This window comes from Bos mutus, chromosome 21 (genome assembly GCF_027580195.1).
Source record: "Bos mutus isolate GX-2022 chromosome 21, NWIPB_WYAK_1.1, whole genome shotgun sequence".
NCBI lineage: Eukaryota > Metazoa > Chordata > Mammalia > Artiodactyla > Bovidae > Bos > Bos mutus.
In genome coordinates this window covers 47,146,977-47,291,155 of record NC_091637.1, presented here as the reverse complement: position 1 = coordinate 47,291,155, position 144,179 = coordinate 47,146,977, and the positions used below count along the sequence as shown (strand labels likewise).

General features: G+C 39.9%; 1 long non-coding RNA gene and 1 other non-coding gene across 2 annotated transcripts; both read right to left on the bottom strand.

The window, feature by feature from the left end:
• Positions 1-75,504: 75,504 nt before the first annotated feature.
• LOC138984417 (uncharacterized) lies at positions 75,505-143,492 on the bottom strand. The gene is made up of 3 exons (XR_011461686.1): positions 142,693-143,492; positions 112,760-112,836; positions 75,505-75,599 (listed from the first exon to the last, which is right to left on the bottom strand). It is a non-coding gene; the product is annotated as an uncharacterized lncRNA (long non-coding RNA).
• On the bottom strand, positions 88,821-88,927 carry LOC138984535 (U6 spliceosomal RNA). The gene has a single exon (XR_011461821.1). It is a non-coding gene; the product is annotated as a U6 spliceosomal RNA (small nuclear RNA).
• Positions 143,493-144,179: the final 687 nt, after the last annotated feature.

The window sequence follows — 144,179 nt, the reverse complement described above, 5'->3', positions numbered from 1 at the left end:
AAATGGGTTCACTGGGTCAGCTTTGTATGTCTACTCATCTTGAGATCTAGCCTAAAGGAACAGCCACTGCCTAGGGCCTTGTGTCCCCATGATGGAGAGAAGATGGTTAAGGGTGGACAGAGAAATCATACAAGCTCGTTTAAAACTTCTGTTCTGACATGGTTTGCACCCAATCCAGATATATTCCAGTGACCAAAGCATGTCATATGACCATGGCCAAAGTTAGTGGAACAGGGGCGCACACTCCTCCTATAGGAAAGATACTGAGAAAACTGTGGAAAGGATAAGCATGTAAAATCCTTCCTAATAGGAGGAAGATAGTAATTAGGAACAATAGTTCAACAAACTTCAGTAGGAGAAAATATCAAAGAAAAAGGAACAGAAAAAAATATTCACATATAAATGGGCTTCCGAGGTGGCTCAGTGGTAAAGAATTTGCCTGCCAATGCAGGAGATGCAGTTTTGATTCTTGGGTCAGGAAGATCCCCTGGAGAAGAAAATCCACTCAAGTATACTTACCTAAGAAATCCCATGGACAGAGGAGCCTGGCGGGCTACAGTCCATGGGGTCGCAAAAGGGCCAGACATGACTTAGCGACTAAACAACAACATTTACATATAAATTTATAAATTATTATAGTAGTCACCTTTTCAGCTAAAATTTAAAGCCGTCAAAAGTATAATACTTGGGGGAGAAACCTCATGGAAGGACTTCCAGCCTCTTTCAATCCCATCATTCACTTCTCCCAGGAAAGGGAATGATAGGTGCATTTAGAAGGGTCAGTGGGGGACTTTTTGGTGGTCTAGTGGTTAAGACTGCCTTCCAATGCAGGGGGTGTGGGTTCAATCCTGGTCAGGGAGCTAAGATTCCATATGCCTCGCAGCCAAAAGGCAAAACATAAAACAGAAGGAATATTGTAACAAATTCAATAAAGACTTTAAAAAATGGTTCACATCAAACAAACAAACAAGCAAAAACATGTGGATCCTTAAAAAAAAAAAAAAGTATCTGGGAATTACACTCAAGTACCAAGTACTTGGGCTCCCTTGGACCAGCCCTCCTAGCGGGAGAGTATCCAGTCCATCCTCTTCCATGATGCAAGATGCCTGGCCCCAGCCAGCTGTACCAGTGACTGGACAGGTAGATTTTACTTAGAAGGGAATTAGTAGCAAGCCCACTGTAGCCGTTCACCTAGTCATGACTTCAGTCCAGCTGTGATGAGTAATTTGAGGTCCACCTTTCAGGCTTCTATGTCCATTTCTCACAGGCTCCTCTCTTAGGCAGGGAAGAATAGTGTTCTTTTATTGACTTTGCCTCAAAAGTCTAGTAATGATAATAATAGTAGGCAATATTTGCTAAATACCTACAGCTTAAATGTATGATTTCATTTAATTATCACAACAAGCCTGAAAATTGTTAAGTCCATTTTAGAGTTGAAGAAATGAAGCCTCAGAAGAGCCACATGATCCTCTCAAAGTTACATAGCCAATAAATTGGTACACGTGAGTTTCCATGCCAGGTTTATTGGAAGCCAAAACTTAGAAGCTCTGTCCTAACCCCGAGTGCCTGAGGGTGGTGGAGAAGAGCAGGGAAGGCATGATAATGCAGAGCGTCTGAGGGGTTAGGTGTTTTTTATTTTCTTGGTTTTCTTATCTCTTTGCTAATTATATTGTTAACAATTTAGACATGTTTTACTCTAGAGCTTTTTCATCTTAATATGAGTTCTGGTAACTTGTAGGTATAGCTCTGATTTTGTTAGAAGACAGTGAAAAGTTAGGGTTTGCGTGTGTGCTAAGTCACTTCAGTCATGTCCAACTCTTTGCAACCCTATGGGCTGTAGCCTGCCAGGCTCCTCTGTCCATGGGATTCTCCAGGAAAGAACATTGGAGTGGGCTGCCGTGCCCTCCTCCAGAGGATCTTCCTGAGCCTGAGATCAAACCTGCGTCTCTTATGTCTCCTGCATTGGCAGGCAGGTTCTTTACCACTAGCACCTCCTGGTTTAATTCAAAGAGATTTTCACTTAGTGTAATTTTACAAATATATGCCTATTCTGATATAAGGATATACAATACTATTACACAGAGGAACAATGACCTTTTGTAGACTTTCATTCAAGGAGAGCCACCTGGATCTTGTAAAGTCTCCTACAGTGCTTAAGTCCTTCAGCTACTGACTACATATTTTCAATTGTGATAATTAGATCTGTGACTTCTGTCTATATCATTATAGAGGTCTGGATCTAGCCAGATCTAAGGTAAGAAAATTTTAATCAGTTACAGATGGTGAGATTTGTGTTCTTTACTTGATATTTTGATATTTACTTGATCCTTTAGAAAGGATATTTACGCTTATTTTTAGGCTTACTGGTTTTAATTGATGATAATATGATATCATGTCTTTTTTTCTTTCAGCCCTGAGATTAATAAAATTTATTCCTGGAAACTTCCCATTCATATAATTGCTATTATCTCAAAAATCTTCATATAGGGAAAAACCCCACAAACCTCAATTCCTTCTGTCCTTTTCTCCGTGTTACTTGTCAAACCGTTATTGGAAATGAGCTTCTGACCTTTTTTTCTCCCACACTATTTCTAATAAAGATGCTGCCACACGGCCGTATCCTAGTAACTAGGTTTTACAGTGAGAAAGATGATTAAGAAACAGTCCAAGATAGGGCGATTTTGACCATCAGCAAAGGTAATTTGCTAGTCTTGTTCTCTTTTTCAATTTCCTTCATTTAGATGGATAACTGATCTAAGCTCAATGTCCTTTCTGATAAAAAATACTGTCCTATAGGCCCAAATTAGTATATTTTCTTTTGATTACCTTGCAGAACTCTTATTTGCTCTCTTTTCTGAAAAGCTTAATAATTCATAGAAGGCTCCAGAGGGACAAAATCACTATGTGTGGCTGAAAAATCCCTGCTGAGGATAAACGGCAGGCTTCAAAGAATTTTTTGAATAAATAATCAAGCTAGAAACTCCCATCTTGCCTTTGAACTGCTGCATAAGCATTTCCTCACTCATTTGAATTTGCAGAGACAAAAAAAAAAATTAGTAGTCATGAAGGCAGGTACTAGAGACCAAAACATTTCCACTTTTTACATGGGAGTCCTCCACGACTGCTTCATAGCCTGCTTCTCTGCTCCTATATCAAGAGCATGTAATTGGATGAGGGGACCAAATGTACTCTTCTCAGACAGATTTGAGGAGCAGAGAGGTAGGAATGTACAGGTAGCTGGGAGAAGGACCCTCTGCCCTTGGAGCTGTCTGTTGGACAGAATAGGAGGGGCTTGGGAGGAAAGGCCTGAGAGAGCTTGTGGCTGTGTCATGATCAGACATTTTTGCTGTCTAGTCACAGAGGCAGATGGGCACCCTGACCCAACTCTTACTTCCTCCCAGCCTGAGCTTGGCTTGTCTCTGTCAACTTGCGTTTTGAAAGCCATATCCAGGCAGAGTCCAGTAGCATTAGGTTGCGAACACAGAGGTGGGTCTTTGAACACCACTCCTCTCGTGTCTGTTGCCCTTTCCAAATTCTAGCAGCCTTCATGATGGGACTCACTGGGCTAACAGTTCCATGAGAGTCAGATCAGACATCCAGTTAGAGTACGTCATCACGAGAATCACACTTCTCCAGAATATTCTTTACAATAATGTACCTAAAATTAATTTCTCAGAACTGCTGCAAGTCTCTCCTGGAGATATACTTTTCAGCTCTTTGGTGGTGGTTGCTTCTCTTCTTTCAGCAGAGTCAGCCCGCCCCACAGTAACTTGGGATACGGAACCCCCTGTTGGCCAGTATTTCAGCTACAGTGACATTCCCTTCCTAAATGCTTCAGGCATCTGCTTCTTTGCTTTCTTCCTTTACTGCAAAAGGGCTCCATATGTCTTGGTTTATCACAGTACATTCGCAGCCACAACAGATTAAACAATGCCAATTGAGATCCATATGGCAAAATAGGAAAATTCAAATCAAATTTATATCTCTATAATGCCATTTTTCCTGAACTTTGGACTTTGACATAGCACCATCCTGCTTTTGTCATGTCTTCCACCTGCACTATGAGTTATTTGAGAATTTTTACTAAACTGACTCACATTTCTACTTCTGAAAATTAATTTCAAAGGAAGTATCCATAAGTGTTCTTGCCTGGAGAATCCCAGGGATAGGGGAGCCTGGTGGGCTACCGTCTATGGGGTCGCACAGAGTCGGACACGACTGAAGCGACTTAGCAGCAGCAGCAACAATCATTCACCATAAATAAAAAGTAAATATGAAATAAATATGTAATCACTAGAATTCACATTTTTCATTTCCCTGAAAATCATCTTGCGAACTAAACCAGTTTTGAAAACTTCTGGTATGCAGGCTTACAATTTACATATTTCCCTAGTATATATTGTTTTATCTAATGTTCTCAAAAATCTTATGAAATTAGCTAAGTAGGTACAACCATTCTCATTTTGAAGACGAGAAATTGGTATTGGCTTCAAAAAATAGAGTTCTCATACTGAAAGAGACCTTGCTATTGTTTTTATCTGAAGCCCAACTTTTCTGATTTCTCACAGTTGACATGTGACTCTCAGTATCATTTGTGATCTGAGCCTAAAAGTCTAGGCTTTAGATTTTTTTTTTAATGTCTGTATGAAATGGTTCCACGTGGACCATTAAAAAATCCTTGTGACTGTCCACATTTTGAATGTACCAAAGCTCTGCCAAAATGATACAGCTGAAACAACTGATAATTGATTGAACACTGAAAAATTCCTCATAACACCAAAATTGTATTTGGTAAGACAGATGGCATTTTTCTTTTCATTTTGTGGATTAAAAGAAAAAAGAAGCATTTAAATAATTTGCTCCAAATCAAATATTTTTTCTCAAATTAGGAACAAAAACAGTTAAAATGGAACTTAAGATTGTTCTTTATAAATTACATTAGAAAACAGGACCACTGTGTGAAACTCCCCATACTAAAAAATATAAACTATTTAACTGGTATAAAATTCCTTAATGATTTCTTCATTAAATTAATGAAGAGGTAAATTGGTAATCATCTAAAGCAAATAATGAACCTAAAATTTCAGAGAGATATTTTAAAAATATGAGACAGCAACTACCCTTCTTACTAGTCAAATGAAATAGAAGATATCACATAGATGTTCAAACAAAAATTTCCATAACAAAAAGACTTGTCATTATCATCCCACTGAACAGTACATCAATTCATTATACAAATAAATAAATGAATACAAATAAATATGTTCTTAACAAATGCCCATTACTTCTATAAACCTAATTTTTATAAATATAAATGTCATTTCTCCTTCCCACCTCCCTCTCCCTGGTTTCACTTTCTATTTTTGCATGACAGAGATAATCACTGTTAAACTTCTTTTATACTTTCCAGAAAAATCTGAGGTATATTTGTATTCTTTGGGGTTTCCCATCTGGCTCAGTGGGTAAAAAATCAACCTGCAATGCTTTTAGGCAATAAAATCTTAAAATACTTTTATTCACACTATACTGATTCACTTTTTCTTGAAAATCACATATCTTTTCATATCATCTATACAAATCTTCTGTGTTCTTTTAATTGTAGCAGAGCGCCCTGTGCAACCATTTAATCCGTGGTTGGCAAATTTTTTCTGCAAAGGGTCATATCATAAATACTTCAGGCCTTGTGAGCTATATGTCTTTCACAGCTACTCAATTCTGCCACAAGCAATACCTAATTGATGGGTGTGGCTGTTCTCCAAAAACACTTTATATGCAAGCTGGATTTGGCCCATAGGTCAAGGCTTGCTGACCCCTGATTTTTACAACCAGCCATGAAGTGGTAGAAATGGTTATTTCCTATTTGCTGTTATTAAGAACACTGCTGGGGGGGAGGAGCCAAGATGGCGGAGGAGTAGGACGGGGAGAACACTTTCTTCCCCACAAATTCGTCAAAAGAGCATTTAAACGTCGAGTAAATTCCACAAAACAACTTCTGAATGCCGGCAGAGGACATCAGGCACCCAGAAAAGCAACCCAACTCTTCGAAAGGAGGTAGGAAAAAATATTAAAAACAAACAAAAAAAAGAGACAAAAGAGGGAGGGACGGAGTTCCGTCCCGGGAAGGGAATCTTAAAAAGAGAGAAGTTTCCAAACATCAGGAAACCTTCTCACTGCGAATCTGTGCCGAGCTTTGGAAGCACAGAGGGCAACATAACAGGGAGAAAAATAAATAAACAATTTAAAACTCGAGATTACGAGCCCCTACGGTAACTCCCCAGCAGAGAAGCAGCGCAGACGCCTGCATCCGCCATTAGCAAACCGGGGCTGGGCAGGGAGGCGCGGCGTGGGCTGCATCGCTGAGAGTAAGAATCTGGCCTGAATACCCTGAGCGCTATCTGAGCGAAATAATTTGGGCTAGCAAACCAGACTGTGGGATACCTACCACGCGAAAAGCCAGCCCTAACCTAAGACCGCCAGGCCCGCGCACGGAACAAAGGACTGAACAGAGATAGCCGGCTGCAGACCTTCCCCCTCCGGTGACAGGCAGCCAGAGCCGGAAGGGGGCAATCGCAGCCCCAGAGAGACATTATCTATAAAATTGTAAGCAGGCTTCTTTGCTAACTAAAACTTCTTGGGGGTCTGGGCGGTCAACATCTGCCTGAGAAGGTGCGCCGGTTTTACATCCAGATAACCGAGTGGCGGGGAGGCGATAAGTCGCAGCATTGGCGCCGCCTGGGAAGAGCAAATTGGCGCTGGACCTGGGAAGAGCACAAAACGCAGGCCCAACTGAGTCTGCGCCTCTGAGGACTACCCGAGTGCCTGAACCTGAGCGGCTTGGACCTGGGAGGTGCATGCAGCCCAGGGCCAGCCTCGGATTGTTCCCGGTGGAACAACCTAGAGTCCGAGCAGTGTGGACAGGGAGGCTACACGCGCCGTGAGCGGGGGCAGACCCAGGGTGGCTGAGGCGCTGCGAGCCCACGCCAGTGTTATTTGTTTGCAGCATCCCTCCCTCCCTCCCCACAGCGCGACTGAACAAGTAAGCCTAAAAAAAAAAAAAAAAAAAAAGTGTCCTCCACCGTGCCCTTTGAGTCAGGGCGGAAACCAGATACTGAAGAGACGAGCAAATGGAAGAAGATATAACAGAGGGAAACGCCTTGGAAGCTACAGGCAATAGATCAAAACCCTGTGGTTACTACGGACTACATAGGAAGGGGCCTATAGATCTTGAGAAATATAAATCTGACCAAGGAACTAGCCAAAAATGAACTGAACCCACAACACCCACAAAAAAACCCAAAAAAGTCCTAGATATATTTTTATTATTTTTACGATCATTCTTTCTTTTTTTTTTTTTTTTTTAACTAAAAAAAAAAAAAATTTTAAGTCCTCTATTGTTCCTTTAATTTTCACTTTTATAACCTATTACTATGCAAAAAAAAAAAAAAGACCCTATTTTTTTCTTCTTCAGCAAACTTCATATATATATATTTTATAATTTTTTGACCTTGTGTTTTTTTTTTTTTTTTTTTTTTTTTTTTTTTCTTCTTTTCTTTAACATTGTATTTTTGAAATTCCAAACTCTACTCTAGATTTTTAATTTTCGCTTTTTGGTATATGTTATCAATTTTGTACCTATAGTTTTTTTATATAATTTCTGTGACTTTTTTTTTTTTTTTTTCTTCTTCTCTGTTTCTTTCTCTTCTTCTTTTATATAACATTGTATATCTGAAATTCCAAACTTTACTCTAGATTTTTAATTTATGCTTTTTGGTATTTGATATCAATTTTGTACCTGTATTTTCTTTATAATTTTTGTGACATTGTTTGTATTTGTTTGTTTGTTTTCTCTTTATTTTTTTCTTCTTCTTTTTTTTTTTTAACATTGTATTTTTGAAATTCCAAACTCTACTCTAGATTTTTAATTTTTGCTTTCTGGTATTAGTTATCAATTTTGTACCTGTACTTTCTTTATAATTTTCATGACCTTGTTTGTTTTTGTTTGTTCGTTTTTCTCTCTTTCTTTTCCTTCTTCTTTTCTTTAACATCGTATTTTTTGAAATTCCAAACTCTACTCTAGATTTTTAATTTTTGCTTTTATGTATTTGTTACCAATTTTGTACCTTTAAGGACCCAATCTTCAGGACCCATTTTCACTAGGGAGTGAGATTACTGGCTTGACTGCTCTCTCCCTTTGGACCCTCCTTTTTTCTCCACCAGGTCGCCTGTGTCTCCTCCCTAACCCCTCTCTACTCTACCCAACTCTGTGAATTTCTGTGTGTTCTAGATGGTGGAGAACACTTAGGGAACTGATTACTGGCTGGATCTGTCTCCCTCCTTTTCATTCCCCCCTTTTATCCTTCTGGCCACCTCTGTTACCTTCCTCCTTCTTCTCTTCTCTGTATAACCCCATGAACATCTCTGAGTGGTCCAGTTGCGGAGTGCACATAAGGAAGTGACTACTGGCTAGCCCACTCTCTCCACTATTGATTCACCTCATCTCATTTGGGTCACCTCTAACTCCCTCCTCCCTCTTCTCTTCTCCATGTAACCCTGTGAACCTCTCTGAGTGACCCTCACTGTAGAGAAACTTATCATCTTTAATGTAGATGTTTTATCAATGGTGCTGTATAGAAGGAGAAGTTTTGAAACTACTGTAAAAATAAGACCGATAATCAGAAGCAGGAGACTTAAGTGCAAACCCTGACTCCAGGGAACTCCTGACTCCAAGGAACATTCATTGACAGGAGCTCATCAAATGCCTCCATACCGACACTGAAACCAAGCACCACACAAGGGCCAATAAGTTCCAGGGCAAGACATACCAAGCAAATTCTCCAGCAACAAAGGAACACAGCCCTGAGCTTCAAGATACAGGCTGCCCAAAGTCACCCCAAAACTATAGACATCTCATAACTCATTACTGGACATTTCATTGCACTCCAGAGAGAAGAAATACAGCTCCACCCACAGAACACCGACACAAGCTTCCCTAACCAGGAAACCTTGACAAGCCACCTGTACAAACCCACACACAGTGAGGAAACGCCATAATAAAGAGAACTCCACAAACTGCCAGAATACAGAAAGGACACCCCAAACTCAGCAATTTAAACAAGATGAAGAGACAGAGGAATACTCAGCAGATAAAGGAACAGGATAAATGCCCACCAAACCAAACAAAAGAGGAAGAGATAGGAATCTACCTGATAAAGAATTCCAAATAATGATAGTGAAATTGATCCAAAATCTTGAAACTAAAATGGAATCACAGATAAATAGCCTGGAGACAAGGATTGAGAAGATGCAAGAAAGGTTTAACAAGGACCTAGAAGAAATAAAAAAAAAGTCAATATATAATGAATAATGCAATAAGTGAAATTAAAAACACTCTGGAGGCAACAAATAGTAGAATAACAGAGGCAGAAGACAGGATTAGTGAATTAGAAGATAGAATGGTAGAAATAAATGAATCAGAGAGGATAAAAGAAAAACGAATTAAAAGAAATGAGGACAATCTCAGAGACCTCCAGGACAATATTAAACGCTACAACATTCAATCATAGGGGTTCCAGAAGAAGAAGACAAAAAGAAAAGACCATGAGAAAATACTTGAGGAGATAATAGTGGAAAACTTCCTAAAATGGGAAGGAAATAATCACCCAAGTCCAAGAAACCCAGAGAGTACCAAACAGGATAAACCCAAGGAGAAACACCCCAAGACACATATTAATCAAATTAACAAAGATCAAACACAAAGAACAAATATTAAAAGCAGCAAGGGGAAAACAACAAATAACACACAAGGGAATTCCCATAAGGATAACAGCTGATCTTTCAATAGAAACTCTTCAAGCCAGGAGGGAATGGCAAGACATACTTAAAATGATGAAAGAAAATAACCTACAGCCCAGATTATTGTACCCAGCAAGGATCTCATTCAAGTATGAAGGAGAAATCAAAAGCTTTTCAGACAAGCAAAAGCTGAGAGAATTCTGCACCACCAAACCAGCTCTCCAACAAATACTAAAGGATATTCTCTAGACAAGAAACACAAAAATGGTGTATAAACTCGAACCCAAAACAATAAAGTAAATGGTAATGGGAACATACTTATCAGTAATTACCTTAAATGTAAATGGGTTGAATGCCCCAACCAAAGACAAAGACTGGCTGAATGGATACAAAAACAAGACCCCTACATATGTTGTCTACAAGAGACCCACCTCAAAACAGGGGACACATACAGACTGAAAGTGAAGGGCTGGAAAAAGATTTTCCATGCAAATAGGGACCAAAAGAAAGCAGGAGTAGCAATACTCATATCAGATAAAATAGACTTTAAAACAAAGGCTGTGAAAAGAGACAAAGAAGGTCACTACATAATGATCAAAGGATCAATCCAAGAAGAAGATATAACAATTATAAATATATATGCACCCAACACAGGAGCACCACAGTACGTAAGACAAATGCTAACAAGTATGAAAGGAGAAATTAACAATAACACAATAATAGTGGGAGACTTTAATACCCCACTCACACCTATGGATAGATCAACTAAACAGAAAATTAACAAGGAAACACAAACTTTAAATGATACAATAGACCAGTTAGACCTAATTGATATCTATAGGTCATTTCATCCCAAAACAATGAATTTCACCTTTTTCTCAAGCGCACATGGAACCTTCTCCAGGATAGATCACATCCTGGGCCATAAAGCTAGCCTTGGTAAATTCAAAAAAATAGAAATCATTCCAAGCATCTTTTCTGACCACAATGCAATAAGATTAGATCTCAATTACAGGAGAAAAACTATTAAAAATTCCAACATATGGAGGCTGAACAACACGCTGCTGAATAACCAACAAATCACAGAAGAAATCAAAAAAGAAATCAAAATTTGCATAGAAACGAATGAAAATGAAAACACAACAACCCAAAACCTGTGGGACACTGTAAAAGCAGTCCTAAGGGGAAAGTTCATAGCAATACAGGCACACCTCAAGAAACAAGAAAAAAAAGTCAAATAAATAACCTAACTCTACACCTAAAGCAACTAGAAAAGGAAGAAATGAAGAACCCCAGGGTTAGTAGAAGGAAAGAAATCTTAAAAATTAGAGCAGAAATAAATGCAAAAGAAACAAAAGAGACCATAGCAAAAATCAACAAAACCAAAAGCTGGTTCTTTGAAAGGATAAATAAAATTGACAAACCATTAGCCAGACTCATCAAGAAACAAAGGGAGAAAAATCAAATCAACAAAATTAGAAACAAAAATGGAGAGATCACAACAGACAACACAGAAATACAAAGGATCATAAGAGACTACTATCAACAATTATATGCCAATAAAATGGACAACGTGGAAGAAATGGACAAATTCTTAGAAAAGTACAACTTTCCAAAACTGGACCAGGAAGAAATAGAAAATCTTAACAGACCCATCACAAGCATGGAAATTGAAACTGTAATCAAAAATCTTCCAGCAAACAAAAGCCCCGGTCCAGACGGCTTCACAGCTGAATTCTACCAAAAATTTAGAGAAGAGCTAACACCTATCCTGCTCAAACTCTTCCAGAAAATTGCAGAGGAAGGTAAACTTCCAAACTCATTCTATGAAGCCACCATCACCCTAATACCAAAACCTGACAAAGATCCCACAAAAAAAGAAAACTACAGGCCAATATCACTGATGAACATAGATGCAAAAATCCTTAACAAAATTCTAGCAGTCAGAATCCAACAACACATTAAAAAGATCATACACCATGATCAAGTGGGCTTTATCCCAGGGATGCAAGGATTCTTCAATATCCGCAAATCAATCAATGTAATACACCACATTAACAAATTGAAAAATAAAAACCATATGATTATCTCAATAGATGCAGAGAAAGCCTTTGACAAAATTCAACATCCATTTATGATAAAAACTCTCCAGAAAGCAGGAATAGAAGGAACATACCTCAACATAATAAAAGCTATATATGACAAACCCACTGCAAACATTATCCTCAATGGTGAAAAATTGAAAGCATTTCCTCTAAAGTCAGGAACAAGACAAGGGTGCCCACTTTCACCATTACTATTCAACATAGTTTTGGAAGTTTTGGCCACAGCAATCAGAGCAGAAAAAGAAATAAAAGGAATCCAAATTGGAAAAGAGAAGAAGTAAAACTCTCACTATTTGCAGATGACATGATCCTCTACATAGAAAACCCTAAAGAGTCCACCAGAAAATTACTAGAAATAATCAATGACTACAGTAAAGTTGCAGGATATAAAATCAACACACAGAAATCCCTGGCATTCCTATACACTAATAATGAGAAAACAGAAAGAGAAATTAAGGAAACAATTCCATTCACCATTGCAACGGAAAGAATAAAATACTTAGGAATATATCTACCTAAAGAAACTAAAGACCTATATATAGAAAACTATAAAACACTGGTGAAAGAAATCAAAGAGGACACTAATAGATGGAGAAATATACCATGTTCATGGATTGGAAGAATCAATATAGTGAAAATGAGTATACTACCCAAAGCAATTTATAGATTCAACGCAATCCCTATCAAGCTACCAACAGTATTCTTCACAGAGCTAGAACAAATAATTTCACAATTTGTATGGAAATACAAAAACCTCGAATAGCCAAAGCGATCTTGAGAAAGAAGAATGGAACTGGAGGAATCAACCTACCTGACTTCAGGCTCTACTACAAAGCCACAGTTATCAAGACAGTATGGTACTGGCACAAAGACAGAAATATTGATCAATGGAATAAAATAGAAAGCCCAGAGATAAATCCACGCACATATGGACACCTTATCTTCGACAAAGGAGGCAAGAATATACAATGGATTAAAGACAATCTTTTAACAAGTGGTGCTGGGAAATCTGGTCAACCACTTGTAAAAGAATGAAACTGGACCACTTTCTAACACCATACACAAAAATAAACTCAAAATGGATTAAAGATCTCAACGTAAGACCAGAAACTATAAAACTCCTAGAGGAGAACATAGGCAAAACACTCTCTGACATACATCACAGCAGGATCCTCTATGACCCACCTCCCAGAATATTGGAAATAAAAGCAAAAATAAACAAATGGGACCTAATTAACCTTAAAAGCTTCTGCACATCAAAGGAAACTATTAGCAAGGTGAAAAGACAGCCTTCAGAATGGGAGAAAATAATAGCAAATGAAGCAACCGACAAACAACTAATCTCAAAATATACAAGCAACTCCTACAGCTCAACTCCAGAAAAATAAACGACCCAATCAAAAAATGGGCCAAAGAACTAAATAGACATTTCTCCAAAAAGACATACAGATGGCTAACAAACACATGAAAAGATGCTCAACATCACTCATTATCAGAGAAATGCAAATCAAAACCACTATGAGGTACCATTTCACACCAGTCAGAATGGCTGCGATCCAAAAGTCTACAAATAATAAATGCTGGAGAGGGTGTGGAGAAAAGGGAACCCTCTTACACTGTTGGTGGAATGCAAACTAGTACAGCCACTATGGAGAACAGTGTGGAGATTCCTTAAAAACTGGAAATAGAACTGCCTTATGATCCAGCAATCCCACTGCTGGGCATACACACTGAGGAAACCAGAAGGAAAGAGACACGTGTACCCCAATGTTCATCGCAGCACTGTTTATAATAGCCAAGACATGGAAGCAACCTAGATGTCCATCAGCAGATGAATGGATAAGAAAGCTGTGGTACATATACACAATGGAGTATTACTCAGCCATTAAAAAGAATACATTTGAATCAGTTCTTATGAGGTGGATGAAACTGGAGCCTATTATACAGAGTGAAGTAAGCCAGAAGGAAAAACATAAATACAGTATACTAACGCATATATATGGAATTTAGAAAGATGGTAACAATAACCCGATGTGTACAGACAGCAAAAAAGAGACACTGATGTATAGAACAGTCTTATGGACTCTGTGGGAGAGGGAGAGGGTGGGAAGATTTGGGAGAATGGCAATGAAACATGTAAAATATCATGTAGGAAACGAGTTGCCAGTCCAGGTTCAATGCATGATGCTGGATGCTTGGGGCTGGTGCACTGGGACGGCCCAGAGGGATGGTATGGGGAGGGAGGAGGGAGGAGGGTTCGGGATGGGGAACACATGTATACCTGTGGCGGATTCATTTTGATATTTGGCAAAACTAATACAATTATGTAAAGTTTAAAAATAAAATAAAATTGGAAGAATAAAAAAATAAATTAAAAAAAAAAAAAAAAAGAACACTGCTGATACAAAACTCCATAATGCAAACATGCTTGCTTGATCAAGGTAGAATGAATCTACTACAGAACATTTAAAATATTGCTTTAAAAGTGAGAAGACAATCTTGTATATTCTGGGCTTCTTTCCATCAAGTCCATATGGTTTCTCTATGGACAAATGGATATTTTTCTGTCTGGGTCCTTTCTTTGTCAATCTGGCCTCTTTCCTTCCCTAATGATGGGTAAGTGAAAACGCAGAGATTCATACCTATTATTGTAACTGTTTCCTCTTTGCCCTGATTTGTGTTTTCTAGAGGTTAGTGACAAAGTGATATCCCTCTGGGAGAGAATTGTCTAACTTAAAGGTAACACATAGAGGGAAATACCTGGAGCAGAGCTGAGTAGAGATTGAATGCAATGCCTTTCTCTTTTCTTTTTCCTTTTTGCTTCTTTTACTATTTTTTCCTTTTTTTAAATTATTTATTTATTTATTTTTTTGAGACCCTTTGTCACTAGTTGAGCTTTAACCAGAATAGTTCCATACAATAGGAAATTTCTGGAAACAGCTTTTAACATTTAAAGACCTCAAAGACATTTCTATAAGTGGCTTCAAAGGATGAATAAGTTAATACTCTCAACTAAAGGGTATTTGGGAAAACATCAGATCATGTTATCAGTGGGCACAACTCCTTCTGCTTCCATGACTTAAACATTTATATGTAGTAAAAAAAAGTTTATACAATGTCTGGCAAGACTAGAGTTAGGAACTTCTGTTCCTGCTCCTCCACAAATGGTCTCATGATCAGCCCTAGCAGACATATGAATTTTAACCCATTTTTGCTCCCTTTATCCCTGAAGTGCTCATCGGGGATGTCATTACTAATTAGAGTACTTTTATTTCCACTTTTCACCACTGCTTGAAAAAATTAAATCCCTGAGTCTTTGATTCACCATCATCGCATCAGACTTTCAGGCTGAGGTTTTCACACTAATATCTTTGTGCTTAGAATTTATTGAGTTCATAACTAAAGGTCTCATCTACAGAGGGGAACACTCACCATCTGAAGAAGGTCCCAAATGACTGAAGAGGATGTAAGCACCATGAAGATTCAGTACTGAGACAGCAGTTAATATTAATCTGGGTCTGAAATTTAGCTTGACTGAAATCCAGTCTGGTTTATTTGATGCAGGCAATGTCATGATGTACATGGTTGTGCCTTTTGTAATGAACTAGCTTATCTTAAACCAGTGTTATCTGGATGGAGGTTCATGACACTATAGAGGAGGCAGTGATCAAGACCATCCCCAAGAAAAAGAAAGGCAAAATGGTTGTCTGAGGAGGCCTTACAAATAGCTGAGAAAGGAAGAGAAGCTAAAGGCAAAGGAGAAAAGGAAAGATATAAACATCTGAATACAGAGTTCCAAAGAATAGCAAGGAGAGGTAAGAAGGCCTTCCTCAGCGATCAGTGCAAAGAAATAGAGGAAAACAACAGAATGGGAAAGACTAGAGATCTCTTCAAGAAAATTAGAGATACCAAGGGAACATTTCATGCAAAGATGGGCACAATAAAGGACAGAAATGTTATGGACCTAACAGAAGCAGAATATATTAAGAAGAGGTGGCAAGAATACACAGAAGAACTGTACAAAAAAGATCTTCACGACCCAGATAACCACGATGGTGTGATCACTCACCTAGAACCAGACATCCTGGAATGCAAAGTCAAGTGGGCCTTAAGAAGCATCACTACAAACAAAGCTAGAGGAGGGGATGGAATTCTAGTTAAGCTATTTCAAATCCTGAACAATGATATTGTGAAAGTACTGCACCCAATATGCCAGAAAATTTGAAAAATTTAGCAGTGGACACATAATTGAAGAGGTGTTTTCATTCCAATCCCAAAGAAAGGCAATGACAAAGAATGTTCAAACTACCACACAATTGCACTCATCGCACATGTTAGCAAAGTAATGCTCAAAATTCTCCAAGCCAGGCTTCAACAGTATGTGAACTGTGAACTTCCAGTTGTTCAAGCTGGATTTAGAAAAGGCAGAGAAACCAGAGGTCAAATTGCCAACATCCATTGATCATCAAAAAAGCAAGAGAGTTCCAGAAAAACATCTATTTCTGCTTTATTGACTATGCCAAAGCCTGTGACTGTGTGGATCACAACAAACTGTGGAAAATTCTTAAAGAGATGGGAATACCAGGCCACCTGACCTGCCTCCTGAGAAATCTGTATGCAGGTCAAGAAGCAACAGTTAGAACTGGACATGGAACAGACTGGTTCCAAATCGGAAAAGGAGTGTGCCAAGGTTGTATATTGTCACCCTGCTTATTTAACATATATGCAGAGTACATCATGCAAAATGCCAGGCTAGATGAGGCAAAAGCTGGAATCCAGATTGCCGGGGAAAATATCAATAACCTCAGATATGCAGATGACACCATCCTTGGGGCAGAAAGCAAAGAAGAACTAAAGAGCCTCTTGATAAAAGTGAAAGAGGAGAGTGAAAATGTTGGCTTAAAGCTCAACATTCAGAAAGCTAAGATCATGGCATCCGCTCCCACCACTTCATGGCAAATAGATAAGGAAACAATGGAAACAGTGATAGACAGACTTTATCTTTGGGGGCTCCAAAATCATTGCAGATGGTGACTGCAGCCATGAAATTAAAAGACGCTTGCTCCTTGAAAGAAAGCTATGACCAACCTGGACAGCATATTAAAAAGCAGAGACATTACTTTGGCAACAAAGGTCTGTCTAGTCTAAGCTATGGTTTTTCCAGTAGTCATGTATGGATGTGAGACTTGGACCATAAAGAAAGATGAGCATTGAAGAATTGATGCTTTTGAACTGTGGTGTTGGAGAAGACTCTTGAGAGCTGCTTGGACTGCAAGGACATACAACCAGTCCATCCTAAAGGAAATCAGTCCTGAATATTCATTGGAAGCACTGATGCTGAAGCTGAAGCTCCAATACTTTGGCCACCTGATGCGAAGAACCGATTCATTAGAAAAGACCCTGATGCTGGGAAAGACTGAAGGCAGGAGGAGAAGGGGACAACAGAGGATGAGATGGTTGGATGGCATCACCAACTCGATGGATATGAGTCTGAGCAAGCTCTAGGAGTTGGTGATGGACAGGGAAGCTGGCATGCTACAGTGCGTGGGGTCACAACTGAGCGACTGAACTGAGCTGGGCTGATCTGGTACATCCCACCTATGAAGAAGGTTAAAACTCCTTTTAGTTCATTCACCCTGAGCCCCTCCCCCATCTGGAGAATATGTGTATTTTCTCACTAGTGTCTCACTCCCTTCTCATAAGTCTATGAAGCCCAGGGGTTTCATGCAAACAAAGAAGGTCAGTCCTAGTTACTAATCAGAGAAAAGGCATAGAAAGTCTCACTAGTCCCCTTAATTGTATTTGCTACTGTTGCTACTAAAAGTCAGAGTCCAGTCACACTTTAGTGACTGGCTTTAGTGAAAGGCTTCCCTGGTGGCTCAGAGGTTAAGTGTCTGCCTGCAATGCGGGAGACCTGGGTTCGAGCCCTGGGTCGGGAAGATCCCCTGGAGAAGGAGATGGCAACCCATTCCAGTATTCTTCCCCGGAGAATCCCATGGACAGAGGAGCCTGGTGGGCTACAGTCCATGGGGTCTCAAAGAGTCAGACACAACTGAGCGACTTCACTTTCACTTTCTTTCTTTCACTGTTGCTACTAAAAGTCAGAGTCCAGTCACACTTGTTTTCTGAAGGCAGTTTCTCAGAAGAGAGTAGAAAAAGGTAAAAATTCTCTTCCCAATATTATAACTACCTCTGGTCTTTTCACACAAACTCTTATGTTAAACTGGAGACCATCTCCCTAGGGCATGGGCTCTTTATGCTAAAAGTATGCAATTATCACCAAAGGAAATTAAGCAGATATGGGGAGGGGGAGAGTGAAATGTATCTGTTAGGTTAACATAACCAAAAAAAAGAGGGTGAGCCAGTCTGTATCACCTGGATAGACACCCCAATGAGCTTGTAGTCAGACATTGCTAGCAGTCCCTGTCGCTGAAAACACATATTAGCTCCTTCAGAAAACCCCAGAAGGGATTTTTGGATAGGTTCCTAGGTTGACCTAAGTAATCAGTTTTGGATATGGATTGGAAACATCTAGTTTGACAATGGATATACACATAGAGAGAAATCACTTTTATTATATATAACTGCTCCACACAAATTGTCACAAAGCAGTTGCCCCTATTGTCATCTGGAACAGGCTGCAGATGATGAAACCACTCTTTCCGCTACTGTCCACCCAGCCTGTGCTGTGTGCTGTGCTTAGTCACTCAGTCATGTCCAACTCTTTGCAACCCCATGGACTGTAACCAGCCAGGTTCCTCTGTCCATGGGGATTCTCCAGGCAAGAATACTGGAGTGGGTTACCAGGTCCTCCTGCAGGGGGTCTTCCCAACCCAGGAATTGAACCGGGGTCTCCTGCATTGCAGGTGGATGTCCACCCGGCCTGCCCACTACATAGGGGAGAAGTCCATAATCAACAGCGCATCACCCTGAAGGATATTGAGGGACACAGACATTGCCAGGGCTTCAGGAAAGATGAAAATATGTGACTAAGGTAACCTGGGGTAAAAGGATGCTACTTTTGCCTCATTCTGTGACATGTGCATGCACACATACACACACACACCAGACGTCTATATGATGTCAGAAACGCTGTGATTTGGGCTGGCTCTCTAGAACTTCTTGAAGGCCTGCAATACCAGTTCAGAATTCAGAACATGGCTTTCCTTCCAGGTGGTTTCATCTCAGGACTAGTGTAGGCAAGGCCACCCCAGTACATCAGAGGGAACTTAACAACTTTCTAACCTACAGGAAACCTATCAAAACCTAGAGCACCATGTCTTTGGAAGGTTCTTTAATCCCTTGAAAAAGTTACCCATCTCTTCCCCAGAAACTTTTGAAATGGAGACAGGAAATAGAATCCAGAACAGTCAGAGGAAGGATCCTTACCTTACACCTGCATTAGCAAAAGGAGCCACTCAAGTGGTCTTCCTCCCAAAATGTTCTTCTCCAGAGTGTCCTGAATATCCTGCTCTCTAGGAACTTTTATGACAACAACTCTTATTAAATACATACATATTTTTAAAGTTCCACATCTCCAGGCATTCCATTACACAGTGAAGTAGTAAGGATATTTAGTTATCTATTTGAGCACATGATTCTATAATAAATGAATTAAGCTAGCCAAGAAGAAGTTGGTTCATCATCCATATTGAGTCAACAGTACACAGCTAACAACTCTATGATATTTGTTTTGGAAATACTGAGAGCATAAATACATGATTTCTGCTTTATATGCAAAGTTTAAATAATAGATTTCTCAATTTTCTTCTGACCAGTAATCTCAGCAGTCATCAGGTATATTCCCTTCCTGCTCATCCTCATCAACACCTTGCATCTGGGTAGCATCTCTGCCAAGGGTCCCTCCAGTAAGAGCTTGAGTCATTGAAAGCAGTTATGTTCAAAAGCTTCTCTTACCTTGAGCCCCAATACCCCTTATTGGTATCTACATTTGTCTTTGTTTTCACTTTTGGGTTTACCCAAAGTATAATCTCACCCTCAGACCACAGCCATTTTGAGTGTTGGCTGGGCAGCTTCCCCGGTGGCTCAGTGGTAAAGAATATGCCTGCCAAGTAGGAGATGCAAGAGACACTGGTTCAATCCCTGGGTCAGGAAGATCCCTTGGAGAAGGAAATGGCAACATACTCTGTTTTTCTTATCTGGATAATCCCATGGACAGAGGAACCTGGCGGGCTACAGTCCGTGGGGTCATAAAAGAGTCGGACGTGACTGAACAACTAAACAACAGGCATCTCCTAGGTGCTTCATAAACTTTACTTCTCCAGGTTGAAGATCTCTTGACTATTTCAACGAATCGTCGTATTGTACAGTTTTGAGTGACTCCACCACCATTTTTTGCTCTCACCAGTGTTAAATAAACGGAGGTATACTAAAATTTTTAAGAGCATATTTAAGCAAAGATTAATTCAAATAAAGCAGCACCAAACTGCAAGTGATTAGAAGCACAGGAGCCAGGGAAAAGGACTTACACAGAGAAACGGCAGAAACAAAGAAAATAAATTACCTGATTGGCTATAGCTTAAAGCCTAGTTGGCTATTTGTGATTGGTTGTCCTTAGTGTTTTGATTTTTGTAACTTGGAGACATTTATAGGCCGAGAGTGTTATTTGCTTACATAGGTCACGATGCCATTAGAGCCTTAGTGGCAAATACTATTCTTCTAGGGTATTCCATATGTTGATGATAATAATAATGTTCATGAGAACAACAACAATATGTAACAACCACATGCAAGGACTGCTCTGAGTGATTTACACGCCCTTACCACCTCAGTAATCCTGAGGCAGTTGGAGTTCTCCAGAAGCAGATGCTGGGAAAGAGTTTGAGAAAAGAAGGCAGATGGGCAGTAAGGTGTTTATTAGGGATCAAAAGCCATAAAAGGAAGGGAAATCTGTAAAAGGAAGCACAACTGCACAGAGAGAAAAATTGAATTGCTACACAGGTCTGGCAAAACCTCAGCCAATCTAGCAGGGGCTCTGAAGCAATGACTCAATGAAACCATGAAATTCAATGAAGCAATGAAAGTTATCTTTAATGGGACCAAATGGCCGTCCTTTGTACAACCTGCACACACTGCTCAGTCACTGGATACAGACCACCGGGGAGAGGGTGGGGTCTCAGGTGAGGGAACTCTGTAGCTAGTCATGTCTGACTCTTGGCGACCCCGTGGACTGTAGCCCGCCAGGCTCCTCCATCCATGGGATTTTCCAGGCAAGAATACTGGAGTGGGTTGTCATTTCTGCAGCTGAATCAGATCCTAAAGGCAGTCCCTGCAGCTGGGCCACACGTGCCTCCCAGAAGGAGATCTGGACAGCACATCTCTATATCCACCACAAACATATACTTTCATTCTTTCCATTTTACACATAAGAACACTGACGTGAGGCAGGTTAAGCAATTTACCAGGATAACGCCACTGGTAACTGAAAAATACTGATGACAACATTCCCTCTATAGCTAAAATTATAATTAAATGCACTCACACTGAACAGCTAGTTCACTCCTCTACACTGTGCCAGGCAAAGCCCTAGATAGTGAAGAAACTCAAGAACAGTGAAAGGTCTGCAATTTTGCCCTACTTTCAAGCTAACAAATTAGCCTACCCCATTTCACGGATGTTGGCAGAAGATACAAGACCCTGGGCTCAAAGAAAAAGGCCTGATTACTCACAGCATGGCAGGCAGGATGAGCTTCACATTCACATCCTTCTTCCTTCCTTCCTCAGCCCAAGCTGATTGCAGGTGATGTGGAAGGAAGCCCTGGTGGATGCTGTGCACACGGTGGGTTTGTGTCACAGCTGAGGAAACTGGAGTTTAGGCAATTCCATCTTTTAAAGGAGGTTGCTAGAAATCTACTCAACCTTTGCCGCATGGGAGATATCTTTATTATCCTGCTTAGAAAAACATCCTCTCTCTGCCCCTCAGGGCATGTGAGACACAGAATGTTCCCAGGCTGTTTGCTATACAAACATCCTTGAAAAGACAGTCCCTGACAAAAGTTGACATGAGACACAGAGAAATGGCAAGGAAAGCTGTCTCCCAAAAGACAGAGGAAAGTGGCATGACCCTGGCCCTCCATCCATCTAGAAACAAAACCAAAATATCACTATATAATACTGTGAGAATTGCTATAATAGGGATAGGAGTAGGAAGTGACTGGAACTTGAAAGAGAAGACCTCAACAACTGGTTGATTCTGGGAAAGCCTTTATATATGAGGTGATTTTTTCAATTGGGTGCTATCAATCAGACTCTGAGTTCATTGAGTATGGCAGTCATCATGATTGGTGTTTAATAGTGAAAGTGAAGTTGCTCAGTCGGGTCCGACCCTTTGCAACCCCATGGACTGTAGCCTACCAGGTTCCACCGTCCATGCGATTTTCCAGGCAAGAATACTGGAGTGGGTTGCCATTTCCTTCTCTAGGAGATCTTCCCGACCCAAGGATTGAACCCAGGTCTCCCACACTGTAGGCAGACGCTTTACCTGTCTGAGCCAAGTGTTTAATAAGTTTCTAGAATTGAATAACATTTGCAGAAAATAGGAAGGAAGGATAGGATACTTCATGACCATAAAAATTTACCAGCATGTGAAGGGTATGAAATTTTGTGTAATGAAAATTTGAGTCCTAAAGATTTTAAACTTTGGCAGAATGATGGAGATAGAAACATATGTAAAATAGCTTTAAAAACTTTAATAACCTTCTTCCCCTCATTTCTTTTATATCAAGTGGTAACGCCCAGTAACTGTAACAACTATACACCATCTTTGATGTTCAGATTAATATATCTGAATGCCTATTGCTTTTCAGAATACATTTTAGATGAATAATTATAAATATATAACATGAAACATGCATTTCACCCAGTCTGCTGCATTATCCAACAGATCATTACAACTTGTTTGCAACTTTAGCACTGAATATGTTAATTTGCTCCACATAATCACATTTTATAAATTCCAAGTTAAATCTGTTATTTTATCTTAGTTTATCCTGTTTTGTCTTCTCTGGAACAAGGTGGCACATGGAGGAAGATCTCTGACTCATTGAGTTTCAGTCTTGGCACTTTAGAAAACCGAGTCAAGATACTTTTGTTAGATTAGAGAAGAACAAGCTGCATTCGTGATATACAATGATAACTGAGAAATAAAGGAAATGAAAGCAAAACCAGAGAGGAAAATTGAAGTTCAAAATCTTTTCTGCAATCTTTTTGAACCACAAGAGTCCTCTAAGCAGGGAGCTATAAAAGGGAATGCAAAGACTGAAAATGCTTGCTCTTAAATCACTCACTATCCTTTTCTTTTAAACACTGAAGAAGAAAACTACCTTCTTGATATTGCACATACTTTGCAGAGCACATTAAAAGAAGCATCTTCATGTGTGGACCAGTGGCATGTACTCCATGTACCACTGAAGCTAGTTTATAGCTCCATGACCCTGGGTTCTCTGTCTCATTACCATCAATGACCAAGCCTAGACTTCACGAAGAAGACAGGGACCCTGGGCATGAGCTCAATTCAATTGAACAAATGCTTATTGCATGCTTACCACGTGCAGTACTGTGCTGACTGCAAGCAATTCAACGACAGATAGGACATAGACCCTGCATTTAAGAAGCTTGCTTTCCCACCAGCATCATTTCTTCCACCTAGACGTTTATTCCCATCCATTCCTTTCTTTCCTCTTTCCTCCATTCTGAGCTTGCCTGAGACCAATCCCAGAACTCTGAATTTATATTCTTCCCTCACTCCCTTGTCTATGACTCCATCTGATTGAACCTTATAAACCTCTTACTTTTTACTGGCTAGGATCAAAATTAGATAGAGGTACAGATGAAACAAGAATGACAGAATATTGACAAATTTTGAAGCTGGGTAGTGAGTTCATGGAGGTTAATTAAATCATATGCTTATTTTTGCCTGTGTTTGAAATTTTGCATTTAAAAAAGTTTTATAAAGAGCTATGCCAACCAGAGAACCACCTGAGTACTATAGACTTTTTTTCTCTCACTGACCCTGGTCATACTTAATGCAAATATACAATTTTTTCTACACCTGTGCTGGTCCCCTGTTGTGGCTGACGCTATAATCCTGGGTGTAGAAGGAAATCTGAAAGGAAGCAAGGAGGGTAAATCAACACGTATCTAATTACATCTCATCTTGTTAAAACTCCTTTGTTGGCTCTTTGGTGAAAAAATTCAAGCTCTTTAAAATGACATTCATGACTTTGTATAACTTCCCACCTTATCTCACTTATGTTCTGCTCCACCTCACTTAATTTTTGTTTGTATTATCTATATGGGCATTATCAACTTCTTGCACCTAATGAATTTTCCGTGAACTCTTATACCTTCTTGACCTTACAAATGCTAATCTCCTCTGTCTGGAAAGACATCTTTATCATCCGGGTCTCCTGGCTAATTCTTACTCATCTTTATCACTATACTGAAACACTACAGATCTGTATTATCTTGCCAATCTTAACACTCTATTGTATATGTCTGTTACTCACATGTTTCTCTACTAGACATGAGCAGCTTGAAGGCTGAGATTGTGCCTCATGTATTTTTTCCTATTCTCATTACCAGCCCAATGATCGCAACTCAGTAGATGTTAACAATTTTTGTTAATTCAACCAATGAATAAAGGTACACAATATGCTAAAGACACAGTCATATTATATACAAATATAAAGATAAAATTAAGAAGTACCAGAAAAAATGTGTTACAATGACTCACTTGAATTTCTTTAAAAATCCTATAGTGCCTAATAAGACACTATTTTAGGGCACAGGGTAATGATGAAACAATGTCTCTGGGCTCACATAGCTTGAATTCTGTTTAGGGTACACAGATAATTAAAATAGAGAATATAGTATCAAGTAGTGGTAAGTATTATTAAAAGATTAAGGCAAGATCAATGTTGGTGGGGGATAACAGACTACATGAAGAACCCAGCATAAGCTTTTCTGGGGAGATGATATTTTTGCAGGGACCTGAATGAAGACAGGTGAAAAGCTAGCTGTTAATTAGGAAGAGGAGCAGTCTGAGCACAAGGAGCCAAAAGTGAAAAGGACTAGGATTGGGAATTTCAGCAACTAGGAAATCTTGTGCCAAAACCTGAAATTCTACCTCCAGAAAGATGTATCCTTTGGGATCCTACAGGCTTTTCTTTCTTCACTATTTTTCTATTAAAAATCAAACACCGCTAGGAGCAGTGACATTTCAAGTCAAGATTAATTAACAACCTGCAGAGAATAAAACAAAAGTAGGAAGGGGAAGTGAATTGCAGAGCAGATCCTTGAAAGGAAAGACCAGAGGGCACTAAGCCTGTGTCGCTGCTGCATCTACACGGGTCCTCGATAGAGATGATGGTGGACTGAAGTCAGCTAGGTACAGGTGAGATGGGAAACAAGCAGGTACTGCTGTCTCCTCGCCTCCCAGTTGTGCACACCTGTCTCCTCTCAGCCACATTGTCCAATTAGAAGGCAACCTCTAGACAGCACCAGGTCAGTGACAGCAGGGTCTGGTAAACTCTGAGATGTGATCAGTCACTATAAAGAAAACAGAAGAATCAATTTTGTGTGACTTTGAGCAAATGACCCTGCTATGGCAAGACAGAAAAACGTGGTCCTTAGGACTCCAAGAGGCTGTTAGGTTCATAGCAGTGACTTTGCCACTGATACCACTTAGCTGTGGCAGTAACTAACAGAATGGTCAGTAACACAGGCTCAGGAGGCCAAGATCACTGATCCTGTGCAAAGAGGAAAATGTGATGCTCTTGCAGACTTCAAATAATCAACAGAGCGCTAAGAGGCAAATAAAGAAGTTGACAGGTCTACCCAACAGCAGAGAGGCAGGGACATCAGCCAAGAACATGTGTCACAGAAGGAAAGTATCTTACCGTGCACACCAGTGAGATGATCAGATTAAGCTTTCTACTCATGTGTTAACAGAAACAGCCTCAGCACCTACTGTCCCACCACATACAAAGCATTATGCCCAAAGTGTGTTCTAACATTTTTTCATTTCATTCTGACAAGCACGTACTCTATCATGCATAGTTTGTACACAAGGAAACTGAGGCTCAAAGCCACATGCACAAGTGGTACAGCAAAAGCAGACACCTAGATTCATTTTTAATTGACATATAATTGACATATAATTGACATACAAGGTGTCAAGTGTACAATATAGTGATTTGACATGAATATACATTACCAATTGATTGCCACAATAAGTCTTTTATTTATTTGGGCCCTCTTTTTTTCTTGATAAGTTTGGCTAAAGACATCAATTATGCTTATCTTTTCAAAGAATCAGCTCTTAGTTTCGTTGATCTTACCTACTGAATTTTTTTAGTCTCTATATTATTTATCTGATGTTTAATGTTTATTATCTCCTTCCTTCTACAAATCTTGGGCTTTGTTTATTCTTTCTTTAGGTGTAAGTTTAAGTTATTTGAGACATTTCTTATTTCCTGGAGTAGGCCTGTATCACTCTAAAATTTCCTCTTAGAATTGCTTCTGCCATGTCTCATAGATTTTAGAATGCTATGTTTTCATTTTTATTTGGTTCAACGTATTTTTCTTTAACCTCCCCCTTGATTTCTTCAGTGACTCACCGGCTGTTTAGTAGCATATTGTTTAGCCTCCACACATTTCTGTTTTTTCCAGTTTTCTTTTTGTAACGGATTTTGTTTCATATAATTGTGGTCAAAAAAAGATGCTTGATGTCACTTTGTTCTTCCTAAATTTATTGAGACATTTCATAATCTAACATGTGTTATATTCTGGAGAATTGTTCCATGTATACTTGATAAGAAAGTGTATTCTACTATTTTGAGGTAGAGCGTGCTACATATATCATTTGGTGTAAAGTGTTACTTATAGCCCATGTTTTTATTGATTTTTGTCTGCATGATCTATCCATTGATGTAAATCGGTACTAAATTCCCCTACTATTATTGTACCACTGTCAGTATCTCCCTCTATGTTTGTTAATATTTGCTTTATATATTGAGGTGTTCCTATGTTGGGTGCATAGATATTTATAAATGCTTTTCCTCTTGTATTGATCCATTTATCATTATGTAAGCCCTTCTTTGTTTCTTGCTAGTCTTTGCTTTAAAGTCTGTATTGTTTGATATAAGTATTGCCACCTGGCTTTGTCTTTCCATTTGCACAGAATATCCTTTTTCTTTCCTTCACTTTCAATGTGTGTGTGTGTGTGTGCATCTGAAGTGAAGCTCTGGTCTTACATATGTAGGCCTTATTTTTTTATCCATTCAGCCATCCTATGTCTTTTAATTGAAGCATTCAGTCCATTTACATTTAAAGTACTTATTTATAGATACCTACTTAATTCCACTTTATTCATTGTTCTGATTGTTTTTGTCATTCTCTGATCCTTTCTTCTCTTATTCTCTTTTCCTTTTGATTTGATGACTTTCTTTAGGGTTATTATGTATTCTTTTTTGTGTGTATGTGTATCTGTTATAGGTTTTTGGTTTATTGTTATCATAGGTTTATATATAACAACTGATGTAGAGAGCAGTCTATTTAAGGTTACTTAAGTTTGAGCCCATTCTAAAAGCACTACATTTTTATTTTACCCCTATGTTTTATGTTTTTGGTGTCATATTTTATATATATTTATATTTTGTATATCACCTAATATATTATGTCAGATATAGATAATTTCTGTACTTTTGTTTTTTAACCTTCCTACTAACTTAATGGCAACCCACTCCAGTATTCTTGCCTGGAGAATCCCATGTACAGAGGAGCCTAGCAGGCTACAGTCCATGGGGTCATGAATAACCACCACCAACACTAACTTTATAAGTGGTTGACCACTACTTTTACTATATTATTTTTCATGTCTGAGATTTTTTTCTTTCATAATTTTCTTGTTTCTAGTTATGCCCTTTTCTCTTTAAGGAAGTCTCCAACATTTTTTTAAGGCTAAGTTAGTGGTGATGAACTCCTTTAGCTTTTGGTTCTCTTACGTCAAGTTTCTGATGATCCTCATCCAGAATGAGACCAAACAGGGTGGAGAATTCTCCACCTTCCTTCTCACTTTGCCCCTCTTCTACCCAATTCTTCCCCAGCCTTGTTCCTTTTCTTCTCCTCTGTTTCAGAACCATCCTAGCAGAGTGTTTTTTCAGCTTGAGCAGTAGAACCAGGATGCCTAGATCCTAGCTCTACCACCTACTCCCTATGTGACAATGGACAAATTACTTAACCTCACTGTGTTTCTGCTTCCTTCTCTGTAAAATGAGAATGTTAGTATCTCATAGTACTTAAGCAGGGCCAGCTCTCCATAATGAGAGCTCAGTAAAGATTGCTATTATAGTCACATTTCTTTCCCCTATCATGCCGGGCAAGCACTGGTCGACTGGATCGTCCACTATCCCAAATCCTCCTTGTCTTGTTTCTTTCTTCTGCACCAATCTCCCTAAAATCTCCCCATAACCTTGCCCTTAGCAAATAACCACTCTCTTCTGTCTCCCTTTCCTTTACTTCTGTGTTCTATCTGCCACTGCCTCAGCTAACAGGTCCAGGACAGTCTAGAGTTAATGCACCTGCTGCCCTTGAAGCTGGAAGAACTGATAGAGCCCCCAGTCCTTCCTGGAGATAAATAGTTCAAAGACACATCCTGTGAAACTCTTGCAGAGTAGGAAGCAGGAGGGCTTTGCGGAGAGATTACAGAAGTCAGAGAACACAGAAATTCATAGCAGGTGCCATTTCTTTAGAGGCCAAGGACTCCACTCAGGAATAATAATGAGCTCTGGCCTAAGCACCCACATTTACATGACTGCTTGGAAGCAAAAGAAATCTATGCCAGCTAGTGTTTCAGGCTGATTAAAAGCATGTTCACTTGCCTTATCCATCTGCACTATACCCCTTCCCACTCACCCAGACCAGAAAATGTAGTTTCCCTTTGAACCAGGCTCATTCAGTCAGAAGAGCTCTCTCATCAGGCATACAGTCACACACAAACGCACGCGCGCGCGCACACACACACACCCTCTCACTGTCCCAGGTCTTGGAAATTCTGTCTGGAAGAGCCACATCTTTGATGACCCAGACTGTGAAAGGTGATGAGTCAGTCATGCCCAAATTGAAAATGCCTTTCTTCAAGTGACTCTTTAATAAGATAATCCAATTCTTTTCTAAAGGATAAAACATTGAAAAAGTAAAACTCCCTATATCTCACTCACTTTTTCTCTCTCAACATAAATATTATGAGGCCTTTTATAGTACAAATCTTTGAAATGATTCCCCTCTCTAGGGAGTTACACTTGGCACCTTCTGCATCTTATGCTGTGAATTATTGCAAAAAGTAAAATGGTAAATCTGAAAGGAAAGAAAGGAGAGGCAAGATGGAGCACAATTGAATTAGTTTCCTGTTAGCCCAGAATATAGTCCTGCCATTAACACACCCTAGGGTTACTGACCATATTCCTTGATACTACATGACAGGAAATATTATACTTCTAAACTCTGACAACATTTCTGTATGATCAGAGCAGAAGTCTTGAGGGCTGGGCCATAGGTCTTTAGTACCCAAGCCCTGTGGAACCCAGCAGAATGACTTCCACCCTGTGAAAGCTCAATAAAATCCTAACTAGGGTGGTGATTCCTAGTTTCATGAAGATCTTCAACAATGAGTATGCACAGAGACTTCAAACTCAAATGGTTATTGGAGCCAGAAACTAACAAATATGAGTAAAATGGGAGAGGTGAAAACTGTGACAAGCTGGAGCACTCATAACCCTCCTAAAGGCAGTTTTGCTACTCTGTACCAGCCGATGCTTGCTGTACAGGAATGCAAGTCTAAAGCTGCCAGATACTCAGGTATTTTTTAAGAAACAGGAAATAGGATCTATTGACAATTAATTCAAGTTTTTAAAAAATCTTCATGCAAATAAAAAAATCAGAAGTTGAGTTGTAGGCCCTCAGCTTGCAACCTCTTACCATAAAAGGTCCACGTGCTTATCTTAACAAGGATAAAGTTATTTATTGTCTTGGTACCTCTAATTCTCTAACCATAAAGTGAAGATAATACCTTCCTCATGTGTTTTTTTGGAGGATCAAATGTATTACTTACTACATGGTATTTGGCACATAATAAGCATCATGATTGAAAATTATATTTTTTACACATTTCCGTAGATCCATCTAAATGAAATATGTAGTATGTAAGTCATAAGTCCCATGTTTGATTGTATAATCTCAATAAAGAACCTGTCAAGCTGTGTTGGAAGAGTATCCACTCATTTTCACAATATGTGACTGTAAAAACTGAATCAGAAAGGAGACAATTTGCTGTTCACTAAGAGTCACTGGAAGGAACAGGAAGAGTCTCACTGTCTTAGGATACACTTCACAGGAATGAACTCTGTTATGACTCAGCAATTTTCCTCATGGTTCTCCATATCAAAAAGACAAGGTTTGTAAAGGTGATGAACAACCTCAGCTTGTAAGCAATCTTTAACTGTGGTGTTCAGTTTGTTATCTTTCAAGATAATTTGCAGAGTTTCACAATAGACATTTCACTTAGCATCACTTAAGGATACATTTTTAAATTGGATCTAGCTAAAGTCACACAGAGTTGGACACGACTGAGGGGACTTAGCAGCAGCAGCAGCTAAAGTGAAAATCCTTGAAAAATAGGAATGCTCATGCCAGAATCCATTCTAAGGCATGGGTATTCAAACTCAATAGCCCCTTGTATCTCAAAGTGTCGTCCTGGGGTGGTAGCATCAGTATTACCTGGGAGCTTATTAGAAACACAGTATCTTGGGCCTCACCTACTCACTGAGACAGAATGTTCCCTCCCAGGGGATTTACACACAAAATAAAACCTGAAAAACATGATTAATTAAGTTATTCCTATAATGTTCTGGAATTCGTGTGTGATCAAGGCATAGGAAGGAAGATGAGGAATTTCACCTTCAAAATTACAGGGATGGTTTTTACTGTTTGATAACCCTCTCAAGGGAAAAAAAAATTTGAAAGCCATCCCTCACCATCTGTTCAACTATAGACTTATAAAGATTCCAAATATTCCAAAGAAACCTAAAGGTTTATCCTAGACTGAGGCCCAATTTGGTGGGAGCTGCTTTAGGCTGAGACTCTGATTGGGGTATTGCCATCCTTCAGCCTTGCTGCTGGGACCTGCTGGTCACCCCTCCAAGGAGAGAAAGTGAGCCCAGTGCTTTGTTGGTGTGGCAACAAAATCAGGGCAAGGGACCAGGTCCAGTTTGCCAGGAAATACCACTGACAGCCTTGCTCATTCCCAAGGGATGACTGAAGTAGGTAGGTAAGTCATACTTTTTCAAAAATGAAGAAAGGGAGGAATGAGGGGAGCGAAGATGAGAAGGAGGGAGAAGGAATGAAGGAAGAAAGGAAACAAAAATCATTATCAGGATATTTACTTGCCTCTCCATTGCCATCTTTCCTTTTTTTTTCTAGCTGTTGAAAAGCCAGTGCTTCTATAAACCATCTTGGGCTAATCATAAATAAGAGAGACATGCTGTCAATGAACTTCCTGAAAGTAGCTCAGGAGAGACACAGGGCTTTATTTGTGAGCTGGAGACCCACCTCGCGTGTAGGAGAAGTCAGCCACATTTATTCCTCCTCCTTGTGTAGACCCTAGGCAGGCAGACACTATCCATTTATGAGGCTGTTCCCTGCCAGCCTAATGTTCAGGCATGGAAGGGGTAGGTATTGGTCCACAGTTTGGCTTCCATTCCCTGACGATTCCTTCACTGTCTGTCGGCATGGATGCATATTAGTGCTCATATTATTAGAGTATTCACTAATATGCAGCCATGCTGACAAGACAGTGAAGAATACTCTCCAAAGACTCCACAGCACGTGACCAACCATCAACACAGCCCAGTGGCTCTTACTATAAGCCACACCAACAAAGCACTGGGCTCACTAAAAAATCCACTCTTTAGAAGAAACAGGTTGTAAAATCAGCTCATAATATTTTATAAATTGTCTTACATTTTCCTCTAAACCGTCTGTTTTTGTGGATAATACAGATATTCCTGAAAAACAGCATGTGTGCACACACATCCCTTGTTCGAAGAAATCTCTCAGAGAAGAATTCATTAAAATATAAGTTTACTAGTAACTCAACCAACAATGGTATATACAGGCTGTAGCACATTGGTTTAATTCTTCAAGTTCTTCAGGTTTCACAATACACAACAAATATTTTCAAATATCATCTATGAGTCTAACATCCTGCTAATTAACCTGAATCTCCATAATTCTTCTTGGAGGAAAGAATCAATTAGCTATGTTAACTGTATGTTATTATTTGATCAGTATAGGAGTGCCTCGGTATAAAACTAGTTCAGTATCGAACACATACGTGTATGAAAAACTAAAAACATAACACATCCTAGCTGAGAGTCATTTTTCTTTTAATAATTGAGCCTTTAGGAACATTTGCACAGAAGGCATTGTCTCTGTACCATAAGTCATTGAATCGAAGGAAAGCTTTTTGTCAGCTCAGCAGAGCCCTGGCATGTAGGAAAGCCAAAACTCTGTCTCGGAGTCAGACAGCAAACCATCAGGGTCTCCAGAGAACCTTGTTGTACATAAACCATCATTTCATTTTCTAAAGCAACTCTTTTGGATGATTTCTGATCTGAGCATGAGGAGGGGACCCTGTTCACACACCCCATGAAAAGGAAGCAGGAGGAACAAGTGTGGCTCCCTCAACTCTCCCCTGCCGGTTATTCCCTGTCTCAGCCCCCTTGGCTTCTCCTTAGCCAAGATCACAATTTGAAACTATTTTACTTATGTGTCAGCTTGTTTGTGATTTATTAGTGATAATCATCCTCCATCCACCAAACTCTAGGAAGGTAGGGCTCACACCGCTTTAGTTCTTTATGTCCAATGCCTAGCACAGTTCCCAGTCCATAAGAGGAGTTAATCTTTTTTAATTAAAAAATGAAAGTTTTGCCAAAGCAAATCAATACTGAAACAGCGAGGCTGCACCCCCAATCTCACATCACCTGTGTCTCAGTCCTTCTGCTGGCCAAGACTCACACTTGTTGTCAGGGTTTCTGAAAAATGAGACAGACGCTATCTCCACTCCCTAATGAGATGCTTGTTTGTAACCCTGCAATATCACTGCAGTGAAAGCTGAGAAGCCAGAAAGTTTCCAACAGGAATGACACCTCAAAAAGATAGCATCATCAAATGCACTTCTTACACATTTACAGCGAGTAGCACTTCTTTTGTGGTTTGGGAAGAGCAAGGAAAGAGCAGCCTTAGGTATCATTCTAAAACTCACAGCATTCCTTTCCCTAAAGAGCCTGTATCATCCACCTTGCAGATGGTGAGCCAGGCTAGATTTCCAAAGTAAACCCTGAAGTTGTGCACTGAAGCAAGGTACCCCCATTTGCTCGTGGCTCGAGCAGCTGGACCAGCACCCAGCACGGAGGGCATCCAGGGACACTTGACTGTTGATGAGCAAAAAGAAAGCATTTCCCTAATACTTGACTACGTAATTAACTTGTAAATGCCTAGAAGTGAAAATAATATCGGGAAAAGCTACAATTTAATACATCCAGTAAAAAGTTTTTAATACAAAGTATTTGTGGCAAGAAAAACATTGAGTCAAAAAATTGGGGGAGCAGATCCAAAAAAATTAAACTCATGGATTTTTAAAAATCTTGTAAGAATAAATGGTATATAAGGACTTACTAAAGATTATATGAATGTATACATTATCATGGGCTTCCCTGGTGGCTCAGTGATAAAGAAATTGCCTGCAATGCAGGTAACAAAGGAGACCCAGGTTTGATCCCCAAGTCTGGAAGATCCCCTGGAGGAGGGCATGACAACCCACTCCAGTATTCTTGCCTGGAGAATCCCATGGACAGAAGAGTCTGGCGGGCTACAGTCCATAGGGTCACAGAGTCGGACAGGACTGAAGCAACTTAGCACACATGCATATGTTATCTATCACATATTCCTTTGAAGTCTTGATTTTTCTTTATATAAAATACTGAGAGTAATTTCTCACACTGGACCAGACTAGCTGTGTTTTCTTTTCTAGTTTCTAAATGGAATTGAATGCTTCAGGAATTCATTTTTGTTTTTCTGCTCTACCTTGGCCCTGGATCTCTGGTTCTCTTTGGGTCAAGTTACTTCTGTAGCCAAAGGGAAGCTCGTCATGTTCTATAAAGCAAAGGGATAAGTATTGCAGATAGAATGGCTGGATGCAATAATTTATTGGATGTAAAAGTATATGAGTCTTTTGATAATGCATTTAAGTGACATCCTACCAGTGTGCTGAAAGGAAAAATATACTACTAGATGAGCAAAAGCATCACTAAGAAAGAAAAGAAAAGAAAAATGGTGAGTGGTAGACCTGACTCTCTTGTTCCCAGGTAGAAAAATGGACAAAACAGTCCAGAAAAATACCTGATTGGCTAGGCCACTGAACTGGGGAGTAACCAACAGAATCCCACTAGTATTCTGTGGTCATCCCATCCACTGTGGAGATGGTCCTCCTCTCTGTGACTTAGAAAGCAGATAAGTGCCCTAACAAGAAGTTAAAACCTCTTAAACATAGTCACATCCTCCAGTACATGATTCTGTGCTAGAATAGTACAGTTTGAAATACCAGTATTCTCAGTCTCTTGCAAACAATGAACATCTTTACTAATTTCTCTGTGCCTTGTTTCTCTAGTCATAATGGGGGGATACTGTTAGTGATGACTTCATTGAGTTATTGAAAAAATTAAATGTAAAGCTTTTAGATGAGGCATTGGCATGTAGAAAGCATGATATGTGCCTGAGATCAAATTGATGATGATGATGATGAGAACAAATATGATGATGTTTTCCTTTTCGCATAGGAAGGTATTTCCCTAGCAAACTTCAGTGACATAAAGAGATAATGCATTGCTTTTTAAATGCTAGTCACTGTGTAGGTTTGTACTATTGACCTCAATTCTTCACCTCCTCTCTATAGTCATGCTTTACTTACTTATTTTGGCCAAAGGGATGGGGTATTAGAAATGACCTTGTGTTGGTGTGACACCCAGGCCTTAAGGAGCCTTGAATGTTTTGCTTGCCCTCTTGCACTTCTAATACTGCCACGACACAGACATGCAGTGGGAGTCTGCTGGGCCAGAGATATATGAAGAGATATATGAAGCAGACCAGAAGATCTGGAGTGCGTCTTGTGTCTACTATTACATGCCTTTGAGATTCTCTAGTTGTTCATCATGCAGCAAGTTAATTCAGGCATACCCTATACATTAGAATTAAGAAATAACAATGACAAGAATATGCAATAACAGGGGGTTAGACGCAAACTTCGCTTTATTGAAGTGTGCATATGTATGTGTGTGTGTATGTCAAAACTTAAGGAATTTTATAATATCGGTCAAATATGACAATTCCATATGGTTCAACCTAAATATTCTACAGTTTGTACATTGTGGCCACTATTTAAAATACATTCATATGTAACATATACACACTACTACATGTTAAATAATCAACAAAGACTTACTGTGTAACACAGGGAATTCTATTCAATATTCTGTAATAATCTAAATGGGAAAAGAATCTGAAAAAGAATAGATATATGTATATGTATAACTGAATCACTTTGCCATACACTGAGATTAGCACAACATTGTAAATTGACTACACCTCAATAAAAAATAACAACTTAAAAATAAATAAATAAAACTACGTAAACAAGGAAAGAAAAAATTTTAAATACATTCATTTATCAGATGGAAGGAGAGGTTCTTAAAATTAAATGAGGGGGATTTCAAACAGCTTATCACATAACTGACATTCATTAAATATTTATTGGAAAGGTTTTTGAATAAAGACAAGAAATCAGACTATACTTTGTATTTGCATCCTATTTGAAGGAATTCTCTAAGAGTTTTATAACATGGACATATATTTTTGGGATCCTGAGCAAGCTTTGCTCAAGAGCAGAGAAGCTTCTAAAACCCAAGAGTTCTGTGTCCATTGGCTACTCGATATTTTCCTTTTGGTTACATCAAATTCAAGTATAAATGTATTGAATACTGAGAAGTAAGTGCTTTCTCCTCTTCAGAAAGTAGGTCAAATAATACAAATCAGTGTTCTATATTGTCAAAATGGGGAATGGATCAAAACATCAATTTTCTTTCATAAGATGTATTTGTGCCTTATGGATATTCTCAAAATAAAAACTCTTGTGGTGATATTGGAAAAAATTTAGTAAATGGAGTTATAGTTTTCTGTTACTGTCTATCTGTGGGATTAGTGCTATCATCCCATTATCTAGATCCAATCCATGCCTAATAAATATACTAAAGAAAAGCATCTTGTTCCACTTCTCTACACCATTTGTGCCATGCTTACATCACAATATTTCCTCATTCAAGTACTCACGTCTGAGTGTTTACCAGATTTTAACATCCCATTCTTTAGCTTAAGAATCTCACCATGTTGTTTAGCTTAAATGGATAATTCAGGCTGAAATAAGTTGCTTACAAACATAAGATGACTTCCATTTTTAACTGCCATGAAGAGTTTTACTATTGTGAAATGAGCAACTGTTGTCAAGCTGCTTCCTCTCACTGAGTATAAAATGACCCATTTTAGTAACCATGGTTATCACCAAAATTCTATCAGTCTGAAGCAAATGCACATCCATTGTTGAGGGAAAGGGCTGAAGAACATTCACTTCCATGCTTGCATTCCATTTTTAATCCAATAATGCCTATTCTAAAAACAGGCATTGATGTACTTTTCACCTCATAGTCTGCCACTAGCTTTCTCTCCTGCTCTGGTCAGACAGGACTAACAACTGGGAACATACACATAAACACACGCGCACACACACACACACACACACACATTTTTATGTCCCTGGTGATGAGAAAGAATAAAACTCAAACCAGTTTTCTCCAAGCTCCTAGATAGCTGGATGATCTTCAGCTATTTCCTGGCAGGTATGTGGAAAGCAATGGCAAATTACAATGTAGCTCTGAGATTAAGAAGGTGCCACTCTCCCCAAATCAAGACATTTAGCTTTCCTTTCCTCTGCTCTCTTTCCCTCACCACAGAAATCAGGGGTCCTTTACCAAACTGGCTACCATGCAGCAGGGACTGGGTGAGCTATGGTCATGTGTGGTCATGGAAACCATATAGCAAGCGTGTCATTCCACACTTCAGGCAACAATCACCAGGAAGCAAAATATACCAGATGAGCAGAGAGGTAGAGAAGCTGTATGTTTACTCCAAATAAGCAATTAAGATCCTTTTTTTAATTTCTTACTATACCAGTTTCTAAATCTAGGCACTAAAGCTGATATCTTTACCCACCTGAGGAAAGTTGTACATTTCTGATGATGGTTTAAGTACAATGCTTTAAGGATCTATAGTCCTTTACTAATTGTAAACACGTTTAGAAACCCGATCTTATTTTGTCCTTGCAACAATCCTCAATAGCAGTTTCTGCAAAAGGTTGGTACCTTTTATAAATATAGAAGCTGAGGAGCAAACATCAAATATTTTCCAAGATCAACTTCCTAACTCTCAAAGCAGTGTTTTTCTATCCTGCCAGCACTGCATTGAGTCTGTAGAAAAACAATCATATGAGATCCTCCATGAAAAGGGTACACAACATGCATTCTTAGCCTAAAGTCTTGAGAAAGCCTAAAATAAAAATTCCTTAAATGGTTTAACTCAAAAGTTCCTTAATTTATTATGCATAAAACCCATTTGTTGTTCAAATTTTATAAGCATCCAAGAATTACCTCTTCGGTCATTTTGGAATTTTATTAATTTCTCAAAGCAAGAACTATATTTTATTCAAGAGTGTACTTGAGTAATGTTATGGATTGAATGATTATGCCTGCCTCTGCCCCGTCATCCCCCATTCATATATTGAAGTCCTAACCTCTAATACCTCAGAATGTGACCTCCTTTTTCAGGAGGTTCGTTGCAAATGTAATCAGTTAAAATAAGATCATACTGGAGTATATTAGTGGGCTCCTAATCCAGTATGACTTGTGTCCTAATAAAAGGGAAATTTTAGACACAGATACACACACAAAGAAACACCACATGAAGATGAAGGAAGAGATCAGGGTCATGTAGCAAAAGTCAAGGAACATCAAAGACCACCAGAAAACCACCAGAATTGAGGAAAGAGACATGGAACAGATTCTCTGTCACAGCCCTCAGCAGGAACACATCTTGCCAAAGTCCTGATCTTAAACTTCCAGCCCCCAGAACTGTAAGACCATGAATTTCTGCTTTTCTAAGCCTTCTTGATCTGTGTTCCTTTTTTACAGCAGCCCTAGGAAACTAACAGAGGTAATAAGAACTGAGTATAGTGATTCATTTCCCACATTCAACAAATACTAACAAATTCTCAGGGATGATAAAAAGTCCCTGTCCTCACAGAGGTGACATTCTAGTGGGGGAGACAAAGTAAATAAATGCAAAATGCAATTTATCTCTATTTACAAGAGGAAATTGAGGCTCAGAGATTGATATTTTGTCCAAAATATAGAGTCTTATCCATGAGCACAATAGGGAACCCCAGAAGATGAATTCCCAGTAGCATGTCACTCTGTGTACATCCAGTGCTCAAAGCCTCATCTCTAAATTGTATTGCTAAATAACATGAAATTCTCTTTCCTGGCTCTCATTTACCAAAAAGTATGAGATCATGGCAGAGTGAAAGTACTGGATTTGAAGTCAGGGAACCGGGGCTGAGTTTCTAAGTTGCTTTCTGTGCAATCCATTACATTATTTTAAACATATGAGTCTCAGCTTTTCCATCCACAAAATAGTACCTACTCCATAATTTCCCAGGTGGTGCAGTGGTAAAGAATCTGCCTACCAATGTAGGAGACCCAAGAGACATGGGTTCGACCCTTGGGTCAGGAAGATCCCCTGGAGTACAAAGTGGCAACCCACTCCAGTATTCTTGCCTGGAGAAACCCCAAAGACAGAGGAGTCTGGTAGTCTCTTTGGGGTCGCAGAGTCGGACGCGACTAAGCACAGCACAGATATCTTTTAGTATACCATTTTAACTCCCTTGTTGTGCCATATGTTTATTGTGAAGAGTAACTGGTGATTAACACCCAGAATTTAATTCTTCTGAATCTTATGTTGTCTCAATCTCATAGATTCTAGACATCTCTCACATAAATTTGTAGTGTTTATGCTTTGCTTTTGTGCTTCTGTTCTTTGTTTGGTTTTGGGTTTTGGCTTCGGGTTCCTAATTTATCTACTCAGAGGTTCTGAGCTTGTAACCACATTTGGATTTCAAGGCCAGAAGTTGTTATTGGTTATGTTCCATGAAATGTATATTAAAGTGCCAACTATCTCTGTATTCCCACTCCTCTCCCCACCATACACACATTAAACAGATAATTGAGTTAACACCCCTTTTCCCCTGGGAGTGACTCATTATTACTACATGGGGAAAATGTGGAAACAGTGTCAGATTTCATTTTCTTGGGCTCCAAAATCAAAGTGGACGGTGACTACAGCCATGAAATTAAAAGATGCTTGATCCTTGGAAGAATATCTATGTCAAACCTAGACAGTGTTTTAAAAAGCAGAGTCGTCACTTTGTCAACAAAGGCCCATATAGTCAAAGCTATGGTTTTTCCAGTAGTCATGCATGGATGTGAAAGATGGACCATAAAGAAGGCTGAACACCGAAGAACTGACGCTTTTGAACTGCTGGAGAAGACTCTAGAGAGTCCCTTGGACAGCAAGGAGATAAAACCAGTCAATCCTAAAGGAAATCAGTCCTGAATATTCATTGGAAGGACTGATGCTGAAGGTGAAACTCCAATACTTTGGCCACCTGATGGAAAGAGAGCTGACTCATTGGAAATGACCCTGATGTTGGGAAAGATTGAGGGCAAGAGAAGAAGGGGATGACAGAGGATGAAATGGTTAGAGGGCATCACTGACTCAATGGACATGAGTTTGAGCAAACTCAGGGAGACAGACAGTGATGGACAGAGAAGCCTGGCCTGCTGCAGTTCACGGGGCCACAAAGAGTCAGACATGACTTAGTGACTGAACAACAGCAATATGGTAGGGCTGATGGAAGGTGAAGGTTGTCTGAATAACAAGGACCCCACACATATATTTATACATGCAATACCATCTGCTTTTCCCAACTTCTGCTGTTTCCAAATATGACATCCATCAGCCAGTCCTAAAGAAATAGAAATGAAAACCTAAAGCTAGCAGAAGAAAAGAAATAACAAAGACTAATGCACAGATAAACAAAGAATTTTTAAAAAGAGAAAATCAATGAAATCAAAAGTTGGTTCTTCAAAAAGTTCAACAAAATTGACAAACTTTAACAAGATGGACTAAGAAAAAAAGAGAGAAGACTCAAATTATTAGAATCAAAAGAGAAAGTGTAGATGTTACCTAGATTCTACAGAAATAAAAAGGATTATAAGAGACTGCTATGAATAACTGCAAACCAACAAACTGGATAACCTAGATGAAGTGGACAAATTCCTAGAAACACAAAATCTACCAAGACTAAATCACAAGAAATAAAAAATCTAAATAGATCTATAATGAGTAAGGAGATTGAATCAATAATCAAAAATCTCTGAAAAAAGTAAAGCCCTGCACATGATTGCTTCACTGGTGAATTCTACCAAATATCTAAAGAATAACTAATACCAATTTTTCAAACTTTTCCCAAAAATTAAAGAGGAAGGAAGATTTTTCTCATTCTTTGAGGCGAGCATCACCCTGATTCCAAAGTCAGATGCTACATTACAAGCAAATGAAACTATACCCCACAACATTTATGAACATTGATGCAAAAATCCACAACAGAACACTAGCAAACAGAATTCATCAGCATATTTAAAGGATTTTCTAACATAACCAATTGGGATTTATTTCTGGAAGGCAAGAATTGTTCAGTACATGAAAAAAATCACTGTAAAAAAAAAATCACATCAACACAATGAAGGGAGGAAAAATATGATCATCTCAATTTGACAAAATTCAGCACCCTTTCAAGATAAAACATTCAGTTAAACTAGGACTAGAAGAAAGCTACCTCAACATAATAAAATATATGTATGAAAAAACCATAGCAAATATCATATTCAATAGTAAAACACTGAAAGCTTTTCCTTTAAGATGAAGAACATGCAAGAATGTCAGTTTTTAAACTTCTGTTCAACCTTGTACTAGAATATCATAATAGCCAGAGCCATCAGGGGAAAAAAGAAAGAAAGAAATCCAAACTAGAAGAAGCTGCTAAGTTGCTTCAGTTGTGTCCGACTCTGTGCGACCCCATAGACAGCAGCCCACCAGGCTCCCCCGTCCCTGGGATTCTCCAAACAAGAACACTGGAGTGGGTTGCCATTTCCTCCTCCAATGCATGAAAGGGAAAAGTGAAAGTGAAGTTGCTCAGTCGTGTCCGACCCTCAGCGACCCCATGGACGCAGCCCACCAGGCTCCTCTGTCCATGGGATTTTTCCAGGCAAGAGTACTGGAGTGGGGTGCCATTGCCTTCCCCAACTAGAAGAAGAGAAGTACAATTATCTCTATTTGCAGGTATCTCTATTGCAAGACATTTATATATCTTATATGCATAAAATCCTAAAGATTTCAAATAAAAAGTTTTTAGTACTAAGTAGCAGTATACACAGTTAATACACAAAAATCAGCTGAATTTCTATAGACAAACTTTGAAAAAGAAAATTGCAAAAACAATTCCACTTACAATAGCATCAAAAAGAAAACTTAACAATTAACAAAGCAGATGAAAGACTTGTACAATGAAAACTCAAAACATTGCCTAAAGAAATTAAAAGAGGCATAAATAAATGGAAAGACATCCCATGTTCATGAATTAGAAGATTTAATATTGTTAAAATACTACCCAAAGCAATCTACAGATTCAGTGTAACTGCTATCAAAATCCCAATGATGTTTTTGCAGAAATAGAAAAACCCATCCTAAAGTTCATATGGAATCTCCAGGGGACCTGAATAGCCAACATAATATTAAAAAGAAGAACAAAACTCGAGAGTTCACACTTTATGATTTCAAAACTTACTACAAGTCCATAGTAATAAAACAATGTGATATTGGCATAAAGATATATAGATAGATAGATAGACAGATAGATAGATCAATGAAATAGAGTAGAGAGGCCAGATAGAAATCTTTTTTATATGTCAAATTATTTTGGACAAAGGTACCATGATCATACCATGAACATACAAAGGCACCGTGAACTTCCTGATGTTCAAGCTGGTTTTAGAAAAGGCAGAGGAACCAGAGATCAAATTGCCAACATCTGCTGGATCATGGAAAAAGCAAGAGAGTTCCAGAAAAACATCTATTTCTGCTTTATTGACTATGTCAAAGCCTTTGACTGTGTGAATCACAATAAACTGTGGAAAATTCTGAAAGAGATGGGAATAACAGACCACCTGACCTGCCTCTTGAGAAATTTGTATGCAGGTCAGGAAGCAACAGTTAGAACTGGACATGGAACAACAGACTGGTTCCAAATAGGAAAAGGGGTACGTCAAGGCTGTATATTGTCCCCCTGCTTAGTTAACTTCTATGCAGAGTACATCATGAGAAACGGTGGACTGGAAGAAACACAAGCTGGAATCAAGATTGCTGGGAGAAATATCAAAAACCTCAGATATGCAGATGACACCACCCTTATGGCAGAAAGTGAAGAGGAACTCAAAAGCCTCTTGATGAAAGTGAAAGTGGAGAGTGAAAAAGTTGGCTTAAAGCTCAACATTCAGAAAACTAAGATCATGGCATCCGGTCCCACCACTTCATGGGAAATAGATGGGGAAACAGTGGAAACAGTGTCAGACTTTATTTTTGGGGGCTCCAAAATCACTGCAGATGGTGATTGCAGCCATGAAATTAAAAGACACTTACTCCTTGGAAGAAAAGTTATGACCAACCTAGATAGCATATTCAAAAGCAGAGACATTACTTTGCCAACAAAGGTTCGTCTAGTCAAGGCTATGGTTTTTCCTGTGGTCATGTATGGATGTAAGAGTTGGACTGTGAAGAAGGCTGAGTGCCGAAGAATTGATGCTTTTGAACTGTGGTGTTGGAGAAGACTCTTGAGAGTCCCTTGGACTTCAAGGAGATCCAACCAGTCCATTCTGAAGGAGATCAGCCCTGGGATTTCTTTGGAAGGAATGATGCTGAAGCTGAAACTCCAGTACTTTGGCCACCTGATGCGAAGAGTTGACTCATTGGAAAAGACTCTGATGGTGGGAGGGATTGGGGGCAGGAGGAGAAGGGGACGACAGAGGATGAGATGGCTGGATGGCATCACTGACTCGATGGACGTGAGTCTGAGTGAACTCTGGGAGTTGGTGATGGACAGGGAGGCCTGGCATGCTGCAATTCATGGGGTTGCAAAGAGTCGGATACGACTGAGCGACTGAACTGAACTGAACTGAACCATGATCATTAAATGGGAAAAGTGTTTTCAAAGGAATGGTGCTGGGAAAATTGGATAGCCACATGCAAAAGAATGAAATTTAACTCACCTGATGCCATATATAAAACTTTACTAAAAATAAATCAAGGTGTTAATGAAAGCCCTAAAACAATAAAATACTCAGAATAAAATGTAGGGAGAAAGCTTCAGGACATTGTATTTGGCAATAATTTCTTGGATATGACACCAAAGGCAAGGTAACAAAAGAAAAAATAGACTAACTGGGTTTCATGAAAATTAAAAAATTTTATTCATCAAAAGACACCATCTACAGAGTAAGAACACAGCTTGCAGAATGGGAGATAATATTTGCAAATCATATACTTGATAAGGGATTAATAAGCAGAATACATAAAGACTCATTAACCACACACACACACAAAAAGTGATTCAACAATGAGCAGAGGACTGAAATAGACCTTTCTCCAAAGATGTACAAATGGTCAATAAGCACATGAAAAGATGCTTATTTCCCAAATAATCACTAATTATTAGGGAAATACAAATTAAAATTACTATGAGATACCACATCACACCCATTAGAACTGGTACTATCAAAAAAAAAAAAAAAAAAGAAAAACAGCAGGTGTTAGCAAAGTTACAGAGAAATTGGAACTCTTGTATATTGTTGGTAGAAATGTAAAATGGTATAGCCTCTGTGGCAGAGTATGACAGTACCTCAAAAGATTGAAAACAGAATACCCATATAATTCAGCAAGTTTCCTTCTGGGGATATACCTAAAGGAATGGAAAGCAGAGTTTCAGAGTGATATTTTTAAACCCCTATTCATAGCAGTTATTCACAGTAACTACAACACGGAAGCAAGCCAAGAGTCCCTCAACAGATAAATAGATAAACAAAATGTGGGATATACATACAATGCAATAGCATTCGACCCTTACGAAAGAAGGAAGTTCTGACGCGGGCTACAACGACATAGATGAACTGGAAGGGCATTATGCTACGTGAAATAAGCCTGCCACAAAAAGACAAGAACCATATGATTCCATTTGTAGAAGGTACTTTAGAAAATATAATGGTGCTTTCCAGGAGCTGGCGTTAGAGGAGAAATGGGAAGTTATTGTTTATAACATTTCAGTTTTACAAGATAAAAAGAGTTACGAGGATGGATAGTGGTGATGGCCACACAAAAATGTGAATGTATTTCATACCACTGAACCAGATGCTTTAAAACGGCTGATGGTTAATTTTGTTGTTTGTATTATACCACCATAAAAAATGTGTAATTAATGATTTGTCTGATTTTCAGCATAATATATAAAACATTGTTAAGTTTGGTAATACTATTGCAGTGTTAAGAGAACTCAGAATTACCATATTTGTAATTTATTTTAGTAGAGTATAAGTTTTTTGAGTACTTGAAATTTTCTGAAAATTTTTAAAAAGAATTAGTGACATTTTTATTATAATACTATTAACACATTTATATTTTAAAATGCTTGGGATAACTTTAGTCTCTAAGTCACAAAAGATTTTTAAAACCTCTCTTAAAAGTAATTGCTGAAATGTTCTAAATTTATATGTAGAATCATATTTTAAGTAAAACTGAAACATTTAAGAAAAAATTAGATTCATCATATTATTACTTTAATACATCAAAGGTTAATTTAAAAATTCAAGTAACCCCTAAACAATCTTTATTGTTTGTATGTGTTAGTCGCTCAGTCGTGTCCATCTCTTTGCGACCCCATGGACCGAAGCTCACCAGGCTTCCTCTGTCCATGGGATTCTCCAGGCAAGAATACTGGAGTGGGTTGCCATTTACTTCGCCAGGGGGTCTTCCCAAACCAGGTCTCCTGCATTGCAGGAGGGATTTAAAAAGCTGTTTTCAAGGCCACCAAAATAATCTGATTAAATGTATTTATCATTTTTCATGATTTCTCCATACACGTTTTTAGAATAACCTATCCATTACCAATTCTGAATACCTATGATAAACTTTAATTTACAAATTAGGCACAGAAAGAAATTAACAATAACTACTAATAGAAGCATAACAATATACTGTAATAAAAATTATTTTATAACTTTTCTCTCTCAAGATACCTCATTATACAAATTTAATGCCTTTTCCCTCTTAACCAAGTACTTATGCACTGTGGCTGTAATTTTTGCTGTTTGAGATGTGACAGCAAAACTAACATGAATTTCTTTTTCACAATTTCATAGACAGAAGAGTCATTCTTCATATAGATCTTAGCAATCTCAGCCTATGATTTATTTTTTATTTCCTTATTAAGTGGAGAACTATCACTTTTTCACTTGAAGGACTTCACAACTTCTCTTTGGGATGTCTAAATTGAGATTTGGACATTACTGCTCTCATGCTTTGGGGCCATTATTAAGTAAAATAAGAGTCACTAGAACACAAGCACTGTGATACCACCACAGTCAACCTGATAACCAAGAGAGGTTCTAAGTGACTAACTGGCAAGATATGCTGGACAAAGGGATGATTCACGTCCTGGGAGGATTGGAACTGGACCTGAGTAATTCCGTTGCATTACTCAGAATGGTGTGCAATTGAAAACTTACAAACTGTTTATTTCTGGTATCTTTTTCCATATAATGTTTTCAGACTGTGGTTGATCAAGGGTAACTGGAACTGTGGAAAGCAAAGCCAGGGATGAACAGGGACTATTGTAATTTTTTAGCACTTGCGTCTGTCAGCACTGTTCTTCATGTGTTAACTATTTATGTACTATTCAGAGCTATCGATTTAAAAGCACTAACTTTATCCACTCATTTAGAACTTCTCCCCTCAGCAAGTGTTTCAGGCAGAGTATTTCAAAGAATTAGAGGATAAATAAAATTCCACAAAGCAAATCTGTGTATTAGGCTGACCAGAGAAAGAGTACATGACACAGTCAGCCTGGTGATTATTGAGGATCATGTGTAGCTAGTTAAGAGGACTGAAACTGAAAAACACACCCTGCTATTATCATGATGCCCAAGTGGTCACCGTGACGCAGATCCAATCTATGATAATGAAGCTGAACTCAAACTTGCTCTTCTGTTCAGAGGAGCCATTTCTCATTTATTCTTCCCTCTGCCCTCCGGAAAAAGAGAGCTCAGGAGAATTTCTGTGTCCAGAAATGAAAAATGCGCTGAAATTTCCTGTGGATTGAAAGATATTTCTTTATCTAACCCATGGTTAACATCTAGATGGTCAATCTGGACTTCTGGAGAATGTGAAAGTGTTAGTCGCTCAGTTGTATCCGAGTCTTTGCAACCCCATGGACTACATATAGCTCATCAAGTTCCTTGGTCCATGGAATTCTCTAGGCAAGAATACCGGACTGGGTTGCCATTCCTTTCTCCAGAGGATCTTCCCAACCCAGGGATCAAAGGCATTTGAAGGCAGATTCTGGCATTGAAGGCAGATTCTTTTATTTTTTAAGAGCACAAAATACATTATTCACATAACACATTTCATCAACTGTTAAAATATGTCAATGACAAGTTGAAATCCAGCAATATTACTTACCAGTGGTAGAATATTCTGCAGATTCTTAACCATCTGAGCCACCTGGGGAGAATGTTCAGTTCAGTTTCACTCAGTCACTCAATCGTGTCTGACTCTTTGAGACCCCATGGACTCCAGCAAGCCAGGCTTCCCTGTCCATCACCAACTCCTGAAGCCTGCTCAAACTCATGTCCGAGTCAATGATGCCATCCAACCATCTCATCCTCTGTTCCCTTCTTCTCCTGCCTTCAATCTTTTCCAGCATCAGGGTCTTTTCAAATGAGTCATTTCTTTGCATCAGGTGGCCAAAGTATTGTAGTTTCAACTTCAGCATCAGTCCTTCCAATGAATAGTCAGGACTGGTTTCCCTTAGGATAGGCTGGTTGGATACCCTTGCAGTCCAAGGGACTACCAAGAGTCTTCTCCAACTCCACAGTTCAAAAGCATCAATTCTTCAGCACCCAGCTATCTTTATGGTCCAACTCTCACATCCATACATGACTACTAGACAAACCATAGCTTTGACTACATGGAACTTTGTTGGCATAATGTCTCTGCTTTTTAATACACTGTCCAAGTTGGTCATAGCTTTTCTTCCATGGAGCAAGCATCTTTTAATTTCATGGCTGTAGTCACCATCTGCAGTGATTTTGGAGCACCAAAAAATAAAGTCTGTCACTGTTTTCCCATCTATTTGCCATGAAGTGATGAGACTGGATGCCATGATCTTAGTTTTCTGAATGTTGAGTTTTAAGCCAACTTTTTTACTCTCCTCTTTCACTTTCATCAAGAGGCTCTTTAGTTCTTCTTCACTTTCTGACAAGGCTAATGTCAACTGCATATCTGAGGTTATTTATATTTCTCCCAGCAATCTTGATTCCAGCTTTTGCTTCATCCAGCCTGGCATTTCACATGATGTACTCTGCATATAAGTTAAATAAGCAGGGTGACAAAATACAACCTTGGCATACTCCTTTCCCAATTTGGAACCAGTCTGTTGTTCCATGTCCAATTCTAACTGTTGCTTCTTGACCTGCATGCAGATTTATCCAGAGGCAGGTAAGGTGGTCTGGTATTCCCATCTCCTTAAGAATTCTCCACAGTTTGTTGTAATCCACACAGTCAAAGGCTTTGACATAGTCAATGAAACAGAAGTTTTTCTGGAACTCTCTTGCTTTTTCGATGATCCAGTGGATGTTGGCAATTTGACCTCTGGTTCCTCTGCCTTTTCTAAATCCAGCTTGAACATCTGGAAGTTCACGGTCTACATATTGTTGAAGCCTGGCTTGGAGAATTTTGAGCATTATTTTGCTAGCAAGTGAGATGAGTGCCATTGTGCAGAAGTTTTAACATTGTTTGGCATTGCCTTTCTTTGGGATTGGAATGAAAACTGATCTTTTCCCATCCTGTGGCCACTGCTGAGTTTTCCAAATTTGCTGGCATATTGAGTGCTGCACTTTCACAGCATCATCTTTTAGAATTTGAAATAGCTCAACTGGAATTCCATCACCTCCACTAGCTTTATTCATAATGTTGCTTCCTAAGGCCCATTTGACTTCACATTCCAGGATGTCTGGCTGGAGGTGAGTGATCACACCATTGTGGTTATCTGGGTCATGAATATCTTTTTTGTGTAGTTCTGTGTATTCTTGCCACCTCTTCTTAATATCTTCAGCTTCTGTTTTATCCATACCATTTCTGTCCTTTATTGTGCCCATCTTTCCATGAAATATTCCCTTGGTATCTCTGATGTTCTTGAAGAGATCTCTAGTCCTTCCTATTCTATTGTTTTCCTCCATTTCTTTGCACTGATCACTGAGGAAGGCTTTCTTATCTCTCCGTGCTATTCTTTGGAATTATGCATTCAAATGGGTATATCTTTCCTCTTCTCTGCCTTTTACTCCTCTACTTTTCTTGGCTATTTATAAGGCCTCCTCAGACAACCATTTTGTCTTTCTACATTTCTTTTTCTTGGGGAGGGTCTTGATCACTGCCTCTGTACAATGTCAAGAACCTCCATCCATAGTTCTTCAAGCACTCTATCAGATCTAATCCCTTGAATATATTTGTCATTTCCACTCTATAATCATAAGAGATTTGATTTAGGTCATACCTGAATGATATAGTGGTTTTCCCTACTTTCTTCAATTTAAGTCTGAATTTTGCAATAAGATTCATGATCTGAGCCACAGTCAGCTCCTGGTCTTGTTTTTGCTGACTGTATATAGCTTCTCCATCTTTGGCTGCAAAGAATATAATCAGTCTGATTTTGGTATTGACCATCTGGTGATGTCCATGTGTAGAGTCTTCTCTTGTGTTGTTGGAAGAAGGTATTTGCTATAACCAGGACATTCTCTTGGCAAAACTCTGTTGGCCTTTGACCTGCTTCATTTTGTATTCCAAGGCCAAATTAGCCTGTTACTCCAGGTATCTCTTGACTTCCTACTTTTGCATTCCAATGTCCTATAATGAAAAGGACATCTTTTTGGGGTGTTAGTTCTAGAAGGTCTTGTAGGTCTTCATAGAACCATTCAACTTCAGCTTCTTCAGCATTACTGGCCGGGGCATAGACTTGGATTACCATAATATTGAATGGTTAGCCTTGGAAACAAACAGAGATTCTGTCGTTTTTGAGACTGCATCCAAGTACTGCATTTTGGACTCTTTTGTTTACTACGATGGCTCCTCCATTTCTTCTAAGGGGTTCCTGCCCACAGTAGTAGATATAATGGTCATCTGAGTTAAATTCACCCATTCCAGTCCAGTTTAGTTCACTGATTCTTAAAATGTCAAAGTTCACTCTTGCCATCTTCTGTTTGACCACTTCCAGTTTGCTTTGATTAATGGACCTAACATTCCAGGTTCCCATAGGTGAACAATATGATACTGGAGATCAATGGAAAGAGAACTCCAGAAAGAATGAAGAGATGGAGCCAAAGCAAAAACAACACCCAGTTGTGGATATGACTGGTGATGGAAGTAAAGTCCGATGCTGTAAAGAGCAATATTGCACAGGAACCTGGGGGGATTCTCCAGACAAGAATACTGGAGTGGGTTCCCATGTCCTCCTCCAGGGGACTCTCCCCCATCCAGGGATCAAAGCTGTAGCTCTTAAGTCTCCTCCACTGGCAGCTGGGTTCTCTACCACTAGCAGCACCTGGGAAGCCCCTGATACGACTGCTCCCTGTGTTTGTTTGCCCTCAGGTCCAGTCCCACACAGGTTCTGTAGCTGTGATTTGCCCATGTGTCTTAAAGAGATCTCACTGATTATATCCACCAGGGAAGTCCGATTATATCCATCGGGTTAAAATACCATCCCAGTCAGGGTTGCTCTACAGAAAACAGAAATTGCTTTCCAAAGAAAGCAGTTGAAGAAAAGAGATTCAGGTACTTATAAAATCAATGGCAGAGCTCTAGGTTGGACTTTGAGTAATGACTCCCATCAAACCACTTCAGAACTGACCTGCCAAGAGCACGACCAGGAAATGGAGCAATCAGAGAGCTGCCCCTGGGGATTCTGACTTCACGAATGTCTTAGTGATGCTCCAAGCCCTACCTCTCAATGCCTACAAAGCTAATGATTGGACAGGAAAATTCCACTATAGGTTAATCCAGTGTCTCCACAACTCTGTTTTCCAGAAGAAAACAAGAGGAGGGAAAGTTGAAATGTAGCCTCTAATTTCATGTAAGTGCATTTGATTGGTCAAATCTTATCATATATATATCCTTATCAAAGGAGTTCAGGAAATGAAAATTTTAGCATTCTAGTTGTTTTACCAGGCAGAAAGGCATATTAGAAGAGCATTTTCAAATTCTACATTGCAAATTACTTGTAAGTCATAAAATCAATTTATTTAATGGGCCATGAAATAAATAGATTTTTAATGAAATGGAATAGAATACATTCCTATGTAGTAATGGAAGATTGTTTTACAAAGTCTTTTATTTCAGAGGTGTGTATGTCCTTGGTTGTAACATAAAAAGATCACATGGATCATATGGACTAAAGCCAAAAGTTTGATACCCACTGCAGAACAAAGAAGGTAGGATAGATTTTTGAGCACTAACATACCAACATCTAACATAAACTCTATGAAGAAGAATTTACATCTAAACTAACTGTGTTATTTTTCTATGGCTGCTATAACAGGCCACCATAAATGTAGAACTTAAAATGACACAAATTTATTATCTTAGCCAAAACGGGCCTTGCTAAGCTAAAGGCAAAACATTGGCAGGGCTGTAATCCTATCTGGAGCCTCTAGAAGAGAATCCAGTTCCTCCTGTTACCAGCTGCTAGAGGCTGCCCATATTCCTTGGCTTGTGGCCCTCCTTTTCCATCTTCAAAGCCAGCGACCCATCAGGCCAGGTCTTTCTCAGGTTGCCACCTCTCTGGTTCTTTTTAGCCTCTGTCATCCCCTTTTAAGGACACCTGTAATCACATTGGCTCCACCTCAATACTTCATGACAATCTTCCTATCTTAAGGTCAACTTATTAGCAACCTAAATTCCATCTTCAACCTTAATTTCCCTTTGCCATGTAGCCTAACATGTTTGCAGGTGCCAGGGATTATCACATAGACATCTTGAGAGTGAGGTGTCATTATTCCATGTCACCCACTAACCAAAACAAATTAAAGATCAGGGGAATGTCTATGCATCCTCTATGGTAAGAAAGAAAGGTGCAACTGATCTTGTAATGCAGAACTCACTTTTCTGTGCTTTCAGAGCTAAGTTGGATGAGAAAAATGCATGATTTTCCTATAAGAAAACATACAAATATACATATGTATGTATATATGTGTGTGTGTATTTGTATTCCCTTCTTAAGAGGATCTTCCCAACTTGGGGATTGAACCCAGATCTCCTGCATTGCAGGCAGGTTCTTTACCATCTGAACTACCAGGAAAGCCCATATTATACATACACACACACACACACACACACATATATGTAGTTTCATTAGTCCTCTCTCTTTAGGATGCTTTCTGTTGGTTCCCTAGTAGGAAAAACAGTAAAAATAGCTGGTTAACTTTAATATTCCCTCCCCTCCTTCTCCCCAGAATCAAATTTGAAATGCAATTTTACTTTACTACTAATCAGTCCATCAGCAAATTTATACTGCATCTTATATATGTAGTCCATTCTTCTTGAAACATTTCTTTGTGCCAAAGCCCCCAAATTTAGCTGTCATTCTCAGAGAAGCCTATGGAGCTTCACACCCTAAAAGGGAACATGTTAATTTCTGACTGCTCCCTGTGTCTTCTCTGCTCTTCTATCACACAGTTGCTTATATGGCATAATTCTTATTGTTATTATTGGTTTGCTGTTTGGTTTTAGGGCTTTATGGAGTGTTTCACTCTTCATTTTTTACAGAGGCGTCTGTCTTTTTTGTTATTTGTAGTAGTGGTGGTGTTTATTTACCTTTTTCCTAATTTTTGAGGGGAATTTAGGGAGATTCAAAGGCTATGTCATCACCATCTTGCTTTTTCTCTTGTTATTTAAACTGCACATAAAGAACACAAAGATTCCTTTTCATTCACCAGTATCGCCCACAAGACCTCATATCAAAACACATCCCAGAACCACAGTGAGATACTATCTTACACCATTAAGATGGCTATTAGTTTTTAAAAAAAATAACAAGTGTTGGCAAAGATATGAAGAAGTTGGAACACTTGTAGACTGTTAGTGGGAATGTAAAGTGAGCCACACTTTCATCTACCCAGCCACTCAAGTCAAGGAGGGTCTAAGAGTCATTCTTGATGCTCCCTCTTACACCTAATCCATCATCCCTGTCATTCTACATAACTCGTAAATCTACCCACTTCTCTCCACTCCATTGCTTTTATCTTAGGGCTCTCACCTGCACTATTTGTCTTCCACCAAAGTTTGTAACAATCCAATCACCATACTTCAGCCAGACAGAGATGTCTAAAATGGAGAGCACATCACTTTACTTCCTCAAGAAAGTCCAAATTCCTTAAACAGACTTACAGGCAAGGCCTGATAACCAGATCACTGGTGATCTCCCCAGCTACATCTCTCATCACCCAATCCATGCTACATAATACTATATAACACTTTTCATTATGTCGTATTAGTCATATTACAGACCCTAAGGCTGATCTGGGCTCCAGGTGAGTCAAACCACTCATGGATTTGAGAGACATTCATACAGCTCAAGGCCATCGCTCTTCTGCCCTCTTGCACTACTCAGCTATAATCTTCATTAAATGCTTTTTGATTTGTGCTGAAAAGTCTTTGGCCATGATTCACCAGGCCAACCAAGTACATTAATATCACAAAAGAAGATATAATGGACTTTTAACAATATAATTCCCCAGAAAAAAAAACACAGAACATATTTCAGTCTCTGAAATATTTGTCTTTTTACGATGCAGTAATGAAAAGATAATTTGAGCTTTCAAACATTCCAATCACATTTTTCCATAATCTGCCCTCTCATGCACTCTATTGGCCTTATTCTGTCTTCATATATCAGGAACAAAAAATAATAATAAAAATTTCATTCCTCATGCACAATTCCACATTATTCTGGCTGAGAAGGCTTCTTTTGAAACTTTGTCTTGCTTTCTTAGGTTTTGCACTTTTTCCTCTTTCATCTTTGCTCCATTAATCTCCAAGTCTTCTCCTTAGCATTAATGCCTCAACATTAATGAGCCTCAGAATAGCAAGGAAACTAAGCCACCTGACCCTCCCTGTTCTCCTTTTGACCCAGTTGAGATGCTATCCTCTGCTTTTTGAGAGTAGAAATAAAGAGAAAAAAATATATCAAATAAACTAGGGAATTGTTTACCATTGCTGGGCAAACAGAAACTCCTAAACTCAATAATGAACAGTGGATTTACATATAATTTCTTTTTTCAGACAGCACTCTTATGGGAACTGACAGTTTATAGTTAAACTTCCTGCTTTTTCCTCCCTAATTCCCCATTCTCAGAGATTCCATCCAATCTCAAAACTCAACTTGAACTCCACCCTGCCAGTTCACAACTCTTTATCATTGGGCCTGACATTTCATCCAAGACCCAGTATTTCGAACCATAGTTAAGGTCTTTCTATATAAGGTTCCTGCCATTTCCATAAACACAGAATTTCTAAATGGCATTCCTTCCACTTCTAAAGCCCGCATTTTTTGTTTATAATATTACTGTCTTCCCAGACACTGGGGTACAAGTTATTCTACTGAACCCCCAATATTTGCCTCTGTGATATGTTCTGGGTCCATAGAAATGGTGTATAATCCTCACCCCAACATGCCCCCAGTCCATCCAAGGAGAGTGACAAATAAGCCAAAGGGTAGGGTAGGTGCCAAAGTCTGAAAAGGTCACCCTGTGATCACAATTTACTTTTCTCTTTCCTTCATCCTTGATATTCAACTTTTCACCAAGTGCTGCTGTATTTTAAGCCAATATTTATAAGATTCATCACTGATACCAGCCTTTTTCCAACTTGAAATCTTTAAGTTGTGTTTCCCATGTTTTCCAGTATTCAATCAGTACAATCCAAGCTTCTTTGGTTTTGTCTCACAACACCCTACCTTTGCCCCTCAAGCTGCCCTTTTTTCCCCTAGCACCTTAACATTTTACCTTTTCTAACAAAAACATGTTCTTGTGGAAGAATTTCATCAGAAAGAAAGAGAGCTGGACTAAGACCTGTGTTCTGGTGCCAGTTCTAACAGAAGGAGTCAGTATTAAGAGAAATCACCTCAACTCTGTGCCTCATTCTCTTTGTCTATGAAATAAGGAAATCGAACAAGATTGATCTCTGTGTTCAGTCCTATTTCTAACATTTTTATATTCATAGTATTATATACAAGGTGATTAATTAACCAGTGGTTAATAAATAAGTCTTAAATTGTTACTTCTTCTTGAAGCAACTTTATTTTAGCAGACCTAAACCTTTAAGCAAAATAAATTAGCCTAACAATTATATTTTCTCCTGATATTCTAGAGAAAGAATTTGAGAGATGGAAGAAAAGGTGAATGCTGAACAAAATAGGTTCCTTCTTTCTCATGTGGTCAACCTGGCTGCCCATAATTATCACTTCATGGCAATAACACAACTATAAGATTTTTAAAAGTCAAGCATTGGTAGTTAAATCACATAAGAACAAGAATTCAAGCAAAACCTTCATTTCAAAGCATCCATTGGTCTGACTACAGTTCAAAGTTATTTCTGCATCCAATAAATAACATCTGGTTGAGCAAAGGCATTTCTGTGATTCTTTTTCAAAAACTGTTTGAGAGCTTCCTGCCATGTCATGGAGGTTGTAGGAGCTTGCTAATTACTGGTCCAAATAACCAAGAGGTCAGGAAGTTGAAAACATAATCCTGAACAGAAATGTAACAGTCATTTTGTTTTTTCAAAACACCAGAGAAGGCCAGTGGAAGCAGATGTTTGGCCTTTGAAGAACAGCTTCCAGAGAAATCATAACCCAAGGGCTGAGTAATACCTCTTGGAAAATGAAAGACTCAGTAACCCACAGGGGAGAACCCAGATTCAACACTCCAGCCTGAAGGTAAAGGGCAAAATGTTGTGCATTTCATTGGAGTGACGGGTATAGCTACTACCTAGAAAAGCCATCTTGTTGAATCAGGTCTTTCTTTATCTTTTCTTACGTTACAGGGGTGAGATCATGAGCATAAAACAAAGGAAATCACAGGAGAATATTTTCAATCATGAAGCACCCAGTGAAGCATATAATCAAGTGGGAAACTGTCAGGGATTGCTTATTGTATCTGTACAGGACAGGACACTGGTTTAATGGCTTTATATAAATGGGGAAAGACAACTTCGTAATTGACTTAGTACAGTAGTAGACAATGTAGAAAAGATACTTCAGGAGGCAACAGGGCATTGAATACAATTTTAGGGATGCTGAATGCTTAAGGGTACTGAACACTGAAGAGTATAAAGAGCTGATCAGAAGTTATTCTTTAAATGATATATGTATTTTAAAAGGACATTGCTTTTCTAAAGTTTATAAAATTGGCTGACCTGATAGCAAACAACTGAGTCTATCTCTTCTATTTCCAAGAAGAAGCCATTTTTTCTTCCTTGTAGAAGAGTCTGAAGCAAGTTTCTCTGGACAATCTTGCAAAACAAGAAGCAAAGTGTTAAAGGAGAGCAGGCACTCAGGAAAGGCTTGAAACCTAAGACAAGTCTGTGCATGCCCCCCTCTTCAGAAACAATATAAATATCACTTTGCCCTGCAAATTAAATCCCCATAACTCAAAAGACAATGGAAATTTTTTAACGTGATTAGGAATTGTATTGTGTCTAAGTCTACCTGCAATAAACAGGTCATTGAAAAGATTTCAATGGAAATATTTTATCATTTAGAAGAACTTGTAACATGAGGCACTGAAAACTGTAACTTCTCTATACTGTCTCAAACCACAGAGAAAGAATAAAACCGAGGGACATCAGGACTCAGTACCAGAATGTGATGACAACATGCTTCAACCTTCTGTTCCAATCTAAGAGGCAATAATAAAGTACAGAAGGAGGATTTTGGAGCAAGAGTAGTGGCAGAAGGGGGTGAGCAAGAATTGGATTTTTGTATCATGGAGTTCCCTGTCCTTTCTTCCTCCTCTTCCTTCAAGATTTCTCCCCATCGAACTTTTACTCCAAATGCCAAAATTATCTTATCTTAGTTGTATTGGGAATAAACTCACACAGAAAAGAAACTGCTAGTTAAGGGAACGTGGTAGGACCCATTTCTTCGCAATAAGAATCCATTTTGTAGCAAACAAGGGCAGAGAACTAACCAACCAAGGAACAGAAAAGATCGTGTAGGTGAGAATTTTTGTGAAGTTACTCTTGGTCCCTTAATTTCACCACCTCTGCTTTTCCTTTATCTTCACAGTGGGATGGAGAAAAGCAATGTTTACTCAACAAAATTTTCACTTTATTATTGTTATTATGTGTGAAACACTTTGGTCATGACCAAGATGAAACATGGACTTCCCTAAAGGATTTGTACTTTAATAATAATAATAATAAAAAACATCCAGACTTCCTTCCTGAACACTTTTGTCTTCTGGACTCCATCACATCACCCTCTTGCTCTGTTCTCACCTTTCTAAGAACATTATTTCTGTGTCCATTTTGCATTGCCATTAGCTTTTTCAAATTTCACAAATTACAAACTGTCCATTTCTAAAACTTCAACAATACTTTTTTGCAGTTTACTCACCAATCTAGAATATCAGAACCCAGCTATTTATTAAAATAATTCCATTTCCTCATTTCAGTTGCATTCTGGACCATCTCTAGGCGACTATCCCAAAGGCATGTACCCCTCAAAATGTCTAAATCAGAATTTATTTTCCTATTCCCCTTTTCCCTTTACCCTTTTCTATCTCTCTCTTAGTTTTATTTCTTCCAGAGGCAAATCCCAAGATAAGAATTCCAGTGCAAATAGTTTATATGAATCACGATCCAAGAAAGACTACTCAAGGATTAGAGCAGTGAGACCAGGAAGAAAAGGCAGCCAAAAAGGCTGAGTTGTCAAACAAGTTACCAATATGGGAACCTAGAGCCATATCCCATTGGGGAACTCTGGGAGTAGAATATAAAACTCAGAGTACCCCACCTGTGGTGCAAAGGTGCCAAGGCATTTACCCACAATGGGCTTCCCAGGTGGCACTAGTCGTAAAGAATCCACCTGCCAATGCAGGAGACACAGGGGACATGGGTTCAAGCCCTGGGTCACAAAAATCCTCTGAAGTAGGAAATGGCAACCCACTCAAGTATATTTGCCTGGAAAATCCCATGGGCAGAGGATCCTGGCGGGCTACAGTTCATGGGACAACAAAGATTAGAACACAACTGAGCAACTGTCAAACAATGGTTGAGGGGTGTTACCAGAACATTAATTTTCCAAACCCATGGTCCCATGTCCTTTGCCTCTGCCACCAGAGGAGACCTTCAGGTACTGGAAACACACTTCAGCTATCAGGCTGTGCTCTGCTTTTTGGTCAAGGCACCACACCACAAGAGATTCCAGCTAGAAATCTTACAATCGTGCATGATTTCTCCATTTTCTTTATTCCCCACTTTTACTTAGACCCCCAAGTCCATTGATTTTACTCCTATTACGATGTTAACTTTGTTGGGCCTTCTCAATCCTTAGGCTATTGCCTTAACTAATGCCTTTCTTATAATATTGCCATCAACGGATTTCTATCTAGTCTTTGCCTTCCAGTCCCTTCCTTAGAGCTGCCAGTAGAGTCATATATCTTTTATACTATTCCTGAAGAGATAAGAAGAGTAATAACAGCCAATAATACTAAATGCTCTTTCTTTCTATGCCAGTTACTGGACTAAGTATGTTACATGCATTATCTCACTTAATCTTCCCAATGAATTTATAAGACTTTGCCGACAAAGGTCTGTCTAATCAAAGCTATAATTTTTCCAGTAGTCATGTACGGAAGTGAGAGTTGGACCATAAAGAAGGCTGAGCACTGAAGAATTGATGCTTTTGAACTGTGGTGTTGGAAAAGACTCTTGAGAGTCCCTTGGACAGCAAGAAGATCAAACCAGTTCATCATAAAGGAAATCAACCTTGAATATTCATTGGAAAGACTGATGCTGAAGCTGAAGCTCCAATACTTTGGCCACCTGATGCGAAGAGCTGACTCATTGGAAAAGACCCCGATGCTGGGAAAGATTGAGGGAAGAGGAGAAGAGAAGGGTGTGACAGAGGATGAGATGGTTGGATGGCATCTTCAACTCAATGGACATGAATTTGAGCAAACTCTAGGAGATAATGAAGGACAGGGAAGCCTGGCGTGCTGCAGTGCATTGGATCCCAAAGAATCAGACACAACTAAGCAACTGAACAACAACAAAAAGTGGATTTTATCCTCATTCTTCGGAGAAGACTCTTGAGAGTCCCTTGGACTGCAAGGAGATCCAACCAGTCCATTCTGAAGGAGATCAGCCCTGGGATTTCTTTGGAAGGAATGATGCTAAAGCTGAAACTCCAGTACCTTGGCCACCTCATGCAAAGAGTTGACTCATTGGAAAAGACTCTGATGCTGGGAGGGATTGGGGGCAGGAAGAGAAGGGGACGACAGAGGATGAGATGGCTGGATGGCATCACCGACTCAATGGACGTGAGTCTGAGTGAACTCCGGGAGATGGTGATGGACAGGGAGGCCTGGCGTGCTACGATTCATGGGGTTGCAAAGAGTTGGACACGACTGAGCGACTGAACTGAACTGAACTGATCCTCATTCTAACAATGAGGTCACTGAGACTTAGAGAAGTTAATAAAGTCAGAGCTAATAAGATCAGAGAAGGAATCCAAACCCTGGCAGAGTGTCTCCAGAATTCTGGTGCTTAACAACCACATGATATGGATATCGCCACTGTACTCAGTCATCCATTTAAAATGCAAATCTAATTATGACATTCCCCCCCACAATTAAAGCCCAGCCCCATGAATGACTTTCTAACACTTTAATGATCAAAGTCTTAACTTTTAGACGTGACGCCGCATCATGTACTGGCCTCAGGTTCTTGCTTGTCTATCTCCACCTGCACTTAACATCACATGATGCTAGTTAATTAATCCGAGCCACAAGGAACAGGAAGCAGTGTGTTTGATTAAAATATGGAGTGCTTTGAGAAGAGGCATAGTTAATAAGCCTGTATTCATATCACAGAGGCCTTCTACAAATCACTAGATCAAAGGAGCTCTATGTCCCGCCAAAAGGCATCCACCTGCCTCAGCCATCAATGGTTCTAAAAAGTGGTCAGGACTTTCAATGTCACACCATGGCCTGAGCCAGCTGGGGTGCTAAGTGACCTACAAACATGTCCCCTAAGTCCTTACAGTCATCAGCAGGTGTTGTCTGGCTTCCTGCTGTTCCCTTCCCCTGCCTACCCACACCCTGCCCTTCTCTCCATGGCCATTCCAATTGTTTCTTCCTCTACGAGGCCTTTGCCTGCTGCCCACATCTCTCTTACTCTGCTCTGAACTCAAGAGACTCAATGTCTGTCAATCCGCACTGCCTTGTATTCCTATGAGGTCATTTCATTTTCCCCTGAAAGTGGAGCCTGAGTACATAAGGGGTTAGAAAGTGTCTTGTATTTCACTGAATGCCCTTCAGCACCTAGCATGCAAATGATTTTCCATAGACAGATGAGTGAATAAATTAGATGGTCTATCAAGATTCTTTCCAAACCTGTGATGTTTTAAATCCTAACATTCTCACATTTTGAATGTATCTACCATAGTATTAATAAATTATACATATCACTGTTGAAAGAATATTGAATTCTGAAGGTCAAGTCAGGTCTAATTTATAATAAGCAATAGGCAATATTTCATATATGAAAGTGACCCACTATCAGTAAAGCAAACATTGTGAAAGTTAAATATTCACAGGGCTGTCTGTTATCAGACTAAACGGTGTCATGGGTGGTTAATATTGCACAGGACAGTTCTGTTATCCTTTTAACAGGACACTGATCAGCCACCACACCCCTGCCAGTTCCCCTGATTCATCTCTTCTTTATGATTCTGTAGGTTAGCACTGAGGAGACAGACACAGTGAGATCTATTTCCCTGACAAGGAGTAAAAATTTCCATTAGGTAAGTAAGAAAATTACACGTTACAGAAGAATTCATTTCCCAGTGTCAAAAGCCTATGCAGATCACTGCAGTTTGGGGTCTGTTCACACTGCTAATACCTTTATATGAGATGATTAGAACTTTCTCTTCTCAGGAGAGAGATGGATGTGGAATTACATTTTCAGCATGAAGTCAGCATTTTGTCATCAACGCGACCAGAAGAATTATGTTACATTAGAGGACAAATATTTCTGCTGTGAAACATTATGCAGCAAAGAGGTGGGAGAAATGGAAATTGACCCTCATTAGAATGATGATGCCCGCATGTGGCTGGGGACAGAAGGCAGCTTTCCTACCCAGCAGAGAACTTCATTGATGAGTGGAATGAAGAAGCTCTTGGTGGCCAACCCACAGTAGTCCAGAACAACATGTTAAATCAGTGCTAAGTTTCCTTGGTTCAAAATCGGTTTTAAAGAAAATTCTGTTTCAGTGAAGATAGCTCTATTCCCCTGTGATATTGCTGCTAACATAAAATCCAGCATCAAAAGACACACTTAGTTAACCAGAATGGGTGATTCTCTTTTAAAGTATGATAGGGCTTCCCCTGTGGCTCAGCTGGTAAAACTCTGCCTGCAATGCAGGAGGGACCTGGGTTTGATCCCTTGGTTGGGAAGATCCCCTGGAGAAGGGAAAGGCTACCCACTCCAGTATTCTGGCCTTGAGAATTCCATGACTGTATAGTCCCTGGGGTTGCAAAGAGTCAGACATGGCTGAGTGACTTTCCCTTTCACCTTCTTTCACTTAGCCTCAGAATTCTTAACCATTGGGCCACCAGGGAAGCCCTTTTTTCTCTTCTTTTATAGTGTGTGTGTTGGAGAAGGAAATGGCGACCCACTCCAGTATTCTTGCCTGGAGAATCCCAGGGACAGAGGAGCCTGGTGGGCTGCTTAGCAGCAGCAGCAGCAAACTCTGTATAATATTCATGAAAATGGTAAAAGTTAGTCTAAGAAAAATTAAAGGGAGAAAGAAAAGGAAAGCATGACAATATCTTAAATAGCTTTCATAGGCTGGTAACAAATACAAACTAAAAAATTATTTTGAAACCTAAAAATAGCCACTAATTGAATGATGTATACTTTCCAAATAATTGCTGAGATTCAAGTAAATAAATCATAGTTTATTTAGAAATTCATTTGGAAAAAAACATAGAAATAATAAGCACGGATAAATATTTATAAGTAAATTTCATACCATGATCTAGCAACTTCATTTTCAGGAAACCAACTAAGAAAATAATCACTGATGCAGAATTGTTGGGAAAGATTGGAGGAAAAAAATCTATTCATATGATGGACCATCATGTGACCCTTGTGGGGACCATGAAAATGTTTGTCATAGACCTCCAATTCCAGGAAATATAATTGTGCAAGGGTCAACCTGGCTGCTGCATTCTGACACCCACTGTTCCACCTGCACTGAAGCTATCCCTCCCAAGGCCTGCTCCCCCGCTACTGACCAAGAGACCAAGGACTAGAACAGACTTATTCTTGGTCAGCCTGGCATGGAGGTATGATGGCTATCCCAGTCTCATCTGACTCCTTTACAGTTTTCTCTACCACAGGCATTTCAAATAAAATCCTTGCAGGTTTAATCACACCTTGGCATTTGCTCTTCAGAGGACCCAGACTAAGACACATGAAAAGACAATTTGAAAAGATAATTTAATTTCATACTCTAATTTTAAATTGGTGCTAGAGAAAACTCTTGAGAGTCCCTTGGACAGAAAGGAGATCAAACCAGTCCATCCTAAAGAAAAATCAACCCTGAATATTCATTGGAAGGACTGACACTGAAGCTGAAGCTCCAATACTTTGGAGCTGATTCGAAGAATGGACTCATTGGAAAAGACCCTTATGTTGGGAAAGATTGAAGGCAGAAGCAGAAGGGGACAACAGAGGATGAGATGGATGAGATGGTTGGATGGCATCACCAACTCAACGAACATGAGTTTAAGTAAGCTCTGGGAGTTGGTGATGGACAGGGAAGCCTAGCATGCTGCAGTCCATGGGGTCACAAAGAGTCGGACATGACTGAGCAAATCAACAACAAATTTTAAATCAAATGCTTCATTAAATAGTACATTTTTTAAAGTAAGATGCAAACTCTATGCCCCAATTTAGCCAGTTATTGTGGGAGAATAAAAGAAAAAGACACACTCATGTGAAGATACATAGAAAATAGAATAAGTAGAAATATACCAAAGTGTCAAAAGTGGTTATTTTGGGGTAGTCTTTTTATAGGTGATTTTAATTTGATTTTATGGATTTTTCTGAATGTTGTAAGTTATCTAAATGATTGTTTCATTTTTAACTTTAAAACATGATATAACATCATAATTTAACAAAATATAGATTCTATAGAAAATACAAAATAAATAATTTGGCTGCTGTAAACTGGATGTTAAAGCAAAGTGAAGTTGCTCAGTCGTGTCTGACTCTTTGCAACCCCATGGACAGCAGCCTACCAGGCTCCGCTGTCCATGGGATTTTCCGGGCAAGAATACTGGAGTGGGCTGCCATTTCCTTCTCCAGGGGATCTTCCCAACCCAGGGATAGAACCCAGGTCTCCTGTATTGCATACAGACGCTTTACCGTCTGAGCCACCAGGGAAGCCAAATTCATATCTTGAAACCTAATCCCCAATGTCTTGGCATTTGGAGGTGAGGCTTTTGGGAAGTTGATTAGGTTATGAGGGCAGAGTCCTCATGAACGAGATGAGTGTCCTTGTACAAGAGACCCGAGAGAGCTCCTTTGCTCCTTCTACCATGTGGGGAGACAGGAAGATGATCATCTGTAAAACAGAAAGCAGGCCCCCAACAGACAATGAATCTGTCCATGATTTGGTCTCTAGAACTGTAAGAAATAAATTTCTGTTGCTTAAGCCACCCAGTCTGTGGTATTTATAGCAACTTGAATCGACTAAGATACTGGCTAAGCATTTAAAATGGCTAAATTGAGACATATGATGCTTCCCTAAAATAATCTAGGTTTTTTTGTTGGTGGGTTTATTTTAAATTGGAACTTCAAAGTTAGGTTTCTTGATTCCTCAGTACTTTGGTGAATTTCAATACGTGAGTTGAAATCACTGTCTTCTTAATAAGTGCTGTGATTCATGGGGTCGCTAAGAGTCAGACACGACTGAGTGACTGAACTGAACTGAACTGATGAACTATCTGTTTAAAGCTTATGAACAAATGTGCCACTAATGGGAGAATCTCTAGAAAAGCAAAAGGAGACATGGAGTCCCATATTTCCTTTTACAAGCAAGTAAATCTTGTTCTTGATTTAACTTATGGTAAAATAGAGCCTTCTACCCAGTGGCTCAGTAAAGAATCTGCCTGAAATGCAGGAGACCTGGGTTCAATTCCAGGATCAGGAAGATCCCCTAGAGGAAGGAATGGCTACCCACTCCAGTATTCTTGCCTGGAGGATCACCATGGACAGAGGAGCCTGGTGGGCTGCAGTCCATAGGGTCGCAAAGAGTGAGACATGACTGAGCAACTAACACTTTTACTTCACCAGACTTTATGATGAGTCATATGGATGACTTGCTTCTGATTGCTTCAGAGGTGGAGGCAGTGGAGAGAGAATGTGTGTGTATGTGATGGAGAGAACTAGTTTATGTTTGGTGTGGGGCTGGTATGGAAAACAGAATTTCATCCTCAACTCCCAAAGATTGGCAGTGACTACCTTTGTTGGAGAGGATTCTGAAGCAGCATCTAATTTAGCTGGGAACACAGTATGATCAATGAATGATGTCTGCCTAGGTGTGGAAAGGAAGGTACCTATCATCTCTGGGATAACATGACAAGCAATGTACCATTAATCTAGCAGTTTTTCTGTAGATACATTATGTGACTTCTTTGTAAAAACTGTATTTAAGTTTTGTCAGCCTGTTATTGATCAAAAGCATTATGCTTTTGTGTTTTACTGAAAGATGCAGAATTTTAGGTTTGTTTGCAATACAGACTCATGTAGTTGAGGATGGGATGATATTCAGTAGGAGATTATTGGTTGTAACCCATAAACAAGCTGAGAATAATGAACACAGATACTCATGAGCTACATTTTGGAAACCGGTCATTTTTATGAGGGAGGAGGGAATTAGTTATATACTATCAAATTTTAGTAAAAATAGTTTGCGTATTTATACAGCACACTACAATGTTTAATGTAATGTTAATTGCTATACTGCAGTTGTATCATCTGAATTTTTAATATAAATCATAGTTCATTATACTTATTTTTAAACCAAACACGTTTATGTACCATGAGTATATTTTGTAAGTTATTGTTATTTAGAATGGAATCTAGAAGTGTTAGCCTACAAGTCAAAGTCAAGATGGGATCTCTAGCATTTCACAGTGTGGAACATGAGCTAGCTGATCAGAATCAGATAAGGGACTTCTTGACAATGCAGCTGCATGGTCCCCACTCTCTACTTTCTCATTCAAAATCATTGGGTTTTGATACAAGAGTCTGTAATTATACAAGACTGTTTTAAGTTGCTGGTCTCTAAGTTTCAAATGCATTTCCAGTATCCTGCATTTGACTCCTCTTCTCATGATTTCTGGTTTTGATATCATATTTGTGTGTGGATGGTTTCCTACCTTTACCGTAAGTTTGCTTTTACCAGTGAGCTTTTGCATTTGTAATTTTGTTTCTATTTGTGGCCTTTTCTTTTCTGCCTAAAGAAGCTCCTTTAGCACTTATTATAAAGCTGGTTTGGTGGTGCTGAATTCTTTTAGCTTTTGCTTGTCTGTAAAGCTTTTGATTTCTCTGTCAAATCTGAAGAGCCTTGCTGGGTAGAGTACTCTTGGTTGCAGTTTTTCCCTTTCATCATTTGAAATATATTGTGCCACTCCCTTCTTGCCTATAGAGTTTCTTTTGAAAAATCAGCTGATAACCTTAAGAGGATTCCTTCGCATGTTATTTGTTGCTTTTCGTGTTTTCTGTCTTTAATTTTTGTCAGTTTGATTAATGTGTATCTCGGCATGTTCCTCCTTGAGTTTGTCCTGATTGAGATTCTCTGTGCTCCATTTCCTTTCCCATGTTAGGGAAGCTTTTAGATATTATCTCTTCAAATATTTCTCAGGCCTTTTCTCTCTCTCTTCTCTTTCTCAGATGCCTGTAAAGTGAATTTTGGTGTATTTAATGTCCAGAGGATCCTTAGACTGTCCTCCTTTCTTTTCATTCTTTTTTCTTTATTTTGGTCTGCTGCAGTGATTTCACCAATCTATCTTCCAGCTCACTTATTCATTCCTCTGCCTTATTTATTGGTTGATTCATTCTAATGTATTTTTGTTTTGAATTATTGTATTATTCACCTCTGCTTGTTTGTTCTTTAAGTCTTCTAGATCTTTAGCAAATATTTCTTATATCTCCTCTGTCTGTGCCTCTATTCTTTTTCTGAGATCTTGGATCATCTTTACTCTGATTACTCTGAATTCTTTTTCAGGTATATTGCCTATCTCCACTTTACACTTCTGGAGTTCATATCGTTCCTTCATCTGGAACATACTTTTCTGCCATCACATTTTCTCTAACTTGTGGTCTCCATTCTGCAGGCTGCAGGACTGTAGTTGCTCTTGCTTCTGATGTCTGCCCCCTGGTGGGTGAGGTTGGCCCAGGGGCTTGTGCAGGCTTCCTGGTGAGCTGGAAAGGTGCCTGCCCACTGGTGGGTAGAGCTGGGTCTTGCTCCTATGATGGGCAGTGCTAAGTCACTCTTCAATCCTGTCTGACTCTTTGCAACCCTAATGGACTGTAACCCACCAGGCCCCTCTTTCCATGAGGTTTTCCAGGCAAGAATACTAGAATGGGTTGCTATTTTCTTTACCAGGGGATCTTCCTGATCCAGATATCAAACCCATGTCTCTTATGTTTCCTGAATTGGCAGAGAGCTTCTTTACCACTAGTGCCACCTGGGAAGCCCAAGCTGTTTCAAAGGGTGTGTTTAGAGGTGGCTGTGGGCTCAGGATGACTTTACACAGCCTGCTTCCTGATGGGTAGGCTGCATTCCCACCCTGATGGTTGTTTGGCCTGGCACTGGAGCCTACAGGCTGTTGGGTGTGGCCAGGTCTTAGTTCCAAAATGGAGACCTCTAGGAGAGCTCACACCTATGAATATGCCCTGGAGCCCCTGCCACAAGTGTCCCTGTCCCCATAGTGAGTTATAGCTGATCCCTGTGCCCTGGGAGACCCCCCAAGACCCATAGGTAGGTCTAGCCCAGACTCCTAGGGAGTCACTGCTTTGCCCTGGATCCTGGTGCAAACAAAATCTTATGTGCATCCTCCAAGAGTGGAGTCTCTGTTTCCCCCAGCCCTGTGGAACTGCTGCACTCAAGCCCTGCATGCATGCATACGTACATGTGTGCTAAGTCACTTCAGTCATGTCCAACTCTTTGTGACCCCATGGACTGTAGCCCGCCAGGCTCCTCTGTCCATGGGATTCTCCAGGCAAGAGTACTGGAGTGGGTTGCCATGCCCTCCTCCAGGCCTACTGGCCTTCAAAACCAAATGCTCTGGGGGCTTCTTCTCCCAATGCCAGGCCCCCAGGCTGGGGAACCTAATGTGGAACTCAGAACCCTCACTCCTGTGGGAGAAACTCTGTGATATAACTATTTTCCAGTTTGTGGGTCACCCACCTGGTCAGTTGGAGAAGGAAATGGCAACCCACTCCGGTATTCTTGCCTGGAGAATCCCAGGGACAGACGAGCCTGGTGGGCTGCCATCTATGGGGTCAGGCAGAGTCGGACACAACTGAGGCGACTTAGTATCAGCAGCAGCAGCAGCATCTGATCAGTATGTGATTTGATTATATCATGAAAGCACCCGCCGTACCCCTCATACTGGCTTATTTGTCTTTGGATGTAGGATATCTTTTTCCCTAGGTTCCAGTCTTTTTCGTCAATGGTTGTTAGCAGCTAGTAATTTTGGTGCTTTTGTGAGAGTAGGCGAGCTCAAGTCCTTCTACTCTGCCATCTTGTCCTCTACTTCTCCTTCAGCAGCAACAACTCTGTCAAAGTGTCCTCATCAACCAAATGAGCAATGCCAATGTGGGGCCCACAACTACTCACCCAGTGGAAGAATCCCAGGTTTAGGCAGGGGATAGGCAGAACGCATATAATATACAGATACTGCTTGACCCTTTAGAGACTGTTCTCAATGGATCTCCTTTTTTGCTGAGTTTCAATGCTTCCAAGATCTTGGCAGCTGGTAAGTGAAGAATAGAGTGAGGGAGCAGGGGGCAAAAGTGCCTGGGCCTGTGCTCATAGGGTAGCTCTACCAATGGGACCCCTCAATCAAAATCACTGGGGACTAGCTTCTAGAAATCTATATTTTTAACAGACACCCCAAGTGATTCTCATGCATACAAATTTGAGAACTACTGATCATTCCCAGGCACTCTCCCTACTTCCCCATCATCACCATTACCCTCATCTTAAAACACCAACAGCACCTAGATTACTCTCTGACCCAAACATAATTCTCTAGATCAAATTCTAAGAAATAAGTATACTTATTCCTAATCCTGAATACTAACAATCTTCCAAAAAGACGTTGTCAGTGTGCCCAAAAAACCTGAAAAAGTGTTGCTGGCAGGTTTACTTAAAATGGAGGATTCTTCTCTTCTTGTGTTCTTACTTGGGTAACCTATATTCTTTTGGAAATTAAGGCATCTTTCACAATGTGTAAGTCAATTCAGGAGCATTTCCATTACACCACATAATACGTTTTATAAATCTGACTTGAAAAGCAGTAGCAGCAGTAGGAGTAAGAACACTAGTAAATAAAAGTCAACTATATCAAATGCTTTTCCTTTATCAAGTCCTATGTACTTTATATTCACATATCCTTAGACTTATAAGTGTCTGAGTTAGTGGTTATATTTAGACTTTCTTAAGACTTAAACCACTTCTTTCACATAGTTGCCATAGTGCTTTACCCCATGCAAAATGCTGTTCCTTCATATCTTGCCCCTCACTCTTCCTCTCAAGCTGCAAAATATGAATTTGGAGGAAGCCTTCCTCTTTACAAAGTCTCAATTGAAGTATAATGAACTTTAAATGACACCAAAGGAAAATTCCTAAAAGGATATATATCACCTAAGATGATTTACGGCACTGATTATTCTTGGCTGAGCTAGGAAGACACATGTAACGAGAAATGCCTACCGTGTGCTGTTTCCATGGCAGCAGATGCACCAAGCTTCTAGGGCTGTGCCAAGACTCTTTCTTCCACTGTGAACCATGTGAATTTCCTACTAGATAGAGACTACAATTTGTAAAGATTTTGGTCCTTTGACACAGGGGAAAAATATTATTTAAAGTTTTGAACATATACTATCTCTGGTAAAAAGACAGATGGCTCCATAAAATGTGCAATAAAAGCACTCTCTAGGGTCTTTTGAAAGTTAAAATATGTGAGAAATCATTGTACTGCCATTTGGCCCCTGAGGTTGTGAGTCTGTCAGCATTTACTTCCTAACTTCTGCATTTTTCTGTCCTATTTAGGCAACACTGGTGGCCTACATCACAACAAGGAAAGCTCTGTTCAGAAAACCATCTTTTCCAAAAAAGAAAAAAAATTGCTTTCATCTAGGACCACAATTTTTTTTTTTTAATTTTATCTCTTAAATAAGACAAAATGCTTCTTTTGAGATACTTTGGGGGTGCTTTGAAATTGTGTATGATGGGGAGATGTTGAACACTGTATTAACATATTCATTTTAATCAGGAAAATAACTCACTAACTCCATATTTGTGTCTAACAACTCTGTCAAATAAATTCTTATCTCTTCTTCAGAAAAAGTGCCTAGCAGACCTTACATGGAGTTTTCAGGCCAAAAGATAGAACCAAAGATGGGACAGGGTTTAAAATAAGAAATAAGCCAGTGATAAAGGCACTGACCTGAGAATCAGGAATTCTGTGTTCAGGCTCTGCCATTAACAAGTCATGGAATCCTAGGCAAGACTGTGGATGGATCCAACCAGAATCTCATCGGCTTTCCAGGGGTGGAATACTCCTGTAGAAACACAGCCTGCCAACTGGCAATATTACAAAACAATCAGTGTCCCTCCTCAACTAGACCCTCACCAGTGTTCAGTAATATTACACTACTACAGAGATGGAAACTTTTAAGACTTCAAATGAAAAAAGAAACAGGGACAGATGGGTTACAAAAGTGGATGAGCTGTCAAAGAGAGGCTTGGTCAGAGACCATGACCTTCACTACACTCATGTGTGAAGTTCACCTCTTCTGCCATCGATCCTGATGTCTGTTGTAGACCTAGTGGAGTTCTCAACCAGCGGGGCTCCATGGACATGCATCCGATAGCTGTGCATCCCCTGAAACTGTGTGGAAAATTAGGGGCTTATGTGTCTTCTCCTGGGAAGAGGAATCATCACTTCCTTAAGTTGTCCATAGACATTCATGATCAAAAATGATTTTTACATACTAAATAAAGAAAAGCACATTATCCTGAAGATGATCTCCACTCCAGCCTGAAGATGGTCTACTCGTCTTTGAATCCATAGTTCTGTTCATGATATACCTCAAAAAAATTTTCATGAAAGAATGAATGGATTAATGAATGAACAAACAAATGCACAAACCCCATTTGGGGATAAGTTGCTGGGCACTGAGAAGCAACCTGCCTCTCAAGTAGCACACCTAATCAGAAGCCTCAGTTCCTCAAATGAGCTGTGATCTCTGCTTCCCTGTGGCAATTTGTGAACAACATCCCTCTGCTTTTGCTTAATATTATTGCCCACAGTCAATTAGCTTCAATGGAAAAATGAAATCCATCATAATATTCATTTTTCTAATGGAAAAGTTAGAAGCAATTTTCTCTGAAATAGGGACGCATGATAAAGGACTTACTGGAATAGAGTTGAAAAGGAGAGCACGATATTCTTGAGCCACCATATTAGGGTTGTAGGAGCCAACACTGAGCCAGAGACATTTGTCCATCAGTCTATAAGCCAAAGGCTTTGGGTTTCAAGTCTGCCCATAATTTGAGCAGTCATTAACTACTTTGGCTCCTGCGCATAACCCAAGAATACAGACAGGTGTCTTTGGCTTGTTTACTGCACTTGTTTTTCTCACTCTGCTCCCATTCCAACCAGGAGCTATCTTTTTCACATTTCTATTGCTGACATTCCGTTTCCCTGACCATTTTCCAGGCAGGCCCCACTGATGGAGCTCTCAAAGCTGCCTTGTAGATAAGTCTGCCTCTCCGTTTTCTTCAAAAATCTTGATGCTTACTATGCATAGAAATGTCAAGTTTCTGCCTCCATCTTCCAACCCACAACACAAGACCAGGAAACTGGAAGGTTCCTGCTGCTTCTGTGAGGCTGTCATGAGACTTCTGCTACAGGATGGCAGGTAGAATCTGCAAAGCTCTTTGGCTTCTCATCTGCTGCTTCTCTGTATACACCACCTTTAAAAATTTAAAGTTCTGTCTTTCAGGGCAGTTGTGCTTAAAAGACTGAGCTTGGGCAGGAGTATTCCCTCACTCCAGCCAAACTGAGGCAGGCCCAAAGGACACAGCTCCTTGAAGGTTCATGCACGCATGCTCAGTCATGTCCCACTCTTTGTGACCCCATGGGTTGTAGTCCACCAGGCTTCTCTGTCCATGTTAAAGGTTCAACTGTGGTCAAAAATCATAGGTTCTACACATATGAACTAACGTACAATGTTAGTTTTTCTCTTCCTGACTTACTTCACTCTATGACAGCCTCTAGGTCCATCACGTCTCTACAAAGGACCCAATATCATTGCTTTTTATGGCGGAGTAATGTTTCACTGTATATATGTGGAATCTAGAAAAATGGTACAGATGACCTATTTGCAGGGCAGGAATAGAGACGAAGACATAGAAGATGAACAGGTGGACACTGTGGGGGTTGGGGTGGGATGAACTGGGAGACTGGGATTGATGTATATGCAAAACAATAGCTAATGGGAACCTGCTGTATAGCACAGGAGCTCAGTTCAGTGCTCTGTGGTGAGATAGGTGGGACGCCAGGAAGAGGGGGGTGGAATCTAACGGGGGGATATATGTATACATATAGCTGATTCACGTTGTTTATACAGCAGAAATTAATACAACATTGTAAAGCAACTATGCTGCTGCTGCTGCTAAGTCGCTTCAGTCGTGTCCGACTCTGTGGGACCACATAGACGGCAGCCCACCAGGCTCCCCCATCCCTGGGATTCTCCAGGCAAGAACACTGGAGTGGGTTGCCATTTCCTTCTCCGATGCATGAAAGTGAAAAGTGAAAGTGAATTCGCTCAGTCGTGTCCAACTCCTAGCGACCCCATGGACTGCAGCCCACCAGGCTCCTCCGTCCATGGGATTTTCCAGGCAAGAGTACTTACTGGAGTAGGTTGCCATTTCCTTCTCCAAAATACCCCCCAAAAAAAAAAAAATCATAGGTTCTAGGTATAGGACTCAAACCAGACTTTCATGGGTGTGATGAATGAAGAGGTAATCTAGCTATCTCCAGCACACACTTGGCATTTGGGAATACTCACTTTATATAGGCTAAGGTATTTGAGTGGGGTACCTCAGCTCAGCCTAGTTTATCTTATCCTGCCTAGATCATTCAATAGCTGCCTATTGAGTACCTATTTTTTATGCCTGTGTTATTTTAAACATTAGGAATAAAAGTCCTTACACCAAGGATTTTACAGTTTAACAAGACAATGAGATAAGTGTGATTAAGAAAAAAGTTTATTACAATGAAGTGTGTTCTATTAGTTAATATTTTTCTAAAAAAAGATTGGCCATTGTCATTAAGCAAGAGAAATAAATGAGGCAAAAAATAGAAAGGAAAATACAAAATTATCATTACTTGAAAATGATATGGTTTTATAACCATAAACCCAAGAGACATAACTAAAAAGCTATTAGACACAAAGAGATAATGCAGTAAAATCTTTGGTTACAAAATTAATGTCCCCAAATTGATTGCTTTCTTATATACAAATAATTACTGCCAAGAAAATACAAAGAAAAGATAAAACAGTTAAAAAAATATAAGAAGTATATTGGGTCTATGTGAAAAAAAATTTTAATTCTACTAAGAGATACAGTACAATATGAATTGTACAAAATAAAAAGATACCTGTTCATAGAGAAGCAAAATAAATATTATAAATATGTCAGTTCATCAGTTATTCTTAACATAATGTATACTATTAATGAATTACTATTTTAAAAATACCGTATTTTTCTCACCACACTATGAAACTTACATTAAGATGTTGGTATTTAGAAAGATGGTAATGATAACCCTGTATACGAGACAGCAAAAGAGACACTGATGTATAGAACAGTCTTATGGACTCTGTGGGAGAGGGAGAGGGTGGGAAGATTTGGGAGAATGGCATTGAAACATGTAAAATATCATGTATGAAACGAGATGCCAGTCCAGGTTCAATGCACGATACTGGATGCTTGGGGCTGGTGCACTGGGACGACCCAGAGGGATGGTATGGGGAGGGAGGAGGGAGGAGGGTTCAGGATGGGGAACACATGTATACCTGTGGTGGATTCATTTTGATATTTGGCAAAAAAAAAAAAAAAAAAAGATGTTGGTATTGACACAGGAGTAAACTGACAGATCAATAGAACAAACTTGAGAGTTCAGAAAGAGATCAAATATATTTTTAATTTAGTATATAAAAAGTAAAAGTATTTTATATCATCAGGGAAAAGATAGATTTATCCAAAAAAAAATGGCCTGGCACTGGGCAAAACAAAAAATGTAGATGCTAACTCACTCCTTCAACCAAAATAAATTCAAGATGAATCAAAAAATTAACAAAAAACTAAGAGATAACAAAAGCCAAGACAGAAAAGAAATTCTCAGAGAGGTCCTCAGAGGACAAGTACAGTATGTGTACATGGGCAGTGCGGAGCTGGAAGTGAGGGATGAAACAATGCGTAAGACATGGCAGGGAAATGCCATACCTTATTAAGAAACAACAAATTAGAGGTTAATAGAATAAACTAACAGGTCATTGAGAATGGACTAGCAGTTTCAGCCATAACATGTAAAAAACTTAGAATCTTTGCCCCATCCTTACAACAAGAAAAAGCTGAACAAGCTGAAAAAGCTAATAACTTTTCTTAAACCCATGAAAGAACTGAGCTTTGCAGGGCAAACCACCACAACCAAATCTGAAGAAACCAGCAAATCCAAGGGGTCACAGTCAAAATCTGCCTAGCTATAGCAGAGGCCATTGGAGCTATAAACTAGTAACACTTGTGTTTCTAGTAGGAAGAAAAGAATCCTTGTGAAGTACATCCAGAATCTTCTATATAACAAAGGCCTGCTGCTAAGTCGCTTCAGTCGTGTCCAACTCTGTGCGATCCCATAGACGGCAGCCCACTAGGCTCCTCTGTCCCTGGGATTCTCCAAGCAAGAATACTGGAGCGGGTTGCCATTTCCTTCTCCAATGCATGAAAGTGAAAAGTGAAAGTGAAGTCGCTTAGTCGTGCCTGACTCTTCGCGACCCCATGGACTGCAGCCTACCAGGCTCCTCCGCCCATGGGATCTTCCAGGCAAGAGTACTGGAGTGGGTTGCCATTGCCTTCTCCCGAACAAAGGCCTACTCCCCCAAATAAAAGATTACCAGAGCTTGTTTCAGAGCCCTGGGACTCCAGCCCTGACAGCCTTCCTGTCTCATCTAAGGGAGGTAGGGGAAAGAGGAAAAGCTATTAAAAAAATTTGTGAGTATCCCACGCCATAAACACAGACCCATAAAATATCATATCAGGGATTCTCAGTGTGATATCAGTGGATTATAGCTGAAAAGCTGCAAGACACAAATTCTCTAGGAGGAGAAGGACTTAGGGAAATGTAAAGTCAAGAGGGGAAATGAAAGCAGGGTACCAGAGGAACTCAAAGTGTCTGGTACCTTTATCAAGAGCAACAAGAGCAAATACAGCCCAACTCTATGTTAACATATATTATCACAGTGAAGGCCTATTTCCCCCAGCTTCTATTATCCAATAAAACATGTACAGCTTCCAACAAAAAATTCCAAGGTGCACCAAAAGGCAGGAAGAAATACTCTGAGGAGAGAAAGCAAGCATCAGAAACAGACTTAGATATGATACTCATCTCCTAAAAGAAATAGAAGAGGAGAGAATATTTGTTAATTCATTCTATGAAGCCGGCACTACTGTAATACCAGAAGCACAGAAAGATGGTACAAGAAACAAAAACCACAGACAAACATTTCTCATGAATATAGAGATAAAAATCCCCAACAAAATATTACCAAATTGAATCTGACAATGTTTAAAAAGAATTATACAGCATAACCAAGTGGTATTTATTTCTAGTAGGCACAGCTGGTTCAACACTTGAAAATCAATCAATATAATCCACCTAATAAATAGGCTACAGAGTAAAAATCATGTTGTTATGCCAACTGACACAGACGGGCATTTGACAAAAATCCAATCCATTCATGATTTTAAAACATTCAGCAAACTAGGAATGAAGGAGAACATCCTCAATTTGATAACATCTCCCAAACACATATGATAACATAATATTTAATGGTGAAATAAATACTGGCTACTCGCTTCCCAAAACTGAAAATAAGACGAGGATTTCTCTCTCATCATTTCAATTCAATGTTATCCAATAAGTACTAGCTGGTGGAATAAAACAAGAAAAAGAAATAAAAGGTATACAGATTGAAACTATCTCTATTCACAGATTATCTGGGCAGAAAATCTCAAAGAATTATCAAAAGACTTCTGAAACTAATAAGCAAGTTTGGCAAAGTCACAAGATATGAAGCTAATACACAAAAGTCAATTACTTTCCTTTATACATACCAGAAATAACCAAGTGGAATTTGAAATTAGTAAGACAGCACCATTTAGAGTAGAATCCCTCCAAGATTAAATACTTCCATTTATATCTAACAAAGTCTGTGCAGGACCTGTAAACAGAAAAGAGTGATAAAAAATGAAAGAAGATCTAAGTAAATGGAGCAATAGTCCATGTTCATGGACTTGTAGACTCAATACTGTTAATTAGGATGTCAATTCTTCCCAACTTGATCTACAGATATAATGCAATCGTAATCAAAATACCAGCAAACTATTTTGTAGCTATCAACAAACTGATTCTAAAGTTTATATGGAAAGACAGAAGACCTTGAACAATGAACATAATACCAAGAAGGAGAAGGGGTGCGGAGGAGAAAGAGAGGAAAAAGAAGATGGAGAGGAAGAGGGAGAAGAGGAACAATGTTGGAGGACTAACATTACTCTATTTAAAGACCTATTTTAAGGACACAGTAATAAAAACAGCATCATCTCAGCAAAAAGATACATAGCACAATGGAGTAGAATAAAGCCCAGACTAGACCCACACAAATATAGTCAACTGAACTTGGTCAAAGGAACAAAAAGAATTCAATGAAAAAGAGCAATCTTTCCAATAAATGGTGCCAGAACAATTGGATGTGAATATGCAATAAATAAATAAATAAATAAACCTAGAAACAGATCTTACATTTTACACAAAAAGTAACTCAAAATATATAATAAATCTAAATGTAAGATGCAAAATTATAAAACTTACCAAAGAAAACATGGGAGTAACTGCACAATGTTAGGTTTGGTGATAAGTTTTTTAACACAGCACCAAGAGCATAATCCACAAAACAAAAAGCTGATAAAATGGGCTTTATTAAAATTAAAAGCTGTATCCTTTGGTGAGGCTACTCTTAAGAGAATGAAAAGAAAAACCACAGATAAGGAAAAAAATATTTGCAAAACATGTATTTGATTAAGGATTTGTATCCAAAATATACAAAGATGTCTTAAAAGCCAACACAAATGCAAAACCCTCAGTCAAAAAATGGGAAACAGATCTGAACAATGCCCCAAAGAAAATTACAGATGGCAAATAAGTGCATGAAAAGATTCTCAACATCATTCGTCATCAGGCAAATTCAAATTAAAATGACAATATGATACCACTAAACATGTATTAGAGTAACTAAAACCAAAAGCTGGCAATACCAAGGACTGGTGAGGTATGGAGCAACAGGAACTCTCATTCATTGTTTAGGGGAATGAAAAATGGTACAGCCACTTTGGAAGACAGACTGGCAGAGAGTTCAGTTTCCCACAAAACTAAATGTAGCCCTACCATGCAATTCAGCAACCTCATTTATAAGCATTTTCCTAACTGATTTGAAAGCGTTGTTGTTACCTTCCAGTTGCTAAGGTGTGTCTGACTCTTTGCGACTCCATGGACTGCAGCATGCCAGGCTTCCCTGTCCTTCACTATCTCCCAGAGTTTACTTAAACTCATGTCCATTGAGTCAATGATGCCACCCAATCATCTCATCCTCTGTTGCCCTGTTCTCCTCCTGTCCTCAATCTTTCCCACAATCAGGGTCTTTTCCAATGAGTCAAGTACATATGAAAGTTTATATAGCTTTATTCATAATCAATAAGAACTGGAAGCAACCAAGATGCCTTCTATTAGCATAGATAAACAAACTAGTATGCATCAAATGAAACGTTATTCAATAATGAAAAGAAAAGAGCTATCAAGCCACTCATCTCACATGCTAGTAAAGTGATGCTTAAAATTCTCCAAGCCAGGCTTCAACAATACGTGAACCATGAACTTCTAGATGTTCAAGCTGGTTTTAGAAAAAGCAGAGGAAACAGATATCAAATTGCCAACATCTGCTGGCTCATTGAAAAAGCAAGAGAGTTCCAGAAAAACATCTATTTCTGTTTTATTGACTATGTCAAAGCCTCTGTGTGGATCACAGTAAACTGTGAAAAATTCTTAAAGAGATGGGAATACCAGACCACCTGACCTCCCTCTTGAGACACCTGGATAAAAGTCAGGAAGCAATAGTTAGAACTGGACATGGAACAACAGACTGGTTCCAGATAAGAAAAGGAGTACATCAAGGCTGTATATTGTCACCCTACTTATTTAACTTATATGCAGAGTACATCATGAGAAACGCTGGGCTGGATGAAGCACAAGCCGGAATCAAGATTGCCAGGAGAAATATCAATAACCTCAGACATGCAGATGGCACCACCCTTATGGCAGAAAGTGAAGAAGAACTAAAGAGCCTCTTGATGAAAGTGAAGGAGGAGAGTGAAAAAGTTGGCTTAAAGCTCAACGTTCAGAAAACGAAGATCATGGCATCTGGTCCCTTCACTTCATGGCAAATAGATGGGGAAACAGTGGAAACAGTGGCTGACTTTATTTTTCTGGGCTCCAAAATCATTGCAGATGGTGACTGTAGCCATGAAATTAAAAGATGCTTACTCCTTGGAAGGAAAGTTATGACCAACCTAGACAGCATATTAAAAAGCAGAGACATTACTCTGTCAACAAAGGTCTGTCTAGTCAAGGCTATGGTTTTTCCAGTGGTCATGGATGGATGTGAGAGTTGGATTATAAAGAAAGCTGAGCGCCGAGGAATTGATGCTTTTGAACTGTGGTGTTGGAGAAAACTCTTGAGAGTCTCTTGGACTAAAAGAAGATCCAACCAGTCCATCCTAAAGGAGATCAGTCCTGGGTGTTCATTGGAAGGATGATGTTGAAGCTGAAACTCCAGTACTTGGGCCACCTGATGCGAAGAGCTGACTTATTTGAAAAGACCCTGATGCTGGGAAAGATTGAGGGCAGGAGGAGAAGGGGACAAGAGAGGATGAGATAGTTGGATGGCATCACTGACTCAGTGGACATGGGTTTGGGTAAACTCTGGGAGTTGGTGATAGACAGGGAGGCCTGGCATGCTGCAGTTCACAGGGTCACAAAGAGTCGGACACAACTGAGCAACTGAACTGAACTGAACTGAATCAAGCCACAAAGAGACACAGATGAATCTTCAATGCATACTGATGCATATAAAAATCAATCAGAAAAAGCTAAATACTGTGTGATTCCAATTATATGACAGCCTGAAGAAGGTTCAGTTCAGTTCAGTTCAGTCTCTTAGTCGTGTCCGACTCTTTGTGACTCCACAGATTCCAGCATGCCAGGCTTCCCTGTCCATCACCAACTCCTGGAGCTTGCTCAAACTTATGCCCATCTGGTCAGTGATGCCATCCAACTATCTCATCCTCTGTCATCCCCTTCTCCTCCTGCCTTCAATCTTTCCCAGCATCAGAGTCTTTTCAAATGAGTCAGTTCTTCGCATTAGGTGGCAAAAGTACTGGAGTTTCAGCTTCAGCATCAGTCTTTCCAATGAATATTCAGGACTGATTTCCTTTAGAATGGACTGGTTGGATCTCCTTGCAGTCCAAAGGACTCTCAAGAGTCTTCTCCAACACCACAGTTCAAAAGCATCAATTCTTCAGCACTCAGATTTCTTTAAAGTCCAACTCTCATATCCATACACGACTATTGTAAAAACCATAGCTTTGACTAGATGGACCTTTGTCATCAAAGAAATGTCTCTGCTTTTTAATATGCTGTCTAGGTTGGTCATAGCTTTTCTTCCAAGGTGCGAGCATCTTAATTTCATGGCTGCATCACCATCTGCAGTGATTTTGGAGCCCAGAAAATAAAGTCCTCACTGTTCCCACTTTCTCCATCTATTTGCCATGGAGCGATGGGACTGGATGCCATGATCTTCGTTTTTTGAACTTTGAGTTTTAAGCCAACTTTTTCACTCTCCTCTTTCACTTTCATCACGAGGCTTTTTAGTTCCTCTACACTTTCAGCCATAAAGGTGTTGTCATCTGCATATCTGAGATTATTGATATTTGTCCCAGCAATCCTGATTTTGGCTTGTACTTCATCCAGCCTGACATTCTGCATGATGCTAAATAAGCAGGGTGACAATATACAGACTTGATGTACTCCTTTCCCAATTTGGAGCCAGTCTGCTGTTCCATGTTCAGTTCTAACGGTTGCTTCTTGACCTGCATATAGATTTCTCAGGAGGCAGTTAAGGTGGTCCAGTTTTTCCATCTCTTGAAGAATTTTTCCACAGTTTGTTGTGATCTACACAGTCAAAGGCTTTGGCATAATCTGAAGAAGGTAAAATTATAAAAATGGTAAGTGTATGAGTGGCCAAGGACTCAGAGGGAGGAGGTAATTGAATAGAGTTACTTTTTAGGGTAGTAGAACTATTTTGTGTCATACTGTAATGCTGAATGCAAAACATAAAGCATTTGACAAAAACCATCGAACTTCCCTGGTGGCTCAGAGGTAAAGAATCCACCTGCCAATGCAGCAGATGCAGGTTCAAACACTGGGTTGGGATGATCCTCTGGAGAAGGAAATGGCCACCCACTCCAGTGTTCTTGCCTGGAAAATCCCAAGGACAGAGGAGTCTGGAAGGCTACAGTCCATGGGGTCCCGAAAGAGTTGGACACGACTTAGCAACTAAACAACAACATGGAACTTTATAGCATAATGAGCAAACTTCAATTTATGTACAATTGTTTAAAAATCAATTTAGGAGGTAGTAGGATCCAACAGGGGAGAAGGCAATGGCACCCCACTCCAGTACTCTTGCCTGGAAAATCCCATGGGCGGAGGAGCCTGGTAGGCTGCAGTCCACGGGGTCGCGAAGAGTCTGACACGACTGAGCGACTTGACTTTCACTTTTCACTTTCATGCATTGGAGAAGGAAATGGCAGCCCACTCCAGTGTTCTTGCCTGGAGAATCCCAGGGATGGGGGAGCCTGGTGGGCTGCCGTCTCTGGGGTCGCACAGAGTCGGACACGACTGAAGCGACTTAGCAGCAGCAGCAGCAGGATCCAATAGAGATTGAAGGATGTGGCAAAAGAATCTAAATGTCTTACAAATATATGAAGTAACTTCATTATATGAAGCAACATTAGTAGGGGAATAAAGTGGCAACCTAAATAATTCTGGAAATGAATGGAGTCTGTAAGGGTTAAAGATCATAGAAACTGTACATACCATTAGAGTATGGGTTAACAATTCTGAAAGCACAGTATGTGAATGCCAGAAGTGAAAAATTAAGTAAACAGATGACAGAAGGGGGAAGTGGAACCTTAGAGATAAGCAAAGGGAGAAAAGTAGAATGATCTATGAAATAATAGAGTTTGAAACATCAGTATGAACTCATTAGACCAATTTTATCATATAGATACAGTTGGTTACATACACAGTAGTTTTCTGATAGGTGTATATATGTAGATTAGAATACACACATTAATCTCCTGTTCTTTCAGCTGTGAGAGCCAACTGCTCCTTGGGGAACACATTCAGTGCCCAGATATTGCTTTTAACATTGTCCTTCAGAAAAAAAAAAAAAAAAAAAGAAAGCAATAGGGCCCCTGGAAGAAATGGCTGATTCTAGGATGGGGCAGGAAATATACAAGATGAGCCTGGAATATCTTGCACTATCAGCAAGTAAGGAAATGCTTTACAGAAGAAAAGAGTAATAATAAATAACAATCATGTAGGTATGTCAAAGGGATCTAGGAGCCAAATGAAAGGGTTCCCAATAGAACTTTGAGCAACAAACCTGGAAAAATTTGAGCAACCAAATTAATAAAGTACTATTAGTTTATAACTCAAAATATAAATATGCATGAGCACACACTAATCCCTGATGATGTAAGTGACTGAATAAAAAAAATAATTTGGGGAGGACAGACAACTTTTCCCAGCAGAATTCCAAATAATATGTGCAGATACGCAGCAGTCAAGGAAGTGGAGCCTAACAACCTACCCCTTAAGTTCGAGCTGCTAATAGTGATCCCTTTCCTTTCTTTTCCACAGTATACAGAAAGGGGGGTGGGGGAGAAAGGGTAACTTTACAGCACAAGAAACCTGAATGCACAAGGCAATTTCTAAAATTCATTTCAAAAAGCCATAGCTGGTTATGTATTTTTCCCAAATGTACTTTTTCTGGATATGAAGATTACTTTTTATGTCTTTGAAAAGTACAAAATATCTGTGCACTTCTAAAAATGTTTTTCTAATGAAAGAGACAAAATATGAAAAACACGGCAACCTCTCCCACTGCCCCCACATTCTCTTAATACCCAAGCACACCCACAGAACAGTTGTAAACCCTAAAAGAGATGATCAATACCATATGTCTCCAGATTCACCACTGAGTAGTGAACTGGAAGGATAAAATCTTGTCCTTAATCTGGTCAAGGAAGAAATGCAATAAATATAAATCCCTTCCCTGCTTAAAAGAAAAGAATATTTTCATTTTAATATTTATCCAACAACTATTTAAAGAAAGGAAATTAAATTAGAAGTACTGGGTTTCCATGAGCTTCTCTGCCTAGAAAATACTAATTTATTCAGTATTTTATAAAATGAAAATCTTGATGAATTAAAATATTCAGAATCATATATTTATCTTGAGGAATGGAACTCCCTCCAAAAGTTAGCAAATACGTGTCACCACTATGCTTTTCCTTTGTGGGATCAGTTCTACTCTTAAAATGAAATTTTCCTTGACTTTGTATGACTTCCTATGGACAGACATACTGTTTAGCGTTGAAACTGTTATCCAGGTAGAATTTTAGTACATTCTGTCTCTTTTTAGGGGATGACTCAAACTGAGCCAGAAATCCAAATGTAATGGCAAGAAAAATACTAAGAGATACTAAAGGAGGTCAAGCAGTAATGTTATATTTCATACCCTGCAGAATCTGTTTTCAAAGTTCTAGCTCCCTACTGAGTCCAGTGCCCTCAAACTAAAATATAAAATCCACTTAGAGAATGGTAATACAGTAGTAGTTATTTCAGCTGATATTTCTTGAATACTTAGTATGTGCTAGGCAATACTATAAACTTCAGCTGATAACACTGCTATGAGGTTAATATATTTATCATCCCCATTTTACATCTTGGGAATGGAGAAGCAGAGAGATTACATGGTCGGCCTAAATTCACACAGCTAGTGAGTGACCAAGTCAGGATCTGAGCCAGGCAGCCCAGCTCAAGGACCCTGCCACCTGCCCATCAGGGTCCTGTGGTCAGCAGACCTGAACCCGGATTCCCATTCTGCCACTCTCTGTTTAACCACCCAGATCTCCTCTATTCTGGCTCTTTAATTGAGTCTATCACTGCCTACTCCTCAGGCTCTGATGGGAATTTGAGAAGGCCAAGTAAGTGCCTTGCCACAAATTCAGGTCAATGGGAAGCATCTGATTACAATTAGACAGGCACAAAGCTATGAAGATGCTTACGTCAGGTCTCCTGTCCTTGAGGAGCTCCCCTTTGGGAGGAGCAGAGGACCTGTAATCCCTCACTGAGGACACATGGAATTGTCTCTATGTTTTTCTCATAACTGTATGCACACTGCATCCCTTGCTTTGTTTTATGACTTCCTCATAAGTGAAAAGCAACTCTGGATGGTTGACTTCCAGGCTTGTTCTTTTGCCTCCTGCCAGCTGCACAGTTGGTAACAGCCTCCTAATCTGGTGAAAATATATTATTATTATGCAGCACTTTCGGAAAGCAAAAGATAGTGAACATAGACAGTAGGGCTCATCAGCTGCAGATCTCAGGTTTAATGGCGTTACACAGTGTTAAAAATAAAACAACGGGCCCAAAATGGAACCACTTATGCTAAGCTCCCACATCCGTAAACTGAGACTTATGTTAATTACAGTTTTGGCTCTACCAGAAATGGAATCATAAACGAACCACTCAGGAATTACCTGATCAGCACTAGTAACCTGCCAGATAGACCCTTGCCATCCCCTAAAGAAAAGTAAACTTGCAATAACCAACCTGCTTTATGTCCTAGCAGAACTTCCTTGTGCCTGCTCCCTTCGCCCTATAAAAGCCTTTCATTTTGTACAGTTCCTCGGAGGTTCTGTCTATCCACCAGATTGGGTGCTGCTCGATTCTAATCAGTTTTTGCTTAAATAAACTCTTAAAATTTTTAAATATGGCTCAATTTATCTTTTAACAATAGGAAATTTTATGATGCCACAAAATGGGGAATCCATTCCCAATGACTCTCAGAAAGGATTTTAAAATGTCCCTCTTACCACTAACAAAACTGAACACCAACTGTAACTCAAAGAGATCTGGCCTCCATAAGGGCACACAAATACACAACAGCGAGGATACAGGAGAGCTCAACATCATGAAAACAATAACCAGTATTGTGCAGAATATACTGAAGCAGATAAAATTTTCCATCTAAATTCATTGTTATTACAAAAGACAGTCATTTACTTTTGATACCCTATAGATTCTACTTGAAGGGTTCTAGCCTCCTCCCATTTGTAAGCCCAGTGTATTCATACTGAAACATAAAGCCACTCTCAAAAAAAAGGCAGTATAGCAATAGTAATAGTAACGGTTATTTAAATGATATTATTAAGCACTTATAGTATGTGCCAGGTAATACTGTAAGCCCATTTAAGCTGATAACAGCCTTATGAGATGTTTCATCATTATAATTCTTACTTTATATCTTAGAAGTGAAGTTGCAGAAGAATCTATTACATAAACTATTCAATATATATAGTAAAGCAGGACCTTTGAATGAGATTTCAATGATTTGATACAATTTTATAAGAAGGAGCAAAGAGATTTTCAAAACAAATCACTCAGTGAACATTCTTTTTTTCTTTTGTCTGAGTAACACGGATCAGAAGAGAAATCTATAGTGTTAAAGGATGGATATCAAGTTAGTTAGTAAAAATACAATAATTTTCCACAGTTGGCAAGATTTTAGGGGAAAACAATGCAATAAAAAAGGAGGAGACCACAAAGCATTTGCGGTCTTAGGAGGCTGAAAGGACGCTGGTAAAATGAATAGAGAATTCAGTGAGGCTGAAACCAGACAATGGAACACTTTCTCATGCTGCCACTAAAATTAAAAGATACAAATGTAGATGAAGTAAACAGAAATCAAGGGAGAGTCTCAAATGCCATCTTGGCAAAAAACCAGGGCATGATTTGGGAAGGCTACTGAACAGGAAGTATAGGACCACAGAGGGATAGTTGAGGTGTGCAAATAAATAGGATTGGGCAGGACAGGTATACTCAGAACTTCATAGGTGGTGCAGACCTGTTCTTTTCTGAATAGGTCAGACCAGTGTGAGTAAATATGGAATGACAGTAAATATATATGTCGGTTTCTGCCCTTGTTCCTGAGACAGAGTTCCTAAGGCTGTTATAATTTCTTGAGTGATGGAAGTGCCTGACTTCAAGCTCCTAAATCCCTTGGAATTTCCTTGGTAATAGAAATGATTTTTGTTCTAAAGTGACTCTCTGTGGACTCTTGGATGGGGGCTGATCACCAGGAAGACCAGGCCATGACATCAAGGCAACTGAAGAGCTGTCATCCAAGTGGTTTTGCAGGTGATGGAGTGTGAATGACATGCTTGAAATGAGGCCGTAAGAGTGTCTCCTGGCCAGCCTAAAATAACATGGCACAGTATTGAAGAGGGCTCAGATTCTTACATATGCTGGAGGGAGCTCAAGCCCGTGAAGTTTATGATAATTACTGCTGTGGTAACCATATTCATGCCTTTAGAATTATTATGTCTGAAAATTTTTAAACTATATATTTGGAAGGATATGCACCAAAATGTTAATAGTGGCTGTTTTTGGATGATAGGGATTATGAATGACTCATTTTTTTCCTTTACATTTTTTACTTCTCCCAAATGTCCTGTAACTAAATTTTATATTATTGATATAGTGTGATCAGCAAACACACACACAATGTTATATTTAAAAAAAAAAATACTCTAGGGGCTTCAGTGCCATTCAAATGCACCCAAATGATGTTAATTAAGCCTTCTCAACAAACAATCTCACAACTTCAAGTTCAGAGTAGAACAAAGGAAATCTAAAAACTTGGAGAGCCAAGAGTGGGAGGACAATTCTTCCCAGGAAGATCTAATTCTCTTCATTTATCACCAAAATAAACAGTAATATCAGCAAACATCATCTCAGATAGACATCCAAAGAACAAAGAAATTGGAATTAATTGTACTGAATTCATGACTTTAAAAATTTTTAGATATGTAAAATATAGTTTATAGTCCATTAGATGTGCTATCTCTTGTTTGAATTACTGTAAATAGATAGCTATATATAGGGATATGAAAACAAAACATAAACATAGCCATGGAGTATACATAGGATTAGATGCACATATGAATTTATCAGGGATCTCAGAACCATACTTGTGACCCACTCCTATATTTTCCAGTATATCCTCTTTAGTTCCTTACCTCAAACTGATTGCATTCCCCAAATTTTCAGAACCTGTGGCTCAGTGGTAATCTGCCTGCCAGTGCATGAGATGCAGATTTGATCCCTGGGTCAGGAAAATCCCGTGGAGAAGGAAATGACAACCCACTCCAATATTCTTGCCTGGGAAATCCCAATAACAGAAGACTACAGTCCATGGGGTTGCAAAGAGTCAGACGTGACTTAGCAACTGAACAGCAGCAGCAGCAACAATCTTAAATTTCAGCAATTATTAAATAGTCCAGTCCCTAGACAACTTTCATTGTATTGCTTTTTATGTCTGTTATATATCCATAATAGAAGAGAGGTATGCAGAGTTCAGGAAAATTTAAGAGAAAAAATATGTTTTATTTAAGACACCAAAGATTTATAGCCAAATAAATAGCTGAAGGAAAATTACTAAATATACTGCATATTATATTTAGCAATTTAGATAATAAATTCAAGATACCTGAATAATCTACACTGAAAATATCTATACTTTGAAAAATCTACAACTTTAAAAGGCATCAGCAAATGATATTTGATAATAAAATTTTATTTGCAAATGAATTTTGTGAATCACATTATATTAAAAATCACCTATTATCTTATGGTTTAATATAAAATGTATTACTGTTGATCTCTGTATATATTATTTATATGGCTATAGAATAATCCATAATTCATAAGGAAAAGTAGTCTTAGTCAATATCAATAACTAAAACTTTTGTACAATTCCTAAAAAGTAATATATATTTATGAATTATATTAGATATGTATTTATTTAAATAAAATATCCCCCAAATATGCTATTCATCTCAAGTTCAATTGCATATCACATATAAATAAAGAATGGATTTTAGGTATAAGTTGTCTACACAATAATCTTAACTACAGTCATAGAATAGAAAAACCCAGCACAACTACATCTTACAACTCTGGGGCACACTTACACAGCAACCCTGGACAAACACCACATGAACAATTCTATAGAGATGGTCAGTAATTGTTTTCTAAAGGATAAAGCAGAATTACATCCTCTAGTTTAACCTCTGAAGCGACTAGTTTCCCTTCTTTCCATCACTGACTGCTTATTTTGTGTCTCCTTATCTAATTGCCCATTTTCTCTGGTCTTTAATAAGATTCCACTGTTTCTGGCAAAGCATTTGTGCTAATAATTTCCAGCTCAAGGTTTCTCTATAGCTGCATATGAATGATGACTTGTTTCTTTGCTAAGAGCTCATTTGCTGGATTGTAATTTTGGTTCAAGAGGAATTAACATTTTGTAAAACAGATGGTGGATAATAATTCATCACACCTTGAAAGTTTTGCTGCTGCTGCTGCTGCTGCTGGAAGGAAAGCCAGGTTCATTTGACAGGTGTTCCATTGCCACTTACTATTGTTGAAGGTGATAGAAAACTTCCCTCTCCCGCATGCCTTGAAGTTTTTGCAAAATTTGTAATACCCAAAAGGCCTTCTGGGTTGGGGACAGCATGTTCCTGTAGGGCAAGTCTTTCTGTGTAAATACCAAAAAAAAAAAAAAAAAAAAGGCAATCTCTGGTCTTGTTCATCACTTCTGTAGTGAGAGAGAAAATTACATAATTTTTACTAACTTTAAAAATACTCTCCTTGCCAAATCAAACCCAGAGCTTAAAACATTTCTAAAGCACCTACTCTGACTCAACAACTAAGAATAAGGCTGAAATTTTTATTTTTAAAAAGATCAACTAGCTTCCACAGCTATTCAGTTGTTTACAAATTCAATCTTCAAAGGCATTACACTACGATGTTTTAAGCAGATTCAGGGCATGTTGACCTTTGACCTCAAAGCTAACTTTTGAGGATCTCCTCTCTTCTGGGCATTCTGAACTGCACATAATGAAGAGGCAAATCTAGGAGGAAAGTTCCCTCCAAAATGATGCAGAAAAGGTGACAGGCTAGAAGGTTCCAGCATTATCATGGCAGAAGCTGAAGACTACATTCAATTTTATTTGTTTTTAATCCCTAAAAAGTCCTTCCCGTTCTGATTTTGGAACTCAACTGTGAAGATTAAGAAGTGAAACTCACAGAGGTAAAAAGCAAACTCTAAGAATGCAAACCATACCCTCTAAGGACATAGACAAGAACAAAAATCTTGAAGCAAATAAAGGAGCATCTGTGGCAAAAATACAGGTGTTTGTCTTCCAACTCCCCTTCTCCAGTGAGTAATTCTGAGGGGTATTCTACATTGTACTCCAGAGCTTGCCAATATGATCACATCCCAGTGCTAAACTGACTGACTTGCTGTATATTTGTTTCCTTCTCTTGCTTATTTCATGCCTCCATTCCCTTCTCAACCCTTCCTTGGATTATCTCCAAAGAAACCACTTTCACACAAATCCTTGTCTCAGTGCCTGCTTCTAAAAAAACCCAATATAAAAGGATGTGTATGCCCATGAGTCCCTCTGAACTATTGGAATAATAATAGATAATAGATGCAAATAAGATTAGAGTTAAAATAAATAGCTATTAATAATTATTATTACAATTATTTTTATAATTATTACTGTAAAATTATTATTATTATAATTATTACAATTACTATATTATTCCCTCTGAGAACACCCTATTTCTCTCTTTTCTACAGTGGTAGTCAGTAAAGAATAAGAAGCAGTATAAAACAGTCCAAGAATGTAAAAGACCTCTAGTCCTCCTGAAAAGGGGCTGCTTAGTTATAGATCTGGTCCCATCACTTCATGGGAAATAGATGGGGAAACAGTGGAAACAATGTCAGACTTTATTTTTTGGGGCTCCAAAATCACTGCAGATGGTGACTGCAGCCATGAAATTAAAAGACACTTACTCCTTGGAAGGAAAGTTATGACCAACTTAGACAGCATATTTATTTTTTTTTAATTTTATTTTATTTTTAAACTTTACATAATTGTATTAGTTTTGCCAAATATCAAAATGAATCCATCACAAAAATATGGAACGCTTCACAAATTTGCGTATCATCCTTGCACAGGGGCCATGCTAATCTTCTCTGTATCGTTCCAATTTTAGTATATGTGCTGCCGAAGCGAGCACTAAACAGCATATTTAAAAGCAGAGACATTAGTTTGCCAACAAAGGTCCGTATAGTCAAGGCTATGGTTTTTCCAGTGGTCATGTATGGATGTGAGAGTTGGACTGTGAAGAAAGCTGAGTGCCAAAGAATTGATGCTTTTGAACTGTGGTGTTGGAGAAGACTCTTGAGAGTCCCTTGGACTGCAAGGAGATCCAACCAGTCCATTCTGAAGGAGATCAGCCCTGGGATTTCTTTGGAAGGAATGATGCTAAAGCCTGAAGCTCCAGTACTTTGGCCACCTGATGTGAGAGTTGACTCATTGGAAAAGACTCTGATGCTGGGAGGGATTGGGGGCAGGAGGAGAAGGGGATGACAGAAGATGAGATGGCTGGGTGGCATCACTGACTCAATGGACATGAGTCTGAGTGAACTCCGGGAGTTGGTGATGGACAGGGAGGCCTGGCATGCTGCGATTCATGGGGTCGCAAAGAGTCGGACACGACTGAGCAACTGAACTGAACTGAACCGAACTAGTTATAGATGGAGCTCAACTTCATCCACACTATGTAGTAGTTTTCTAGGGCTACAATGATAATAACCACAAATTTGGTGGCCTAAAACAATAGAAATGTCTTTGCTCACAATTCTGATTCATGGATGCCTAAGAATCTGCTCCCTCTGAAGACCCTAGGAAAGGAGCCTTCCTTGCCCCTCCTAGTTTCTCCCAGCAATCCTGCAAGCCTTCCTTGGGTTGCAACTGTATCGCTCCAATCTCTGCCTTGGTCTTCACATGGAGTTCTTTCTTGTGCACCTCTCTGCCTCTTCACATGTCCTCTTAGAAGGACACCACTCATTGGATTTAGCACCCTTTCCCTGCCCTGGTCCAGTATGATCTCAGCTTAGCTTGATTATATCTACAGTGACCCTATATCCAAATAAGATTGCTTTTAGATACAGGAGGTGTGGATTTTAAACTATTTCTTGGGGGATACAGTTCAACCCACACCATGCCATATCTACCAGTTTAACAGAACAATCAAGTCAGAAAAGTCCCTACTCAGAAAAATCAGTTGTCAGAAATCCAGAAGTCCAATATGCAGATCAAGTCTAACACAAGCACTTTAAAAGATGCATATGAGTTTAAAGAATAATGTCTTCAGCATCCCTGAGATTTCCAAAATACAATGTAGGTTCTGTACTCATTGAAAGTGGAAACGAAAGTTGCTCAATCATGTCCGACTCTTTGTGACCCCAGAGACTATACAGTCCATGGAATTCTCCAGGACAGAATACTGGAATGTGTAGCCTTTCCCTTCTCCAGGGGATCTTCCCAACTCAGGGATTGAACCCAGGGATTGAACCCAGGTCTTCTGCATTGCAGGTGGATTCTTTACTAGCTGAGCCACAGAGGAAGCCCAAGAATACTGGAGTGAGTAGCCTATCCCTTCTCCAGCAGATCTTCCTGACCCAGGAATTGACCCGGGTCAATCTCCTGCATTGCAGGCAGATTCTTTATCAATAGAACTATCAGGGAAGCCCTTCTGTACTCATTCATGTATACCAAATATGGTGATGGTGGTGATGATGATGAAAATATTGATGGTAGTGATGATAATTCTAAAAATCTACTCCAGTCAGGAATGTATGCTTTGGCATAACTATACTATACAGAAAGTTTATGGCCAGTTCTTTATACTTACACCTGTGGTCTTATTTTACTTTCTAGGCTGGTTACAGTCCATAGTATATATATTTGCTTTGAGAACTGATTGGCTGCCTTGAATCTCTAATCTTCTCTCTCCTAAAAATAGTGAAAGTAATTTTGACATGATAGTGTCTTCTGTAATGGAGTGAGAGTCAAAATAAGCAGTTCAGCAACCCCTCACAGTCCCTAAAAGCTGAACCATGTTTCCATCACTCTGAGAGATGCAAGTAGCCAAGAAGAAAGCAGCCCGTGACCTTTCCACCATCAGTCCCCTGAACTGCGTGCATCCCTTTTCTCATCGTTACAAGCACATCTTTACAAGCACATCTGGTTTCCAAGTGAAATACTCCCAGGTTCTTGAGTAATTCACAAACCAGTCATGGCATTTGAGTCAGATAACTGTATGTTCAGCTTTTTTGATGCAGTTTCTCTTTTGATTACTAATGAGAAGGCATTGAAAAGGAAAGGGAAGGTTATTGAACAACCAGAGCAAAATGTTCATCGCTAATTGTCTGAAAGCCTGATGAGCTAGCATCCTGATTAGCACAGGCCTGGAAAAAGCACAGAGTGAAAACTGGACATTTATTCTTCAGTTAGAGAGCTGAATAATTACTGCCTCCCAGATACCCTGGGGAGCAGCTCTTCAACTTTATCACTCCTTGAGCAGAAAAGTAATTTAAAAGACGAAGAAGTGCCCATTTAGGGTCTAGGAACAGAGTCTCAAATGCTCCAGTGTGGAAGGCACTTCTGACTTTTTTTTTGCTTTTATCTCTTAATCAAATTAGTCTCCTGCTGAGGTAAAAACAAAAAGAGCAGTTCACAAAATTATATATGCAATGCTATCTCAATTATTGTTAAATGTACACAGTGTTTTTTAGAAGAGAAGAAAACACAACAAAACACTCCCTGTGGTAAATCTTTGAGGATGCCACTATGAGTATTTCATTACTTTTTTTTCAATCCTTTTGTGTTTTCCATGTTTTCTACAGTAAGCATATATTTTAGTATTTTATCAGTAATGGTTTTAATATATGTTGAGTACCTATAATGTACATGACACTATGCCAAGAAAATTGCATATATTATTTCATTTTATTCTACTGAAAGGGGCAAAAAATAACCTATGTAGGAAGTATTAACACCATTAGATAACTTGCCAAGGATCACTTTCCTGACATATGGTAGAGTTGGGTTTCAAAACCAAGTCTACACAATTTAATTCTGCCCGCCATGGACAAGTTTCAGAGAATCAGAGAAAAGGGGCTATTCTAAAAACAGTATCTGCTAAAAAAAATTCAGCTGCATAAATTTTAAAGATCTTCTTGGCTTTATTCAACGATTCATGAATTGGGCAGTATCCAGTCTAGCAGACATAAAGGAGCTCTGAAAAGCTGTATGAAATAAAAGACTTTAATAGGCAGAAAGGAGCAGAACTGAGGAAGTTATACAAGGCAAAAAAGAGGATTGGTCACTGGAAGCTAACTTTCCTTTAGGGGACAGGGGACCATCAGGCAGATTACCTAACCAGTGCCGATCAGGCAATTCCTGATTGACGGGTTTAAGATTCCATTTCTGGGAGAGCTGAAACTATAATTAAGTCTAGGTTTGGTGATGTGGGGCTTAGCATAAATGACTCCATTTAGGGGCCTGTTGTGTTCTTTTTTCATAGTATCTGAGACAGTAACAAGAGTGGAATCAACCCGTGTAAAGCAAGCTTCCTAAAATGCAACCTAAACAATACACCTAGAGAGGATAAAAACCTGTAAAAATAATTTATCTCATTTTTTAAAAAATATTTATTTAGCTCCTTGGGTCTTAGTTGCAGCACTCAGGATCTTAGATCTTTAGCTGTGGCATACAAACTCTTAGTTGTAGCATCTAGGATCTGGTTCACTGACCAGAATTTGAACCCAGGCCCCCACACTGGGAGTGTGGAGTCTTAACCACTGAACCACCAGGGAAGTCCCTATCTCAGGTTTACTCAAGGTCAGTTGCCAGATATTCAGTGGTCTTACAGTGTGAAAATGCACACACTTGATACAGTGCCTGGAAATCAGTAGTCAACACAGGTAGATTCTGCAAGCACTTAGACTAAATAATAGCTGTCAATATTTGAAAGCATACCACCGCTACTTGCCTGATTATTCAACATTTCAATTCAAGTCAGTACTAAAAATAGATAAAGTTTTCTACCACCAATCAGTTTTGTGAAAGATAAATAGAGAAGTCTTTCATGCCTGGGAAGGCGGTTATAAGAGAATAACATTTATTAGTGAAACAGAGAACACGTTGGTGAGAACTGAAATGAAAACCACTGCTCAGTAGATTAGAAATAGACATGTGGGTGTATTAAGCAGAGTCCAATATGTTCTAGGTATCAAGAGTGACCTCATGGTCTCCTGGTTCCTATAGCAAGAAAGATATAAAATAACCTGTATTTCTTCTAAGGTTCCCATGAGGAATATCTTGACTGCCCCATTCCTGTTGGCCAGGCATTCTAGACCCCTACTGACCTGGAGCAGATTAAAAATTATAGCACATAGATGAAATTTATGTGACAGCCTCATGAATCATTTTTCTCACCTCAGTGACCTTTGTCCCCCGAATGCCATTTTTTGTAAAGTGTATCAACCCTAGAGATTTTAACAGGTTGTCTTCATTTTGCTTATTTCTCCAAAATCCTGCTCTACAAACTTTTTGGCCTTTCAGCTACAGAAATTATTTCTCAGGGATACATAAAAGTGTCAATGTTACCAGGCAGTCTGATGATGCATGGCATACTTCTTGCTAGAGCAAAGGCGATGGAGAAGGTATTGCTTTGAATCAAATACTGACACGGGGCCAAAAACCATGGCATGTAATACATTCTCTGATGGAATAGGTTACAAATGTGTGGGGAGTGGTGATAACGCACACATGAGATGTATACCGCATGTCAGGAAGGCCAATTCGAACTTTAAGAAGAGAAGTTGAAGAACCTCTCAGAACTGTACTCATGTCAGCTAAATTGGGATTTTTAATTAAAATGCATTGCATATATGTTTGAGGCACTTAGGGGCAGCAATAAGGGAACATGTTTCTCCTCCATTTGGCTAATTTCTATTTATCCTTCAGATCTCAACTCAGCAATAACCGTCTTCAAGAAGCTCTTGGCGATCCCCATTGTATCCTCTACATCAGCACCCACAACTGCTACCACAACCATACTATTTCCTTTGCCATTTACAACCACCGCCACCACCGCTACAGCCTGATCTAAGCCTGTGCACATCTCTTAATGCGGCTATATCACACTGCATTTGTTTGGTACTGGCTGTTCTCTCGCTGGACTTCCCTGGTGGCTCAGGGTAAAGAACCCACTTGCCAATGCAGGAATCCCTGGGTCAGGAAGATCCTCTTGAGAAGGAAATGGCAACCCACTCCAGTATTCTTGCCTAGGAAATCCCATGGAGAGAGGAGCCTGGCAGACTACAGTCCATGGGGTCGCAAAAAAGTCAGACACAACTTAGCAACTAAACAACAACATTCTCTCACTAGCCTGATTTTTTGGTATCAGGGACTGTTTTTTCTTATCTTGCCCCCGACCCTAGTGCCTAATAAAGAGCCTACTTAGAGTAGGTATTCAACAGATGTCTGCTGGACGAACAAAGATAAAAACAGAAATACTGTAAAGAAATGCTTACAATACGGAGTGTCTTCTTTTTAACAAATTATAGCCAGATTCTCACAGTGCAAAAATCACCTAGTAACTTTATTACTTCTTTCCAGCCACTAAGGAACACTAAAGAAGCAATTTACTGAATGATACTCTAGTGACCAGAAAGAGGTAATGTGGCTAATTCCAAAAGAAGTTTTTCATGCAGAGTTTGCCCACAGGAAAAATATGGCTAAATGCTTTTTAAGACCACAGATTGGTGAGCACTAAATTAACTCTGCCTGAGAAGTTCATATACGGTGGGTGTCACCTGTTGGAAGACAGTTTTGAAAATCTGTTGAAAAAAAAAATCCCACTCTTTCATTACTTTTGTGGCTTAGCTGGATTTCTATACATGGAAATTCAGGCTGGACTCTAACAAGGGTTTTTTAATTGCTCACAAATGACCCTTGAACAATAAAGGAAAAAAATCTGAAGTTATTTTGTTCATTTCTAAAGATTGTTCCTTTTCTTTGTGAGACTTGCATATATTTTAAAAACAAAGGAGGAAACAGGAAAAAGAGAGAAAGTGAGGCAGAGAAATAGGAAAAGAGGTAAATGTAAAACTTTTAAAATGCGTGTGTGTGTGTGCACGCACGTGTGCACATACAAGCCCAACATCACATCAGCTATTAATGCCAAAAACCACAAGTTTGGAATCCACTCATTTGCTCTGCTTCTAACTCTACCACTAACAATGTGACATTAAGCATGTTAATTTTACTCCCGTTCCTTTTCTGTAAGTCTGGGGCACAGTGTTGTTTATCCAAAGGTTCCTTCATGTTCTATGATTTCATAGGCTTCTGCAAATAAGCACTGAGTATTCTGTTTTCTCAGCTCTCTGCCTCCCTTTATTAGAAAGCCAAAGGTCCAGGTGAAGAAAAGTACTGCCAATGAGCACCTACCCGGGGATCTCAGAGGTTGCTGTTTAATATTTTTTAACTCACACAGTGAAAGAGAAGTTGCTTTATTCTGCTGCCAACTTGAGGAGAGTTATAGGCACCATAACTAGGTTTGAATTTTAAGTCCTTTATCAATCAAATTCCCCCAGGGTTCAGTGCTGATCTCATTCCAATAATTCAATTCCTTCCCACAAAAAGAAAATACGAAAGACCAAAGACAAGAGTTACATGGTTCTCCTGGCTGTCACTGTCACCTATTCCTTTAGTCTGTGTGCTCCCAGGAAAAAGATACATGTAGGCCAGGAAATACATAAAATACACAGAATAGTAAAATATAAATAAGTTCACACATCTATTCCTTTACTATCCAGCATTCACCAGCGGGGGAGAGTTGAACCAGTTTTCACTCCAGCCCTTTTCTCAAATCAGAGAACAAACGTGAAGAAAGAGGGGAGGGGAAATGTAGCAGAGAAGAAAAGCAAAGGTTGATTTTAATTATGTGCACCACACATGACCATGCTTTCGTATTTCATTTATTTACTTTGCTTTTCTACTGGGTTGGCTGAAAAGTCCATTCAAGTTTTTATGGAAAAACCCAAACAAATTTTTGACCAATAATAATTAATATTATTAGTATAATTGTCTGTTGTTGTTTTTTTTTAATTCCAGTCTGCTTCAACTGACAGACCTTCCTGGCCTTGCTGAGGAATCCAGAGCAGCTGAATATTCCAGGTATCAGGAACAGAGGGACTGACTTAGGAAGCTGGGCTGAAAACGTGTAGATCTGGGACAGTGAAGAAAGTCAGCCCCTCGGAACAGGACTGAGCATTACTTTTCCAGCTGGATAGACCCTTGTACCCTTAGACGGGCTTCCCTGGTGGCTCAGACGGTAAAGAATCTGGCTGCTATGCAGGAGACCCAGGTTCAATCCCTGGGTTAGGAAGATGCCCTAGAGAAGGAAATGGCTATCCACTCCGGTATTCTTGCCTGGAGAACTTCACGGACAGAGGAGCCTGGCAGGCTATAGCCCATGGGGTTGCAAAGAGTTGGACATGACTGAGCAACCAACACATGTCACATACCCTTATGTATTTGATCCTTCAAAGCTTATATTCTACAAGATATTAAATAACTTGAAACTCCTAACTGTTGAGCTTTTTATCACTCAGTGCATCCATTTATAATATTATCAATAGTAGGATAGAAGTAATAAACTTAGGAAAATATGTACCAGGGATGTGAGGCAATAAATTCTCCTATTGGTATGTGTATTATTCTCTATAACAATGCTTTTATAATGGAAAAACATAAATACATCTCTCATAATAATAGAGCTTTAAAGCTTTCAGTCTCTCAAAAGAGGGGATGTTTTTCATCCCTATTTCCCAATATGCACAAAGGATTCCCTGAGGCACATGAAATTAACCCAGCAATAAACTAGTGATGTGCAAGTATAACAGCTCTCCAAATAAAAAAGCCCTGATTTGTAGTATTTGTGACAGGATGTAATTTCTATGATAAAAATATTCCTACCATGGCAAGTTAAAGCTACCAAAGTTTTAACAACTTGCAAATACTTGATTACTGGAAAATCAGTTCTGAGAGCCAGTGCGAGTCAATATAAGTCAGTTCCAGCATACCAGCATCACATTAAAAAAAAAAAAATTTAAGATTTCCTTTCAGAAAGTAAACTCATCTATTTAAATAACTTGAATAAGTCAATCAGACTCCACAGTTTTCTCCTTCTAGATTTTCAAATTCTGATTTCCTAAAAAAATGTCACCAAAATACCCTGTCAAAGAGCAATGCTGAGTTTATTGCTTATTAAGGTATGGGAGGGGCTTCCCAGATGGCTCAGTGGTAAAGAATCTGCCTGCCAATGCAGGAGATGCAGGAGATATGGGTTTGATCCTTGGGTCAGAAAGATGCCCTGGAGTAGGAAATGGCAACTCACTCCAGTATTCTTGCCTGGGAAATCCCATGGACAGAGGAGACTGGTGGGCTACAGTCCATGGGATGGCAAAGAGTTGGACACGACTGAGCGCACACACAGGTAGAGGAGATCACCTCCTTGAAAGATTCTTGGTAGCATTTCAGAGGGAAGAGAGCAAAGGTAAGCTGTTTAAAAGGTTTTTAGTGTCTGGTTTAGGCAGGTATTTCTTTCTTTTATAAAGGCAGGAGAGGGGGAGTTTGATTAGGATAGGTCAAGTTTTTGACATAATAGTTTAGGACTGGTGAACACAGCAAGGCAAGGGTTTCAAAGTGAATCTTGAAGAAAAAACCATGGCTCAGACAGTAAATAATCTGCCTGAAATGCGGGAGACCTGGGTTCAATCCCTGGGTCGGGAAGATCCCCTGGAGAAGGAATGGCTAGCCACTCCAGTACTCTCGCCTGGGAAATCCCATGGACAGAGGAGCCTGGCAGGCTACAGTCCATGGGGTCACAAAGAGCCAGACACGACTGAGCGACTAACATTTTTGCACACACATCATCCTGAAAAGGAATATTTATTCTGATGAGGGTACATTGAGTAGTCTAGTGTTCAGATTCATGGGTTTGGGGAATGTTTCTGGAAAAAATAAAGCAACTTGCAACTTTCTCTTTCTGGGCAAGAATTTACTAGGATCTTAAAAATCATCCTAACAAAGTCTGTCAAATAGGAAAGATACTTTGATGAACACAGCCAAATAATAAAATTCTCCATGGTTATACCAGATTTTGACTGCCAGATCCAAAGGTCCATAAACCTGGAGGCTTCTCTACATGTGAACTAGTGATTTTCTTGTCAAGATTAGGAAGGGTCCATTGATTTTTTTATTCCCACATCATGGGGATATACAGAGTTGATGAATACTTCAAAGATACTCACAGAAGCCTGACAAGGAGCTCCAAAATGTAGGAAGAATATCAGGGTGCAAGAAGGTTAAGCATTTGCCAGGCTGGTGTAATCAGAAAATTCACAGGTAGTCTTTCCACAGAAATGTTGCGAAATATCTACCACAGCCCTTTCTCTTCTTTGTGATACATACTAATCTCTTTTAAAATACAGATTTCTCAACACAGAGTCCACTAACACATAGTCTCTAACATTTTAGTGTGAATGAATTATTTTATTCATTGGTTCAGTCCATCAGTCATTCAATCCAAAAATAAAGTGCCTATTACCTTTCAAGTATGCTGTCACCAAGATGGACATAATTTTTAAAAATATATTCAATTAAAGGGGAAAAATAAGTGATGTGGGATATTATTGACACTGGTTACAAAATCTCCACTGCTCGTGAACTTTCAATTTTAAAATTTCTTAATAGGCATGAAAGAGGTAACAATATATCAACCTTGTAAGTGCGTGTGTTGAGTCTCTTTAGTTATGTCTGACTCTTTGTGACCCTATGGACTACAGCCTGCCAGGCTCCTCCATCCATAGGATTCTCCAGGCAAGAATACTGGAGTGGGTTGCAATTTCCTCTTCCAGGGGATCTTCCCAACCCAGAGATCAAATCCACATCTCTTATGTCTGCTGAATTGGCAGGTGGGTTCTTTACCAACTAGGCCACCTGGGAAGCCCAGCCCGCCCTTAAATAGGGATTTTGTAAACTTACTTTGGCTTTCCCAGGTGACACTAGTGGTAAAGAATCTGCCTGCCAGCGCAGGAGATGCAGATTCAATACCTGAGTTGGGAAGATCCCATGGAGTAGGAAATGGCAACCCATTCCAGTATTCTTGCCTGAAGAATCCCATGGACAGAGGAGGCTGGCAGTCTACAGTCCATGGGGTCATAAAGAGACACGATTGAGCAACTGAACTACCACCACCATACTTACTTCAGTACAGAATACTGCATTACTCATTAGCCTAAAATGCATAAAGTCTAGGTATATTGTTAACATGAAAAGATTTAGGAATATTATCATCCCTATCATGTTTTATGGGCACCCTCCAATAGTTTGGCCACCTGATGCGAAGAGCTGACTCATTTGAAAAGACCCTGATGCTGGGAAAGATCGAAGGCAGGAGGAGAAAGGGATGACAGAGGATGAGATTGTTGGATGGCATCACCGACTCAATGGACATGAGTTTGGGTGGACTCCGGGAGTTGGTGATGGACAGGGAGGCTTGGCGTGCTGTGGTTTATGGGGTTGCAAAGAGTCAGACATGCCTGAGTGACTGAACTAAACTATCAGAAACAGTGAAAGTGATTTCAAAAACTTCTGTAAGAGAGACATAAAATTATGATATAAATGAAAAGAGTATTATTAATTTTTCATTAAAGGTGCCTCCTTTTCCCATTTTTCTGATAAAATCAAGTCACTATTTATTCCACTTTTTCCTTTATTAATTTGATGCACCTTCCATTTACCTACCTGCTCTCATAATTAGATGCATGTCTGTCTCTGCTGATAAATGAAATAAAATACTGAGTGTTTTCCCTCATAAATATACTCCTTCCGAATAAAATTGTACTTTTATTAGATTACTTCATGTTCCCTCTTCGTGCCCCATGAGACATTGGGAATACTTTTACTCTGCCCCCTCCAGCCCAATTCTTGCTTTTACTGAGATGGTTTGCTACATTTTTATGCTTTTTTTATTCTAGACTATTATTAGATTTTTCTTCTAGTAGATTCCTTCCATTTTAAGAGTCTAGATTCAGCTCCTAATGTTATACACTTCCAGGCAACTTATAATTTTCTATTCAATGGATAATTTAAATTGATTCTCCCTGCTTTCTCTCTTCATCCTCCCTTATCTTACTTTCTGATATGGTTCATTTCTTGTTTAATTGGAGTCTTTTACCAAGTGGTCTTCTGAGAAGGAATACACAAGGGATGACTGAAGCTCCTTACACAAAACTCAAACCTTATTTATTAATAGTGGGCATATCATACCTGATTAAATGAGATTATTTTCAGATATGACACTATAGATATAGATTCAGTTGCATAATTTGTCCAGTTATATTCTGGTGAAAAGGAGAATAGATTTTTCCTGAAGCTCTGTAAATAATATTATTGCTATTAAAGAGAGAACACTAAATAGAAGCATTTCTTAATTCTTAAGGGTCAATATTATATATATATATATATAAAAAATAATGAAACATTAAAGATTCGAACTATATTTCAAACAAATAACCACAATTTAATTTCCTTATCAGTTTGTCTAGTCCCACACTTTTATTCCACTGGATCCAAGGCCAAATAGTCTTCTTTCATCATATATTTTTGCCTCAAGACTGGAAAAAGTCCTGGAATTCCTAACAGCCCACTGGTAAAATCTGAAAGTCCCCTAAGCATTGAGAGCTTAGAAGTATATATTCAAGTATCTGTCCTTTAAAGTCTCAGTATAGTATGTGATAGAGTCCACCCATGAGACTCTACAACTGTCCCTCTTTGTTGAAGATGCCTTATACTAGTCTGTAGTAAATAGGAAAGCCTTTAGACAAACATCCAAGGGGAGCTGAAACTTGCTCAATAATGAAACTGAATGATGGTCAACAATGCAATGACTAATAGTATCAGAATGGAGGAAAATAATATTCTCTAATGAAGTATGCTTCTGCTAAGTCGCTTCAGTCGTGTCCGACTCTGTGCGACCCCATAGACGGCAGCCCACCAGGCTTCCCTGTCCCTGGGATGCTCCAGGCAAGAACACTGGAGTGGGTTGCCATTTCCTTCTCCAATGTGTGAAAGTGAAAAGTGAAAATGAAGTCGCTCAGTCGTGTCCGACTCTTTGCAACCCCATGGACTGAAGCCTACCAGGCTCCTCCGTCCATGGGATTTTCTAGGCAAGAGCACTGGAGTGGGTTGCCATTGCCTTCTCCGCTAATGAAGTATAGTACATAAATATTTCATAAGGGTTTGATCATTGTTTTCCTGCAAATAGAAATAATGAGAGCACCAATAAATCTCAAGGGCTTTCTCACAAAATGTACAATTTCTGAAATATTTATCTTAATAACATTTTACCTATACAGACTTAGCAAGGGAAGAGTCAGCATGTCTTCTGATTTAACAATTACTCCATATTGTTCTTACAGTCATGTCAAATTAATTATGAAACATGGAACATACTAAACACTCATAATTATTTCTAGCATCCTTAGAGGTATAAAGGTAAGGTACAAATATAAGGTAAAATAATACATCTTTTTTATCTTCCAGGGCCCTCTGTTAATTCTCAAATACAGTTTTAGATGTAAAAGACATACTGGTTTTATTTTTCTAATTTTAGGGTTTAAGTCAAAAGAGTTATTAGAAGAGCTTTGAAGACTTAATTAAAATAACATTATGGATACTGAGAACTGCTGCTGCTGCTGCTAAGTCGCTTCAGTCGTGTCCAACTCTGTGCGACCCCTTAGACGGCAGCCCATTAGGTTCCTCTGTCCCTGGGATTCTCCAGGCAAGAACACTGGAGTGGGTTGCCATTTCCTTCTCCAATGCATGAAAGTGAAAAGTGAAGGTGAAGTCGCTCAGTCGTGCCTGACTCTTAGCGACCCCATGGACTGCAGACTACCAGGCTTCTCCGTCCATGGGATTTTCCAGGCAAGAGTACTGGAGTGGGTTGCCAATGCCTTCTCCATACTGAGAACTAGTACCTGCCTATCTATTTAATCAAAGTGTCAATAAGGTATTTTAAAATAACATCAGTAGGGTATATTGGGCTTCCTTGGTGGCTCAGCAGTAAAGAATCCTGCAGGAGACTTGCAGGAAACATGGGTTCAATCCCTGGGTCAGGAAGATCCCCTGGAGAAGGAAATGGCAACCCACTCCAGTATTCTTGCCTGGAGAATCCCATGGATGAAGGATTCTGGCAGGCTACAGTCCATGGAATCACAAAAGATGAGACTGAGAGACTAAACAATAAACAGAATGACATGATTATAAGGAGTTTTGATTCTTTCACAAGTGAAGCATCTTTGTTCATTATTTTTGCTTTTTAAAAAATAATTAAGGACAGTACTAAAAAAAACAAAGTCAATACAGAACAGAAAAAAATATTCTGATGAGATACAGAGCCTCTATTATTTGAATAGATTTTACAAAGGATACACAAAAACATTTTTCAATCCCTTAAGATTAATTTATTATTTTAATAGAGAGAAAGCTAAATTCTAATTTTTCATTAATATATTTGAAAGTAAAAGATTCACAAGCTCCTTTTCATTCCTTCAATTATCCCATGACCAAATTCTTCAAAATCGAACAAATTTGCCAAAATTTTAATACGTCATAGCTTCTTTTCAGACTAAGCTATTATCAGATTAGATCAGTCACTCAGTCATGTCCAACTCTTTGCTACCCCATGAATCGCAGCACGCCAGGCCTCCCTGTCCATCACCAACTCCCGGAATTCACTCAGACTCACGTCCATCAAGTCAGTGATGCCATCCAGCCATCTCATCCTCTGTCGTCCCCTTCTCCTCCTGCCCCCAATCCCTCCCAGCATCAGAGTCTTTTCCAATGAGTCAACTCTTCGCATGAGGTGGCCAAAGCACTAGAGTTTCAGCTTCAGTGTCATTCCCTCCAAAGAAATCCCAGGGCTGATCTCCTTCAGAATGGACTGGTTGGATCTCCTTGCAGTCCAAGGGACTCTCAAGAGTCTTCTCCAACGCCACAGTTCAAAAGCATCAATTCTTCGATTCAAGGCAAATAAAATCACTTTCCTCAAATTCTCAACAACTTGCTCTACATACTCAGATTTTTGTCCTTCACTGTGCTCTCTTGAGAATACTCTGGGACAAACTCGCACCCTTTAATGTGGGATTAAATCACTCTCCTTTTTTCCTTGAAAAAACAAAAGTACATATACAGTTTCATTTTTCTCACACTGTGGCTCCTACTATACTTTCAAGCATCCATATTAATTATCACTTTTAACTAAAATAACTTTTACTTCACAGAGCAAACTGGAAGATAGAAAACTGAGAAATGTATCATACTTAAGAATTTTATCAGTCTAACAAAACTCATGAATACTAATAACAAAACTTCTTCCACATACACACTCCCTTTACACTGTCATAAATAACAAAAATAGAACATTCATTAACATGAGTATTCCAAAGATATAGCAATACTACAGTGTATCAAAGTCAGATGTAAAGGTATATGAGCTTGAAATTATGCCTAGTAATCTATGTTTTAGTCTCAATAGTACTTATAAGTTATGTGTGTCTATTGATTATCTCCTAAATAACAGTTTTTTTAAATTCCAAGATTTTAAGTTACCTACCAATCTTGGAAATGATGTTCAAACTGACACACTGCAAATATAATTATAGCTGTAAAAGTGTTTGTCAGAATTGTGAAAAATTTATAATTTTAAGCACTATGTATCTATAATATTAATTTATTTGGTTAATAATCCAGAGTAATGGGTTTAGGAAGCTTATATTAAACTAGTCTCCTCATGAGAAGACATATCCAAATCATGTTTTAAAAAATGCACTGTATTATAATGAACACTGATAAATAAACATTTATTAAATTAGTATAATTCATCCAAAGATTCACTTTCATTATGTAAACTTTGATTCTTAATATGCTTCTAAGCTTGCAGTTTCTGTAAGAGAGATTTTTTTCCCTCATATGCCTAGTGCATTTAAAGTAGTAAAAGATTAGTTATTTATTTTTCTATGAATTCTAGGAATATTTAATTTATATAAGCATTTGTTCATCTCTAAAAACCAATCAGAACACAGTTCCTTAAACTTACTATACAATGTAATCTAATGTATTAATATCTTCCAGAAATAAGAAAATATTTCACATTCACACACAAGAGGCAAATGTTTTTCTGAACTACAATCACACAGCGTTTAGCCCAGTTGCACAACTTCAACTGCAGGTCAAAAGTAAACCCAGAAAGTCAAAAGTTCATCAGTCTAGATTTCAAGAGCCATTCATTACTCTTCCCAATGGTCACCAAATATTTTTCAACTTATTTGAGCTCACAAGTAGGAAAACAGGAAAAGATCCCAATTGATCAAACCCCCACTCTTCAGAGACTAGATCTCCATCATCCATTTGACAGAGATCACAATGGTCAGGCCATAAAACCAAATTCCCAACCACTGCTGCCACTAATGGGGAATGACTTTACTGACCATGAAGAATTGATGCTTTTGAACTGTGGTGTTGGAGAAGACTCTTGAGAGTCCCTTGGACTGCAAGGAGATCCAACCAGTCCATCCTAAAGGAAATCAGTCCTGAATATTCATTGGAAGGACTGATGCTGAAGCTGAAACTCCAATACTCTGGCCACATGATACAAAGAACTGACTCATTTGAAAAGACCCTGATGCTGGGAAAGATTGAAGGTGGGAGGAGAAGGGGACAACAGAGGATGAGGTGGTTGGATGGCATCACTGATTCAATGGACGTGAGTTTGAGTAAACTCCAGGAGTTGGTGATGGACAGGGAGGCCTGGTGTGCTGCAGTTCATGGGGTCGCAAAGAGTCAGACACGACTGAGCAACTGAACTGACTGACTGACCATGCAGGAACCGGAAAAAGCAAAAACACAATACCAAGAAAGAGAGAAATCTGAAGAAGCAGAGCATCTGCAAAAGCTAAACTTCTATTGCTGCTTGACATTTACTCCAGGGGGCAAGAAAAGAATGCTTGAGCATAAGCATCTCCAGAGGTGACTTCAAAGAAGCAACCCTTTCAGCTGAGTGCACTTGGGCATTTCAATGGAGGATCTCCAAAACTGTTACAAGAATCATTTTCAAAAAGGTAAAACCACAATTCTAATGCAATAGGAGCACCTGCCAATGATTTTTTAACTCTCTAAAAATAAGAGAAACAGTAAACTCTTTGAAAGAGGAGAGAGAGAGAGCAATTCGGTGAGGATTCAGGAAGGTAGGCAGAAAGAAAGAAGCAAAAAGGAATGTAAAGATAAAATTGATGAGTTAGATACGAAACTGCTTTATGTCTTACAGAGTCATAAAGTATATCCCTTGGGGGAGTGCCTGTTCCATGAAACAGAAATTATTTTCATCTCTACCAGATGAAAATCTGCATTTTAATTTCAGCCACTACAGACTTATAGAATATTTTAGTCAATAAAAAGTCAAGCCTAGCCCTGCACAGAGAAAGCACCCAATAATCCCTTTGTCATAGCCCAACTTTGGGACCATTTTTTTCTAAGAGTTCAAGAATTTCTACCATACCTCAATATATCCTTTTTTATGCACCCTACTGAAATCTGGGGAGCCCTTTCAGAATACAGATTTAGATCTTTTTTCAAATCAGGGACAGTTAGCCCACAATGCTGTGTGTAGCCATTGGGAGGAGGGCGTGAGGATGGAGATTGTTCTTAAAGTAAGCAGAAATGTGTGAAAATTGAACTGTTTGACTAGAAAGGATAAACCAGGTCATGTTTAGCTTGAAATAAGCAAAGTGCTCACGTCTAGACTCCCTTATCCACTGTCAAATCTCAGGCTGGCATTAGAACCAAGTTGTCCTCTCTGAGCGATTTGTTCATTCACTCAGTGAACTTGTTTCCCTGGGTTCTTTAGTTATTTTGTTATCCTTCAGAGGGTAGGATATTTATAGAATGGGTCAAGTCCAAAGCCATATTGAGGCAGAAGAGAACTTTTGGTAAAATGAGAGGAAAGTTAGAACTTAGGTTTCTACAGAATGAAGAGGCTGTTTGGATTTTTTTTTTTTTTTTTTTGCTTTTTTGCTTTTGATTTTTCTCACACCTGCTGCAAAAAAAAAAAAAAATGAACCCAGGGGCTGCCTTGCAATGGGACCATCTCCTAAGGATGCCTTAAAGCAGCACTTCTGTAGGCCTTAGATCAAATCGTTCTCCTCTCTGACTTTAGTAGTCTAACTTGGGTGTCTTTTCTTTCCTTTTTACCCACTGTGTGCATGAGTTTAGGAGACAGACATCAGTTAGGACCCTGGGCTATGTTTTAGGGGTTGTAGTTCTTAGCATGCTTGTTAAAGTTTACCTCAACCACTTAAGTCTGACTGCTGGATAAGAAAAACATTTTTGTGGCATATTGTGATACAGCTCAGCTCCCAAGGAAAGTAAATTTAAGTTTGGAATTAAACCTCCGGCTATTTACAATTTATCTGTACCTGAATTTATCTTTTACATATCACCTTTGCAATCTGGTGCAGAGTTGGGAGGCTGATTACTAATGATACTGTGCTTAAGATAATGGGCCTGGCTTTATAGAGGTGGAGAATAACACATCCTTTAAGATTACATAAGGCAGCTCTAATGGCCCTAAAAGATTTTACTGCTTCAAAAGAAGAGACAAACTTAAAGCATTGTCAATATCATTAGAACCTTGCAATGGGTTTGAAGATTTTCCTGTCTTGTTCCTATTTGATATCCATAATTATTCAAAGATGCAATAAGAAAACAAACCTTACTAAATATTTAAACGGTAGCTTGAGTCTACTTCCTTTCCTTTACAAACAAAAAACACTGCTTGCTTTTACTTTGACTGACTTATAACTTTAATATCATTTCACTGTTTTATAAAAATACAAAAACATAAGGAAGGATATAAAAGTTATCCATAGTCTCTGTTACTAGAAGTAACCTCTGTTAGCATTTTGCTGAATTCATATATATATGCATAAAGCTAATGAGTTCAGTCATATCTATATATTCATTTTACTAAATGATTTAGACAATGTAGAGCTAGTTTTTAAATAACATGAACTTTTTTCAAAACCCTATTTGAATTTATATTTTTTCTAATTACAAAATCCAAGAGTAGCATAAGTTTTAGTTTAACATTCCTTTACTTCCCAATTCTTGCCAGTACTGCCCAAGATTAAGTGCCTAAAATATTATCAAATTGTTTTTCATTCTGTATTCACTTTCAATTTTTATTCTTATATTTCATTTGGGTAACAATTAGTGCTCTCATCATGGTCCTTTAGGACAATCTAATTTTTTTTAATTGATGTATAGATGATTTACAATATTGTGCTAGTTTCCAGTATATAGCAAAATGATTCAGTTATACATATACATATTTTTCCTATTCTTTTCCATTATGGTTTATTATAGGATACTAAATAGAGTTCTCTGTGCTATACAGTAGGATTTTGTGGTTTATCTAATATTTTATATATAGTAGTTTATATTTACTAATCCAAACTCCTCATTTATCCCTCTCTACCCTTTGGGGCTTCCCTGGTAGCTCAGACGGTAAAAAATCTGCCTGCAATGTGAGAGACCCAGGTTAGATTCCTGGGTCAGGAAGATCCCCTGGAGAAGGGAATGGCAACCCACTCCAGTATTCTTGACTGGAGAATTCCATGGACAGAGATCCTGGCGGGCTACAGTCCATGGGGTCGCAAAGAGTTGGACATGACTGAACAACTAACACTAACACCACCCCTTTTCCCCTTTGGTGACCATAAATTTATTTTCTATGTCTAAGAGTCTGTTTCTCTTTTGTCATTCGGTTCATTTGGGGGATTCCCTGGGGTCCAGTGGTTAGGACTCCTTGCTTTCACTGCCGAGGGCATGGGTTTGATCCCTGGTCAGGGAACTAAGATCCCACAAACAGCCAAAAATAAAAAAAATTTTTTTTAAGTTTTGAGTCATATATAAGATAGTCTATTTTATTTTCTTATCCTTAGAAGTATCTCTTATTTTTCTAGATTGATAACTTTAATTGTTTTTCTACTGGAAATTCACATTTTCACCAGCATATACCTGATTTTTTTTATTTTCCTTAAAACATTTTCCTCAATCCATACTGTCAGGTATTTTTTTCAGACCCAGAAACTTTTCTTTACATATCTTTGATTATACACTTATTTATACTTTCTATTCATTAGTTTCATCTTCAAGGATGCCAGTTATTCATACCTTCACGTTCCATTCCCCAAATCGATCATTTTTCATTTTCTTCTGCATTATAAAATAGATTCTACATTAACTATCCCCAAAGTAGATTTTTAATTCTGCAGGGGAGTTTTAATTTTTATGGATTCTTTTCTTAACATTGGCAGCTCATTTTTAATCTTTATCCACTCCCCCTTCAAATACTCTTTCACAGATACCCTTCTTTTTGCCCTTTCATAACTCAAAGCAGGTATATTTTAAATTTCCTTCTTTTACTATGATGACCTTTCACACATACTTTTTATTTACACACCCAGTTTGCTCCAGAAGCAATTGAGAAGGTATCCCTCCCCTCTCCCCCAAGAGTTTTATATATTTATCTATTTTTGGCTGCGCTGGTTCTTTCCTGACGCACAGACTACTCTCTAGCTGTGGTGCACAGGCTTCTCACTGCACTGGCTTCTCTTGCTGTGGAGCACGGACTCCAGGGTGCACAGGCTTCAGGAGTTGCAGCTCACAGGCACTAGAGCACCAGCCCCATAGCTGTGGCTCACGGGGTTAGTTGCTCTATGGCATGTGGGATCTTCCCCTTCTGGGGATCAAACCCATATCTCCATGTCTAGTTGGTCATCATGAAACATTAGAAACCTCTGTATATGTTTGGGGGTTTTAGGTCACTTTTTAGGAACCTGTTTAAGATGAAGGAGTATAAAAGAAGATAAAAATAATATCAAAAGTATGCACAATCCATTATATTTTAGTCTGTCCTGGGTAATTTTATCAAATGAAATGTATAGCTCTTTCTATTTCTATAGGCTGTTTCTTGTAATTTTTGAAATTAAAATAATAGCCAGTTCTCTCAACACTGCACCAGAAGTTAGGAGCCAAGTCCCAGTGAGCGTGGGTGTCCTGAACATTTGAGACTGTCGGGACTCACAGAATCTCTGCTTAGCGGGACAGTCTACCAACCTTTGGGCTGTGACCGAGTAATCCTTTGGTGGTGAACAAGGTCACCCACCAATAACGATCACAAAGGCCAAGAGTGATAGAAAAACACTGTTGTGGATGAGTTCAGCTGTTCACCCTCCCTGACAGGGTGAGTTGCTAAGCGGTAGCTCTAACTTCTGTTTGAGACTTCCCTTAAGTCTCAACCTTGATAGAATTTCCATCCTCTCCTCCAAGCATCCCCTGTCTCTAAGTTTCATCATGAATATGGTAGATGAAGGAAACAAATTTTCTGAAATTAATATGGACAGAATATTTTGTATTTCTTACTATACTTCTTACTTATGCACAAGTGCATGACTAAAAAGCAGAAGTTCTAAATAGAGATTCTAAGGGATTGATGAGCTGTTTACTTTCTCATGTCATCAATTATCATGGCCAATAAATCAATTGCACTGATTGGCTCCCTACAGCCCTGTGTAGGATGCATCTCTTCATCCATTTACTGTTACTCTTTAATGATCATTATCTGGCCTGGTTCCAGTATCCAGTGAATCGGCAATGCTTCAAAAGTCAACTAGACTAAAGTCTTTCTGCTTCTGTATTTTTAAAGTATCAGTTCATTCACTTAACTAACATTACTACCTTGTCTAACTTTTATTTTAAGTAATGTTCTAGACTTGTGGGGATTATATCATAGTCCTTGCTTTCATGACAGTATGTGAATAATTATCATTTGAGCTAGTGTTTACAAACACTACACAAGAAACACAGTAAAATGTCACAGAGATACAGAAGTAGGAATAAGTGCTTTCATCTGAGATTAGAGAACATTTCATAGAGGACTTAGTACGTGAGTTTATCTATAAGAGTAAGAACAGATGACATTAAGAGAGATTGGAAGGATGCTCCTAGGAAATAGAGTAACATGGAAATGTATATGAGTGTTATTTTTTTAAAGGCAAGTAGCACAATTTGAGGGGTAAGGTAACTAAAGGCAGATATAATAAGATGTAATTTTGGAAATGTAGGTTTGAAATAAGTCAGGAGAAACTTTGAGTGAGTGCCAGCTTAAAATGTTCAAATACCCTTTTGCAATCCCTCCAGAAAATAAAATAAACTTTGAAATTTTATTTAAATTCTATTTCCCAGTTATTCTATCTGAAACAATTTCTTGTTTGCAAGGGAAATATTTTCAGAATCTACAGATTAAATGTCCTAAAATATCAATTGAGTGTTTTTTTTAATAAATTGAAATTGCTCCAGTTTCACTAAGTACATTATATGTTAGAGAGCGACACCTAATGGTAATATGTTATTTTACAGCCAATTCTGTGATTCAGGAGAAAAGATTATAATAAAAAGGATAGAAAGGGGTTAGGCAAGCTCTCCCAGAGGAGCGACTTCCCTGGACTACAGTAAGGGCTGTGATGACCCTAAGGGCAGTAAGAAGAGACGGCAGGTGATTGCAAAGGGCCCCAAATTTCCTGAATTACTAAGTTCTACTTTGCCAACAAAGGTCCATCTAGTCAGGGCTATGGCTTTTCCAGTGGTCATGTATGGATGTGAGAGTTGGACTGTGAAGAAAGCTGAGTGCCAAAGAATTGATGCTTTTGAACTGTGGTGTTGGAGAAGACTCTTGAGAGTCCCTTGGACTGCAAGGAGGTCCGAACAGTCCATTCTAAGGAGATCAGTCCTGGGTGTTCTTTGGAAGGAATGATGTTAAAGGTGAAACTCCAGTACTTTGGCCACCTCATGCGAAGAGTTGACTCATTGGAAAAGACTCTGATGCTGGGAGGGATTGGGGGCAGGAGGAGAAGGGGAGGACAGAGGATGAGATGGCTGGATGGCATCACCGACTCGATGGACGTGTGTTTGAGTGAACTCCGGGAGTTGGTGACGGACAGGTAGGCCTGGCGTGCTGCGATTCATGGGGTCACAAAGAGTCAGACACGACTGAGTAACTGAACTGAACTGAATGGAACATAAATTATTAGTCAGCATTTGGGATCCTCCATGCTTGTGTTCTCTGCATCTGCCAGAGGATAACAAGCCTAAAGTAGTTTTATCTAAGGATAGTATAAGAGTAAAAATGTAGAACCTACATCTATCTAATAATAGGTTCTTCAGATCCCCGGGAATTATAATGCATGATGTTTTCAAATCATGGTGCTGGAGAAGACTCTTGAGAGTCCCTTGGACAGAAAGCAGATCAAACCAGCCAATCCTAAAGGAAAGCAACCCTGAATATTCATGGAAGGACTGACGCTGAAGCTGAAGCTATACTACTTTGGTCATCTGATACAAAGGGCCAACTCATTGGAAAAGACCCTGATGCTGGGAAGGATTGAAGGCAGGAAGAAAAGGGGGATGACAGAGGATGAGATGGTTGGATGGCATCACTGAATCAATGGACATCAGTTTAAGCAAAGTCTGGGAGATAAAGGACAGGAAAGCCTGGTGTGCTGCAGTCCGTGGGTTTGCAAAGAGCTGGACACAACTTAGCTACTCAACACAACCCAACAACAAGACAAACCCCAAATGTCCAAATGTTTGTCTAACATCACATATAATAAAACTTTATAAGAACGGTCACACATTCTATCACTTGTGTCTTTCTGAAAAAAGGCGGCAACATCACAAAGTATCATAAAACGCCTTAAACCCCCGGAAGCCACTCTTCCACTACTTCCGGTTCAAATGCCAGGGCAGCGCCTGCCTATCCACGGTAGTGATTTTATGCTGGAAGACCTTCTCATTTGCTTACATCTTGTAAATGGAGAGGGGGATGATCCAGGCTAGGGTACACTCCTCCAAGCACGTGGGGCGGGAGGACAAATACAACCCATCAAAAAGTCACACAATGACTTTTTGACGATAACCTTCAGTGAACGCATTTTCTTTTTTTGTTTGTTTGGTTGGTTTTTTTTTAAATTTATTTATTTTAATTGGAGGCTAATTACTTTACAATATTGTATTGGTTTTGCCATACATTGACATGAATCTACCACGGGTATACATGTGTTCCCCATCCTGAACCCCCCTCCCACCTCCCTCCCCATACCATCCCTCTGGGTCATCCCAGTGTACCAGCCCCGAGCATCCTATATCATGCATCGAACCTGGACTAGCGATTCGTTTCATATATGATATTATACATGTTTCAATGCCTTCTCCCAAATCATCCCACCCTCGCCCTTTCCCACAGAGTCCAAAAGACTGTTCTATACATCTGTGTCTCTTTTGCTGTCTCGCATACAGGGTTATCGTTACCATCTTTTTAAATTTCATATATATGCGTTAGTATACTGTATTGGTGTTTTCCTTTCTGACTTACTTCACTCTGTATAATAGGCTCCAGTTTCATCCACCTCATTAGAACTGATTCAAATGTGTTCTTTTTAATGGCTGAGCAATACTCCATTGTGTATATGTACCACTGCTTTCTTATCCATTCATCTGCTGATGGACATCTAGGTTGCTTCCATGTCCTGGCTATTGTAAACAGTGCTGCAATGAACATTGGGGTACACATGTCTTTTCAATTCTGGTTTCCTTGGTGTGTATGCCCAGCAGTGGGATTGCTGGGTCATATGGCAGCTCTATTTCCAGTTTTTTAAGGCATCTCCACACTGTTCTCCATAGTGGCTGTACTGGTTTGCATTCCCACCAACAGTGTAAGAGGTGAACAAATTCTCTTGTTCCCCCTTCTAAGACTCGCAAGCTTAGAAAAAAAATGTTCAGTTGTTAGATGAACAGAAAATGAGTTCTCACTTACTCTGCCTATGTTTAGTATGAAGATCTGTCATCTCTCTGATCAACTGGGACTCTGGGCTGCAATCCATAAATCCTGGACTGGAAAAGAAAAAGCAAAAGTTAGCACAGAGCACCTAGGTCATTTTAGGTTCTAAGTTTGCATTCTACTCACATCTTCAAGCAGTACAAAAAAAAAAGAAAGAAAACTAAAATAATCCTCTTTGCTTATATTATTCTAACTGGGTACACTTCATTTCAGCTTTTAGCTCCGGTTTTATCATTTTAGCTTGCACCATGACTTTGAATTATATTTCTATTAGAATGTAAGTTTGTGGATACCATTTTCCAAAATGACATTAATTTAATGCCATGCATTGTGCTGTTATGTGCTATCACAGAATTATGTACAAGGAAATGGCTGACAAAAAATAAGCAACCTGTGTTTCCAATATCAAGTGTTTTTTTTTCCTCTACATATGCATTCTAAGATAATATTCTTATGCACATTAGGTTTACTCTAGTCTCTTAGCTTGACTCAGCAAGATTTATATTATATAATGCCCCAAATAGACGTCAAACATTTTCAATTCCTATTCTTATTTACACTGTAATCTCCCAAGAACTTATGAAACATTGGAGGAAGGGAAGGATGTTCAAATATGCAAGGACTACCCTAAGTCATGAACATTGGCTGGCAATGCCAATGGAAGCATTATTATTATTATTGAATCTGGAGGGATTTGATGAGAGTAATCAGGGCATACAGGTGCCAATTGCCTTTTCCAGCCCCCAGAGGCAGAAGTAACTAGTATGGTGGAGGGACCTGATGTTTCCTAAGGTGGCCCTGCATGTTAATGGCTCTGCCAGGATAGGCTCCTTGGTGGGTTGTAAAGAAAAGAGCAGGCGGAATAAGTGTTCCCAGGAGGATGGCACAGGGTTCTTTCCAGCTGGTTGGAAGCCTGCCTCTGTGACAAGAATAATCCTAAAGGGAGTGATTCTCCCTTCATCTCTCCTGCTCCCCCCACCTCTAGCAGAATAACGTTCCCAGAGAGAAGCACAAAAAGATAGTGATGCCTCCTGTCCACAAGCTTATTAATTTACTTTTGCATGAACACCCCAAGCCTAATGTTCATCCTCCTCTAAAACCACAGCTAGGGGGCTTCCCTGGTGGCTCAGTGGTAAAGAATCTGCCTGCTGCTGCAGGCGACACCGGTTTGATCTCTGGTCCCGGAAGATCTCACATGCTGCAGGACAACTAAGCCCATGTGCCACAACCACTGAAGCCCAAGCACTGCAGAGCCTGTGCTCTGCAATAAAAGGAGCTGTCGCCATGAGAAGCGCGCGCACCACAGCTAGAGAAGCACCCACGCAGCAGTGAAGACCCAGCACAGCCAAAAATAAATAAATAAAGTTATAAAAAAAAAAACCTCACAGCTTGGGCAATACCCCTTGTAAAATTAGATAACAAACAGCTACATAAAGTCTGTACCACACGAGTACCACTCACATACAAGAACTTCTCAACTTTTCTTGGCCATGTTGCGGTACATGAATTTCTTTAAGCAATATATATTAGTAGCTTATTTTTAAATGAAATCTGAACTTTTCTGTCTTTTGATGAATGAATTTAACCTATTCACGTCTTGTATGAAAGTAAATATGCATCCTTAACTCCTTTTGTTGATTTTAGGTTTACTTTTTATCATTCTTTATTGTTGTGGATCCATCTGTTCATAGTGGTCTCCAGACACACACTCTAGAGCAGCACCATCTGATAGAATGTTCTGTGGGGAGGGAAATGTTCTAAATCTCTGCTACTCAATTCAGTAATCTGTAGCCACAAATGGCTATCGTACACTTGATATGTGGTTACTGCAACTGAGGAACTGAAATTGTTATTTAAAGTAATCTTGGTTAATTTAAATGGTCACATGTGGCCCGTGGCTACTGCATTGAACAGTGTAACCTAGAAGCTTTTGTCAGCCTGGTAAACTAGGAGAGGAGGGTCCCCACTTGACAGGCAGAAGTCAGCAGCCTGAGTCCAGCCTGCTTTGCTAGTGACTCCAGAGCAAAGGAGGGTCCAGGTAGCAGAGAGGAGAAGAAAACTTCCATCTTCAAGGGGCTCTGGGTCGGCTCTCCAGATATCTTTTTTTCTCTCTGCAGACTCCTGCCATCAAGAGCACTGAAATGTATCATCTCCAGGACTCTGTCTCCATGACACCGGTAAGTCGTCTTTTTAAGGGATCTCTGCCTGATGTCTTACTGAAGATGGTGGGTAGGCAGTCCCCTTCCTCAAGCATACTTGACTTCCTGCTCTGCTTCTGGCCCTGGACTCAGAACTGTGGCTCTCCAACTTAAAGAGAATATAGGATTGGGGAGTTCATTGGGAACCACACACAACAAATAGGCTGGCTCCTTTTCAAAAGGACCCAGAGTCTTCCACTTGCTGGACCCTGAAGAAGCTGCAAAAAATCTCTCATTTCACTGTAGGCTTTGAGGAGGGACCAGCCCTCACCGTTTCTGCCTCTCAACTCCACCAGCAGCCTAGGTGTTCTCCTAAACTCCTGTAGTTGTTATCTGTTCCAGTAGGAAATGGGAATGGGGGCTCTCAAGCCTGTCATATTCCTAGAATCTCCTCCAGCAAATTCTCCGTGAAAGTGTTACATCTTTATCCTACTTTCCAACTGAATAACTGAGGAGTTGGAAATACTAGGCCATTTCAGCCTGGGTCCCAGACACCTGTTCACCCATGGCTGGACGGAGCTTTTCTGAAACTTAGCTTTCCCTGCATTCCACTGCAGGCAATCTTTCCCTGCTGAACATACTCTGTCCTCTGCAGCAGCTCCCCTCCTGACCTCTCCTTCGTTTTTTTTTTCTTTTTGGAATGTATCTCATTCATTATTAACATTTTAGAACTACATGAGACTAAAGACTAAGTCCCCAAATTTACACAGGTGAGGTAAAAGAGTCACAAGGACGGACAAATAGAAAGCCTGTAGGCTGTCACATTCCCTTCCTCTCCTACACGGTCAACTGCAGAAACCTTCCCTGCTGGCCTCCAAATCTTTCCCAACAGAATACTCCAGGCAGCCTCTTCGTATTTAATCGTAAATGTGGTTGGCGTCATACAGTAAGCCCATTTGCTGATCCAGTGTTAAGTGATGTTAGAATTAAGACTGAGGCCTGAACTTATGTCCCCGGTTTCTCAGGCCACTCACCTCTCTAGTGCCTCACCATGCTGTGCTTATGTCCAAATGCCATGTTTTCATGCTTCACAACCTCCCAGCCACATTTCATTACGAGCTAAGTTTTCCAAAAAACATCTAATCATGGTTTTGTCTTTTAACTTATTCTTCTTAAAGAAGGAAAACATCTATGGGTTAAAAAAAAATCAAAATTTGGGAACAGCAGGTGCAAACTACGATATATAAAATGGATAAATAACAAGGTCCTACTGTGTAGCACAGGGAAATATATTCAATGTCTTGTAATGAACCATAATGGAAAAGAATTTTTAAAATACCAAAAAAAATCAAAGCAATATAAAAGTGTAGTCTGAGAAGTCATGCTCCCACCCTCTCACCACCTACACCATCCCTCCACTTTTATTAGTTGCTTGTTTATCCTTCCAGGGTTTCTTTGTGCAAATACAAGCACATCAAATATATATTCTTATTTTCTGCCCTGGTTATACACAAAAGGTAGCATATTATATACAGTTTTAGCACCTTGCCTTTTTTAATTTAATATATTCTGGAAATGGATCGTCCTCATTTCTCAGCAGATACAAAATCATGTAACCTTTGACATTTAGCTCCTTCAAACAGGATCCAACGTGCAATACACATCTTCTTAAGCCCTGCTTTTGTCCTCTCTGAAATGCAACGCCACTGGACAGTTAATGTCTAAGTGGCCCTTTTTGCATAACCTTGAAGATCATTCCCAATCCTCCTCAGTAGGTGAAGTTTTTTCTATTATCCAGCAGCATGGCCAACACTTGTATTTTAAAATAAACTTAATTAAAGCCACCACTCTTTTGAGAGACATTTTTTTTAAGGCATAGAGATACACATAAATCATCATAATGACATTGACAAGAGTTTAGAATTTTGGAGTTGCCAAGTAGGAACCTGGAGACTTCAGAATTGATTTTGTTAATAAAGTGGAGGCTTACTTATTACACATCTGCTCCTAAAACTGCTCTCAGTTCCACTCACAGAAGGCCTGCGGCTTCCCTGGCTTGTAGGCCTCTGGTAGAGCCCTTTAGATCTGTGGGGCTGCCCCAAAATTACCCCACCAGACTGAGTACTGATTAAATGGGCCCCAAAGTATCCACCCCTACTCTTACGTCAACTGCCCTGAGTGTACCTGGTCATCAGAAGACAGAGTAGAGTCTGTGGTCCATGTAGCCTCTTGTACTCGGATCTTTTTTACCTTCTACATATGAACAAATCACTTACACATTTTTCAGTTCCTTTGAATTGTCTTGATAATACAGAATGAGCCCTCCCTAGAAAGCCAGCATTTCTTTGAGAGAAGAATAAATGTTGGGGACATTATACAAAGCAAAGAAACATATTTAAGGATACATATCCTGCTGCTGCTGCTAAGTCTCTTCAGTCATGTCCGACTCTGTGCAACCCCATAGACGGCAGCCCACCAGGCTCCCCCGTCCCTGGGATGTTCCAGGCAAGAACGCATCCTACATATCCTCATTTCCGTCCCAACACTTCTTTTTTTTTTTTAATTTTTTTTTTTTACTTTACAATATTGTATTGGTTTTGCCATACATCAACATGTATCTGCCACAGGTGTACACATGTTCCCAATCCTGAACCCCCCTCCCACCTCCCTCGCCATACCATCGTTCTGGGTCATCCCAGTGCACCAGCCCCAAGCTTCCTGTATCCTGCATCAAACCTGGACTGACGATTTGTTTCTTACATGATATTATACATGTTTTAATGCCATTCTCCCAAATCATCCCCCCCTCCCTCTCCCACAGAGTCCAAAAGACTGTTCTATACATCTGTGTCTCTTTTGCTGTCTTGCATACAGGGTTGTCGTTACCATATTTCTAAATTCCATATATATGCGTTAGTATACTGTATTGGTGTTTTTCTTTCTGGCTTACTTCACTGTGTACAATAGGCTCCAGTTTCATCCATCTCATTAGAACTGATTCAAATGTATTCTTTTTAATGGCTGAGTAATACTCCATTGTGTATATGTACCACAGCTTTCTTATCCATTCATCTGCTGATGGACACCCAACACTTCTTAGATGGCAAATTTCTTTGAACAAAGGCTAAGAAAACAACAGAGTAGCCTGGTGGGCTACAGTCCACGAGGTTGCAAAGAGTCAGACATGACTGAAGTGACTTATTGGACATGACTCCATATGGATGGAGACAGAGAATAACAAGACCTTGTAGCTTGGGGTTATTGATGCCAGATAAGCGGAGACATCACACAGAGACTGTTTTGCCTCTTTCCTATCACTGCTCCCGGGAGGCCCAGTGGTAAAGAATCCGCCTGCCAATGCAGGAGACACAAGAGTTGCAGGTTCAATCTCTGGGTCAGGAAGATGCCCTGGAGTAGGAAACGGCAATGCACTCCTATATTCTTGCCTGGAAAATTCTACAGACAGAGGAGCCTGGCAGCTACAGTCTGTGGGGTCACAAAGAGTCAGACATGACTGAGCACACATGCACGCAATACCACTGCTCCCCAGAAAGAGACAATGTGGGGACTCTGTAAGGAGAGCACGCCAGGCCTCAGGATGGAGCAGACACCAGCAAGTCAGTCTCAACACTAGACAGGAACATTAGCCTTAACAGCACTAATTAGTAATTTATTTCTTCTTTGTGTATCTGAGCACTTAATGATCTGAATCTTGGGAGGTAACTGAGTAATAGGTCACTGCTGGACAAGCCATCTTGACTTTAGAAGTTGCTATTGTTTTTTACATTACCCTCAAGTACCATCATTAAGTTGTGAGCAAAACCAATTTTCTTAATCATCCCCAATCTCCCCACCCCTTCTTCACTAGGATAATATCATCAACAGGCTTCACAAATTGGGCATCTGAGATTTAGTTGAATTAGTAACACCTCAAAGATCATTTATGGCTGCAGCAATCAGCCTCCAATTTCATCTAATTAGAGAGCAAGATTATTTCCCTAAATCCTCACTAATATTTTGAGTTGACAAACAATGGAGCAATCCCGATAAAGAGAATAAATGAGTTTCATAAAGCCACTGCTTTCCTGTTCCCTCTTCAATAACCTGACCACTATGCCCCATGTGCAAATTTAAGTGTCGAGAACAGAACACATAAGCATTCGTCACAGCACTCATCAGCCAAGAAAGCTCTGAAGAAACTGCCCTGAACCAGAAGCATTTAACTCTGGGGCTGCCATCCACCAGGAACAATGCTACTGCTTTTATGCTTAAATTCTTAAACAGTCAGGGACAGAGACAAATTTTGCTTGGTCCCCCATCATGACATTACTTAAGTATTTGCTAACGCTAATTTCTCCCAATAAATTATAACTCATTCCCCAAAGTTATTTCTCAAATATATTTGCGTGTGTGCTAAGTTGCTTCTGTCCCATCTGACTCTGTGCAACCCTATGAATTGTAGCACGCCAGGCTCCTCTGTCCATGGAATTCTCCAGGAAGAAATACTGGAGTGCGTTGCCATGCCCTCCTCCACTCAAAGACACTATGGAGCACCTAAAAAGATGAGGATGTGGAAATCTGATCAAGCCTGCTCTAGTTTGGTAAATGACAACTTTTTCCATCTGAGACAACATCTGTAGGCTATGTCTATTTTGAGTACATGTGCTGCATGCTAAGTCGCTTCAGTCATGTCCAGCTCTTTGTGACCCTATGGACTGTAGCCCACCAGGTTCCACTGTCCATGGGATTCTCCAGGCAAGAATACTGGAGTGGGCTGCCATCTGCATCTCCAGGGGATCTTCCCGACCCAGGGATCGAACCCACGTCTCTTATGTCTTCTGCACTGGCAGGCAGCTTCCACGTTATCGCTAGTGCCAACTGGGAAGCTTGAGCACGTGTGAGGGTATTAAAATTCATTTAAAATTGGATGCAGTGTTGGCAACTATGCCCCATGGGTAACAAGATGAGAAATTATATAGCAGATGCACAGAACAGTGGGAGGAGAAGAACTGAATGAAGAGAATAGAAGACAGCAAAGTAGAGAAGAGTTAAAGGGGGAGAGAGACCCTGCTGAGGCTGTCTTGACAAAGAGCGTTATGGACTCCACAAGGGGGTCTGGTAGGTCAGGACCTGGGCTGGCTGACAGAGTCCGATAAATGTGTCTGGCTCTGTCCCAAAGCTCTTAATGCACAGGGACCCTGGCAGGATCATTCTATACCTCATCTTACTTGGCAACATTATTCTGGAAGATAAAAGGGAGAGACTGTATTGGGGAAGCAATAAGAAGAGTGGTGTCCAGTGGAAGACTGGAGAATCTGGGTTCCTTCTTCCTCAACAGAAGTTCAGGCTGGGTCCCTTAACATTTGTCCTCAGCTGTATTAAATGTGTCACCCATTTCTGCCATTTGAAATCAAAGGAATGCAATGGGCAGAGTTTGCAACTTGCTTTCTAGAAACTTAAATATTTAGTCATTTATTTTAAAGCTAATGACTCACTTTCAGGTGTGCAAACTTACATTTCCTAGAAATCTGGAAAGCCACCTAAACCTCTTGATTTTCTGAGGACCAATATTATAGGTTATTAAGGCAAATGTCAACAAAGCAGAGAGAGCCTGCCCATTGTTTTCCCACTCTCCATAAGTGCAAACAGCACTCCCGTGGGAGTCTGGAGACCTGTTTATTTTTCAACTGACAAAGGTGAAAGCTATTAAGTGGTGGAGCCAGCTCTGAGCTCCATTGTATCAGACTCCATCATGTCCCACGCTTGCTCCCTGACCTCTAAACCACACATCAGTCAGTCCTTTGTACCCTGATTAATAACGAAATATTTTTCAGACTTCATAGAAATCTGAGAAATGCCAAGATGCTAAAGAGCAAGTCAAAGGGTCCCACTTTCTGCTGATGGCTGCCTGCCTTGTGTGGAGTCATCCTCAATTTTGTGGAACTGAGGACCCTTTTAATAGCTAATATTTACTAAGCACTAAGTAAGCTATGACACCCCACTCCAGTACTCTTGCCTGAAAAATCCCATGGACGGAGGAGCCTGGTGGGCCACAGTCCATGGGGTCACTAAGAGTCGGACACAACTGAGCGACTTCACTTTCACTTTTCACTTTCATGCATTGGAGAAGGAAATGGCAACCCACTCCAGTGTTCTTGCCTGGAGAATCCCAGGGATGGGGGAGCCTGGTGGGCTGCTGTCTATGGGGTCGCACAGAGTCAGACACGACTGAAGCGACTTAGCAGCAGCAGCAAGTAAGCTATATGCTATGTTCTGAACACTGCCTGTATATCAACTCATTTATCATTCACAACTACTCTGAGAAATAGTCATCCCATTTTGCAGATAAGGAGACTGATTCCTAGAAAGGTTAATGGATGCAAGGCCTTACCACAAGTGGGTGGGGGTGCCCAGGTATAAACTGTGGTTCCAAATTGTACCTCCTTCTGTAAGACCTACCCACCATCTGCCTGTCTTCTCTCTCTTCTTTTTTACACACACACACACACACACATACCTTTTTAACATAAAGGAATTATACCCACAATATAGCTCTACAATAAACAATAGATCTTGAAGCTCTTTCGATGTCTATGCATATTGATACGTCATTCTTCTAAGAGATGCAAATAGTCAAATGTCACCTTGTCTGAGGGTGTCCCTGGCCATCTTTATAAAATAGCACTCTCCCCATCTCTGTCATTCTCATCCCTTAATTTTCTTCTCAGCTTTTATCAACCCAGGTATATTTATTTGTTTACTATCTCCCTCCGCTAAAAGGTAAACTTTATGAGACAGAACTTCCTTTTTTTACTGGTATATTCCCAGTCTATAGAGCAGTGCTGGCACCTCAGAGACACTCAAAACATTTTTTGAATGAATACTCTTGAGATCACCCTTCAAAAAGACGTTATCAATTTACATAATCACAATAGTGTATGCGTGCCCACTAACCCACACCCCTGCTAACACTGCCCATTGTAGGACTTTCAAATTTTTGTTAATCCAAGAGCTCATTTTAATCTACATTCCCTGAGACCTTGTGGAGTCAATTACCTGTTCAAATACGTTTTTCCCTTTGGCAGTTGGATCTGATTTCTTCTTATCTATTTGTAGGCGCTCTTTACACATACCAGGCACCAATCCTCTGTATTTTATGAGCTGAAAATGTTTTATCCTCTTCTGTCTCTCATGGGCCACTGGTCAGGCATGGAAGCGAAGCTTTGACTGACTCCTCAGGGAGCCCTGTCACTGGATGGAGACCAGAAGTGCTATGGACTAAATATCCTCATGAACTGGCTTGTTTCAGATGACCTGGGCCTTTTCAGAACCATTCAGTCAGCAGCTACCATTCCCTGAACCCTACTCTGAATAAAAAAAAAAAAGATTCCCAGGATTGTGCCTCCTGCCAGGCCTTGCGAGAGAGCACCGTATTGAATCAGCTGCCATCCAACATCATGGGGTCGAGATTAAACACTGAAGGAATATTGTTAGAGGACACGCTGCCCATCCAAGCCTTTATATATTCTCTCCAGTCTAATTATCTGAGAACTGAATTCTTGGCCTCTGTTTTCCTGAAGTCACTTTAGCTGACCTCCACGTTCCAGCTAGCTGGTTAACAGCTGTTACTGATTCTCTCTGAAAATGAACCGAGGAAAGCCCAGGGCCAGCTGAATGCTAGCAGCTAACAAATCCAAGCATTTCTGTCTTCCCCGGTTATTTGCTTGCCCAGACTCCGTTGTGTTTTTTTCCTCAAATCTATTTATACTATTTAATTTTGTTGTTGTAATTCATAATTTGTTATTATATAAAGTAATCAAAATGTAGGTGAACAGAGATTAGTTGTTCCTATGAAAACTTGGTTGATTATTTCAGATACATCAGAAAATTAGGTGCTAAAAATTGGTATGAGATAACCATTAAAAAAAAAGGGGGGTGGGGGGAAATGTCCAAAAATGTAGAAATGTAGAAGCATTCCTCCTTCAGATCGGATTGTAAAGAAAAGGTCCAGGCTCTACATCAAAATACATCTCAGAAACTGCACCTTTCCTTATAATAAAATGAATGTCATATGCATGATTTTTTTATAATTCTCTGCTTTTGTACACTTTATAGTAGCTGGTCCTACTCACATTGTACTCTGCGGGTGGAAGCAGGAGCAGTAGAAGCTTATTACAAATGCAGGATATCAGGCCAGCCCCAGACTTACTGATTCAGGACCTACATTTTAAGAAGTTCCTCAGGTGACTGAGCACACTGCACTTTGAAAAGCACCAATCTACAGGATGGTTTCCCCCTGATTTTATAAGGGACACTAAAAATAAATCTGTGCAGTTGAGGACTTTTCTAGATACTAAACTCAGCCCGTGTCAAAAATGTCTTTTTAAATTTGGGGGTAGGAAAAGCTTTTCCCTTGCAGACAGTAATAATTATAATATCAACCTTAACTTCCTTTTCCGTCTGACCACAAGGAAGCTCATAAACAGTTTTTACTCTGCTATGTCATCTGTTCTTGTTTTCTTATTTTAATTAGTATTTCCCCTAGTGGAGTAGCTTTTATTTACATTTTGTTATTTCATTGTTATATGTTTCTTAACATTTATTTACTTTATTGTTTTCCCTAACATCATTTATGGAGAAACATAAGGAGATTAAGAAATGGAGTCTTCAAAAGTACTTTGAGGGGAAGGAACATGTATCATCTGGGTACCTACACACAGTAAGTGCTATATTAATGAATGAATAAATAAATGTCCAATGGAATGGATTAAGTACATATGATGAGAGTTTCATTTGGTTTACATTCTAAAAAAAAAAAAAAGATTTGACACAGGTAGCCACCAACCTGATCAGTAAAATAACACATTACTTTTACATTTTCTTCTTTACTCGTCATTCAAAGAAAGTCATAACCCAGAATTTGTTTGAGGGTCTGAAAATTGTATTCAAAATATGTAGGACAACATGTACGATGTCAACTTTCAGTCAAGCTAATGGGTAATTAGGATACACGGTAGGGTGGGTCAGATGTCTATGTGTACCTTGGATGGGATGATAGAAAATACTTCCATCTTCACCCAAACCACAGTGCTCACCTGGGGCTTCTGGAACCATTTCTAAAGACTCACAGACCTTTAGCCTCTTAAAGCCAAAGCTCCCCATGGACTGCCTCCCAGTGATCTGCAGGGGAACAAGGTAATGTTGACTTTGGTGGCTCCGAGACAGTGTAAAACGGTAGCAGACAGTAGCACACAGCCAGCCAGGAAAATGGGACATCTGCGTGTGAGCCAACACACCCCGCTGACCTTGAACTGAAGGAAGGAACCTCGGCAGGGACCATTACAGGGCTCAGACTCCCCGAGCGGAGAACGAACTCCACTCCCCTGCAAGCGCAGAGGAGTAGCCCCTGCCACATTCACCAGCCTGGCACACAGCCGTCATCAACAAAGCCAGCTTTGTGATGAGGAAACATGGAGGACTGTAAAGTGTATCAATTCTCTCACCTTCTACTGAGATCAATTCTGTCTGACAGAAATGTAATGCAGGCTATGAATGTAATTTTAAATTTTTATAAAGTTTAAAAGAAAAAAGTGAACTTAATTTTAATAATATGCTTAAAAGTCATAATAAGCTATATTTAGCCCAATATACATAAACTGCTAGCATTTCAATATATAATCTATAATTTAAAAATTATTAATGAGACAGTACACCCATTTTACATACTAGGTTTGTGAAACACACCATCTCATTTTGGACTAGCCACATTTAAAGCATGCAATAGACACTGCAGGTGGCTAGTGAGTAGAGTCCTGGACAGTGCAGACTTTAGATACTGAAAATGCAAAAGTGGCAAAGTAAGCATTCATAAACAACGGGAAAGGTCCTGGCTTTGAAGAGCAAGGTGCCGAGCTACATTCTACTCCTTGGCTTAAACCTAACTCTTGGCACAAAAGAGCCCATTTAACCTCTCGGAGCTTCTCCTCATTAGAAAAATGTTGATAAGTAATCTCTATGTTTCAAGTTGTTGGGATGAATATATAGCATCCCAAGCAGGAGATGGGCCCCTTGGACATTCAATAAGTGATGGTGGATATGACCATAAGTCCAGAGAGAAGGACTCCAGCACTGGCTGTGAGAAAAGAGTGAGAAATCCCTGCGAAGGATGTTAAATCCTCTCATTTATCCTGGTTTAAAATCACAATAGTAGAAGAGAAAGATGACAGCTTCATTCTGTTATTTTCTAGTTTCACAGTATGTTATTCTCATAGGTTGTACTCCCTTTATGAAAATATACAGATTGGAGAAAACCACATGTTGTTTTCTTTTCATCTTCAAATCAGGGAATTGAAACATTTTGAATACACAACAAATCAATATTTAGAGAAGTTAGAAGATAAATATCTTTCACCAAGGAATGTTTCACCTCCTACCACCATTCACAATCAAGAAATGCAAAAGAAAGTGGCTAGTGTCAAATAGCTAAGTATTGGGTCAGCCAACGAGTTTATCTGAGTTTTTCAGAAAAATCCAAATGAACTTGTTGGCCAACCCAACAGATGACCTGAAAATGTTCAGACTTCTTGGAGCCCAGGTCACTATAGAATTTAGCATCTCATGTCCTTAACTGTCTTTTTCTCTTCTGATATCAGTGGGTGTAGCTGGAGTCTTGGGAATCCAGTCTACATTTTTGCTGTATTAACAAGTATTGGAAAATATCTCAGAAGGGGGAAAGAGGTTAGACATTCAGGAAGTAGGAAGTTGTTCTAGAAACAGAGTTGTTTTACATAATTTTAGAGGAAAAAAAGATTGTCAAGAGACAAATCGTAAAGAGACAATTTCCTGGCCTTAAGCAAAAGAAGAATAGGATCAGTTAGGTAGGTGGAAGTGGAGCTTGAGAGATACAGGTATTCACTCTCCTCCAGAAAACTCTAAGGTCAAAATAATTACTAGAGAGCCCTAGGGAAGAATATATATTATAAAGTAAAGACACAGGGTGTGGAGGGCAATGTCTCAAGTCACTGTGCTGGAGGAAAAGGGAATGGTCTTTGATGGACAAGCAGAGCAAGGTAGGAAAATAAAACTAGAGGGGAGATGCCAGAGTGACTTCCTAGGACGCAAGAATAATTGGAAGGCACAAATAATTTCTCCTTTCAGCACAGAAACATAACTTCAGGAAGGCACCAGTAAGAAGCTGGGTCAAAGTCCCTGCAGCCCTTAGAAAGGTCAGGGCGGGGCACACTGGGACTGCGGGGACAGAAAGACACCCTGTGTGGAAGGAAGCAGAGAGGAATCTCAGTTGTGAAGCTATTTAGGACAGCATTCTTTTAGGCTGACATCGTTAACTAGTAATCATTAACCATCTTTTACATTCCCCTCTGCCTCCAGCTTTCCACCCTTTACCTGGTTTTTTGTTGTTATTGTTTTTATCTTTAAGACTGCCATTGACAGAAGTTTAAGAACTTGCCCTTGCCTCCCTGTTGTTCAGTTGCTCAGCCATGTCCAACTCTTTGCAACTCCATGGACTGCAGCCCGCCAGGCTTCCCCATCCTTCACTATCTCCCAGAGTTTGCTCAGTCCACTGAGTTGGGTCTGTAGGCTTTCCTCAGAGTGAGGAAAGCCTACAGACCCAACCTATCAAGTGGTTAGATGAGAAGGTACTGCTGGTGGGGAACAAAGACATTTTGGGGAAAAAAAAATTTTTTTTAACAAAATTGAAAACAGTACTTAAGAATGATCATTTCCCATGGGTTTGGTTTGTTTTGTTTTGTTTCTTTAAGAGGTTTATGACTGACACAAATTTTCTAAAAGACTCATAAAAGTTGTTAGCCAGGTTCAGAACAAGTTTCACCACATCGCTTCTTGAGGTCAAAAGCAGTAAAGTGTGACTCTTACCAGAGAACTCCTCTCTCCTCACATTGTTTGGCCAGTTTGGTGCCTCTGCAGCCACACGGGATAAAGCCAAGATAAACTCTCCACGTAGTCTCATTCTGCCGAGGACTAAAATCTGCACTTAACTACAGTCTCAAGCATTTCGAAATTGCTCTGGGTCTTGTTGGCAAGTTATTATCTATCAGGACATCTGGAATTAGCAGAGGAAGGCATCACCTAAAGCAGTGGCTTTTAAACCTTTTTTTGTAAACCTCGACCCACAGTACAAAATAATTTTGATCTTGTGACCCTGTGCATGCATACATAAATACACAAAAATATATATAAACTGAATCAAGAGAATCACAAAACAATTCCTAAATACCCTTGGTGCTCTCTGAAATATCAGTCCATGGTCTATTTCATCTGAAAATAAAACGAACTCGTTGCCGCCCACTGTAATTAGTCACTGCCCATTAGTGGGTCCCTAACCCTGTTTGAAAAACACTAAAACTTGTGATCTCACTTCCCAAGTTGCTACCGTGACATGTCTATTTGCAAAGCCTTCCACCATCCAATCCCATCTCTGTATCTTGTTCCCATTTCTGCTAACACAGTTTTTATTTTATTATTATTTTATTGTAAAATTATTATTTTATTGTATTTAAAATACAATAGCTTACTTTTATTGTGTACCTATAATGTGACAATTTCTGTACTAGAGACTATGTGTACAATATCTCTACTACTAACAGAGATATTGTAGTAATAGAGATATTATAGTAGAGATGAGTTGTTAGTAATATATTATAGTAGAGATGTTAGTTACTAGTAATAGAGAGTGACGAGAGGACTGATTTCCTTCCATTAGACAGATGAAGAAACTGCGCCTTAGAGAAGCTGATCAACAAGTAAGTGACTGAGCTAGAAGTGAACTAAGTGGCTGTCACCCTGAGCCCCTTCTTTTTCCAATGAAATGCATTGGCTCCAAGTGAGCACGGCTTCTCACTGTCCCTCCACTCAGTCTGCCTGGCATAGCCCATGTTCACGCTCTTCCCCTAGCGGGAAGATCCTTCCAGCCTGTTTCTGGCAACTCACATGAGCCTGCTAGTATTTCTGGACCCAGTTCAAACCATGCTTTTACCAAAAATCTACCCGGATGGTGCTGGCCCTTGTTCTCCTTCCTTCTCACTCTGGGAGGCAGAAAATCGCAGAGGTTAGAGGGGGAGCATAGGAACCATACTGTGAGTTTCATTAGTTCAGTCACTTAGAGTCTGGTGATGGTGGAAATCTTGTGTTCCCATTGCCTTTTCTGAAAATGCAGATAATAACTGTTCCTACCCACCCAGAGAATTGCTCCCAGGATAAATGAGTTAACAGATATAGAGTAACCAGTACAGAATCTGGTACATTTGTTGTTCACTCAGTCATGTCCGACTCTTTGCAACCCCATGGACTTGGAGCACACCAGGCTTCCAAGTCCTTCCCTATCATGAAGTTTGTTTAACTTCATGTCCATTGACTCGGTGATGCCATCCAACCATCTCATCCTCTGTCATACACAGTAGGTGCTTAATAAATGTTACTATTATTCACTTGTACCACAATGAGACTTTATCATATCCTGTCCTACCCCTTAATTATTTACCGAATATGTATGTATTTTATTTCTTTGACTAGAATGTAAACTCTTCCTGGCCAAGATATACCACATTTAAATTTATAGATATGCAATACCAGGCACATATTTAATAAATATCAGATTTAGGCATTACAAAACCGGCTGGTGCCAGATGATGAATTTTTTTTTTTTTTTTTTTTTTTAGCAAAGGAGCAACTAATGAGGACCTATTAGCCTTCACTTTTCTGAAGGTAAAGCCCCAATGCGTAGCATGTGGGATTTTAGTTCCCCAACCAGAGATCAAAAACTCAGCCTTTGCACTGAAAACCAACCTCTTAACCACTGGCCTGACAGGTAAGTGCCCTGAAGGTAAATATTTGTTACCTTGGGAGACAATTTTGTTTTGGGAAACTCTCTAGGATGGTTTTTCAGTTCCACACACAGAAGTGTTCCTGAGGACTTCTGTGATACAGATGTGGCTCTGTGCTCTGTTTAATGACTGAAAGTGAAAGTCGCTCACTTGTACAACTCTTTGGGACCCATGAATGTTACAGCTATACAGCCCATGGAATTCTCCAGGCCAGAATACTGGAGTGGGTAGCCTTTCCCTTCTCCAGGGGATCTTCCCAGCCCAGGGATTGAACCCAGGTCCCTGCATTGCAGGCGGATTCTTTCCCAGCTGAGCCACAAGGGAAGTTTAATGACTGCTGCTGCTGGCACCCAGAAATAAATTTCATAGACTGTGTACTGAGATATACAAAATTTTACATTTCTTTATTTTTCTAAAAAAACTGCTGTCATTTTAATTCTTGAGCTTTTATTTGCACTTAAGTTTACTTAGTCTCTTCAAATTTAATGCTGTCATTCTAAATATGATTCTCTCTCTTACTTCTCTTTCTTTCCTCCTTCACTGGGACAGTCTAAGTTCCTAAGCCCAACCAGAACAAGGATAGAGTGAGAAATAGGCCAAATATTTCTGCACATTTTTTCCAGCTCTGGGCATTTAATGAACCTGTGAGTGTGACTCTCAGAGGTTAGTTTATTATATTCACCTCTTTAGAAAATAGGACATTTTAAACACATTCAATGTAGCCACTTTCTTTGTCCATGGTTTTCTTTTTAAGCTCACCCAGTTTCGTTCATTCGGCAACACTCCTGCCCCCACCATAAATCCTTCGCAGTACAGAAGAGATAACTGAAGGAAAGGCAAAGACCTCCAGCCTGCTTGACTTTTACCTCCAGTCATAATAAAAACAGATTTTTCTCTTGTACACAGAAACAACACACACACACACAAAAGGCACAGAGAGAAACCACACAGAAAGGAATCATCCAGACCATCTAAAGAAAATCACATATTTTACTGTATTTATTATCTTTCCCGAGAAGTGAAAGTGTGAGAGCCCTTAGATATCTGCTGCAAGGACAACATTTCTGCTCCACTAGACATGCCCTTATTGATTTTCATGGCACCTAAACCCTGGTCTCCCTTCTTGAACTTCATCTGGTAAATGCTGATCCTCAGGACATGGTTTGGATCCACACTCTCGCTCCCATATTTGCTGGTCTTGTTCAAGGAAGACTGATGGGGAAAGAGGAAACGGGGAGAGAAATGACAGCTCCCTGGGAAGTGGCATTTTTTATTTCCTAGAATGTGACTTGAATAGGCTTTGGCTGAGGGGTAAATCACCCTCAAACTCTACCTGCGAAGAGGGCTCATGCAAAGTTCTAGAAGAGCCTGGACAACTCAGTGGATGCTCCAAATTCTTGGTGTTGCAACCTGTTATTGCATGATTTTGCTAGAGTCCCTCAGTGTGTTATATGGCATGTGCTTACGTTGGCACAAATAGAAACATATAAATCAGTGTACAGTTGGCCAGGATTGAGGATTTTACAGCTTCCTTTGAAATACTGGTAGCACACTAAAACTGCAAAATCAGAGTCTTGGCTTCAGCCCAATGTAATCAGTGCCAGTGTGGCCAGGGTAGTGCTTAGTGTGAGTTTAGAGAAACCTCTTTTCAAAACCACATACCCACTTTGGTTTTTGCACTAAGACTTGTTTTCCTGGGCTTCCTGGGACATTTCTGAAGACTACATCTGCTACCCTCAGCCGTGAACTCAAGTGGTCAGTTAATATGGCCCATGGGCTTGACTGTCCATGGAGCTTATGACATAGACAGACATTAAGTACTATATGTTCCCTGGTGACTCGGTGGTAAAGAATCCACCTGCCAGTGCAGGAGACACAGGTTTGATCTCTGGTCTGGGAAGATTCCACGTGCCATGGAACAACTAAGCCCATGTGCCACACTATTGAGCCCATGCTCTAGAGCCCAGGAGCCACAACTACTGAGCCCATATGCCCTAGAACCCACGTTCCTCAACAAGAGAAGCCACTGCAATGAGCAGTCTGCTCGCCACAACTAGAAAAAAGCCTATGCAGCAAGGAAGACCCAGCACAGCCAAAAATAAATAAATAAATATCTTTTAAAGTCCTGCATGAAATATTATTTATGTAAAATAGTTCTGTTAAGAAACCTTAGTGTATTTCATTCAATAATTTTTCAATAATAGACTAACATTATCACTAATACAACTTTGTCAAGCAATTATATTCCAATACAAAAGTATCTTTCTTCTACTCTGCCGAAAGCTATAAAATTATAAATGCCTCCTACTAAGTTTTCAGAGATTCTAAACAATCCACCTCCTCCTTCTAGAATAGTGTAAGTACTTCCTCTGGAAGGAAATCTTTTTGAGCAAAATCATTCTTCTGAGATACTTCTTGCCAAAGTAGAACTCTGCCTTTGAACCTCCCTTTCCAGTGATTCTATCCAGGGATGAACTGACGTCAGTGCCTAAAGAAAGATATCCTTAACCTTGAAACACCGGAGGCTTATTTTCAAAGAAAAAGCATCACTTCATGTGGAGTCAGAATATTTCATGGGGGAAAAAACTTCAGAGAGGCTATGACACTTTGGAGCAGGGAGCTGGCTAGGAGAGAAAAAGCAAGGACCTATTTCAGAGAGTTGACAGAAACAGATAGACACAGTCTATAGGGGGGAAGGAGGAGACTGGGTTTCCTGCTCATCTCACTGGATACAGTGGGATATGTCTATCCTAGAACCTGGGTCTGAGCAGTTTACTCCCTGAGAGTCATCACACACTCAGATGTGGAGAAGGAAAGCGTGAGAGAGGGATGAGCCATCCCAAGGACACAGAGCCTACACTCAACCCAAAGACTTGTCCTCCCCAAAATGGTACCATGGCCCAGAGATCCAGGGTCAGCTTCAGTTTATATCAACAACAGCACGCTGGTGAGAACAAAAAGATCATATGATGTGATTCCCCTGAGTTTAACTCCCCAGTGTCTCCCATTGTTCTAATGATAAATCCCCAACTAAGTTCCAGGTCCTATGAAGCCCTGCAGATTTGACTTGCATATACTTCACAGGTCCCCTCTCAGGAGATTTTCCCTCCATCCTTGTGCTGGAGCCACAGTCACCTTCCTAGGGCTCCCACCCTGCTTCTGCTCCTCTCAGGGACTTTTCTGCCTAAAATGCTCTTACCTCCACTCTTCACCAACTCCAATATCCATTAAGTGTCATTCATTTCATGGAAGCCAACGAACCTATCTTCCATCGCCCTAACTTTCTCTTTTAAGCACTTGATACAATTTTATTAAATCCTAATGTCTTTAATGGCTTGACTTAGACTGGAAGATCCATGAAAGCAGGAACCATATCTGCCATAAAGTCTCAGCACCAACACAGTGTCGGACCCGTAGTGAGTGCTTGCTAAATGTTTGCTGACTGAATGCCTGAGAATGAATGAAGTTGTGCAGGAGAACATGGGAGAGACTACAGTTAATAACATGTCCTCTTTCTGTCATTCTGAAATACCCCCCAGATCAATGTTTCCTAAGTACCCATTCAGCTATACACAGAGATTTTATAAATTATAAACAAGATAGAGCTTTTAAAAACTTGTTGAATAATTGTAGTCTATCTTCAAAGCCAAAATATGACATTTTTATTAATAACAGTGGGAGGAAAGGAGAAAATACACAGAAGGATTAAAATACTGTAGCACAATCTATGTGCTATGCCTTTCTACCATTTAATGGACTAATTTTAATTTAGTGAATTTTAAAACTTAGAACTCCAAGTATGCTACTTTCTCCTCTCTGTTATTGTAGGCAGTTGTCCTGGCATAAACAGAGCAGAAAAAGGTATCTGGGCGAGAATTGATTACTACCAGGTAACAGGACTGGAACAGGTATTAGGGTGATCAGAGATAATTACCGAGTAGTAAGATTTATCTCGGTGGCACTAATGGCAAAGAACCCTCTTGCCAATACAGGAGACATAGGAGACGTGGGTTCAATCCCTGGGTCGGGAAGATCCCCTGGAGAAGGAAATGGCAACCCACTCCAGTATTCTTGCCTAGAGAATTCCATGGACAGAGGAGCCTGGTCCATGGGGTCACAAAGAGTCGGACATGACTGAAGCAACTTAATATGCACTGCACCAACACAAGAGTGATCTCAATTCTTTCCTGAAGTCTAGTTGAGTTTGATCTAGAGCAGTGCTTCTCCAGATTTCATGTGCACATGAATCACTTCAGATTAAACTGCAGATTCTTCTTCAAAAAATGTTCAGTGAGGTCCAAGATTCTGCATTTCTAACAATCTCCTGGGTAATGTGTTGGCAACCCACTCCAGTACTCTTGCCTGGAAAATCCCATGGACAGAGGAGCCTGGTGGGCTGCAGTCCATGGGGTCACGAAGAGTCGGACACGACTGAGCGACTTCACTTCCACTTTCATGCATTGGAGAAGGAAATGGCAACCCACTCCAGTGTTCTTGCCTGGAGAATCCCAGGGACAGAGGAGCCTGGTAGGAGGCCGTCTATGGGGTCATGCAGAGTCGGACACGACTGAAGCGACTTAGCAGCCGCAGCAGGTAATGTGTACACTATTAGTTCAAAGATCACAGTTAAAGAAGTAAGGAAGCTTAGAACAACTGGACTTGGCAACACAGACTGGCACAGGTCAGAGGGCACATTATTTCCCTGAAAGAAAAGATTTTCTTCACTGAGCTAGAGCCCAAAGTGCTAAAAATAACTATTTCATTATGAGGCTGGTGTAACTTAGATCTAAAGGGTGAAGAGTAAATACCATCTGTCGCCAGCAGAGGGCAGCAGAGGGCAGGGTAAATTGCGCAGGACTCCTCCCACCCCCACAACAGCCCAAACACCCTGAAAGTAAACTTAATTAAGGTCAAAACAGAACACAGGTAAGAGAGCAATTGGAAAAGAAAGACGCTGATAAAATCAGCAGCAAGGAGAGAGATGTTCACACAGGCCAGAATAAACTCGAAGGAGGGAACACTTTGTAGCGGTGGCACCTGGTCGGGAGACCCAAGCTCCAGTTTAGACAGGAAAAGGGAGCAGAGCCTTTGGGCCAGCCACTCTCTCACCAACAGCCTTGATTCCATCGCGGTAAATCAGGGGGAAATGCAAAGAGTGATCTCTAATGGGCATTTTCAACCTTCACATCCTATGATCAGTGCTCCTGGTTGTGGGTTTGAGAAAACTGGAAGGATCCCTCTTCTTCAGGCAAGGGGTGGGGAGTCAGAGGGCGGACATGGTGAGCTGGCTGGTCCCTCTGCTGGGTGAAGCCCAACAAGCCTTCAGTTTGCTCTGAAAGTTGGAGTTCCTTGGTGGCTGTGGGAGTTTTTTTTATTTTGTTTTGTTCTTTACTCTGTTAAAAATTGCATGCAAATAGTTGAAAAGTAAACAGGACTAAAAGGCTTATAACTGAAACAAGTCTTTCTTCCTCTTATCCTCCTCATCCTTTTCCTCAGGAGCAATGTCTTTGAATTCTTTTCATTTCTTCTCCAATTTGCCTCCGTATTTCCAAATAATATATAATATAATCCTATTACTTGATCCAGCTGGGCTTCCCAGGTGGCGCTAATAGTAAAGAATCCACCAGCCAATGCAGGTGACTCTGGTTCGATCCCTGGGTCAGGAAGATCCCCTGGAGAAGGAACTGGCAAGCCACTCCAGTATTCTTGCCTGGAAAATCCCATGGACAGAGGAGCCTGGCGGGCTACAGTCCATAGGATCACAAAGAGTCGGACACGACTAAGCCCTACTACTACTACTACTATTGGCTTTTTCTCTGGCAGGTTAGATACTAATTCAATCACACCATCTCTTCCCTTCATTATTCTCCAAATATAATGTCTTATTTTTGGAATCATATCTACATTTGTCACCAGCAAAGAAAGACCATTAGCAATTCCTGGGAAATTAAAGTAGAATCCGGGTAATAAAACACAGGCTAACCTTTTTCTTTTCCTTTGTGATTCGTTTCACTTGTTCATAGAGGGCCACACACAGAGGTCTCGCATCCAGCCCTTCAAACCAGAGTTCCCAGGTCCATAGGCTGCAACTGACACAGCCAAACGACTGCCGACGACCAGGCACAGCACTCAGTTCAAGATGGCGGCGGCAGGTCGCTTGCTGTGCCTGTGCTGTGATCTAAAGCCTGAGCAGGACGCCTGCCCCAGACCCAGGAGAGTTCCGCCCCATTCCTGGTGCCTGCAGAGAACCCAGCTGAGCAGCCCCACCCCGGGCCTATGGGGAGAGCATGCCCTCTAGAGCCCAAACACAGGCCTCTCCATTCTCTTCCTGTTCCGTGCGTGCTGGCTCAGTGTCTCCGACTCTTTGCAACCCCAAGGACGGTAGCCCACCAGGCTCCTCTGTCCATGGAATTTTCCAGGCAAGAATACTGGAGCCAGTTGCCATTTCCTTCTCCAGGGGATCTTTTCCAACCCAGGGATGGAACCCTTATCTCTTCTGCACTGGTTGGCCGATTCTTTACCTGCTGAACCACCTCCCATTCTCTTAGGAAAAAACAAAGCTTTCCTTTGCTTCTGAATCAAACCTGGTATCATTCCATTGGTTCTAATGACACCGGGCAGGAGGAGCCTTTTTGAGGCCAGACTCGAAAGTGTTGGTAACATAGTCACTGTTTTTATTATGACTATATAAACATTATTTAGGTAACATACTATGTCAAGTAATATACTGTGACTACACTTAGTTTCTTGTACAACCTTCTTCATTCTTTCTGGAGTTATTTCTCCACTGATCTCCAGTAGCCTATTGGGCACCTACCGACCTGGGGAGTTCATCTTTCAGTGTCCTATCTTTTTGCCTTTTCATACTGTTCATCTCATTCTCAAGGCAAAAATACTGAAGTGGTTTGCCATTCTCTTCTCCAGTGGACCTCACTCTGTCAGAACTCTGACCCGTCTGTCTTGGGTGTGCCTACACAGCATGGCTCATAGTTTCATTGAGTTAGACAAGGCTGTGGCCCATGTGATCAGATTGGTTAGTTTCCTGTGACTGTGGTTTTCAGCCTGTCTGCCCTCTGATGGAGAAGGATAAGAGGCTTAAGGAAGCTTCCTGATGGGAGAGACTGACTGACAGGGAAATTGGGGCCGTGTTCAGTAAATCTTTAATCCAATTTTCTGTTGATGGATGGAGCTGTGTTCCCTCCCTGTTATTCACCTGGGGCCAAACTATGGTGGAGGTAATGAAGATAATGGCAACCTCCTTCAAAAGGTCCCATGCATGCACTGCTGCACTCAGTGCCCCCAACCCTGCAGCAGGCCATGGATGACCCACGCCTCCACTGGAGACTCCTGGACTCTTATGGGCAAGTCTGGGTCAGTCTTTTGTGGGGTCACTGCTCCTTTCTCCTGGGTCCTGGTGCACATAAGGTTCTGTTTGTGCCCTCCAAGAGTCTGTTTCCCAGTCCTGTGTAAGTTCTGGCAGCTCTATGTGGGGTTAATCGTGACCTCCTCCAAGAGGCTTATGCCATACCCACTTCTGCTGCACCCAGAGCCCCTGCCCCTGTGGCAGTCCACTGCTGACCCGTACTTCCACAGGAAACACTCAAACACAGTTCTGTCTTAGTCTCTGTGGGGTCTCTGGGTCCTGGTGCACACAAGGTTTGTTTGAGCCCTCTGAGCGTGAGAGTTTGAGTAATCTCCAGGATTTGATGATGGACAGGGAGGCCTAGTGTGCAGCAAGCAGTCCACGGGGTCGCAAAGAGTTGGACACGACTGAGTGACTGAACTGAACTGAACTGAACAACCTTCTATTTATTCCAGAATTAATAATTGTCCTTTTTTTTAAATTTGACCATCTGACTAAGCATACCCCAGGACCTCTATAAAATGTCCCTTCTGATTCTGAAGACAGTTTTCCACAAAGGAGAATTTGTCAAATCTGACAAATTCCACATTTTGGTATTAGATCCTGCTTCCTGGATCCCATCCATTCTTCTTTTTGTTTTTCCTCATTTTAGTGGACCATATCATCCATCCAATAACATCCAATACCCTTGTGTCAATGCCTCTTTGGTCACTGTGGTTGTCTAAGACACATTCTCTAGTAGATTACTCAAGAAGAACTCAGAACCATTGCTTCCTCATTTTTTGGCCTGGTCATGACAGCAGGTCTGAACTCTGTATTTTGTTTGGCTGGATATAAACTCCTTAGCTTACATTTTCCTTCCTTCAGTATCCTAATTGTTAGTTCATTGTTTTTCTGGCATAACACATTGCTCTCAAACCACCTGATGAAAATGTATTTCCTTTCCGTAACCCATGAATTGTCTTTTAGCCTGGATACCTTGAAGATTTTTAGCCTGGATACCTTGAAGATTTTTTCCTTTCCTTCAAGTCCCATGTGCCTACTAGACTAGGTATCAGGGTTGACCTTTTAGAGGTCAGTTTCCCAAATTTTTGCTTTTAATCTGAGGCTTGAAATCATCATTGATTTCAGGAAAGTTTTCTTGAATTAAAAACTGTAGCCCACTCCAGTGTTCTTGGCTGGAGAATCCCAGGGTCGGGGGAGCCTGGAGGGCTGCCATCTCTGGGGTCGCACAGAGTCGGACACGACTGAAGCGACTTAGCAGCAGCAACATTTGTTATGTACTCTACTTATTTGGTTTTCTTCTTTGAGGATACCTAACACCTGTACATTGGATCTTCTTTGCTAATCCTATCAGTCTCAAATTCTAGTTCTTCATTCTGATTGATATTTAAATTTTTTCCCCTTCTCCTCTTCTATTTCTCTAAGCAATATTCATGATGCTTATTTTCTTTTGTTTTCCTCCTAGTTTCTCTAGTTCTGAAATTTTTTCTTTTATCCATACTTCTTTTGTGACTCCTGTTATTTCACATTTAAATGTCACTTTCTCCAATGTCTCCTGAGTTTTCCTAATTCTGATTCCTGTTGTTCTCTCATAATTTCTACCCACTTCTTTTAGCTTTTTTTGAAATATTAGTTTACAATTGTCATCTGCTTTGTGGGAATATTTTTCCAGAACCTTTCATTGAGTAGGGACGTTATTCTACTTATTTCCCTGCTTTTAATAACTCTGTATTGATTCACTCCCAATCTTTTTCTGCTGCTCATTTTTTCAGAGGTTCTACTCTACTTTTAGGAAGGAGGGTTGAGTGGATAGCTTTTCTAATTTCATAGCACGAGGATTCCCTCTCGTGTTATTTTTTGAAGAGATAAATATCAATATACAGCCTTGAGCTTTCTGAGACATACTTTCTCTGTGTCCCCTCTCCCATTTTCATCAGGACTTCTCATTCCTTTTTCATCATTTCTATTCTTGGTTTGGATTCTACTTCCAGCAGTTTCTCCGCAGTGCAGAACTTTGCCTGGAATAAGAAGGGAGCTTTTCGTTTTTCAATTCTAGAGTTAGCAGCACTCAGATTCCTCCAAGTTCTCTCTCATTAACCGTATTCTCCGGCTCTAGTCACAGATTTAACTCCGAGTCTGGTACGTGCATTTTAAACATTGTGATCTTTTGACCACATCTCACTGTAAGCCAGGACGTGTATGCTGGTTCCACACTGCTTGCACACATTCCAGTCCCAGGGTTTCCTTGAGCATGTGTCACCTTAAGAGGCAAACTTTGAAAGGACTGGGGGAAAGTGACAATACGGACATTTATGAAACCCCTTGAATCCCTCTCTACATGAGAGCTGCCAGAACAACCATTAACCTTGAGTTTTTGTTTTTCCAGTGTTATTTTAAACAATGGCAATACACTGGATCCATGGTTTTGGTTTTGCTCTCCTTGCTGTTCTGCTCGAGACCCGAGTTTGAGGTGAGTCTGTGATCTCTGGATTACATAATCCACGTTTTCATCATTTGTAAATAGGATAAAGAATAATACCACAGAGTTATCAAAATCAGATGAGATGATGTGGAAGTTTAAACTTGTGAAATTGCCTATGATTTAACCTGACATGTAAAAAAAAAAGATAAACTGTAAAATCATATGCTATTGTTAGTTATTTCAAACTTGATTTATGAAATATGTGGAAACCTGTAATTTTATGTTTAACCACATTGTGCCAAATATGCTTCTTTTTTTTTTTTTTTTTTCTGCCTCTTCCAACAGAATATTGCTTCCAAAACAGCCACGATTTTTGGATTTCCCTGGTGGTCCAGTGGTTAAGAATCTGCCTGCCCATGTAGGGGACACAGCTTTGATCCCTGGTTGGGAAAGATTCCACATGCTTCAGAGCAACTAAACTGGTAAGCCACAGCTACTGAAGCCTGCCTGACCTAGAGCCTGTTTGCCGTCAGCAAAAGCGTCTGTAGTGAGAAGCTCCTGCACCACAACACAGAGCCTGGCTCCCTGCAACCAGAGAAAGCCCTCAGGTAGCAAGGAAGACCAAGCACAGCCAAAAATAAAAATAAATTTAAAAATATATATATTTTTAAAGCATGAAGATTTTTGTCTGGCTTCTTCCATGCCATTTCCTCACTGACGGGTCTGGGCCTGGTACACCAGGTAGGCACTCCAGAATTACTTGATGAATGAGTGAATGACTTGTGCTAACGTTGCCTTAAAGCATATTGTGAAAGATAAAACGAGTGAGCAAAACATAAATTCTGATTAGGCGGTTGTCGAACTGGGCCTGTGTAACATGCTCTGCCAAACTTTTCCTTCCGCATCTCCGTTTGCTTTGCATCCCTGCCAAAAAAATAACATTGGCCCCTGCTGTGGAGCCGGGATGAGGCAACCCCTCCGCAGGGCAGTGGCCAGGAAGAACTGCGAAAGGCGGCCGCATTGGGCACCCAGCCTCCAGCCTCCAGCCTCCGATCCAAAATGCAGAAAGCCTGAAACAATGTGCAGAGCAGCCAGGCTGAGAACAAGGGACAGCTCTGTCCCTCTCTCGCTGGCGTTTATGGAAGGAAGCCTGGCTGTCTGTTTTTAAGTAAACAGACTTGCTTTAATGGAGCAATCTGTCAAAATAAACCGAGCTGCTTGGGCGTGGGGGGGTTAGCGGGGAGAGGGTGCCACACCGCTTCCGTCTCCCGTGGGAGCTGTTTATTTGAGAAGAATGATAAATGGGAGCGAGGCAGAAGCCTGCGGTAATGACACTCAAAGCAAGAAAAATAATAGCGTGTGGCTTAGGATGGGCTCATCTTCACTCGATGTATAGATGGCTTTTGTGTGTTTAAAGAGCCAGCCCCTTCTATTTGCATCTCAAACACCCCTGCCCAGGAGCAGTAGAGCGCAGGAGCTTTACCGGCAGCTTGTGGTCTGTGGGTTTTGCAGGAACAGGGGAGGTAAGGAAGAACAGATGAATGAGCCAAAGTTTAGTCTCTACAGGTTTTCTCCCTCTTCTACTAATGGAGGTGTGACAAAAGCATTAATTTGCTTCATCACCATGCAGTGCTTAATAAATGAGTAACAAGTTTGCATCGTGAGATGCATGGGATGGGACATGTTGCAGAGAAGCGTGGAGGGCAGAAATTACGAAGACTCACATTTTGGACTTTACTCAGAATATTCGCTGCTTGTGAAATGATACAATGAAAGGGCCAGGTGTAGTTTAACCCTTTTAGTTTGTGCCAGGACCTTGAATTCTTTGCAAAGAAGAAAAGGATTTAATGTAAACTGCAAATGCTTTAATCAAGTGGCTTTCTTCGCATACCGTGAAAGCATTTTGAAACATTCAAGTACAAAAAAAAAAGTCCTTATTTTCTGAAAATATAACCTCTTAAACACCCAGGACACTGCCAGACCAAGTCCCATCAAGTAACAAGGCACAATAAGAAGCTTAAAAAAGGTAAGGATTAAGTTACATTTGTATGAATAAGCTCATTTTTGTTGTTCTGGTCTCAATCTTTAAATGATCCTATCTCGTGCACGTAAGGTGTCTCCTCGTTACATTGTACATTACTATTCTCAGTGTGGGTCCCAGTGAGAGCCAACATGTCCCCAGGGCTCACGAACCTTTGGAAAGAACCACATCAATAGCAATCACTCAGAGTTCGCTTGCCTATTGTCCCCACCTGCAGGGATGGCCCCTCACCGCACTCCTGAGATGCCCTGGGCTCCTCTCTCCTGGAGATGGGAATCTGCGCCTGCTCCCTCCACATGAGCACAGATCCTGCCCCACTACTGGCACCTTCTGAGAGGATGCCCTTCTTGTCCCAGGACTATCCCCAGGCTCCCAAATCTGCAAAACACACCAGCTGCTAAAAATGATGCACATTCCGCCACTGGCCCCCCACCCACCCACCCAGCCCTCTCAGGTCTGAGCCATGCTGGTTCTGCAGCAAAAATGCCAGAGGTCCACTCATGCCAGCTCCCTGTTCCGCTTTGTTTCTTGGGCCTTGAAGCAGCCTGACCTTACACCTCAAGTAACTAGAGAAAGAAGAGCAAACAAAAGCTAAAGTAAGGAGAAGGAGAAAAATCATAAAGATAAGAGCAGTAATAAATGAAATAGAGACCAAAAATATGCATTTATAGCAAAAATCAACAGAACTAAAAACTGGTTCTTTGAAAAGATAAACAATATTGATAATCCTTTAGCCAGACTCATCAAGAAAAAAAAAGAAGAGGACTCAAATCAAGAACTCAAGAATTTTAGCAAAGCAGTACCAGTGTTAATCCTTGTTAATTCTTAGCCTTGAATAAAATGCCTTACTGGGAGAAAAAAAACTACCTGACTTGTGCCCCCCATTTCACAAAATCTCTCATGAAAACATCATCACTGCTTCTACCTTCTTCCTCTCCCTCCACCTGGGATATAGACCACAGCCTGGGAATGGAATAAATGCCCCTCCTCCATCACCCAAAGGAGCACAGGTGTCCTCCTCCCAAGGAACATTAACGTCCCTATGCAAATTCACTCCTCCAGGGCCTTCCCTCCATTTGACACACATGCCAAGATACACTTGAATATCAAGAGTGTCAAATTCTGTCTCACTCTCACACCAGGCACCAGGTCCTGCAAATGAATTTTTCCCTCTAAAGCTTCACCCTGACCTTCCTTTCCTTCGCATTTGCCATCATCTTGATTCCAGCTTCTTATTTCTTTGCCCCTGGCTGAACTCAGAAGTTCACTAATTGGAATCACTCCTCTGTAAATTCATCCTAAAAGCTGCTTCGGAAACAAAACTCCTTAGATGCCGTCTTGAGCACACCACCTGCTTGCAGCAGTTTCTGAAGTTTGATTGGCCGTATGAATCAGGCCTGTTACAGAAAGAGTGCAGCCTTGGAATCAATCACCACGGTTCCAATCTTAGTTCTATGCTTGAATAACTTTTGTAACTTTAGTTGCTTTAAGCCTAAATTTCATCATCTATAAAATGTGATATTAATATAGGCTTCATAGGGCTACTGTGGGCTTCCCTGGTGGTTCAGATGGTAAAGAATCTGCCTACAATTCAGGAGATCCAGACTCGATCCCTGGATTGGGAAGATCCCCTGGAGAAGGGAATGGCTACCCACTCCAGTTATCCTTGCCTGGAGAAATCCATGGACAGAAGAGCCTGGTGGGCTACACACGGACACAACTGAGCGACTAAGACATTCACTTTTAGGGCTATTGTAAGAAAAAATTAAATAATGTGAAGTGTTTTTTTTTTAATGTGAAAAGACAAATTTGAAGAATAATGTTATGAAAATGCAAGCACTTCCTCTTGGAAATAATGTCCTCCATAAACTGGCCACCACTCACTTTTTTACCCTTTGCTCTAATTACTCCCATTTCCAGCCCTTCTTGCTGGACTTTTGCATCTGTTTCTTGCCCTACAAATGTGTCTTTCACTTCTAGATAACACTATTTGCTGTAATAGAGAAAACAAAATGTCAGTGGCTTAATACAAGAGAACTTTATTCCTTGCTCAGTTAAAATCCAAAACATGTATTCCTACCTGGCAGGTGGTTCTCATCCAGGTGATAATTCCGGGATTTGGGGTCCTTCCATCTTGTGGCCCTACAATCCTTTACACGTGGTTTCCAGGGTGACTCCAGAGGAAGAGACAACAGGGAGACTCATGAATGGAGGTTATTACAGGTCAGGCATGGAGGAGCACATAGCAGAACTGAGTCACATAACAGCATCTGATATAACCCAGTAGCATGTCTGGAAAGAAGAGGACACGGGGTTGGTGAACAGCTGGCTACTCTGTGCCACCCCCACAGACATATATATATTTCCCAGACTACAGTCCCCAGATACATCCTTCAAAAACCAGCTCAAGTCTCATTTTTAATTCATGACGTCCTTTTGGAGCAATCTGACTGACGATTTTATTCTCTGAACTCAAACTCCCAGCATACATTGATTATACCAGCCTTTGATCCATTGTCTTTTTTGTTAAATCACACAGACTTACTTCAAATCTTTTTTTCCTTAAACTCAGAGATATAAATCTGGTCCCATCCTCCTTGATGAAACATTTCTTGCATCAACATCCATAATTTCACACTTCCCCCTGTCTCCTATGAGCTCCAAGGCAGGATCAGTGCTTTTTCTACTGAGTAACTGTGAGAGTCCCGCAGGTAATGATTCTTCTCGGAAAGTGGCTGGGAGGCTGCAGTCAGGCCTCAAACTTCAACTTCACATCCAGGAAGCACTGGCTGAGGAAGAAGCTGATCTCAACCCAAGAGCTTCCAAAATTTCTGAAAGCCTCTTCAGCTGCCAATTATATGATGTTAACATTAAGACATAAGTACCTAGTGTCGGGTACTTCTTCCCGACGGGCTTCCCAGGGAGCTCTAGTGGTAAAGAACCAGCCTGCCAATGCAGGAGACATAATAAGATGTGGGTTCGATCCCTGGGTAGGGAAGATCCCCTGGAAGAGGAAATGGGAACCCACTCCAGTATTCTTGCCTGGAGAATCCCATGGACAGAGGAACCTGGCGGGCTACAGTCCATGGGGTCTCAAAGAGCTGGACGCGACTGGAGCGACTTAGCAAGCACACGCCTAGTATTGGCTATAGAGATTAGCAGTAATGATAGGAGTTAAATTGTTATGTGATGTTGGGAAGAATAGAAGAGGCAAAAATGTCTCTGATCACTTCTGAGTGTTCACTAACCAGACACGGTCATGTATTCCATTTTCTCCCTAGAGATGGCAATATGTGTTCTTGTCACTCCTGTCTGTTGGTGATGTTGCTTTGGGGAACAAATAAGACTCTATAAGATGAAAATGAGGGTAAAATTTGGAGATGGAAGAAAATCAAGGACCTCAATTCTACAGTAGTTGCTTACAGAAATTTAAAATATGAAAAAAATACGTAGCAGAACTCCCAAAACCCACTTGTAATTGTAGGATAGCTTCCCATTCCCTCTCCTCTCCTCTCGTCCTCAGACACCCATACCTCACAGGAATATTTGGACATCCCGAGGTTCTGA